The following is a 122917-nucleotide window of genomic DNA, read 5'->3' on the forward strand; positions in this document are numbered from 1 at the left end:
AACAGAATTGCATCGAAACTTTATTGTAATATGACTGGAATGGAATAACACTTGCCTTAAGAGCCTTGCACGTAAATTTTAATGTTGACCTGAAAATGACCTTTGACCTTATCATGTGACCTCCGACTGCAGCATAACATGCAGGTCCCCCAAGTCAATCTACCATCCAAGTTTGGTTGAAAAGCACCTTACGGTTGCGGACTTAGGTAAGGTTGACCTGAAAATGACCTTTGACCAGGGTGACCAGACGTCCCGTATTTCCCGGGATTGTCCCGTATTTTGCTTCTTTGTCCCGGCGTCCCGACAAACCCTTCCCGGGACGCCTATTTGTCCCGTATTTCAGAATATTGAACAAAATGTATTTAAACGGACGAATTTTCATCAAAATAACCAACACTGCAACATATGATGAAGCAGAGACAATAAAATCTATAGATCTAAATTAAACTTTTGCAAGTTCTGCTGTTATTTTCTTGCTAACCCAATACATCGCAAACAAACTGGCCTCCTGCCATTGTGTGGCAGGCTACTAGCTAGGCATGTAGGATCTGAGCAGATTCTCTCCACCAAACATGCCAAAATAATCACAAAATAGGCGGGAAATTTGTATGACTATACTATGGGTTCTCAGATTACTGATTTGGAGATGTAATCTCGGAGGAACAAGTTATTGAGTTTTCATAACTAGTTCTAGTTGTTTCAGCTTTCGTTTTGAGTCTTGTTAAAATGATGCCGCTATGTTTCATCCAATTTTAAGTAAAAATATCACTTTGAAATTTTATTCATTTCTATAACATTTTTTTTTATTCTAACAATATATTTGAAAAACACCAAATATTATGATTTTTGTTAGATGATTGGATTTTTTTGCTTGATGTTTGAACTTTTTTCCTCACCTTTCTTTCTTTTCTATCCTTTCTTTTCTATCCTTCTTTCTTTGTCCTTCCTGCTTGCCCATTTTTGTTCCATCTATCTTTATTTCATATTTGTCTTTCCTGATCCTTTCTCTCTTTCTCTCTGTTCATTTTTCTTTCTATCCTCCTTTTTCTTACCCGTCTTCTTTAACAAATATCCCTTTTTTTCTCCCCATCCCTTCCTCTCCTTTTTCTTTTAATTCTTTCTCTTCTTCCATTATGTTTTCGTTCCTTCCTCACCTCAATTCTTCCTCCCTCTCTTTCCTCCTTTCTTTCATTCTTCATTTTACTATACTAATTTTTTCCCTTATTCTTTCTCTCCCTCCCTCCCTTAATTCCTTCCTTTCCTCTTCCCTTACTGCTTTCCTTCTTTCTTTGTTTGCTTCTTTCTTTCAAAGAATGAAGGAAACATTTTTCTTTCCTTCATTCTTTTATTCCTCCTCCTTTTTCTTACTCTTTTTCTTTCTCTCCTTTATGTTATCTTTCACAAATTGTATTCTTCTTCCATTCTTTTGTTTTTCTTTCCTTCTGTATTCAATTCAAAGAATGACGGAAACATTTTTCTCTCTTTTATTCTTTCTTTCATCCTTTTATTCTAACTTTCTTTTTTCCCCCTTCATTTTCCCTTACTTTTGTCTTTCTTTCTTCTCAATTCATCTCTTTTCTTTCGTCTTTCTCGTTCTCTCCTTCATTCTTTCATTCACCCTCCCTTCCAGTTCTTTATAATCTTTCACAGGTGTAACACGTGTAGCCTTATTTGATCTTTTTGTCGATTGTCCCGTATTTCATTTTGTGAAATCTGGTCACCCTGCCTTTGACCTTATCATGTGACCTCCGACTGCAGCATAACATGCAGGTCCCCCAAGTCCATCTACCATCCAAGTTTGGTTGAAAAGCACCTGACAGTTGCAGAGTTAGGTACGGTTGACCTGAAAATGACCTTTGACCTTATTGTGTGACCTCTGACTGCAGCATAACATGCAGGTCCCCCAAGTCCATCCACCATCCAAGTTTGGTTGAAAAAAGACTTACAGTTGCAGAGTTAGGTGTCATAAGAGAGTCTTGCATGTAAACTTTAACGTTGACCTGAAAATGACCTTTGACCTTACCATGTGACCTCCGACTGCAGCCTAACATGCAGGTCCCCCAAGCCCATCTATCATCCAAGTTTGGTTGAAAAGCGACTTACGGTTGCGGAGTTAGGTGTCATAAGAGAGTCTTGCATGTAAACTTTAACGTTGACCTGAAAATGACCTTTGACCTTACGATGTGACCTCCGACTGCAGCATATCATGCAGGTCCCCAAAGTCCATCTACCATCCAAGTTTGGTTGAAAAGCAACCTACGGTTGCGGAGTTAGGTGTCATAAGAGTCTTGCATGTAAACTTTAACATTGACCTGAAAATGACCTTTGACCTCATCATGTGACCTCCAACTGCAGCATAACATGCAGGTCCCCAAAGTCCATCTACCATCCACGTTTGGTTGAAAAGCGACTTACGGTTGTGGAGTTGTGTCATTAGATTTGTGACGGACGGACGACATTTCCCAATTGAAAGGTAATTTTAAAAATATGATTTCTTTAGTTTTTCTTATCTTTGAATAAGTAATTGACGTAAAATAATGTTTTGTCATTCTGATTTGAAGTTAATTTTGAGTTGTCAATTTAGTACACTTTTGACAATTAAGTTTGATGAATTTGACTTCTGAAAAAATTGAATTATATGAACCAATATACTCACTACCAATATACAATACAATACACAATTGAAATGAGAGCACTACCAAGACAAATACGATATATTAAAAGTGAGGTTAACAATACATTTGATCTTTTAGTTTTCGCTGACGCTCATGTACCTTCATGTCAAGCCGTTCTTAGAAACCTGACTTTTAAGTTTATTGAGAGAATTGACATTTCTGAAAATGCTATTGTAAATATATTGGTTAACCCCTTACACAGCTGTACGAGGTACACCTCGGAAATGTGGAAGCGTTGGTATGACAATTTATTAGCAGAGTCACAAGTAACTAATATTAGTATGTATCTTTGTCTCTTTCGAGACAAAAGTTACTCATTTGCCATATATGTAAATACTTCCTTTGTATTATTCACTTACTGCTTATCCACTTGTCTTAGGTATTCATTGTTTGTTCCTAGTTATTAGTGTGATTTGTTTTTCTCCTTTTCGACTGTTTATTAGGTGATCTGTCGATTGACAGATCACCTCTTATGTTTCTACGAATTTCTTTTTTATTTATTTCTTTATTCTTTTTATTAGGTGATCTGTCAATCGACAGATCAACTATTAATTTCGTAAGAATTTTCTTTTTTATTTACTATTTATTAGGTGATCTGTCAATCGACAGATCAACTATTAATTTCGTAAGAATTTTCTTTTTTATTTATTAGGTGATCTGTCAATTGACAGATCACCTCTTATGTTTTCTACGAATTTTCTTTTTTATTTATTTCTTTATTAGGTGGTCTGTCATTTATGACAGATCACCTTTTAATTTCGTCAGAATTTTCTTATTTTTATTATTATTTATTTATTTATTTTTACGGATTTTCTTGTCGCCAAGTTATCTCAAAATGGACATGGTCAATTTCATTGAATTTCATGTCATCTATAGGATCTGTCATGGACACGTCAAAATAAGCTTTTCAAGGTCATCAGGTCAGGATGACGTCATGTAGGCGCCATTTTGTAAAATCACATTATCAATCATATCTCCATTATCAATTATCAAAAATCAATCAAATTATCATCACATAAACTTTAGGTCAACGGTCATCAAATCATGTCATCAAAGGTCATCTGGAGGTCACGACGCGCGCGTACGCGTGCGTCAAAATTTCAAAATGCTCAAAATCACTTTTTGACTAAACAAGAGTATTTTTCAGGTCATTTTAAGCATTTCAAAATTTTGCGCGCGCGCTTCCGCGCGTAACGCCTTAACGCAATCCAGAAACACCGTTTTTTTTTACATCTTTGCATTGAACATAAAATTTTGAACAATTTGATACCTTGATCAACCTTCTACGACCATTAATGACGAAATTAACACCCCTTGAAGTTTGCAGCACGTGTGCGCGCGAGCTCTCACTATAGGCCATATATGGGCAAAAACATGCCTCTTGAAAATTCACTGTAGCTCTTTAAATAGTCCATTGACCCCCCATTTTTTTTTCATATATCGATAGAGTATGAGTTGTAGATTCGATTTCATTTCATCAATGTCCCTAAATTATATCATGACGTCATCAAAATGGCGCCTAAACTAAAAATTTCATTTTTTCAAAAATGACGTCATCAAATTTATGCAAATTCGGTTGTAACTTCTCGAATATAGATTGTTTTTCGCCCGGATTTCGATATGTTGTAGTTTAGAATGTACTCTTTCTCCTCAGTTACATGAATTTTCGTTTTGAGAAACGCATCATTGCGTAAAACAGCGATAAAAAGAGGCATGTCATTTTTCCTCATTTTGCGTGTAATCTCTATGGGACATGACTTTTTCTCAAAACTAGATTCGACATTCCGCTCTTTCGTGAGACATATCTCCATTGTTTCTTATCAGTTTCCCCTGAGCTTTTAGTATGTTGTAGCTGAGATTCTGGGCTATCGGAAGTGTGCCCTCCATTTTTTGATCAGATGCCGGGATCATGCCCGTATTTCGCTTGCAAAATTTGAATTGTAATTCTCAAAATTGCTTACGTGTAATCTCTATGGGGAATATCATGGCTCAATGGATAACGCATTTGACGTGTTGGTCCGTGTTGCTGACGTGTTGGTCCGTGTTGCTGACGTGTTGGTCCGTGTAGCTGACGTGTAGGTCCGTGTTGCTGACGTGTTGGTCCGTGTTGCTGACGTGTTGGTCCGTGTAGCTGACGTGTAGGTCCGTGTTGCTGACGTGTTTGTCCGTGTTGACTACGTGCTCTGCCGGCATGATCCGTGTAGATCCGTGTGAAGCTGCCGTGTTGATGCCGTGTTCAGTCATCTGGGGCAAAACTATCCCGGACCTCCCCGGATCATGCCGGCATTGCCTTGTTGATCCGTGAAGATCTGTGTCTATAAATCATGATGGCGAGAATAAAGACAGACCACCTAATTCGTCCGCATGACGAATTAAATTCTAGTATTTTAATTGTAATTGTTAGCATTTCATTGATTTATTTTTGCACCTATGTTTGTCGCCAACTTTTCTCCGAATTGGCTGAATCAATTTTGCTGCATTTTTCGTCATACATAGGATCTGTCATGGACACGTCAGAATAAGCTTTTCAAGGTCATCAGGTCATGATGACGTCATCTAGGCGCCATTTTGTAAAATCACATTATCAATCATATCTCAATTAATAATTATCAAAAATCAATCAAATTAACATCACATCAATTTAAGGTCAAGGGTCATCAGGTCATGTCATCAAAGGTCACCTGAAGGTCACGATGCGCGCGTATGCGCGTGTCAAAATTTAAAAATACTCAAAATCACTTTTTGACCGAACGAGAGTACGTTTTAGGTCATTTTAAGCATTTCGAAAATTTTGCACGCGCGCACGCATGCGCGCGCGTAACGCCTTAACACAACGCAGAAACACCGTTTTTTTTACATCATGTCATTGATAATAAAATTCTGAACAATTTGATACCTTGATCAACCTTCTACGACCATTAATAACGAAATTAACACCCGTTAAACTTTGCAGCACGTGTGCGCGCGAGCTCTCACTATAGGCCATATATGGGCAAAAACATGCCTATTGAAAATTCACTGTAGCTCTTTAAATAGTCCATTGACCCCAAATTTTGTTTTCATATATCGATAGAGTATGAGTTGTTAATTCGATTTCATGTCACCATTGTCCCTAAATTATATCGTGACGTCATCAAAATGGCGCCTAAACTAAAAATTTCATTTTCCCAAAAATGACGTCATCAAATTTATGCAAATTTGGTTGTAACTTCTCGAATATAGATCGTTTTTTCGCCCAGATTTTGATATGTTGTAGTTTAGAATCTACTCTTTCTCCTTAATTGGCATTATTATTCGTTTTGAGAAACACATCATTGCGTAAAACAGCGATGAAAAGAGGCATGTCATTTTTCCTCATTTTGCGTGTAATCTCTATGGGACATGACTTTTTCTCAAAACTAGATTCGACATTCCTCTATTTCGTGAGCCATATCTCCATTGTTTCTTGTTAGTTTTCCCTGAGCTTTTAGTATGAGGTAGCTGAGATTCTGGGCTATCGGAAATGTACCCTCCATTTTTTGATCAGATGCCGGGATCATGCCCGTATTTCGCTTGCAAAATTGGAATTGTAATTCTCAAACTTGCTTACGTGTAATCTCTATGGGGAACATGCTAGCTCAATGGATAACGCATTTGACGTGTTCGTCCGTATTGCTGACGTGTAGGTCCGTGTTGCTGACGTGGTGGTCCGTGTAACTGACGTGTAGGTCCGTGTTGCTGACGTATTGGTCCGTGTTGACGACGTGCTCTGCCGGCATGATCCGTGTAGATCCGTGTGAAGCTGCCGTGTTGATGCCGTGTTCAGTCATCTGGGGCAAAACTATCCCGGACCTCCCCGGATCATGCCGGCATTGCCTTGTTGATCCGTGAAGATCTGTGTCTATAAATCATGATGGCGAGAATAAAGACAGACCACCTAATTCGTCCGCATGACGAATTAAATTCTAGTATTTTAATTGTAATTGTTAGCATTTCATTGATTTATTTTTGCACCTATGTTTGTCGCCAACTTTTCTCCGAATTGGCTGAATCAATTTTGCTGAATTTTTCGTCATACATAGGATCTGTCATGGACACGTCAGAATAAGCTTTTCAAGGTCATCAGGTCATGATGACGTCATCTAGGCGCCATTTTGTAAAATCACATTATCAATCATATCTCAATTAATAATTATCAAAAATCAATCAAATTAACATCACATCAATTTAAGGTCAAGGGTCATCAGGTCATGTCATCAAAGGTCACCTGAAGGTCACGACGCGCGCGTATGCGTGTGTCAAAATTTAAAAATACTCAAAATCACTTTTTGACCGAACGAGAGTACGTTTTAGGTCATTTTAAGCATTTCGAAAATTTTGCACGCGCGCGCGCAACGCCTTAACACAACGCAGAAACACCGTTTTTTTTACATCATGTCATTGATAATAAAATTCTGAACAATTTGATACCTTGATCAACCTTCTACGACCATTAATAACGAAATTAACACCCGTTAAACTTTGCAGCACGTGTGCGCGCGAGCTCTCACTATAGGCCATATATGGGCAAAAACATGCCTATTGAAAATTCACTGTAGCTCTTTAAATAGTCCATTGACCCCAAATTTTGTTTTCATATATCGATAGAGTATGAGTTGTTAATTCGATTTCATGTCACCATTGTCCCTAAATTATATCATGACGTCATCAAAATGGCGCCTAAACTAAAAATTTCATTTTCCCAAAAATGACGTCATCAAATTTATGCAAATTTGGTTGTAACTTCTCGAATATAGATCGTTTTTCGCCCAGATTTCAGCCGTCGTAACCATGATATGTTGTAGTTTAGAATCTACTCTTTCTCCTTAATTCGCATTATTATTCGTTTTGAGAAACACATCATTGCGTAAAACAGCGATGAAAAGAGGCATGTCATTTTTCCTCATTTTGCGTGTAATCTCTATGGGACATGACTTTTTCTCAAAACTAGATTCGACATTCCTCTATTTCGTGAGCCATATCTCCATTGTTTCTTGTTAGTTTTCCCTGAGCTTTTAGTATGAGGTAGCTGAGATTCTGGGCTATCGGAAATGTACCCTCCATTTTTTGATCAGATGCCGGGATCATGCCCGTATTTCGCTTGCAAAATTGGAATTGTAATTCTCAAACTTGCTTACGTGTAATCTCTATGGGGAACATGCTAGCTCAATGGATAACGCATTTGACGTGTTCGTCCGTATTGCTGACGTGTAGGTCCGTGTTGCTGACGTGGTGGTCCGTGTAACTGACGTGTAGGTCCGTGTTGCTGACGTATTGGTCCGTGTTGACGACGTGCTCTGCCGGCATGATCCGTGTAGATCCGTGTGAAGCTGCCGTGTTGATGCCGTGTTCACAGTCATCTGGGACAAAACTATCCCGGACCTCCCAGGATCATGCCGGCATTGCCGTGTTGATCCGTGAGGTATAATAATCTATCTTGTATGTATCTGTTTGAAGATGTATGTCTGACGATTGTCATCACCACATCAATAATCACATTAAGTAATGGTCAAAACTTATTCTTAGGATGTCTACGATCAAGATTATCAATGATATCTAAATGATTTATTTCATACATCAGCCGTCACTGAATGACAAATCATGACAGACCACCTAATTCGTCCGCATGACGAATTAAATTCTAGTTAGGTGGTCTGTCTTTGACAGATCACCTCTTAATTTCGTCAGAATTTTCTTATTTCTTTCTTTCTTTCTTTATTTTTACGGATTTTCTTGTCGCCAACTTTTCTCCGAATCGGCTGAATCAATTTTGCTGATTTTTTCGTCATACATAGGATCTGTCATGGACACGTCAAAATAAGCTTTTCAAGGTCATCAGGTCATGATGACGTCATCTAGGCGCCATTTTGTAAATTCACATTATCAATCATATCTCCATTATTAATTATCAAAAATCAATCAAATTAACATCACATCAATTTAAGGTCAAGGGTCATCAGGTCATGTCATCGAAGGTCACCTGAAGGTCACGACGCGCGCGTCAAAATTTAAAAATGCTCAAAATCACTTTTTGACCGAACGAGAGTACGTTTTAGGTCATTTTAAGCATTTCAAAAATTTTGCACGCGCGCACGCATACGCGCGCGTTTCCGCGCGTAACGCCTTAACACAACGCAGAAACACCGTTTTTTTTACATCATTTCATTGATAATAAAATTTTGAACAATTTGATAACTTGATCAACCTTCTACGACCATTAATAACGAGATTAACACCCGTTAAACTTTGCAGCACGTGTGCGCGCGAGCTCTCACTATAGGCCATATATGGGCAAAAACATGCCTATTGAAAATTCACTGTAGCTCTTTAAATAGTCCGTTGACCCCCAATTTTGTTTTCATATATCGATAGAGTATGAGTTATAGATTTGATTTCATGTCACCATTGTCCCTAAATTATATCGTGACGTCATCAAAATGGCGCCTAAACTAAAAATTTCATTTTTTCAAAAATGACGTCATCAAATTTATGCAAATTTGGTTGTAACTTCTCGAATATAAATCATTTTTCGCCCAGATTTCGATATGTTGTAGTTTAGAATGTACTCTTTCTCCTTAGTTGTCATTAATTTTCGTTTTGAGAAACGCATCATTGCGTAAAACAGCGATGAAAAGAGGCATGTCATTTTTCCTCATTTTGCGTGTAATCTCTATGGGACATGACTTTTTCTCAAAACTAGATTCGACATTCCGCTATTTCGTGAGCCATATCTCCATTTTTTCTTGTCAGTTTTCTTTAAGCTTTTAGTATGTTGTAGCTGAGATTCTAAGCTTTCGCAAGTGTGCCCTTCATTTTTTGATCAGATGCCGGGATCATGCCCGTATTTCACTTGCAAAATTGGACTTGTAATTCTCAAAATTGCTTACGTGTATTCTCTATGGGGAATATCGTGGCTTTGACTGCTTTCTAAAGGGCGCAGGTTCGAGTCCTGGGGTGAACAACATGATTTTTTTTCACTTTTTTTTTCTTTTTACCACTTCTTACATGATCCTTTATGATAATTAAAAGGTATAAAACTTAAAATTTAGCAAGATAAAACAGATAATAATTGCTTTTTTCATATCACATGTGTTTTGCGTGTAATCTCTATGGGACATGACTTTTTCTCAAAACTAGATTCGACATTCCTCTATTTCGTGAGCCATATCTCCATTGTTTCTTGTCAGTTTTCCCTGAGCTTTTAGTATGTTGTAGCCGAGATTCTAAGCTTTCAAAAATATGCTCTTTATTATTGATCAGATGCCGGGATCATGCCCGTATTTCGCTTGCAAAATTGGAATTGTAATTCTCAAAATTTCTTACGTGTATTCTCTATGGGGAATATCGTGGCTCAATGGATAACGCATTTGAATTGCTTTCACAGGGGCGCAGGTTCGAGTCCTTGGGTAAACAAGATTTTTTTTCCATTTGTTTTTTCTTTTTACCACCTCGTACATGATCCTTCGTGATAATTTAATGGTATAAAATTTAAAATTTCGCATGATAAAACAGATTATTAGGTGGTCTGTCTATGACAGATCACCTATTGATTTCGTCAGAATTTTCTTTATTTCTTTCTTTCTATCTTTATTCATTGTACCTATTTTTTGTCGCCAACTTTTCTCGAAATTGGCTGAATCAATTTTGCTGATTTTTTTGTCATATATAGAATCTATCATAGAGACGGCAAAATAAGCTTTTGAAGGTCATATGGTCATGATGATGTCATCTACGCGCCATTTTGTAAAATTCTTCATTTGATCATATCTTCATTATCAATTATCAAAAATTAACAATATTTACATGACATTAACTTCATGTCAAGGGTCAAATGTCAATGTCATCAAAGGTCATGTACAGGTCATGACGCGCGCGTCAAAGGTAAAAAAATCGTCCAAATGACCTATAAATTTTTTGGGGTACGTTTCAGGTCATTTTAAGCATTTCAAAAATTTGCGCGCGCGCACATATGCGCGCGCGTTTCCGCGCGTTACACCTTAACGCAACGCAGAAAAACCGTTTCTTTTAATATCATTGCATTGCTAATAAAATTCTGAGCAATTTGATACCTTGATCAACCTTCTACAATCATTAATAACGAAATTAACACCCGTTAAACTTTGCAGCACGTGTGCGCGCGAGCTCTCACTATAGGCCATATATGGGCAAAAACATGCCTATTGCAAATTCACTGTAGCTCTTTAAATAGTCCGTTGACCCCCAATTTTTTTTTCATATATCGTTAGATTATGAGTTGTAGATTTGATTTCATGTCACCATTGTCCCTAAATTATCTCGTGACGTCATCAAAATGGCGCCTAAACTAAAAATTTCATTTATTCAAAAATGACGTCATCAAATTTATGCAAATTTGGTTGTAACTTCTCGAATATAGATCGTTTTTCGCCCAGATTTCGATATGTTGTAGTTTAGAATGTACTCTTTCTCCTCAGTAGTCATTAATTTTCGTTTTGAGAAACGCATCATTGCGTAAAACAGCGATGAAAAGAGGCATGTCATTTTTCCTCATTTTGCGTGTAATCTCTATGGGACATGACTTTTTCTCAAAACTAGATTCGACATTCCGCTATTTCGTTAGCCATATCTCCATTTTTTCTTGTCAGTTTTCTTTAAGCTTTTAGTATGTTGTAGCTGAGATTCTAAGCTTTCGCAAGTGTGCCCTTCATTGTTTGATCAGATGCCGGGATCATGCCCGTATTTCACTTGCAAAATTGGACTTGTAATTCTCAAAATTGCTTACGTGTATTCTCTATGGGGAATATCGTGGCTTTGACTGCTTTCTAAAGGGCGCGGGTTCGAGTCCTGGGGTGACCAACATGATTTTTTTTTCACTTTTTTTTTCTTTTTGCCACTTCTTACATGATCCTTTATGATAATTAAAAGGTATAAAAGTTAAAATTTAGCAAGATAAAACAGATTATAATTGCTTTTTTCATATCACATGTGTTTTGCGTGTAATCTCTATGGGACATGACTTTTTCTCAAAACTAGATTCGACATTCCGCTATTTCATGAGCCATATCTCCATTTTTTCTTGTCAGTTTTCTTTAAGCTTTTAGTATGTTGTAGCTTAGATTCTAAGCTTTCGGAAATGTGCCCTTCATTTTTTGATCAGATGCCAGGATCATGCCCGTATTTCACTTGCAAAATTGGACTTGTAATTCTCAAATTTGCTTACGTGTAAAGTCTATGGGAAATATGCTAGCTCAATCGGTTAGGCGTCAGACTTGCATCTCATTCAATCATGCAGGCAGGGGTTCGAGTACGCGGGTGAACATGAATTTTTTTTTTTACTCTCTTGTGCATGATCAGTTATAACAATTCTAATAATTAATACCTAAAATATTGCAAAATAAAACAGATTATAATTACTTTTTTCGTATATTATATCTATTTAATCATATCCATCCATCCGCTATCTGTTATAAATCTATCTATTTATCCATATATATGTCTATCTATTTATTTACTTTGTATATGTATCTGTCTATCTATCCCTCTCTCTCTGTCTAATATAACATATCTATCTGTTTTGATATGTATATCTATCTCTCGTTCTATATATCCATCAATCTATCTGCCTGTCTCTATCTATCTTTATATATGTATGTCTGTCTGGCTATCTATCTATATCAATCTATTTGTCTCTATCTATCTATTTATCTATCTATATGTCTGTCTGTCTGTCTGTCTATCTATGTTTTATTAATATAACCACCTATCATTTATCTCTCAATCGATCACTTGATCCATCCATCGCTCTATCCATCACTCCATCCATCTATATATATATATATAATCATCTATCTTGTATGTATCTGTTTGAAGATGTATGTCTGACGATTGTCATCACCACATCAATAATCACATTTAGCAATGGTCAAAACTAATTCTTAGGATGTCTACGATCAAGATTATCAATATATCTAAATGATTTATTTCATACATTAGCCGACACTGAATGACAAATCATGACAGACCACCTAATTCGTCCACATGACGAATTAAATTCTAGTTAGGTGGTCTGTCTACGACAGATCACCTATTGATTTCGTCAGAATTTTCTTTATTTCTTTCTTTCTTTATTTCTTTATTCATGGTACCTATTTTTTGTCGCCAACTTTTCTCGAAATTGGCTGAATCAATTTTGCTGATTTTTTCGTCATATATAGAATCTATCATAGAGACGACAAAATAAGCTTTTCAAGGTCATATGGTCATGATGACGTCATCTACGCGCCATTTTGTAAAATTCTTCATTTGATCATATCTTCATTATCAACTGTCAAAAATTAACAATATTTACATGACATCAACTTCATGTTAAGGGTCAAATGTCAATGTCATCAAAGGTCATGTAGAGGTCATGACGCGCGCGTCAAAGGTAAAAAAATCGTCCAAATGACCTATAAATTTTTTTGGGTACGTTTCAGGTCATTTTAAGCATTTCAAAAATTTGCGCGCGCGCACATATGCGCGCGCGTTTCCGCGCGTTACACCTTAACGCAACGCAGAAAAACCGTTTCTTTAATATTATTGCATTGCTAATAAAATTCTGAGCAATTTGATACCTTGATCAACCTTCTAGAACCATTGATAACGAAATTAACACCCGTTCAACTTTGCAGCACGTGTGCGCGCGAGCTCTCACTATAGGCCATATATGGGCAAAAACATGCCTATTGTAAATTCACTGTAGCTCTTTAAAAAGTCCGTTGACCCCCATTTTTCGTTTCATATATCGATAGAGTATTAGTTGTAGATTCGATTTCATGTCACCATTGTCCCTAAATTATATCGTGACGTCATCAAATAGGCGCCCAAACTAAAAATTTCATTTTTCCAAAAATGACGTCATCAAATTTATGCAAATTTGGCTGTAACTTCTCGAATATAGATCATTTTTCGCCCAGATTTCAATATGTTGTAGTTTATAATGTACTCTTTCTCCTCAGTTAACATGAATATTCGTTTTGAGAAACGCATCATTGCGTAAAACAGCGATGAAAAGAGGCATGTCATTTTTCCTCATTTTGCGTGTAATCTCTATGGGACATGACTTTTTCCCAAAACTAGATTCGACATTCCTCTATTTCGTGAGCCGTATCTCCATTTTTTCTTGTCAGCTTCCCTTGAGCTTTTAACATGTTGTAGCTGAGATTATGGGCTATCGGAAGTGTGCCTACATTTTTTGATCAGATGCCGGGATCATGCCCGTATTTTACTTGCAAAATTGGAATTGTAATTTTCAAAATTGCTTACGTGTAATCTTCATGGGGAATATCGTGGCTCAATGGATAACCCATTTGACTTGCTTTCTCGAGGGCGGAGGTTCGATTACTGGGGTAGAAAAGATGATTTTTTTTTCATTAGGTGGTCTGTCTATGACAGATCACCTATTGATTTCGTCAGAATTTTCTTTCTTTCTTTCTTTATTTCTTTCTTTATTCTTGGCACCTATGTTTGTCGCCAACTTTTCTCGAAATTGGCTGAATCAATTTTGCTGATTTTTTCGTCATATATAGAATCTATCATAGAGACGGCAAACTAAGCTTTTCAAGGTCATATGGTCATGATGACGTCATCTACGCGCCATTTTGTAAAATTCTTCATTTGATCATATCTTCATTATCAATTATCAAAAATTAATAATATTTACAGGACATTAACTTCATGTCAAGGGTCAACTGTCAATGTCATCAAAGGTCATGTAGAGGTCATGACGCGCGCGTACGCGCGCGTCAAAGGTAAAAAAATCGTCCAAATGACCTATAAAATATTTTGGGTACGTTTCAGGTCATTTTAACCATTTCAAAAATTTGCGCGCGCGCACATATGCGCGCGCGTTTCCGCGCGTTATACCTTAACGCAACACAGAAAAACCGTTTCTTTTAATATCATTGCATTGCTAATAAAATTCTGAGCAATTTGATACCTTGATCAACCTTCTACAACCATTAATATAGAAATTAACACCCATTAAAGTTTGCAGCACGTGTGCGCGCGAGCTCTCACTATAGGCCATATATGGGCAAAAACATGCCTATTGTAAATTCACTGTAGCTCTTTAAATAGTCCGTTGACCCCCAATTTTTTTTTCATATATCGATAGAGTATTAGTTGTAGATTTGATTTCATGTCACCATTGTCCCTAAATTATATCGTGACGTCATCAAATAGGCGCCCAAACTAAAAATTTCATTTTTTTCAAAAATGACGTCATAAAATTTATGCAAATTTGGCTGTAACTTCTCGAATATAGATCATTTTTCGCCCAGATTTCAATATGTTGTAGTTTATAATGTACTCTTTCTCCTCAGTTAACATGAATATTCATTTTGAGAAACGCATCATTGCGTAAAACAGCGATGAAAAGAGGCATGTCATTTTTCCTCATTTTGCGTGTAATCTCTATGGGACATGACTTTTTCCCAAAACTAGATTCGACATTCCTCTATTTCGTGAGCCATATCTCCATTTTTTCTTGTCAGCTTTCCTTGAGCTTTTAACATGTTGTAGCTGAGATTCTGGGCTATCGGAAGTGTGCCCTTCATTTTTTGATCAGATGCCGGGATCATGCCCGTATTTCACTTGCAAAATTGGAATTGTAATTCTCAAAATTGCTTACGTGTAATCTCTATGGGGAATATCGTGGCTCAATGGATAACGCATTTGACTTGCTTTCTCGAGGGCGGAGGTTCGATTCCTGGGGTAGAAAAGATGATTTTTTTTTCATTTTTTTTTTCTTTTTGCCACCTCTTACATGATCCTTTATGATAATTTAAAGGTATGAAAGTTAAAATTTAGCAAGATAAAACAGATTATAATTGTTTTTTTCATATCACATGTATTTTGTGTGTAATCTCTATGAGACATGACTTTTTCTCAAAACTAGATTCGACATTTCTCTATTTCGTGAGCCATATCTCCATTTCTTCTTGTCAGTTTTGCCGGAGCTTTTAATATGTTATACATGTAGCTGAGATTCTGGGCTTTCGGTAATGTGCCCTCCACTTTTTGATCAGATGCCGGGATCATGCCCGTTTTTCACTTGCAATATTGGAATTGTAATTCTCAAAATTGCTTACGTGTAAAGTCTATGGGAAACATTAATAATCGCATTGAGCAATGGTCAAAATTTATTCTTAGGATATCTAGAATCAAGATTATCAATCATATCTAAATTATTCATTTTATACATTAGCCGACTCTGAATGAAAAATCATGACAGACCACCTAATTCGTCCGCATGACGAATTAAATTCTAGTTTATTTATTCTTTTTATTAGGTGATCTGTCAATTATTGACAGATCACCTCTTGTGTTTCTACAAATTTTCTTTTTTATTTCTTTATTCTTTTTATTTATTTTTCTTTTTCCACCCTTTTCTTGTTCCACCAAAATCATCAAAACTATTCAATCAATTTTCATCAAAATATTATCAATTATGGACAGTTATCATACAATGTGTACGAAACAAGTTCAACGTCAAATGGTCATCGGGACGTCATCTACGCGCCATTTTGTAAAATCACATTATCAACAATATCTCCATTATCAATCATCAAAAATTAACAATATTAACATCAAATTAACTTCAGATCAAGGGTCAACTGTCCATGTCATCAAAGGTCATTTACAGGTCACGATGCGCATGTACGCATGCGTCAAAATTTTAAAATGCTCAAAATCACTTTTTGATCAAAGTAGAGTACGAATCAGGTCATTCTAAGCATTTCAGAAATTTGCGCGCTCACAGGTTTTCGCGCGTGTTTACGCGCGTAACGTCCTTACGCAACGTACAACTGCGCTTTATTTTACATCAATGCATTCTTTATGAAATTTCCAATAATTTGATACCTTAACCGACCTTCTACGATCAGTAATGAAGGAATGCGCCTCCTTCAAAGTTTGAATTACGCGCACAAGCGCGCGTTCACAATAGGCCAAAAATGTGCAAAAATATGCTTTTACAAAATTCTATATAACTCTTCAGATAGTCCGTTGACCCCCAAATTTTCTTTTATATTCGAATAGAGTAGGACTTGTAGATGTGATTTCATGTCACATTTGACAATACTTTTTATCATAACGTCTTCAAATTGGCGTCAAAACTAAAATTTTCAATTTTTGTTTCATGTCGTTTTTAAAATTTTGCAAATATGACTATAACTCCGTAATCATTGGTCGTTTTTCGCCCGGTTTTCGACATATTGTAGTTAATTATATATTCTTCCAAATTATGTTACATTTGTATCATTTTGAGCAGGAGATCATCATAAATATTAACAATGTATAGAAGTACATTATTATGATAAAACTTTCACTTTAAAAATTCAATTTGAGGTTAGATTTTATTGTTGCCTTGCAAGTGTATGGCAGTTACTATGGTCTGATGGTTAGTGCATCTGCCTTGTAGTGCGAGGGTCCCTGGATCAAAACCCATCAGCATCTATTTTCTTTTTATTGAATTTTGTCTCATTTTGCGTGTAACCCCTATAAGCCAGTTTGGGGTTCATTCTGCAAATGATAAGAAAAAGTTCATTGGTACTAAAGTGACATAATTGTTTTATATTTAATAAGATATTAGTAACAACCTTGATGTCTTGAATATTCTTTTAGATTGTACGATTCAATACATGCATAAAAACAACAATGCGTGTACTAGCAACTGGTATTTCAGAGTTGGCTATGTATTGTTATAAGAACATGGCTAACGCTGCATTCCAGAAAGGAATGCAACAAATGCCTCCGTCAGTGTTCATTGCTTTGCTATTCTATTCACCTGGTCTATGCAATTGCTCCAACCTGCTATGTAAGGCATGCTTGTATAATATCTTGAAATGAAATCTACATATCGTCATGTAAGAAATTAAATGTCATTTAGTCATTACTGCTCATGAGGCAACTAAATACTGGTCTATGCATACTGGTTTAAATTTTTTTTCAAAACTGGATTCTAGAATCTTGCTTTCGTCAACACTATGCTCACTATTTCGTGTTATTACTTGCTAAATTGGAATTGACATTCTTTAGAAAAACAAGATTTATACAACCTTTTATTTCAATGTTTTCAGCAGTATTTAACAGGTCCTTTCATTGATAAAACTACGTTTATTGTGATGATATTCATATTGATCTGCATTGAAATGATGATCATGATTAAAAAAAATAGATCGTGATCGTGATCATGAGATTCACAGACAGATCACCTAATTCATCCGTAAGACGAATTAAAATTCTACTTATTTATTAGGTGATCTGTCAATCGACAGATCAACCAGGGCGCGACAAACCTGCTTGCCCGGGGCAAGTGAAAATGACGTGCGGGCAAGCACTTCTCAAAGTCAATTGCCCGATCGGGCAAGTGGTGGTTGCATCCTTTTTTTCTGTACCTTACCTCGCTTTTCCATAAATCATCAAAAATCCACACTCAAAATCATGAATAAGCCTTCAAGTAGCGCAGTTTCAAATTCCGAAATTGCGTTATTTTTTCTGTACCACGTATTTCCATACATGGTACCAGGTATGAAAAAAATCATCGCAATGGCCGGGAAACAGTTGAATGTAGTATAGGGGTCCATTATGACTACCACCATGTGCAATTTCTAATGCACATTTTCCCCCTTCCGATATCACAATTCTGTGATAAAATAGTTAGAATTACACAGGAAATAAATCACAGAGTCTAGTAACCGCGCATTGGTGAGTTGTCATTCGGCTTTGCTTTTCAAAACGGCCTATTAACATCCAAAATAACTTGCCGTATTTGTTAATTATAACTTAAAATTCATTTGTTTCCCTTTTTGAGGGGATGAGGTAAATATCAGACAATAAATCATCAAACAAATCTCCATCTATTTTACAAGGCCGGCGGGAGGCTCACACACGTGCGCATACTAGCTAGCCAGTCTGAGCTCTCTCTCTCTGCCAGAGCTCTGGGGGACAATTCGCTCAGTAAAGGCCTCAATGATGGTGATTTTCTGTTTCAGACAGAGTTTACATTTCGGGTATATTATTCAAAACTTCCAATAAAGTTTGATGATTTCTTCATTGTCATGTATATTTAAGTTATTAATGAATACATTCTCACCAAATTTAGACTCCCCAATAGAGAAATGCAATTTTCGTAGAAGTCTGCGTTTTCAAAGAACTTCAGGAAAAGTTAGGGTATGTGGGCCTTTATTACATGGCCGAGTACAGGTTATTGTACTGGAATAGGCGAAGTAGAAATTAGATATTGAATTCATTTATATCAAAGTTCAACTCACAGTCACACCCACACAAACACCCACACACACACACACACACCCAAGATTCTAAGCATAGTGAAAAAAATTACTTAAAAATCATACAATATTAAACAATGTTCGTAATAATTCATTAATAAGTGAACAGGTATTTCTCAAAATAAAAAAAAGTAGCATGTGAAAACATGTAGATAAAATTATTGACCGAGTGGAACATCATAAAATGATGAAGAAAAGACTTGATCTGGTTTCCAACTAATTTTTTTTTTTAAATCAAGGAAATATGGAAAATAAATTACCATTTCATGGATTTAAAGATGCAAAATGTGAAATTTTAGCCACTCCACTTTTGATGATAAAATAATTTTTTCCGAGTCAATAAAGAGCTGAACATTTTTCACTGGCTTTCTTACTTTTCCAACTACGGTAAATGAAAGCAATTCTAAGGAAATATGGTACGCAGGAAGCCATTTCATGGATTTAAAGATGCAAAATATAAAATTTTAGCAACTTTTGTTGAAGGGTTTTTTAAAACCTTAAATACCCATAAAACATCGATTTTTTTTCTCCAAAATAAACGTAAAGACTTAGGCCTACGTTGCTGAAAATATCCTTTTCAATGTGTGTTCTTTTATACTGGACATGATTCTCAATTGTTATTTTGTATACATTAATAAAAATAAGAGTAGTGCCGTCATAATGAAAAAATTATTTTAAAAATTGGGCAAGCAGTTTTTTCTATCGGGCAAGCAAATTTTTTCATCACTTGCCCAACAGGGCAAGTGACAAAAAAAAATTTGTAGAGGCCTGGATCAACTATTAATTTCGTAAGAATTTTCTTTTTTATTTATTATTTCTTAACTTTTATTTTTCCACCCTTTTCTTGTTACCATAAAATCTCCAAATCTACATCATCAATTATCTTCTAAATATCATCAGTTATGGGGACTTATCATGTCATCTGGATGAAACCAGATCAAGGTCAAAAGGTCATCATGACGTCATCTAGACACCATTTTGTAAAATCACATAATCATTCATATCTTCATAATCAATTATCAAAAATTAACAATATTCACATCACATTAACTTCAGGTCAAGGGTCAACTGACCATGTCATCAAAGGTCATGTAAAGGTCACGACGTGCGTGTACGCGCGCGTCAAAATTTAAAATGCTCCAAATCACTTTTTGACCAAAACAGAGTACGAATCAGGTCATTTTAAGCATTTCAAAAATTTGCGCGCGCACGGTTACGCGCTAACGGCACTATAAAACATAGGATCGCCATTTTTTTCATATCAATGCACCGATAATATAATTCTGAACAATTTGATACCTTGATCAGCCTTCTACGACAAGTAATAAAGGAATTAGCCTCCATCAAAGTTTACAGCACGCGCGTGCGTGCGCACTAACCATAGACAATATTTGTGCAAAAACATGCCTATACAAAATTCATTATAGCTCTTAAAGTAGTCCGTTGACCCCCATTTTTTTTCATATTCGAATAGAGTATGGATGGGAGATGTGATTTCATGTCACATTTGACCCGAAATTTTATCATGACGTCATCAAAATGGCGTCGGAACTCAAAACTCCCATTTTGCTACTTATGACGTCATCATAATTATGCAAATTTGACTCTAACTCTGTAAATATTCGTCAATTTTTGCTCAGTTTTCAATATGTTGTAGCTGAGAACATGCTCTTCTTAATTTGATGGCTTAATTTACTTTTAAAAGAATGGATCATCCTGAAAAATGGCAAGTTATAGAGGCATGTCATTTTCGCTCATTTTGTGTGCAATCTCTATGTGAAATGACTTTTTCTCGAAACTGGATTTTACATTCCTCTATTTCGCGAGCCATATCTCCATTTCTGTTTCTTGGTTTTCTCTGAGCTTTGAGTATGTTGTAGCTGAGATTGTAAGCTATCGCGAGTGTGGTCTACATTCTCCGATCAGATGCCGCGATCATGCCCGTATTTCACTTTCAAAATTGGATTTCAGATCTTCTCATTTTGCTCATGTGATAAGTCTATGGGAAGCGTGTAGCTCAATGGGTAAGGCATCAGTCTTGCGTCCTTAGTGTCCCCGGTTTGAACCCAAAAGTGGACATAATTTTTTTTCTTTTTTTTTGTTTTCAACATTTCGCAAATGTTCCTTAATCAATGTTACAAGATATACAAGTTCAAATATCGCACAATTAAGTAGATTAAAAATTGTTTTTAATAAGCCTATAACATGTACAATGTGTATCGCCTACACCTACATGTATTTCACATATTCTCATTTCCCTCTTTTTCAAGAGTATTCAAAATATTCTTTTCGTAAGAAAAGTTCAGTTTTCATCATGATGATCATATTTATCTCAATAAACATGCTGATTGTCTTCGTGTTCATAAAATCAGAGACAGATCACCTAATTCGTCCTCATGATGAATTAAAATTCTAGTTTATTTCTTAACTTTTATTTTTCCACCCTTTTCTTGTTACCATAAAATCTCCAAATCTACATCATCAATTATCTTCAAAATATCATCAGATATGAAGACGTATCATGTCATGTGAACGAAACAAGTTCAAGGTCAAAAGGTCATCATGACGTCATCTAGAAGCCATTTTGTAAAATCACATTATCAATCGTATCTTCATTATCAATAATCGAAAATTAACCATATTTACATCACATTACCTTTAGGTCAAGGGTCAACTATCCATGTCATCAAAGGTCATGTAAAGGTCACGAAGTGCGGGTACGCGCGCGTCAAAATTTTAAAATGCTCAAAATCGCTTTTTGACCAAAGTAGAGTATGTTTCAGGTGATTTTAACCATTTCAAAAATTTGCACGCGTGCACGGTTACGCGCGCGTTTTCGCGTGTAACGGCACTATAAAACATAGCATCGCCATTTTTTTCATATAAATGCACCGATAATATAATTCTGAACAACTTGATACCTTGATCAACCTTCTACGACAAGTAATAAAGGAATTAGCCTCCATTAAAGTTTACAGCACGCGCACGCGCGCACTAACCATAGACAATATATGTGCAAAAACATGCCTATAGATACAAAATTCATTATAGCTCTTCAGGTAGTCAGTTGACCCCCAATTTTTTTTTCATATTCGAATAGAGTATGGATGGGAGATATGATTTCATGTGACATTTGACCCGAAATTTTATCATGACGTCATCAATATGGCGTCGGAACTCAAAATTCCCATTTTGCTACTTATGACGTCATCATAATTATGCAAATTTGACTTTAACTCTGTAAATATTGGTCAATTTTCGCTCAGTTTTCAATATGTTGTAGCTGAGGACATACTCTTTCTAATTCGATGCCTTTATTCACTTTTAAAGGAATGAATCATCCTAAAAAATGGCAAGTTATAGAGGCATGTCATTTTCGCTCATTTTGTGTGCAATCTCTATGGGAAATGACTTTTTCTCAAAAATGGATTTTACATTCCTCTATTTCGCAAGCCATATCTCCATTTCTATTGGTTGGTTTTCTCTGAGCTTGAAGTATGTTGTAGCTGAGATTGTAAGCTATCGCCGGAGTGGTCTTTGTTTTCCGATCAGATGCCGGGATCATGCCCGTATTTCACTTGTAAAAATTGGATTTGAGATCCTCTTAATTTGCTTGTGTAGAAAGTCTATGGGATACAGTGCAGCTCAATTGGTAAGGCACCAGACTTGCATCCTTAGGGTTGAGGGTTCGAACCCAAAAGTGGACATAAATTTTTTTCTTTTTTTTTTCAACTTTTCGCAAATGTTCCTTAGTCACCATTACAAGGTATATTAGTTCAAATATCGCACAATAAAGTAGGTTAAAATCGTTTTTAATAGGCCTATACCATGTACAATGTGTATCGCCTACACCTACATGTATTTCACATATTCTCATTTCCCTCTTTTCAAGAGTATTCAACATGTTCTTTTCGTAATAAAACTTTAGTTTTCAATATGAGCATCGTATTGATCTCAATAAACATGGTGATTGTATTCATGATCATGAAAGCAGAGACAGATCACCTAATAATCCTCATGACGAATTAAAATTCTAGTTTATTTATTAGGTGATCTGTCAATCGACAGATCAACTATTAATTTCATTAAGAATTTCCTTTTTTATTTATTTATTTCTTAATTTTTATTTTTCCACCCTTTTCTTGTTACCATAAAATCTCCAAATCTACATCATCAATTATCTTCAAAATATCATCAGATATGGGGACGTATCATGTCATGTGAACGAAACAAGTTCAAGGTCAAAAGGTCATCATGACGTCATCTAGACGCCATTTTGTAAAATCACATTATCAATCATATCTTCATTATCAATGATCGAAAATTAACCATATTTACATCACATTAACTTCAGATCAAGGGTCAACTGTCGATGTCATCAAAGGTCACGACGTGCGCGTATGTGCGCGTCAAAATTTTAAAATGCTCAAAATCGCTTTTTGACCAAAGTAGAATATGTTTCAGGTGATTTTAAGCATTTCAAAAATTTACGCGCGTGCACGGTTACGCGCGCGTTCCCGCGCGTAACGCCACTATTAAACATAGGATCGCCATTTTTTTTCATATCAATGCACCGATAATATAATTCTGAACAATTTCATACCTTGATCAATCTTCTACGACAAGTAATAAAGGAATTAGCCTCCATCAAAGTTTACAGCACGCGTGCACGCACTAACCATAGGCAATATATGTGCAAAAACATGCCTATACAAAATTCATTATAGCTCTTAAGGTACTGTAGTCCGTTGACCCCCATTTTTTTTTCATATTCGAATAGAGTATGGATGGGAGATGTGATTTCATATCACATTTGACCCGAAATTTTATCATGACGTCATCAAAATGGCGTCGGAACTCAAAATTCCCATTTTGCTACTTATGACGTCATCATAATTATGCAAATTTGACTCTAACTCTGTAAATATTCGTCAATTTTCGCTCAGTTTTCAATATGTTGTAGCTGAGAACATGCTCTTCTTAATTTGATGGCTTAATTCACTTTTAAAGGAATGGATCATCCTGAAAAATGGCAAGTTATAGTGGCATGTCATTTTCGCTCATTTTGTGTGCAATCTCTATGGGAAATGACTTTTTCTCAAAACTGGATTTTACATTCCTCTATTTCGTGAGCCATATCTCCATTTCTGTTTGTTGGTTTTCTCTGAGCTTTGAGTATGTTGTAGCTGAGATTGTAAGCTATTGCATTGTGGTCTCCATTTTCTGATCAGATGCCAGGATCATGCCCGTATTTCACTTGCAAAATTGGATTTCAGATCTTCTCCTTTTGCTTAAGTGTTAAGTCTATGGGAAGCGTGTAGCTCAATGGGTAAGGCATCAGACTTGTGTCCTTACGGTCCCCGGTTCGAACCCAAAAATGGACATAAATTTTTTTTTTTTTTTTCTTTTCAACATTTCGCAAATGTTCCTTAATCACCATTACAAGGTATATAAGTTCAAATATCGCACAATTAAGTAGATTAAAATTGTTTTTAATAAGCCTATAACATGTACAATGTGTATCGCCTACACCTACATGTATGTCACATATTCTCATTTCCCTCTTTTTCAAGAGTATTCAACATATTTTTTTAGTAAGAAAAGTTCAGTTTTCATCATGATGATCATATTTATCTCAAACATGCTGATTGTCTTCGTGTTCATAAAATCAGAGACAGATCACCCAATTCGTCCTCATGACGAATTAAAATTCTAGTTTATTTCTTAATTTTTATTTTTCCACCCTTTTCTTGTTACCATAAAATCTCCAAATCTACACCATCAATTATCTTCAAAATATCAGATATGGGGACTTATCATGTCATGTAAACGAAACAAGTTCAAGGTCAAAAGGTCATCATGACGTCATCTAGACGCCATTTTGTAAAATCACATTATCAATCATATCTTCATTATCAATGATCGAAAATTAACCATATTTAGATCACATTAACTTCAAGTCAAGGGTCAACTGTCGATGTCATGAAAGGTCATGTAAAGGTCACGACGTGCGCGTATGCGAGCGTCAAAATTTGTTAATGCTCAAAATCGCTTTTTGACCAAAGTAGAGTATGTTTCAGGTGAGTTTAAGCATTTCAAAAATTTGCGCGTGCTCACGGTTACGCGCGCGTTCCCGCGCGTAACGGCACTATAAAACATAAGATCGCCATTTTTTCATATCAATGCACCGATAATATAATTCTGAACAATTTGATACCTTGATTAACCTTCTACGACAAGTAATAAAGGAATTAGCCTCCATCAAAGTTTACAGCACGCGTGCACGCACTAACCATAGGCAATATATGTGCAAAAACATGCCTATACAAAATTCATTATAGCTCTTAAGGTAGTCCGTTGACCCCCATTTTTTTTTCATATTCGAATAGAGTATGGATGGGAGATGTGATTTCATGTCACATTTGACCCGAAATTTTATCATGACGTCATCAAAATGGCGTCGGAACTCAAAATTCTCATTTTGCTACTTATGATGTCATCATAATTATGCAAATTTGACTCTAACTCTGTAAATATTCGTCAATTTTCGCTCAGTTTTCAATATGTTGTAGCTGAGAACATGCTCTTCTTAATTTGATGGTTTGATTCACTTTTAAAGGAATGGATCATCCTAACAAATGGCAAGTTATAGAGGCATGTCATTTTCGCTCATTTTGTGTGCAATCTCTACGGGAAATGACTTTTTCTCAAAACTGGATTTTACATTCCTCAATTTCGCGAGCCATATCTCCATTTCTATTGGTTGGTTTTCTCTGAGCTTGAAGTGTGTTGTAGCTGAGATTGTAAGCTGTCGTGAGTATGGTCTTCGTTTTCCGATCAGATGCCGGGATTATGCCCGTATTTCACTTGTAAAAATTGGATTTGAGATACTCTTAATTTGCTTGTGTAGAAAGTCTATGGGATACAGTGCAGCTCAATTGGTAAGGCACCAGACTTGCATCCTTAAGGTCGAGGGTTCGAACCCAAAAGTGAACATAAATTTTTTTTCTTTTCAACTTTTCGCAAATGTTCCTTAATCACCATTACAAGGTATATTAGTTCAAATATCGCACAATAAAGTAGGTTGAAACCGTTTTTAATAGGCCTATGACATGTACAATGTGTATCGCCTACACCTACATGTATTTCACATATTCTCATTTCCCTCTTTTTAAGAGTATTCAACATGTTCTTTTCGTAATAAAACTTTAGTTTTCAATATGAGCATCGTATTGATCTCAATAAACATGGTGATTGTATTCATGATCATGAAAATCAGAGACAGATCACCTAATTCGTCCTCATGACGAATTAAAATTCTAGTTAGGTGATCTGTCAATCGACAGATCAACTATTAATTTCGTAAGAATTTTCTTTTTTATTTATTTATTTATTTATTTCTTAATTTTTATTTTTCCACCCTTTTCTTGTAACCATAAAATCTCCAAATCTACGACATCAATTATCTTCAAAATATCATCAGATATGGGGACTTATCATGTCATGTGAACGAAACAAGTTCAAGGTCATAAGGTCATCATGACGTCATCTAGACGCCATTTTGTAAAATCACATTATCAATCGTATCTTCATTATCAATTATCAAAAATTAACCATATTTACATCACATTAACTTCAGGTCAAGGGTCAACTGTCCATGTCATCAAAAGTCATGTAAAGGTCACGACGTGCGCGTATGCGTGCGTCAAAATTTTAAAATGCTCAAAATTGCTTTTTGACCAAAGTACATGTAGAGTATGTTTCAGGTGATTTTAACCATTTCAAAAATTTGCGCGCGCGCACGGTTACGCGCGCGTTCCCACGCGTAACGGCACTATAAAACATAGCATCGCCATTTTTTTCATATCAATGCACCGATTATATAATTCTGAACAATTTGATACCTTGATCATCCTTCTACGACAAGTAATAAAGGAAATAGCCTCCATCAAAGTTAACCGCACGCGCGCACTAAACATAGACAATATATGTGCAAAAAAAAGCCTATACAAAATTCATTATAGCTCTTAAGGTAGTCCGTTGTCCATTTTTTTTTTTCATATTCGAATAGAGTATGGATGGGAGATGTGATTTCATGTCACATTTGACCCGAAATTTTATCATGACGTCATCAAAATGGCGTCGGAACTCAAAATTCCCATTTTGCTACTTATGACGTCATCATAATTATGCAAATTTGACTCTAACTCTGTAAATATTCGTCAATTTTCGCTCAGTTTTCAATATGTTGTAGCTGAGGACATACTCTTTCTCATTCGATGCCTTTATTCACTTTTAAAGGAATGGATCTTCCTGAAAAATGGCAAGTTATAGAGGCATGTCATTTTCGCTCATTTTGTGTGCAATCTCTATGGGAATTGACTTTTTCTCAAAACTGGATTTTACATTCCTGTATTTCGCGAGCCATATCTCCATTTCCATTGGTTGGTTTTCTCTGACCTTGGAGTATGTTGTGGCTGAGATTATAAGCTATCGCAAGTGTGGTCTTCGTTTTCCGATCAGATGCCGGGATCATGACCGTATTTCACTTGCAAAATTGGATTTGAGATCCTCTTAATTTGCTTGTGTAGAAAGTCTATGGGATACAGTGCAGCTCAATTGGTAAGGCACCAGACTTGCATCCTTAAGGTCGAGGCTTCGAACCCAAAAGTGGACATAAATTTTTTTCTTTTCTTTTCTTTTCAACTTCTCGCAAATGTTCCATAATCACCAGTACAAGGTATATTAGTTCAAATATCGCACAATAAAGTAGGTTAAAATAGTTTTTAATAGGCCTATAACATGTACAATGTGTATCGCCTACACCTACATGTATTTCACATATTCTCATTTCCCACTTTTCAGGAGTATTAAACATGTTCTTTTCGTAATAAAAGTTTAGTTTTCAATATGAGCATCGTATTGATCTCAATAAACATGGTAATTGTATTCATGATCATGAAAATCAGAGACAGATCACCTAATTCGTCCTCATGATGAATTAAAATTGTAGTTTATTTTTCTTTTTCCACCCTTTTCTTGTTCCACCAAAATCATCAAAACTATTCAATCAATTTTCATCAAAATATTATCAAATATGGACAGTTATCATACAATGTGTACGAAACAAGTTCAACGTCAAATAGTTATCGTGACGTCATCTACGCGCCATTTTGTAAAATCACATTATCAATCATACCTTCATTATCAATCATCAAAAGTTAACAATATTAACATGAAATCAACTACAGATCAAGGGTTAACTGTCCATGTATTCAGAGGTCATGTAGAGGTCATGATGCGCATGTACGCGCGCGTCAAAATTTTAAAATGCTCAAAATCACTTTTTGATCAAAGTAGAGTACGTTTCAGGTCATTTGAAGCATTTCAAACTTGCGCACTCACAGGTTTATGCGCGCGTTCACGCGCGTAATGTCCTTACGCAATGTAGAATCGTCATTTCTCTTACGTCAATGCATTTATTATTAAATTCTGAATAATTTGATACATTAACCAACCTCCTACGACAAGTAGTAAAGGAATTAGCCTCCATCAAAGTTTAAATATGCGCGCGTTCACAATAGGCCAAATATGTGCAAAAACATGCCTTTACAAAATTCAGTATAACTCTTCAGATAGTCCGTTGACCCATAAATTTTCTTTTATATTCGGATAGGGTATGAATTGTAGATGTGATTTCATGTCACATTTGACCCTTAATTTTATCATGACATCATCAAAATGGCGTCGGAACTAAAAAATTTTCATTTTTCTTTTATGACGTTTTAATAATTTTGCAAATATGACTATAACTCCGTACTTGTTGGTCGTTTTTCGCCCAGATTTCGACATATTGTAGCTGAGTTTATACTCTTACTAAATATTTTCAAACATTCTCATTTTTATTAATTTTTTATTCTCAAAATTGAGAATTTATATAGGCATATCACAAAGCCAATTTTCACTGCCATAAGTCAACTTGAGATAATAGTCATTCTTTGAATGATGAAAGTATGAGAAGCTTTGTGGTCTAATGGATAGCGTACCTGCCTTGCGACTCGAGGGTCCTTGGTTCGAAACTCGCTAGACAATTTTTTTTTTTTTTTGCTCATATATTTGTGTGTAACCTCTTTTAGTATTGGTTTTACTCAAAACTTGATTCTACATTTATGGATTCCGGTAACATTATTTTCACTATTTCGTGTAGTTACTTGCGAAATTGCATTTGCCATTTTCTAATAAAACAAGATCTTTTACACAACCTCAATTTTGTCATTCAGCTGTATTTAACATGTCTTTCGTTAATAAAAGTCCGTTCATTATCATGATGATCATGTTAATCTGCATTGACATGGTCATAATGATCGAAAATTATATCGTGATCTGGAGATTCACAGACAGATCACCTAATTTGTCCGTAAGACGAATTAAAATTCTAGTACTTTATTTGTTCTTTGTTTATTCAGTATTATCTTTGTATGTTTGTCTTGATGTATATTACATGTATGTTATTTGTTGATATGGACCTCTGCATATGCAGCTGTGTCTGGATTAAAGTCTTGAATTGAATTGAATTGAGTTTAAAAAAATTAATGTTTTGGTGATAGTTCTAAAATGCATTTGATCATTTATTTTTTTTCTTTATAAGATATTTAGTGTTTGGCTAGTTCTGAAAATGGATTGTTTTCTTCTCCAAAACTTTGTAAACTCAGGAAAAAGTGACAGATTGCAGTGTTTCCTTTTTTTTAACATAAAGAGCAAATATATTTTGAGATGACAAAACAGTATTTCTGCAATAAATTTATATGAAATACGAAAACATTTGAATTCCATTGCAACAAAAGTGAAATTCATAGATGACACATTCTTAAATTATCCATGATCATATGGAACACAGACCATGTATTTTATAAGTATGAGTACACATGATTAAAAAATAGGTAGATCATTAGATCAAGATTTGTACAATTTATGTCATATGCTATTGATAATACAATAAAAATATTGGTATATGTAAGTCAATTGATGGTAATATTTTTGACAAGTGACTGAGTCTGGAATACACCTGGTGATTTGATAGGTGGTTACCTAATTTGATTTGTTGAGCAAAAGTTTTTTTTTCCTCTCGAAGTCAGAGTAGTTTCTTTTTTATATATATATTTAGGAATTATGATTTTTGGGTTTAGGTTGGGATGAAAGAGTGTGAAAATATTGAAATAAGGTGTTTTCAATTCAATCACTTTTCTTTTACATTTTGATTTCATAAAGAAAATGGAATATGTTAAACTTGTTTCATGAAATCAAGTTGAGTTATAGATTTTGATTTCCAGTACATATTTTTTTCAAATATTCATACTTCACAAATTTTGTATTATTAAAGTTGTTGAGCCACGACTTCGAATTTCAACTGTAGTCCTAAATAATAACTCTTATCGATTCCAAAACTTTCATAATTAAAGTTTGTCCATAGTAATAAAAATTCTCGGTGACGACTAATTTGGAAATCTGGTCGGTATACAATTATTGAACAATTTTGTTTTTAAAAGAACTTTGAAATTTCAGTTTCTCAATTATTTGCGTCAAAGATGTTCACACATTCAAAATATGTATTAGAGTCTCCTCTTGACCTAGAAATATCTATCGTCTCTGTAAAGTGAGTGATATCTTGGAATATCATGGAAAATGCGCCTGTCTCTTGGAGGTGAGTATTCGCTGTATCCTCTTGGTGAATGATGATGAATGTCCATTAGAGGCTCGTAGATAGTCGCGGATGTCTGGGGGTGGTGAATGACTGCTAAAGTCTCTTGCATGGTAGCGATGATGCTTTGATGATGATGATTCACTTGGTGATGGGTGGTTGCAATAATTTGTTGGTTGAGATCGGTTGTGAAAGCGATGAGGAGATGGCAGGATATTCTAGTTGAAATGGTACCTTTAGGGAGAGTGGTTGCAAGTGTCCTTTGGAGGCGAGAGGGGATGGTGTTTTTGTAGCAATAGGTGAGGTTGGCATCTTGGTGGTGAATGGGGTAGCTGGTCCTCTACAGATGAAGAGCTACATGTATTCATACTGCCATTTAGTGGTGTTGGCTGAGAAGTACGATGAGCTCATTGACGGGACCTCCAGCTTCTTTTACGTTTAGCTGAGGGTTCAATGTTCTGTGACTTTGTGCAATTAATGAAGTCCTTGGTGAGTTTGGTTTTTGCACATACTGCTTTCTGGATGACAGAAGATGGTGTTTGCTAAGCTATGGAGGAATTGGGGCTGACGTTCATGAAATTTTGGCAGAGCTTGCAAGTGCTTGTGAAGTTGTGAATGTCTCTGTGCATGAAGGGCCTAAACAGATGCTGAGATGTAATTTGAAGTGTTCTTTGCGAGCTGATATGACCTACTGAAGGGTGAAGAGTTCGAAGAACATCAGACACGAGGCTGGAAGGGACAACGAGCTGAAGAGTTTCAGTGATGCGATCAGAATCCATCTTTTTGCAGTACACGATGGTGTCTTGCACCCAGGGTGACCAGATTTCACAAAATGAAATAGGGGACAATCGACAAAAAAGATCAACAAAGAAGGCTACACAGTGTTAGAACTGTGAAAAATAATAAAGAATTGGAAGGGAGGCTGAACGAAAGAATAAAGGAGAGAAAGAAAAGATGAATGTAAAGAGATGAATTGAGAAGAAAGAAAAAATAAGGGGAAAATGAAGGAAAAATATAAAAAAAAAATAAAAGAAAGCTAGAATAAAAGGATGAAAGAAAGAATAAAAGAGAGAAAAAGGTTTCCATCATTCTTTGAATTGAATATGTACAGAAAGAAAGAAAAAGAAAGGAATGGAAGAAGAATACATGTGTGAAAGACAAAATAAAGGAGAGAAAGAAAAAAAAGTAAGATAAGGGAGGAGGAAAGAAAGAATGAAGGGGAAAGAAAAATGTTTCCTATATTCTTTGAAAGAAAAGAAAAAAAGAAACAGTAAGGGAGGAGGGAAGGAATTAAGGGAGGGAGGGAGAGAAAGAATGAGGGAAAGAATTAGAAGGAAAAAATAAAATAAAGAATGAAAGAAAGGAGGAGAGGGAGGAAGAATGAAGTGAGGAGGGAATGAAAACATGATGGAAGAAGAGAAAGAATTAAAAGAAAATGGAGAGGAAGGGAGGAGGAAGAAAAAAAAGTTTAAAGAACGAAAGAAGGAAATAAAAGAAAGAATTGATACAGAAGACGGGTAAGAAAAAGGGGGAAAGAAAGAAAAATGAACAGAGAGAGAGAGAGAAAGGATCGTCGTCGTCACAGCACACTCTAATCAGAGCGTAGCTTCCCTTACGGCAACGTGGTACAACCGTCTGTTTTGAGCCATGTTGCTCCATGTTTCTCCATGGTACCAAATGCCTACCTCACTGTTTTGTCTCATTTACATCTTGGTCTTCCTCTACTACGTTTACCAGGAATGTGTGCCCCAAGGACCCTCTTCTCCAGACCATTATGTCTCATGATATGACCAAAATAACTCAGCTTCTGTCTCCTCACATATTGCAGTAGCCAGTCACAAGGCACATTGAGCTCATTCCTGATGTCTTCATTTGTACGTCGTTCCACCCAGGGTACTCTCAAAATCCTGCGATAACACTTGCTCTCAAAAGCAGCGATTCTTTGCTCATCTGCCTTCCGTAGTACCCAAGCTTCGCAGGTGTAGGTTGCAATGGGAAAGATGCAGGCTCTGAGAACTCTAACTTTCGTCTGCTTGTCTTGGCAGGAAAGACAAATAGGGAAATAAATATAGATGGAACAAAAACGGGCAAGCAGGAAGGATAGAAGGATGAAGAAAGAAGGATAGAAAAGACAGAAAGAGGAAAAAGTTTAAACTTCAAGCAAACAAACAAAAAAATCCAATCATCTAACAGAAATCATAATGATATTTGGTGTTTTTCAAATATATTTTTAAAATGAAATTTTAAAAAATGTTTCAGAAATGAATAAAATTTCAAAGTGACTTTTTTTACTTAAAAATTAGATGAAACAGAAACATTGCGGCATCATACACAACAAGACTCAAAACGAAAGCTGAAACAACTAGATCTATTTATGAAAATTTAATAACTTGTTCCTCCGATTACATCTCCAAATCAGTAATCTGAGAACCCATAATTTAATTATACAAATTTCCCACCGATTTTGTGATTATTTTTTGTGGAGAGAATCTGCTCCGATCCTACATGCCTAGCTAGTAGGCTGCCATCACACAATGGCAGGAGGCAGTTCGTTTGCGATGTATTGGGTTAGCAAGAAAATCACCGCAGAACTTGCAAAAGTTTATCGATTTTATTGTTGTCTCTGCTTCTGTCGGGTTATTTTGATGAAAATTTGTCACTTTTAAATACATTTTGTTCAATATCCTGAAATACAGGACAAATAGGCGTACCGGGAAGGGTTCGTTGGGACGCCAGGACAAAGAAGCAAAATATGGGACAATCCCGGGAAATATGGAACGTCTGGTCACCTTACTTGCACCACAAATCAAGGAAGATGCCAGAGGTATCGGCGCATCTTTGGTTGAAAGTTCGAGATCTCTTTACTCTCAGGGATGACGTTGTTAACGATGAAATATTTTAGCGTATAAATGTCTCTATCTTTGCATTGGCATTGTCGAATCTTCTCAGAGAGAGTTTCAAAGTCCATGGTTGGGTTGGAGAAGTCCTGACTGTCCGTTTGTGTGGTGCTATTGACAAACTGGCAGGTTCACTACAAGTGCTGAAGGAGACTTGAATTCTTGTGTGTGGAGTTGTTCTTGTAGGCTTCAAACAAGCTTTTCTAGGCAGTCCACACGATTGAGTAACTGAAGGACATTACTGTTCATGTCGATAAAATCTTTAGGTAAGTTCTGTTGTCCTTCAGGATAGCCAGGCAAGCTGGGAGAATCTGGCGTATAAGGATCAAGTGGCATGATGAGGATGAACAATATTGGCAGAAGACGGAAAAAAATAATCTGGGCAAAATGGGAGTCTCTCAAAATTGATAAAGAGTCTCTAGATGAGGCAGTAGCAGACGATAATGAGAGTTCAAATGTGTCGATAAACAGTTATGAACTGAGGAGAAAGTTCACAAAATAACTTATGCTGTAAACAGGAGTGTCCATATGTTGTTGTTCAGCAGGTTCAGGCCTCAAAATAAACGACGGCCATCGACGGCCATGGCCGTCGATGCCCCCATTACTGGCCGTCATGCCCTTCTTCTTTTTGCTAAAAGTTACGGCCACTAAAAATGTGCCCTTTTTTATATGGCCGTGGTGCCCTTTTTCTCATAAATGTGCCCTTTTCTGATATATAATGTGCCCCTTTTGAAAGTCTGCACCTTTTTTTCTGAGCGAGGAAAACTTTTCTCCGATCTCAAAAAGTATTCAATACCTTAGCTTTACCAGCGACATCCAGTGCATGTATGCAGTCTAGTCCGAAGCCGCGCCGAACGATGAGCTAGCTATACACACAGCTGACCGGCCGGCCGCTAGCGCGCTTTACATATGCTATGTAAGCTGCAGCATAAGAATGGACGAGCGCGAGCTCCGTTTGTGTACTACACAAATGTCGCGCGCGCTGTACTGTCCTGGCGAGCGCGCGCGATGCGTAAGTACAGTACTTTGAATGGGAGTGTTTCATAAAGCTGTTCGTCAGTTACGAACAACTTACGAACGACCGGTGATACTTTCTTGGGTGCTAATCAGATTCACATTTTATTACATGTAGCTCAAGAAGGTATCACCAGTCGTGCGTAAAGTCGTTCGTAACTTACGAACAGCTTTATGAAACACAAGTAAATAATGTGCTTTGGTAATGAATCTGATGTATAACATCGACTATGGAAAGCCCCCCCCCACGCCGCGAAACTCAGTGAAAAAGTGCCCCTCAAAAAAGTGGCCTTGCCCCCCAAAAATCCTATTTCGAGGCCTGCAGGTTACACTCACCGAAGTAAAGTAGATTTTAGCTTACGTGAAAATAACAGTCTGTAATTACAGAAGAAGTTGATCTCCGGATTGCAAAAATTGTAGATGGTAGACGGGAGTAAAAAGGAACAGAAGCCTGGAACGGAAAGCTTGAAGAAGGATTGGAGAAGGGCGTGGCGAAGTTCGACCAACGCTGCCACCAGTTGAGGGGTTTACGTTGATGGCAGTAGCAGACGAGGGGTTGTTCTTATACATGTAGGCTGCAGTTGTGGGGTTGTTCTTGTTACGCTGCCACCCAGTTGTGGGGTTAAAAATAATACAAGTCCTAAGGGGAAATGAAGATGTGATCAACTGAAAAAGGGGAAAATACAAGCTCAATCACACATCAAACAGAAGGAAACGGAGAGGAGAAACCAAATGTCAAAATAACAGTCCTACACTAGTATACCTGTACATGTATATCCAAGTCCACCTTACAGTCACACCCACACAAACACACACCAACTCACACCCACACCCATGATTCTAAGCATGAAAAAAATTAACAAATATTTAGTTCTAGTCTTCTAGATCTATCATAATTTATTATTAGACAATTAGTAGATCAGACTCTCTCCCTATATTTATCAATTTTGTGTTTCTATTTATTTCATTTTTTTTTTTGGGGGGGAGTAAAAATTTAAAATAAGTCAGTGTGTTTATGATGTTGTACATGGGTGTCTAACTTTGTTGGCGTGTCAAATTACACTTAAACACTTACAATCTGATTTACCCTGAATAAATACACTTTGTGCTGAAGATTTTAATGTATTGTGATGGTGTTTTAATTCTTAAATAGTTAATGACCAGTAGGCTACTATGCAAAATAAAAATGTAATAAACTTGGGCTGTTTAAAAACCCTTGCAGGCTCCCTTAAAAAAAAGTGCTTGAGGAGCCCGGTTGGCTCCCTAAGAAAACAAGGCAAAGCGATTTTGTGTCTCGCCCACTCATGAAAATAACCAGAAATATCATGATTTGCAAGGGCACACAACAGAACAGAAATCCTGAAGATTTTTCCACATTCTAACATTGGTACAGATCCATTTAAGCAAATGACGATACAACTATCGAAAAATATTTCCGCTTGAGTGAGCACCACTTACTTTTGAAAAGTTAGTGAAAAATGATTTGCGCAGAACTTTGAAATAGCTATGTGAATAAAAGTAAACCTTTATCATGAAGAACACGTAGAATTTAGCAAGTAAATTTTATTTGAAGATATCTTTGACCTCTTTTAACTCATTTCCTTGCCCAATACACTTCGAAGTGTGCATTGAGCCCCGCCCCAACACACCAAGGCCATCAAGACGATATTTGATTTACACTGAGCTGTGATTTACATAAAATGAATTAGGCTTGATTTTCATTTTGACAATCATTGTGAAGCTTGGGAAAAGTGTGGAGAAACAAGTATTAAATGACAAATTATTAAATGTCAACCCACTTTAAATAATAACAAGTGGAATGCCTCTGGCCGTCTCACCTGCATCACGCTGTTCAATATAACAGCAGTGCTGACTTTGAAAACTACTCTTACTCGCACAAGATGTTCAGTGATACATGGTTACTCTTATGTCCACTTTTTTATGAACTAGACCAATAAACTTACAGAGATATGATGGTTATTCAACAAAAAATCCCAACATGGCCAAAGTTCATTGACCTTACATGACCTTTGACCTTGATCATGTGACCTGAAACTCGCACAGGATGTTCAGTGATACTTGATTACTCTTAGGTCCAAGTTTCATGAATCAGATCCATAAACTTTCAAAGTTATGATGGTAATTCAACAGATACACCCAATTCGGCCAAAGTTCATTGACCTTTGACCTTGGTCATGTGACCTGAAATGCGCACAGGATGTTCAGTGATACTTAATTACTCTAATGTGAATGCCCAAGTTTAAAAAACTAGACCAATAAACTTTCAAAGTTATGATGGTAATTCAACAGATACCCCCAATTCTGCCAAAGTTCATTGACCCTAAATGACCTCTGACCTTAATCATGAGACCTGAAACTTGCACAAAATGTTCAGTGATGCTTGATTACTATCATGTCCAAGTTTCATGAATCAGATCCATAAACTTTCAAAGTTATGATGGGAATTCCACAGATACCCCCGATTCGGCCAAAGTTCATTGACCCTAAATGACCTTTTACCTTGGTCATGTGACATAAAACTCATGCAGGATATTCAGTGATACTTGATTAACCTTATGTTCAAGTTTCATGAACTAGGTCCATATATTTTTTTAAGTTATGATGACATTTCAAAAACTTAACCTCAGGTTAAGATTTTGATGTTGATTCCTCCAACATGGTCTAAGTTCATTGACCCTAAATGACCTTTTACCTTGGTCATGTGACATCAAACTCTCATAGGAGGTTCTGTAATACTTGATTAACCTTATGGCTAAGTTTCATGAAGTAGGTCCATATACTTTCTAAGTTATTTACTTATGATATCATTTCAAAACTTAACTTTAGGTTAAGATTTGATGTTGACGCCGCCGCCGTAGGAAAAGCGGCGCCTATAGTCTCACTCTGCTATGCAGGTGAGACAAAAACTTAGTGAAAAGGTGCTGGAGATGTCTGATGTAAACTTTTGTTCAGATTCAGTTATGTCCTCAGATCCAGCTGGCACAAAAAGAGTAAAAGTTGTGCTTACTAAGTGTTGAAATTTCAATTTGGGTGGCAAATTTGATTAAGAATGTCTGAATGTATCTGTTTTTATCTTAATTGACTAAAAGTGCAAGGAAAATGTAGGAAAAATTATTGCAGGGTAAGTTTGATTTCGCCCTTTTCCCTTGACACTGCGTGAAAACAAGCATTTCTGCGCAAGCAGATTTCTGCGACCTTTAAAAAAAATGGACAGTGCTCACTCTAGTGTAACATTCTGTCAAAACTTTTACTTTCATTGGATAGATGAGACCCAAACCCAAGATTATATGTGAAAAAATTACCCACATGTTGTATATTTTTTAATTCCCAGAGCTTTTTTAAAGTGTAAACTTTCTTTTGATACGCACTGTACTTTCAAAGTTATCACATTTAAAAAACTTAACCTTGGTCAAGATTTCGATATTGATTCCCCCAACATGGTCAAAGTTCATCGACCCTAAATGACCCTTGACCATGGTCATGTGACCTGAAACTCAGGCAGGATGTTCAGTAATACTTCATTACCCTTATGTCCTAGTTTCATGAACTGGGTCCATATACTTTCTAAGTTATGATGACATTTCAAAAAACTTAAGCAAGGTTAAAATTTCGATATTGATTCCCCCAACATGGTCAAAGTTCATTGACCCTACATTTAAATGATCTTTGACCTTGGTCACAGGACCTGAAACTCATGCAGGATGTTCAGTAATACTTCATTACCCTTGTGAAGTTTCACAGATTAATAAAATTCACCCCTACAAACTGATTTCACCCTCTAACTATGAATTTCCTAGGGAAATCCATCTGGGTGTGTAGGTCTCCCTGCAGCGTAAGTCCTCAAGGCTAATAATCCCACCTTTGTTACTCAAAGTATCAGAGCGATTTATAGATAAAAATTATTATTTCACCAATATCAAAATTTATTACGTGATTATAAATAATTAGTAGCTTATACTTATTATTTATAATCACGTAGTAAATTTTAGTACTTGTGAAATAATAATTTTTATCTGTAAACTGTTCTTCAAAACGGCATTGCTAACCGGATGTATGTTATAACGAAGCGGTTCAAGGGTCAGGTCTATTGTCTTTGCTTTGTTGACAATGGATAGAGAGATCTACAGGAGATCGGTCGGGTAAGAAATGTCTCATTTTCGCCATTTATAGTGAAATAATTTTTATCCGTTTATACGCATTAGGCACATGAAGGTTCATAGTTAAATAAAATTCACCTACAAACCAATTTCACCCTCTAGCCATGGATTTCCTTGGGAAATCCATCTGGGTGTGTAGGTCTCGCTGCACCTTCTATGGAAAGAGTGTCAAGGCTCCATGTCTGTAGAAGTATATGTCAAAATATTTTTAAAATATCAGACATGGAGTCCTCAAGGCTAGGCTTAACCCAGGGAGCTCCAGCCCGCGAAGCGGGCCTGAGCCCAAGAGCTCACCGTGCATTTACACATACATCACGGGACTAGGGTAGATTGTGGTCACAATAACTTGGAAAGAAAATTGTGAAAAACAGAAATGATGCACTTACCGCGATTACATGGATGACAGCTGCAGCCGTCTGTTTCGAGGAGTTTTTAACTTTTTTTTTTTCTCCTCGTACACAGACAGCTCGCTATCGTGCAGCCACCATTAGGGGACTTGCAATGCAAAATCCCCCCGTCAGGGCTCTTCAATTTTTGTCTTTAATGAATAAAAATTTTGGAAATAAACGCGACCAAAATGCAAATTGATATTCCCTCTTGGCATTAATTGCCAAAAAACAGAGAAAAATCAAGTTAAAAGGAACAAAAACAGTGACTTTCCTCGGCTGTCGCGCAAATTCACTTCCCCGTTTTATCCGATCTTAAGTACATAAACATATGGCCATTGAGTCCCCTTCGGTCTCTGTATTTGGTGAGTGAAGCCAAAGGAGTTCAGCTGAACAACCAACATAACAGAGACCGAAGCTTTTGGTCTAGGGTAGAAAAAGAGGTATCGAGACAGAACTTTTCGTTTTTTTTAGGTTCCAGTCTGTGCCTCGATGTCAGGATACTGCCAAATGATAGATCTTCAATGCTCATCCATATAATCGTGGTAAGTGCATAATTTCTGTTTTCACAATTTTCTTTCCAAGTTATTGTGACCAGAACTGAAGGCAGAATAAGTCCCGCGAGTATGAGTAAATGTACGGTGAGCTCCTAGGCTCCAGCCCGCTTCGCAGGCCGGAGCTCCCTGGGTTAGGCTAGGCCATGCCAATGCATGGCTATGCAAAAAAAAATCATCATATTGAAATAAACCAAATTCAAAATAAGCTTGATCGACATACCATCCAATGTACCATGGCTTAGAATTTGAGCCATCTCTCAAATAAGCTTGATCAACTGTCATGTTAAACACATCTCCAAGCTTCTCAAAATCTGTTTTATAAGGGAAGAACTGGCAGTCATCTTCTGCGCTCTTCAGTGCTTTACTGCCTACTGCATACACCTCCTGAAAGAATTGAAAACTGAAGGTATCTAAAGCTGTCCAGCCATCCATTCCATCCGTCACAAGAAGAGGTCGACTAGAGTACGCATATTTTGCCTTGAACTCATCGGTTGTTAGGTTGGTGCGTATATCTACTGAAGTCATGCCTGCACACATGCTGCAGTTTAAAATGGGAGGTCGGAATAGATCTTGAACAACTTCATGGAGCGGCATAATGCAATGTTCTTTGTCAAGAAACGCACCATCATATGTTTCAACATAAAACTTGGAGATGTGGTAATGAACAGAACCCAGAAAAGAATCCTCCGAAATGACTCCATTTGAAAACAGCGCGAAAAGGAAGAACACTGTCAGAAATAAGCTCACAAAGAACCAAAGAAGAGCTTTGAAATATAGACATCCCATACTAAACTTAGACTCTGCCTCTGGTTGCATTGTGATGATGTTGTCAAACATGTGATACTCCTTGTGAGATTTCATCAACTCTCGCCATTCTCCTTGTGTCATTTGGAATTCTTCAATTTGCTCACTAATTTTGGTAAAATTATCCCTTAAAATGGTCTGGATACTCGTCCTTTTTCCATTTTCATCGGACATGATGATCAACAGTCATTAGTCTGAATTAGCTCGTTGAAAGTAGATTCTAGTTACCGCGGCGGTACCTTTTTCAGAGATCGGGGCCCCGCCTGACGCATGAAAGGGTCTTTCGGGGAACACCGCGCGCGCGTTTCCGTTTTACACCCTGGCGAAGGCATTCTCCGCAAAAATAGCTAAAAAGCGACTAGTGAAGAGTCTACACACGTCGCTGGTTATTGAGAGTCCGACACTGGCGAGTTTCCACCACACACAACCGCACGCAATCTACACTGTAGTCCAGTAGATATTTTTCATACCTGGAAAAGTTGTTAAGTACAAGTTTTTTTTGTTGATTTGCATTCTAGATGGCTATTGAAGTAAATTCAGCTTGGTTGCCACCTTGGCAACCTTGAGCATTTTTTTTAATTAGCCTAATTATCTAATTAGCATATTACGATATGTAATATGCTACTTCTCTTAAACCAGCTAGAAAGATTAAAAACATAAATAATGTCATTTTACTAAGAGGTCCTGTGACGAGGAATCGATTTATAGCAATAAGTTAAAAATTTAAGTTATGCAATGATCTTAATCAGCCTAATTAGCATAAGTGTAATATATACGTATTTGTGGATGTCTATCCCCAAAATCCCCAATATGTAGATAATGCATCCCTTTTAGGGTTTTCTATAGCGAGGAATTCATTTATGACATTATTTTTAAATTTTAGCCAATGTAATTGCTGTAATTAACATAATTAGCATAATGCACTAATTAACACATATACATGTATATGTGTAATACATATAAAAATATATTTTTCTTTGTCATTTCATGTCGAGAATGTCCAAAAACATGATTAATACAGCTACCCTATGCTTGTTTTCTATGACGAGGAATTAATTTCTGACATTATTTTTTCCCCTTTTTACCAATGTAATTGTCGTAATTAGTATAATTAGCATAATGCGCTAATTAACATGTATGTGCAATACATATATTCCTTTGTCATTTTATATCGAAAATTCCTGAATACATGAATAATACAGCTATCCCATGGTTTTCTATGACGAGGAATTAATTTCTGACATTATTTTTTCCCCCTTTTACCAATGTAATTGTCGTAATTAGTATAATTAGCATAATGTGCTAATTAACATATATGTGCAATACATATTCCTTTGTCATTTTATATCGAAAATTCCGAATACATGAATAATACAGCTATCCTATAGTTTGATGAGGAATTCTTTTGTGACATCTTTTTTCCTTTAAACAATGTTATTGTTATAATTAGCTTAATTAGCACAATGCGCTGATTAATATATATTTGCAATAAATAGATTTCTGTGTCAAAGTACTGTCTACATCGGCCTGAAAACATATAATACAGCTCTTCTAATGTTTTCTATGTTGATGAATTCATTTACGACAGTAATTTTCCATTTCAACCAATGTCAGTGCCTTAATTAGAATTACTGGCCCAATGCACTAATTAACATCTACGTGCAATATATCAAATATATATTCCTATAACCGGTGTGTTGGCTCAGTTGGTAGAGCGTCCGTCTCACAACCGTGCATGTTCAGGGGTTCAAATTCTGGCTGCGTCAGACCAACGTTAAAAGATGGGAGTTGCTGCTACCCTGTTTGACGTTCAACGATTAAAGGGATAGAGCCTCGTCGATCTGGCCCTGCTCAGCGGCTGCTAGTCTGCTGGGCAAACCCTTCACTCGAAATAAGGGTCTGAATGTGCAGCCTACTCATGCCTTGTGTACTGAAGGCTCTCTATTGGAACAGCAAGTTTTGTATGTGCTAGTCTTTGCGTGGAGGCACACTTGTTGATCAAAGTTCCAATCAGGGTCTGTGCCTGCAGACTAAGCGGCTGCCGGGCCGCGCGTTTCCGTTTTACACCCTGGCGAAGGCATTTTCCGGAAAAGTAGCCAAAAAGCGACTAGTGGAGAGTCTACGTCTACGTTTGTTTACATTATCAGCTGGGCGCGCGATCCAAAGTCCGCACCGAAGTTATCCGCACAACATATACCTTAGACCTACTTGCAAATGCAGCTGAGCTTATACTTTCCAGGTTCAATACGAATGTTTGCCTTGATCATTTGCCTTTGCCGATTTGCTGATGTCTGTCTTTCTCTCTATCTGTCTATATATCTATCTCTCAAATTCTATCTCTATCTACTGCAGTATCTATCTATCTAATAATCTTCTCTGTCTCTCTCATTCTTTATCTAACATCTATCTATCTCAAATTCTCTATCTCTCTCTATCTATCCATCCATCTGTCTGTCTTTCTCTATTTCTCTCTCTCTACCTACCTATGTAACTACAGTATCTATCTGTTAATTTGTCGCTCTACTCTCTCATTCTTGATCTATCTGACATCTATCTATCTCTCAAATTCTCTATCCATCTATCTATCCATCTGTCTGCCTTTCTGTATTTCTCTCTATCTATTTATCTATTTTTTAACTAGAGTATCTATCTATCTGTTAATTTGTTAATAATCTTCTCTCTCTCTCTCATTCTTTAATTATCTATTTAATATCTCTCTCTATCTATCCATCTGTCTGTCTTTCTCTTATTCTCTCTATCTATTTATCTATCTATTTTTTAACTTATCTATCTGTTAATTTGTTAATATTCTTTGTCTCTCTCCCTCTTTATCTATCTAACATCTATCTATCTGTCTCTCAAATTCTCTATCTCTCGATCTCCTCTAGCATCTGTCTGTCTTTTTTTTCTCTCTTTCTCTTTGTCTGTCCATATTTCTATCTACAACATCTCTCTCTCTCTATCTATCTATCTATCCTTCTCTCTCTCTTTCTCCCTCTCCCCCTCTCCCTCTATATATCGACCTCTCTGTCTCTCCCCCTCCGTCTCTCTATCCATCCATCTCTCCCTCTTTCTCTCTCTTTCTATCTATCCACCTCTCTTTCTCTATTTCTATCTATCTGTCTATCTTGTCTCTATCTATTTATCAGTCTTCTATATCTATCTTTCGGCAGCTTCTAAGTGTATCAATCCATCAGACTTCAATTTGTCTTTCCATTATAAGTATCTGTTTATTTTGATTTTGTCTGTCATTCTATTCATTTAGTTAATAATTTATTTTTAGAAAAAAAAAACTATCATAAACAACGCGACTCACTCCTGACTGCCGCTCTCTCTGTACATGAAGTGCCGTGGAACTCTGTGCTCTGATCAGTAACTGCAAATTGCATGCGGTGGTGGACTCGCCTGTGTCGCACGCTGCATGCAACCAGCGACGTGTGTAGACTCTTCACTAGTCGCTTTTTGGCTACTTTTCCGGAAAATGCCTTCGCCAGGGTGTAAAACGGAAACGCGCGAAAGGCGCGGGGAAAAGCCATCGGAACGGGCTATAAATGGGACTACAGCAGTGCGAGCAAACATTAACCACCTATCACGACATTGGCATTATCGACCGACTCGACTGCAAGAAAACGCATAAAGTCCATCGCAAAATGAATCAATGGTGAGTACGAAATCCCACCGCTGCCACCACGCCATTATTAAGAGACATCTAACAGATGGACACCCAGTCACAATGGTATAATGTTTAAGCATTTATTCAACATGCGCCTCCGGCGCGTTTCCGTTTTACACCCTGGCGAAGGCATTTTCCGGAAAAGTAGCCAAAAAGCGACTAGTGAAGAGTCTACGTCTACGTTTGTTTACATTCCCGACCTTTCGTTTGAGGACGCGGACGCTTATTTACAACGGTCGTTGACTTTGGAAGGGACTTTTTGGGCCCGTCATCATGGTCGTAAAACTCAGTCCTGCAATGCAAATTGTGTGACATGAGATTTTTTTTCGTTTCGCATCTGCGACGGAAACATTCAATATGCGTTTCGTGTGCAAAATTCTGGTTGCTACTATGGTAACAGCGATTTATCCGATTGAGGACGACTTTCCAAAGCCACATTTGACTCCTAGAGCTCGAGAGGCCGCCCGGGGGGCCCACTTCCATTGATTAGTGGATACCAGTAGCGACCACCCGTAAAAGGGGACAGAGTGGGCAGGTACGTTACGTATATAGGCCTATGTAACGTTATAAGGGTGTCAAAACGATGTTTAAAATGCTGAAATAAGAGATATATATTCAATACTTGTAGGGTTTCACAAGCCAAATACTTGTTAAGAGATGCATTTTCATAATCTGGAAAAGAATTGCTTCCCTTGTTTAGCATGTTTAGGGTACTTTTCGAAACCCCATGGTCGTGCCTGGTATCCACTCATCAATGGAAGTGGTCCCCCCGGAATTTAAATCTAATCCCCATTTCTGGGGAATGTAAAACATAATGCCCCTCACATCGTGTGCGAGAGGCATATCGTTTGTGTATAAGGAGTAAACAAAAGAAACAAAGAAACAAAAGGAAACGAGTTCAAAGGTATCGCATAATGTGTACATATCAACGCATGCGAAATGTTCGGCTGGAGAGGTTGATCTTATCCATGAAATCAATTGCCAGTGATCCACCAATAATCCACATTAAATGTAATATCGATTCGATGGACTGTAATGATCTATATTTAAGCCTTCATTCAGTAAGTTTTTCCTCACTCAATATGTTCTCGATTTGTTTGAAAAACCACTTTCTTCTCCATGTCATAAATCTATTTTAGGTCCTGCATTTTGAATATCTCCAGCCATCAGTCGTAATATACATGCATGTATGCGGTACGGGTGTCGCGGAAAGGGATTTTGCACACGAAAAGCAGATTTGTGGGGCCTGTAACCCCCCTGTTACACAAAGTTTGGCATTGATCGTAGAGCAGTTTTCTACGTTTGATTCTATTGACTGTAATGCACAATCAATCCTAAAAATCAAGTGTATGATTAAGCGTTAACTTTTGTGTTAGGGGACCCTAATACTAGCGTCCGTGATGATTGCGAAAGGTCCCAATTATCAGCTGGGCGCGCGATCCAAAGTCCGCACCGAAGTTATCCGCAGAACATACCGTATAAAGCTGAGCTTATACTTTCCAGGTTCAATACGAATGTTTGCCTTGATCATTTGCCTTGCCGATTTGCTGATGTCTGTCTTTCTCTCTATCTGTCTATATATCTATCTCTCAAATTCTATTTCTATCTATCTATCTATCTATGTAACTGCAGTATCTATCTATCTAATAATCTTCTCTGTCTCTCTCATTCTTTATCTAACATCTATCTATCTCAAATTCTCTATCTCTCTCTGATCTATCTATCCATCTGTCTATCTTTCTCTATTTCCTCTATCTATTTTTTAACTAGAGTATCTATCTATCTGTTAATTTGTTAATAATCTTCTCTGTCTCTCTCATTCTTAAATTATCTATTTAATATATATCTATCTATCTATCCAACTGTCTGTCTTTCTCTTATTCTCTCTATCTATTTATCTATCTATTTTTTAAACTTATCTATCATTTTTGTCTCTCTCCCTCTTTATCTATATCTAACATCTATCTATCTCTATCTATCCATCTGTCTGTCTTTCTCTGTTTTCTTTATATATCTATCTATCTATCTGTTAATTTGTCTATCTTCTCTGTCTCTCTCATTCTTTATCTTTCTATCTATCTAACATCTATCTATCTGTCTCTCAAATTCTCTATCTCTCTCCTTCTCTAGCATCTGTCTGTCTTTTTTCTCTCTTTCTCTTTGTCCGTCCATATTTCTATCTACAACATCTCTCTCTCTATCCTTCTCTCTCTCTTGAACTTGAAACTTGAACTCTTTCTTTCTCTCTCTCCCCCTCGATCTCCCTCTATATATCGACCTAGTCTGTCTCTCCCCCTCTCTCTATTTATCTATCTATCCATCCATCTCTCCCTCTTTCTCTCTCTTTCTATCTATCTATCCACCTCTCTCTCTCTATTTCTATCTATCTATCTGTCTATCTTGTCTATATCTATTTATCAGTCTTCTATATCTATCTTTCGGCAGCTTCTATCAATCCATCAAACTTCAATTTGTCTTTCCATTATAAGTATCTGTTTATTTTGATTTTGTCTGTCATTCTATTCATTTAGTTAATAATTTACTTTTAGAAAAAAAAACTATCATAAACAACGCGACTGTAAAAGCATGTTCGGATTTCACTCGTGACTGCCGCTTTCTCTGTACATGAAGTGCCGAGGAACTCTGTGATCAGTAACTGTGCAAATTGAATGCGGTGGTGGACTCGCCTGTGTCGCACGCTGCATGCAACCAGCGACGTGTGTAGACTCTTCACTAGTCGCTTTTTGGCTACTTTTCCGGAAAATGCCTTCGCCAGGGTGTAAAACGGAAACGCGCTTCCTACCGGCCGGAAGCGCGTTTCCGTTTTACACCCTGGCGAAGGCATTTTCCGGAAAAGTAGCCAAAAAGCGACTAGTGAAGAGTCTACGTCTACGTTTGTTTACATTATCAGCTGGGCGCGCGATCCAAAGTCCGCACCGAAGTTATCCGCAGAACTTGCAAATGCAGCTGAGCTTATACTTTCCAGGTTCAATACGAATGTTTGCCTTGATCATTTGCCTTGCCGATTTGCTGATGTCTGTCTTTCTCTCTATCTGTCTATATATCTATCTCTCAAATTCTATCTCTATCTATCTATGTAACTGCAGTATCTATCTATCTAATAATCTTCTCTGTCTCTCTCATTCTTTATCTAACACTCTATCTATCTCAAATTCTCTATCTCGATCTATCCATCCATCTGTCTGTCTTTCTCCATTTCTCTGTCTCTACCTACCTATGTAACTATATACATGTTAATTTGTCGCTCTTCTCTCTCATTCTTGATCTATCTGACATCTATCTATCTCTCAAATTCTCTATCTATCTCTCTATCCATCTGTCTGTCTTTCTCTATTTCTCTCTATTTATCTATTTTTAACTAGAGTATCTATCTATCTGTTAATTTGTTAATAATCTTCTCTGTCTCTCTCATTCTTTAATTATCTATTTGATATCTCTCTCTATCTATCTATCTGTCTATCTTGTCTCTATCTATTTATCAGTCTTCTACTATATCTATCTTTCGGCAGCTTCTAAGTGTATCAATCCATCAAACTTCAATTTGTCTTTCCATTATAAGTATCTGTTTATTTTGATTTTGTCTGTCATTCTATTCATTTAGTTAATAATTTATTTTTAGAAAAAAAAACTATCGTAAACAACGCGACTGCAAAAGCATGTTCGGATTTCACTCCTGACTGCCGCTCTCTCTGTGCATGAAGTGCCGAGGAACTCTGTGCTCTGATCAGTAGCTGTGCAAATTGCATGCGGTGGTGGACTCGCCTGTGTCGCACGCTGCATGCAACCAGCGAGACTCTTCACTAGTCGCTTTTTGGCTACTTTTCCGGAAAATGCCTTCGCCAGGGTGTAAAACGGAAACGCGCGTCCTTTCCGAGGCGGAGGTCACAACCTCGTCTCCAGCATGCCCAAGATAAAGGGCGTTTCAATCAACAGTTATATTTTGATCATTCTTATATTGATGTTACTTATTGTAATCAAGAGTCAGAGTCAATTCAAATCAATGGAAGTGAGAGAAATGGATATGTGACTGAGAGTGATTTGAGTGTCAGTCTAGATGAGGATTTGTATGATGATTTTGATGATAGTTTAATGGGGTCTCCATATCAACCTCTTCCCCAGAAGGTAAGGGTAATGCATAGAGATATATGCAACCATATCTAATTATTCCGGGTCAAGTCCCAGGAGGGGGTTAGTTTTTAGTTGAAGTTTGGCCCTCGATGGGTGCAGTAGTTGGTGTGCAGCTCTCGTACTGTGAGGAGCAGCTGTGGGTTGGCTCCTGAATTGTTTCGCTTTAGTTCCGAAGTCAGAAGATAATTGTTTGGGAGCAGTATTTGTGTAACCATTGCTCCAGTTTAGCGTTAATAAAGACCAAGACTTGAAGGTAATTTTCAATTGAATTGACTTATTTTTAGTGCTGTAGCTCGGTTCCTTCAACTCGGTCCGAACCCGGCTCGTAAATCTTATCAGAATCATAGCTCGACCCGGAGAGGCCCGGTAACCCGGTCCGGCTAAAATTGATTTATGTCCATGCAAAAGTACAAAGTTTTGACCTACTTGACTCTTATCTGTGACCGACGTCACCTTCTGACCTTGTTCTCAAAAGACGATACAAACCCCAAAAATATTTAATTCATTGTTTATATCATCCAGTAGTAATGTAGAGAGGAATTGAGTTTGAGACCATACAAGGCCAAATCGCAATTCCTCACATCACCAGTGCAGCGGTCAACAGCACAGTCTGTGCACCGCTAGTGATTTACTACGAAACATGTGCTTTGAGATGATTTTTGTGTGTGTGTGTGTGTGTGAAATCAAGAGGCAGATTACAAACCACATTGTTTATTATGTTATCATTCTGGTGACCCAATTTTCAAACAGGCTCTCACAGAGATTGTTTCTGTCTATCATAGGGCAGATTTTTTTTGGAGGGGTGGAGGTGGCAGAAAGAGTTAATTTCTGAGCGTATTTCATTCTTCATATTTGCTTTGAAGCAATAGAATATTTTAATCAAACTATTTTTTGTGTATGATTTATTTTTATCTGTCTTATTCTAGCCTTCAGCTACCGGTAATAATATTTTTAATAAAAATATTTTTAATAAAAAAATGAATCAAAATACATTTTTATTTCATATTAAACTTTGACAGTCGGTCCAATATCATCCTACTCCCATATCATCCATTTAGTCATCTCTCACGTTTTTTTGTTTTTGTTTTTTTGCTCTTGTACACATACCCCCCTTCTCTCTCTCTCCCGGTAACGGCACCCTCCTCTTCTTGTCCGTCTCGTCCACCCTCTTTAATGTATCCTTTAAATGGGAATTAAATTGTTTTGCACCCACTCCCAGCTGAGCTATTATTTTTGGATCACCGATTTTGTGGAAAATGTCAACACAACAGGGTTTTGGGGGGAGGGAGGGAGGGCTTTTATGGTTAGCAGAAAAAACTGGTATAAAAGATATCTCAATAAACCGGACAGATTATTTTACAAAAAGAGAGAGAAATATTCTGCATGTCATCACAGTCATAATATCAAAAGGAAAACTTCTTGAGTTATGACCATGCCTAATGGACCAACTGGCCTTTACTTGTAAACAAATTGGACATTCTCACCCAGTGAAACCATTACTCTCAGCCAATCACATGACCAGTCAGACGATATCACATGGCAGGTACTGTGTGCATGTGCGCCGTTAGCCGGCTAGCTATATCATCTCGATCCCTCACACACAAGGCCATAACTCAGACAGGAGGTCCGATCATGATGGGGAAAAAATAAAAAAAGTAGGGATGGTTGGCCTTTGACCTGTCCCCTCGACCATCACACTAGGTGGATGGATTGCTTGTTAAAAATAGTTTCACAACTTTTATTGTGGTGACAAATGACACCTCAAATATTATCAAACAATCCGGGTTTATTTTCCGGGTTCGAGGGATTCAAAGTGAAACCCGGCCCGTAAAGCTCCGAGCCGGTCAATGCCAACTCGGCAGGATTCAGCCCGGTAAACAATCCGAGCTACAGCACTACTTATTTTATTTCTATTTGAATTTAAGGTTGTCAGATGATCGAGAGCAGAGATTGTGAAAACGTGAGTAGACTGAGGATTGAATGCATGTGAAAATGTGTTGAAAACGCAATATAATTTTGTGAAAGAACCTGGTGAGAAAAGTTCAAAGGTGATTTCGGTTACAATTGGTGGCAGCGGTGGGATTTCAACACATTTTCCAGCATGAATTCTGTCAGATTATTCAGTTTTCTATAAGCTCAGATATTGAAGCAAACTTTGTCCTGCTACCGTACTCATGTGCCCTACACATGTCCATTCAAATAGATGCCTATGTGGCTCTGCATAAGTGAGGAAAGTAAACAATAGACTAGAGCAGGCTGTACACAGTGAGTAGTACAGATACACCTGAGCAGAGCAAGTAGTAACTTGTGAGCAATAGCCTCCTCATGAGCATTAAGACTCGTGAGCAAGACTCATGAGCAAGACTCATGGGCAAAACCCACAATGGCACATGAGCGTAATCGTGAGCAAGAATCATGAGCAAAATTTATGAGCCAAACCCACACGAGTAAAACTCACGAGCAATGAAACCATGCTCATAAAATCGTGCTCACGAGCAGTAGATCTATACATAGAATAATAACGAGCGAATGTGTTCCTATACACACTGTAGTAGTTGCATAAGGCTTGCTCAATGATCGTGAAAGTTTAGAATGCATTGAAAATAGATAAGATCTTCAGTTTCCATTGAATGAATATTGTTCAGTTATATTTGATCAACTTAGTATAATATTAAAATGAGATCATTTCCAAATTCTATCATCCATAAGCACATATTCTGGAAGTAAGCTTTGCTATTTGTATTATTTATATACATACCTCATTTCATGTAGAATTATGGCAAAGAGGGATATTGAGAAAGAATTAGATCAACTAAATGAGAAAATCAGTCAGTGTAGACTAGAAAAAGAGTTGTTGGAATGGGAGAAGACAAAGGCAGAAGAAAACTCTGAGAAAATGGAAGGTGCTGGGGAAAACCTCAGAAATGTGAGGAATTCTCCTTTCATTTCCTTCTCCATGTATCTCTCTTTTCTAAACTCTTTTCTAGTCTGCTCTTCTTGTCTATTCCTAACTCAAACTGATACTTTTTCTTTATCTTCATTCTATTCTGTGAATTTCATTGCTATGTGACCTTTGTATAATTTGTTACCTCAATTCACTTTGCCTTGGTTTTGTCTGATTGGACAGGATATTTTAACTAATTTATCTGTGTACGACTGTTTACTAGTTTTTGTAAGAAAAATGCAGTTATATTTCACTTGCCTTGTTTTATGCATCATTGCCAGCTGATAGTCAATCTTGCAGAAGATAATTTTTTTTTATATATAACCTCAGATGCTGTTTATATTTTTTTTGGCAAAATGTATGAGGTGTATTATTATTGAACGTATTCTTGGATGTGCTAGAATATTGTTTGTTGAAATTTAATGAAATGTATTCACCACTTATTGTTGTCTATAAGTTTTTTCTTATTTTCCTATCTCTCCCATTCTCTCTGTGTCCTTCTTCATCCTTACTCTCGTTCTTTTAATTATCTTCTTTTTTGTTTCATTCCATATACTTCTCTCTCCTTTACTTTTCAACTCATGTTTTCTCTATGTATACTATTTTTATATTATGTTATCTTTAACTTTGTTTACATTTTATGTACTTGACAGAGTTGAATTTATTGGCTGAAATGTGACAATATCGCGTTATGTTATGCATTTATCCGATATGTTTTTATTTTTATATGTGTGTGATGATGTTTTCATGCATTTATTAAGCAATATCTCATTTAAAACTCATGTCTTTTGCTTGGAGCTTACATTCCAAGAGAGTGCCTTGAAGAAACAGTATTCCTCATACCTCAGTACTGCCAGTACTAGTGTTACTTATGTTGAGATATATTTGTGTATTTTATATTGTGTATGTTTTTTTTAGAAGCTAGTTTTATATGGAGTTATTTCATGAAGAGTTTGGTCTTTACTAAGAGTACTGTTTTATGTGATTGATTCCTTTGCCAAATTTTACTTTGCTTAATTTTACTTTGCTTTTACAGTTCTGTTGTTTATGCTTGATGACAGTCTTAATTGATTTCTATGCTTAGGTTTTGCTTACTTATGTTTTGAAGTTCAGAGATAGGAATTGATAGATCTGATTGATACATTCCATTGTATGTTGTACATGTGTTAGGCAATTGCTAGCCTCTTAGTTTTATTTTCAAAGTTTATTTTGCACCTTCAATCTACAGTTTTTTTTATTTTCGTTAACTAGGAAACGAGGATATTTCAATCTAAGCAGGGGGTAATGTAACAAAACTGCCTTTTTAGAGTCTGGTAGTAGACTACCTCTGTTATCTTCTTTCTCTCCCTCTCTCCTACTATCCCCATCTTCCCTATGCACAGTAGTGCAGTCTCTGTATACACTACATGTGTGTATCTTGTGTAAGAGTGCCTTGTGCACTCATGTGTTTAGGGATTCCCCTACAGTCTTGCACTTGTAGGAGGGGGTTACTTTTTAGTCGAAGTTTGGCCCTCGATGGGTGCAGTAGTTGGTGTGCAGCTCTCGTACTGTGAGGAGCAGCTGTGGGTTGGCTCCTGAATTGTTTCGCTTTAGTTCCGAAGTCAGAAGATAACTGTTTGGGAGCAGTATTTGTGTAACCATTGCTCCAGTTTAGCGTTAATAGGGACAGTGATTTTCCGTTTCAAAAAATCGCCTTTTCCGTTTCAGAAAATCTCAAATTCCGTTTCAGCATGTCAGAAAACGGAAATTCCGTTTCCCCATAGACTTTGTACACACGGAAAAGTGGCAATTCCGTTTCCACATTGAATAGCAAAATTACATGTACACTCGCACTGGTCAAATTTGTATCTGCTACTGTACCAACAACACAATAGAATCCGTCCTAATCGCATCTATGCGGGTGTATATAAAATTTGTACAAAGAGATTTAGCATGCATACATCCTCACCTTTCACATTATTAGCATTATTTCACGGTGAAATGATATTTCATCGATAATTTTTGGGGTTTTTTGACATCGTTATCATCAGTCAACGGTGTTTGCAAATCCGCCATCTTGGATTTTAAGACCACGATATCGTGCTGTTACATCTTCAAACGTAGAGGGCAGCAACACACGACCGTGTAGTTGGAATGATATGATATGTGTACAGTGCAGTGAAGCTCAACCCGGCCAGCCGGGCCGGGTACGGTGCGGGGGTACAATCAAGTGTGCTGATATCGAGTGAAGTCGCGATGTGTGAATTGTCATGATTGTTGCGAAGTGAGATCGTGTTTTCTGGGGTTTTGTGGCCATTAAATATTCTCATTTTGTTGTGATTTTGGAGTAATTTGTGTTGCTATTCTGTGTATTTTGAGGGAAAATACGTTTTCCGTGATTTTCCGTTTGAAATGCCACTTTCCTTTTCAAAAGGCCCTTTCCGTGAATTCCGTCCGTTTTCCGCGATCGCGGAAAATCACTGCCCCTACGTTAATAAAGACCAAGACTTGAAGGTAATTTTCAATTGAATTGACTTATTTTATTTCTATTTGAATTTAAGGTTGTCAGATGATCGAGAGCAGAGATTGTGAAAACGTGAGTAGACTGACGATTGAGTGCATGTGAAAATGTGTTGAAAACGCAATATATTTTTGTGAAAGAACCTGGTGAGAAAAGTTCAAAGGTGATTTCGGTTACAGTATTTTGACGTAAGACATAATATTCATATTGAATGATTAATGCAGCAGTAAATCTAAATTCCAACATGTGATGAAGTTGTTTGGTTGAGTCTGATAATCAACTCAGTGCTAAGTTCCAAAACCCAAAAATTAAAAATTTCTTAATAGATTTGCTATTAACCCTTTTATTTAAGGGCAAATTTGATCAGATTTTCTTCGGAACATTGGTAACACTGGCATTTTCTTTCTTTGCTACACACATTCAACAAAATTAATGTCTCTAAAATTCATTTACAAATATAAATGAACTATATTTAGTATGTTCGCCAATTCATATGTTAAACTTTATCTCTGTGTGATTAACAAAATACTAATGTAGTGTGATCGTAATAAACAAGCATTGGTAAAATGATTTTACAGACTGTCTCACTCTTTTTATCACCCCCCCTTTCTCTCACTCTCACTTCTTTTCGACATCCTGCCATACTTATATATGATTGAGCAACCTTTAATTTAAAAAGTACAAACGACCGCAGTCTAATGTACATTGTAAGGTACATGTGCAATGTACTTACATATTTATTTCTGACCCAATACATGTAATCATAACATTTCTATATCACATTGCCTCTTGACTGCTTACTGAATACACCGTGTTCTAATACATTTTTCCATTTTATAGTTAGATTTGGATTTCACTCTGTAATGATTATTGAAGTTCTTCCTCCAGTTCAACCCAAGATGCTTAACTGAATTGAACCTCCTATCTATATTGAAAGAGAAGTCTGCTATGAATCAGTTGTCTAAAAATATTTCATCAATAAACTGCTTGGCTTTCAGTGTGAATAGGCAGTCTAGCTGTACATACAAGATTGTCACCCCCTCCCCCCCACACACTTTGATGAAGAAAAATGACTCCTACCCCCTCTGCTGCCATGGGTAATTGCTGCTAGTTTGAATAACACGGTTACAATAACATGAGAAACAATAAATACCTTCTGAAGTTTGTAGTTCCAACTGTGTAATTCAATATTCTGAAATCATAGACCAGCATACAATGACTAGATGAATAAGTACATCAAATTTTGAAAAGGCATATGGAGTTACTTTTGTATACTTTTGGGTAGGAACATAGATATACTGAATTATAGGAAGTAATACGACAACATGTAGATATCGCATATAATCATAACACTGTCAGCAATTTGATAATTAAAGTTCTGTTTCTTTTGAAAGAAATTGAGTTCCGGTATAAACTTTTTAATTTCAAATAATATTGTTAAAAAACAGGAAAATACAAAATTCAAAACTTAAGGATATTTTGGAAAATCCGGTCCTTATTGCTGATCATGGTGTGTGTCCTTATTGCTGATCATGGTGTGTGTGAAGGATTCTAGGATTAGCCAGCCTGTAGATGCTAGTGTTGAATCTCTAAACCCACACTCACCCAAACTCACAGAGGAAGAGGTGAAAACCTAACCTTCCCAAACCAAGGTTAAAATATGTTCTGCCCAGGGTATCTTGCTCAAAATGCTCACTCCAACACACACCTCAATTTCTAACCAATAATCTCACTGCCTGTCCCCATCGCAAAGCAACAGAAAACAATTTCATTGCATTCCTTGGGGGGGGACATAATTACTGTGAACTATTGCCTAACTATGCAGCGACCACATTTTGTGTCAGCTCTGCAGTGTAGCAGAAAGGAGAAGAATTAAGCTAAAAGAATAGTGTGCAAGCTCCTTACAATGCAGCAGCCCGTTTTGCATGCAAGCTCCCTACACTACAGCACCTGAGGAATGTAAGCAGCTGTTTAAACATTATATGCAATAAAAGAGTAAGATTAGGACAAAAAATTCATCACAAGTCCTGAAAAAAATCAACCCATGTCCAAGGTGACTATCGGACCATTAAGAGGCGAAGTAAGCCCAGTCCTCGCTAGTACCAGCTGCAACTAAGGTGGGCCTCTTGACCTTCTCTATCTTGGCAGCAGACCCTGTCTCAGCAAGGCATGAATTGTGAAGTGGGTCGTGAGCAGAGCAGCAACAATAGAGGCATCCAGATCTGGCGTGGCGTAGTCGCAGCCTAGAATTGGACAGGATACGGTAGGCATGGTGGTAGCTAGGCGGGTTTGAACACAAAAGCTGTGAACATAATGGGTTCCTGTACCGTTTGTCTCTATCCAGTAGATGCTGATTCAGCAATGTTCACAGCTGTGGAAAGAGCAGAACAGTAGAAGTAGGTTTTAGAATCCTCTATATGCTGATTGAATGACCATGACCATGCTGATTGAATGACAAGATGAGCACAGCTTGCTTGAGGAGACTCTGTTTTTTGTCTCACCTGTGAAGCAGAGTGAGACTATAGGCGCCGCTTTTCCGACAGGGGCTGCATCAACACCAAATCTTAACCGAAGGTTAAGTTTTTGAAATGACAGCATAACTTAGAAAGTATATGGACCTAGTTCATGAAACTTGGCCATAACCTTAATCAAGTATTACTGAACATTTTGCCTGAGTTTTATGTCACATGACCAAGGTCAAAGGTCATTTAGGGTCAATGAACTTAGACCATGTTGGGGGAATCAACATCAAAATCTTAACCAAAGGCTAAGTTTTTGAAATGTCATCATAACTTAGAAAATATATGGAGCTAGTTCATGAAACTTTGACATAAGGTTAATCAGGTATTGGTGAACATCCTGCCTGAGTTTTGAGTCACATGACCAATGTCAAAGGTCCTTTAGGGTCAATGGACTTTGGCCAAATTGGGGTATTTCTTGAAATACCATCATAACTTTAAACGTTTATGGATCTGATTCATGAAATTTGGACATAAAAGTAATAAAGTATCACTGCACATCCTGTGCGAAATTCAGGTCACATTATCAAGGTCAAAGGTCATTTAAGGTCAATTAACTTTGACCAAGTTTGGGGTATTTGTTGAATTACCATCATAACTTTGAAAGTTTATTGGTCTAGTTCATTAAACTTGGACATAGAGTAATCAAGTATCACTGAACATCCTGTATAAATTTCAGGTCACATGACCAAGGTCAAAGGTCAATGAACTTTGGCCCTATAGTAAGAGTAATAAAGTATCACTGAACATCCTGTGCAAATTTTTGGTCACATGACCAAGGTCAAATGTCAATGAACTTTGGCCATGTTGGGGGTATCTGTTGAATTAACATCATAACTTTAAAAGTTTATGGATCTGATTCATGAGACTTAGACGTAAGAATAATGAAGTATCACTGAACATCCTGTGCAAGTTTCAGGTCACATGATCAAGGTCAAAGGTCATTTAAGGTCAATGAAATTTAGCCATGTTGGGGGTATTAGTTGAATAACCATCATAACTCTGAAAGCGTATGGATCTAGTTCATAAAACTTGTACATAGAGTAATCAAGTATCATTGAACATCTCATGTGAGTTTCAGGTCACATGACTAAAGTCAAAGGTTATTTAAGGTCATTGAACTTTGGCCATTTTGGAGGTTATTATTAGATTGCTGTCATAACTTTCAAAGTTTATAGATCTAGTTTGTAAAATGTGGATATAGGGGTAATCAAGTATCACTGACAAGTCGTAGGTTGTATGATCAAGGTCAAATGTTATTTAATCTCAGTGAAAATATTATTGTATCATTATATGAATGGTGTTTTTTGTGAATAATTATTTGACATTAGTTTTCAAAGTCAGCACTGCTGCTATATTGATCATTGATGATTGCTCATTGATCATTAGCCACTTCCTTTCATGATGTTTTACAATGATAGAGTGAGCATATTTATCACAAAGGATACTAGAAGCAGGATCAGTAGATGAAAACCTCACGAAATGCTGAAGCACTCGATGTCACATTACCAGTTGATGGACGTCCGGTCGTAGTCGATGGATAAGACTTGGGTTTTCCCGTCCAATGCAAATTATTGATGTCTGTTGCTTGCCGATTGAGGTGGGGGGACGTACATGTGCCCCCGTCCCTGTAGTTATGCCACTGAAGAAAGTTATTAGAATTTGATTTATTTATTTGTAACATCATAGACGAGCAGCTGCCCCATATGTTACCTAGCTCATTGAATGAATAAATTTCAATGTTTTAAAGGTTCATGATGACTAAATTTTTTTTTTCATTCAGTAGCAGGGATGAAATAATTTGTTGACATACTGAAGCAGTGTTGGCACATTTTAAACGGCGTGTTTTAAAACATGTTTTAAAATGCGTATTAAAACACCCGTTTTATAAGATGTTTTAAAACATCTTTTTTTTTTTACAAAAAAAGATGTTTTAAAACATCTTATAGACTTATGTGTTGTAAATTTGCATGGGTGTGATTTTAGATGATTCTTTTGTATTATTTTCTTCTAACTTACTAAAACTCTTTCTCAAAACCACTCTTTTTCTCCTCCCCCCCCTTTATTCTCCCTTTCTCTATTGCTTTGTTCCTTTCCTCCCTCTTCAGTTGTGCACATCAATCCATATTAAGAATATTCACATTTTAACTAACAATTTTTAGTGTTGTGCTCATTTTTTTTGACAGGGAAAGAAACACTATTTAAAATAAGCTCAAATACATATAATTGCAGTACTTGAATGAAATAGAAGTGTTCCACAAGCATAATAATATAGACTGTAAAACTGACATCGGACTCTTGAGGTACACACAAAAGCAGGTAAACTTTTTGCGCTTTGTATTGATGAAGAAATGCACTAAACAGTATAAGATAATCAGCGAGCAAAACTTAAATGACAAGTCCACCCCAAGAAAAATTCAGATTGAGTAAAAAGAGAAAAATGCAGTTAGCAAAATTTCATCAATATTGGATGCAAAATAAGAAAGTTATGATATTTCAAACTTTCATTTAATTGCGCAAGACATTTATATGCACATCCTGGTCGGTATGCAGATAAGGGGAATGATGACATCACTCACTATTTCTTTGTATTTCATTATCTTCTCATTGTCATGTGAAATAAAGTTGGTCATTATTTTCAACTCTAAAAATTGAAATATTGCACTTTTAAATTCAAACAATAAAAAACAAAATAGTTGAGTGAGGGACATCATCGACTCTCTCATTTGCATATCACTGAGTTGTCGATTTCGATGAAATTTTCAGCATTATGCTTGTTTGATTTTTCTACATTGATTCAATCAACATTTTTCTGGGGTGGAGTTGACCTTTAATCCTAACATTGTAATCCCAGGGGACCTTAATGGCCCCCTCAAAACTTTATATGAAAATCCATAAACATGACAGGGCCATGCCAGATTATTCAAGACTACTTTTGGGGTGCATGCATGGGTATTCGGTTATGATATTACACAACAAATGCATGTCAGACCCCGAATTGCTCAAAAGCACAATTTTATGTATAAAGCAAACGGGCAGTTCTACGGGGTGCCAGGTAAAAATGGCAGAGGTAATAATGGCAGAGGTAATAATGGCAGAGGTATAAATGGCAGAGGTAATAATGGCAGAGGTAATAATGGCAGAGGTAATAATGGCAGAGGTAAAAATGGCAAAGGTAAAAATGGCAGAGGTAAAAATGGCAGAGGTAAAAATGGCAGAGGTAAAAATGGCAGAGGTAATAATGGCAGAGGTAAAAATGGCAGAGGTAAAAATGGCAGAGTTAAAAATGGCAGAGGTAAAAATGGCAGAGGTAATAATGGCAGAGGTAAAGATGATAAAGATAGGCTACATTATAATAACTATCATCCATGACCGGACTCTTGTCGACGAAATGGGCTATAAAAACTGATTAAATATTATGTTGTTTTTCGTCATTTAAGATCTATACTCTGTCATTTATATGACTAATCTCAAGCATTTTCTTGCCAAAATGATTTCAATTAGTGACTGCATGATGAAAGGATCGTAAGCAGAACAACGCTTTACATACAAACCCAATGATTTTTTTTATGTAAACACCAATATGTGCAGCCACTAACCCTCTGAAACGAACAAGTTCGGGTCTACTTCGAACTACTTTCATAATTTAACCTGGATAAAAAAATAACTGAACATTCTGTAATAATTTTTTATTTTTTTATTTCCACATCATGATGGATCATGATGAATAGATATTGATGTCACTGGCAGATCCATGTTGCACGGCTGGCCCGTGCCCCCCCCCCCTCTTGAGAGGTACAATTAAAATCTTAGCAAATTTGCTAACTCAAGTGTGCCCCCTTTTTAAAGCGAGACCCTTCTCTGCCTGCTAATTATTTTTGTGGAAGAGTTAGTAGGCGAAAAACTTTTTTGCGTGTCATTTTTCAGGAAAAATGATGGTGATGATGCTTTAACGTGTCATCATTAAAGCATCATCACCATCATCATCCTCTACATCTCCTTCATCTTCACCATTTCACCATCATCTTCATCCTTATCATCTCCTTCTTCATTGCTCAAATTACATTACTGCTGTTTTTCATGAAATGTACTGTATATCGATTCTGCTGTATTAATGTATTATATTAATCAATGAGTTTTAACCTGGGGGTTGTCATTTTTTCAAGCAATCTGCTTATGATGACAATCCTTTTCCTGCAAATTGTAAATGTTAACTAATTTGGTATGAGATCAGTTTTGTTTGTAATGATAATTTTAGTACACTTAGTTATGATTCATGCAAAAAAAAAGTTCTCAATATGCTATGTCTGTTATGATATGGAAAATGTATTTATACGAATGATGTAATTGCAGAAGTAAACAATCAAATCAAATCAAAATGTGCCCCCCTTAGAAAATCCTGGATATGCCCCTGATTAATGTGATACGTTAAATGTAAATAATACAATTATTGTTCAGTCTTTAGAGCAATACCTCAATGCAGCTAGTCCAAGTGGATGCCAGGTTCCCAAAGGGTTTGACCGTCATAATTATATGGGAAGCTGCCCCATGGCATTTTATGCACTACAAAATGGTTCATAATTGTTTTAAAAAATATTTCAGGAGCGTCAGTGAAATGATTTGTCTCTTGATACATACTGAAGATAAAAAAATACATTTGGATTTTTTTCTAGAAAATTACATTTCATTGATATTTTCTATACACCAAATATGGGAAAGCTGCTCGCAAATGACGTCATCATTATAATATAAGTAGGGGAAGGCAGGGTAAGTTGTGACAGTTTTTGCTTTTTGCATGTTAGAATTTATATGATTAACAATCTTGTCGAAATAAGTACCTTGCCTTGAAATTTAATTCTTCTGAAATATTTTCCACCTATATATAACTTTCTATCCCCACACTGAAAGTCATCGTGACCTTTGAAAAAAACGATGTCAAATGGCTCAACTTGCCCCATATATGGGGTAAGTTTGAGCCACCTTCTGGGGTAAGTTGAGCCACAAAAACTATGTACAAAATGTATGAGGGGAGAACCAGCATGTCAATTTTTTGTTTAAAGTCTTTTCACTTGCTAATTCTCTATAAATACATCCTTTAAAAGGAAAAGAGCAGTCATTTGAATTTGCTCCTTTCAGCCAGCATTTCAATTGATTTTTATGGTTTGTTTAATTTTTAAGATACATTACCATAGGAATTACCATGGCTCAACTTGCCCCATGCTGTTTGGCTCAACTTACCCCAGTCCGTACTTAGTGCGATAATTTTGTATCCACACATTTATTATGCATCCATCATATAAAAGACTATGACAAGAATAAAGATCCATACCTGGACTAATAATGTTGTTATCATGTCTTTATTATATTTAAAGACGTGTGTGTTTTCAAAGCACTTATCTATTTCACACTCTTTTTTACTTTTTTGGCTGAAATTCATGTTTTTCCCTCTAAAAAACTACTTTTTGTTTCAAAGTTGAAAACAATGTGGTGGGGTTAGGGGTTATGCTATGGGTCATCAATACATGACACCACCACAATGTCTGACTCATTCATTATTGGCCTGGGGCTGGTGGCTCAACTTGCCCCTATGCTCAACTTACCCCGCCTTCCCCTATAGCTTTTTTAATCTTTGATTGATTTCCTAAAACCCTCACCCATATCATTTTATGTTTTTTCTGCTATTCTACAATGACTTTTTACTCAGGTTGAACTTCCCCTGTAATGAATTAAGTACAATTGCGATCAAGAGTGTGCTTCAAATTTGAATATTAATACAGCGATTTGACATGAAAAGGCTGCCCATGACAGTCCAGAAAAAAATAAGATATTCCAGCCAAAAGATTATCAATTTGGTGCAGACGATCTATCTATGATTTTAAAAATGTCCCCCTTTCCATTATTTTTACTTTCTGAGAACCTTTCTTAGTTGATCTATGTAGGGCTTACATGCGGGGGCTTTTTGATTTTTTTTCATGGGGGTTTAAGACTCTTTTTACCTATACCATTATGACCTCTGCCATTTTTACCTTGCCATTTTTACCTCTGCCATTTTTACCTCTGCCATTTTTACCTCTGCCACTTTTACCTCTGCCATTTTTACCTCTGCCATTATTACCTCTGCCATTTTTTACACCGAGCCGTTCTACGGTTACGGAGTGACATTCAGAAACAACTTTTTGCATTCAAACAAAAATATCACCCATATTTGAATAGTTATTTGCAAAGAAATGGTACCTGACAGTAGTTGATGAAATCCACTTTTCAAAATAAAATTCATTATTTTGATCCACTGAATTAATGAGATATAATATTCATAATCATGGTTACGGAGTGACGCAAAATGGACATGCATATTTGAGGAGAAAACATATTGCTCAAACTCTGAATTTTAAATTACTATCATAATTCTGATTTATTGATTGGATTCTATGTGGTTCTAACTTTAATATGCTGCATTACATAAAAAATAAGTGAACTATTTCATTAATTACGACTTGAAACGTAAACCCATTCGCGGTTACGGAGTGACATGAGAATTATCCACTCATAGAACAACATAAAATTAACTTATATTTTAAAATTTTTGTTTGATATGATGTAAAATGATGACCTTCAGATTATCCAAAAGAAAATTTCACAAAACAAGCAATAGTTTTCTGTTAAATTGAAATTAAGTAAAAAACAATATATGTAGTCCCACACATAGGATTTCTTGTATGGTTCGGATTTTCCTATAAGGAGATGTGTATATTGTGTTCATACAACACATTTCATTCTTCATCAAACCATCCTTTCATTCTGTCATTTTATCATGCTATTAATTCATGCCTCATTATCTCAACTACTGTTTCCATCTCCGTTCATTAGCTCACCATCATCATGTTTCCACCTTAGACCAGTTGTGTAAATATTGACTATGCTGTATTACCCCCACCATGAACAACCCCTTGTTCAACTCCATCTGTTTATACTTTCCTTATCACTTTGCCTTCCTCAGAATATTATGTAACTATGTACAGTGAATTATATATTGTAGTTTAGTATAGAGAATAAAGTCAGTTGTGAATGTGACTCCAAGCCAAGCAGACATGCCTAGTTATTGAGTAGAGATCGAGACCGAGTATGAGTTCAAGTGTGTATTAGAGTTAAAATACACATACACAAAAGTGTAAAAAAAAATTGTGGCTAATTATGCTCCCCTTTTGTATTTATGAAATTCCATATGAGTTTTGATAGAAAAATTTGATCCAGATTTGAAATAGAGCCAATATAAATTTTTGGAAAATGTCCACTTTTGCTTGGAATTGCCCAAATGTAAATTCACGCCCAAAATTCGTATCTGTATCATTATTTGTATTTTTGGTAATATTGAAAAATTATTGCCAATTTCCATAAAAAACAAAATGTAAAAAATGTACATAATGAGTATTTTTAAAACAGTTGAAACAAACATTAAGAAAAAAAATTATACTTATTTTTTTAATCTAATATGCATTTGATCGAAATTCCTTAATAAAAAAACAACAGTTCAAGGGTGTTTTTTAAAAGATTTAAACCCAAATATATATTTCATTTATGCACTAAAATTTGCATAATTGATACAAATAAAATAAAGCATATTGATTTAATGAAATTAAGCTTTGAAACCCAATGTCATTTTCTTCCATTGTGCAAATTCTTCTGCCCCCCCCCCCTAGATTGACAAGACTCAAAATACACCGGGACTACTTGTATTGTACATATATAAGTAATAAACTTGTGAAATGTCAACTTACTCTAATGTTCTTTTTTTTGGCATTCAATTTCCATGATTAATTTTGGGGAAAATATGAACTTTTCTGTTGGAAATTCAGTACCCAAAAAATTGTAGTCATCCCTTACTCAAAAAAGTATTTCAAACATCAAGAGCTTAAATCATATTGTATTAAGGGTATGGTTTAATTGATTTACAGAAAATTGCATCACTCGTTTGGGGAAAAAACGTTTAAAACAATAAAAAATGTTTTTTTTTAATAAAAAACGTTTTTTTTAATCACAACCCTGTATTGAAGGTACATGTAAAATGCAACATATTTTCAATATTTTGAGATGACATTTCATTGATTACTACACAATATATGAGGAAGCTGGTACCATATGACATCACAAATAAAATTATTGATATTCAAATAACTTTGTTAATAGATTTCCTCAATCCTTCAATATTTTGTCCTGCTATTTTTATGATAAATTTTTTGTGAGGGTGACCTTCCCCTTTAACGTAATTTGTGAGGGATTGGAGAAGGAAACATGGGATATACATTTAGGGATTACTCCGGATACCTGATAAACTAATAGGATAAAAAGAATGGGGAAATTTCACAAACTGGATAGAAACACATTTCCTGCATTTTATATCAAGCGGATTGATGCTAAAGATATGACTGATGCTTTTAAAGGGGAAGTTCACCCTGAAGAAAACTTTCTGGTAAAAATAGCAGAAAAAATAGTAAAAAATATTGGTGAATGTTTGAGGAAAATCCGTTAAAGAGTAAGAAAGTTATTAGAGTTCAAAGTTTTGGATTTGTGACGTCATAAACGAGCAGCTGTCCCATGTGTTATGTAATAGGGCCTGTTTCAAAATTGGTAACCATCATGCTTATTTTTGAAAATTGTTTTTAAACGATGTTTTCTCATTTTTTATTGATGATTCATATCTCCTCTTTCATGAAGTATAAGTATCCATTCAATTTTTACAACTTTTCTTGAATTTTTCGCAAATTTTATAACGTGATGCAAATTTGAAAGCATGTCGGATGGAATTCTTTCTCTGAAATTAAATGGTCCTAGGTAACACTTAATATCTTTGTTTTGAAACTGCATGTTTATAAATATTAACATATATATCAATCATCCTTTTTATACATTAACTGGAATCATATATGTAGAAATGAATGATTCCTGCAATTTTAGAAAAGGTAACTCAAAATTTTCTGTCCGACATGCAAAAAATTTCCAAGAAGTTTTCCCTCAGAAAAACCATTGACAATTTTATAGATTTTTCCCAGCCAAGTATCAATGAATTGATTGTAGTCTCAGAATGAATGATGATTTTTAAAATTTACCTGCACCTAAGTAGGAAAAAATAAGGATAACTTTTTTTTCCATCCGACATGAAAGTGGCATGTCGGACGGAATCTATTGAGATAGCACAGATTACACTTCTGTTCTGCAGCTTTCAGTGTACAATAACCTCATATATTACAGTTCAGATTCTGGACACACACAATACACAAACTTACACACAATTAAACAGTACTTAGGTATGGTCTTTTCCTGCAATCTGATTGGTCAGAAGTGATGTACACTTTCAATATGTAAAGCACATGGCTTGGGACCTTCCTCTTGCTTTCACCTTTCCAGTATGGTAGTGGATCGTATTACCGAACACTTTTCATGACTTTGATCATATCAAACACATTATTCCAATAAAATTCACCAAACTTTCACCATAAATACACAAATACCTACAAAATATAAACATGCAGAAATTTTGCCGAAATTGTTTTTCATTTTTACGACATCAGCTTCCAATCGGACCCCTCTTCGCAAGTGAAATATTTTGGTCACTTGAAAAGGTATCGTATTACCGAACGTGTGTTTTCTATGGGAAAAGTTGGGAAAACAACAAAGTCACTGATGAGCTATTTTGACCATATTTTATTGTTTTGAGGATATAAAGACTTCGAAATTGTGTTTTTGATAATTTTTCTATTTAAGTTCCCTTTGGAAGGAAGTTGCAAAGGTTTGAGCGTATTTGATTATTTTCTGACGCATATGATGCGCGCGTTCGGTAATACAAGGCCGGTTGGTAATACAATCACTCACTATACTTGTGTTTTACTGGCCAAGGTAGTGTCCTGTTTTACTGTAGAAAACTAACATTATGTATTGCTTTAAGCATTTTCTAAATGAATAGTAAGAAGTTTAAAACTCAGAGATGCATGTGGGATACAAAATTTGCCCAAAATATAGCTGAAGAAAATGATAATCTACTTCATAAGATGCTCATGTTTTTGGATTGGGGAAGGGAGGACTCTGTGCACTTTAGCAACTCAGTGCATGGGCTATAGCCTATGCACAAATCTATCAAGTGTCTTGTGGAAAGTTAAAATAATACTTGACTGCAATATTGTCTGCTTGTTTTACAATTCAATATGAGAGTGCACTGTTTTACATCTGAATTTGTGAATGATAATAATAATAGGGTAAATAATAATGATAAAAATGATAAAAATAATTTTTCATAATACCTGAAATCAATTTTTGTTTCTCAATTTTTATGAAACTGTATCCCACAATTTGTTATAACATCCTAAAAATAAACAGTGAAAAAAAGAAAAAAAATTCTGGATGTGTGCAAAGAACTTAAAACTTATTTAATTTACCATCCTGATGAATTTATTTCGTGAAAAAGCTATCGTGTTTTGGTTGTGATTTTCAGTGTCCTTGAAGTTGCAAGAATGTCGGAGCGTTCAAAAAATGCAATTAGATGCAAAAATTGGCGTGACTCCCTTGATGCTCAAGATCGAAAAGAAAAAGACAGAAATAGAAAACGTCAAGAAAGACAAAAACTTAAACAAAACAAGGAAAAATATGAGTCTGCTCTTCTGAAAGACAAGTGTCGTAAGAGAATGAAAGCAAGAAATGCTTCCTTGTCTTCTATCTCAACTATTCATCAGTCTGCAACTTCTGATCCCACTTCTAACTCGTCTGCTTCCACTGCCATCCATGCTCCTAATACAGCTAATACATCCTCTACATTCTCTGCTTCTACTCCTGAGCCAGCATGCACCACCAAACCATCTACCCCACCATCTAAATCCAGTCCATTCAGCACGAAGCACTCAGCACTAATTTCTGATATTAAAGCTGTCAAACTTGAGTGAAAGTTTGCACCACTTTCTGTGAGGTCTTATGCAATCATTTTCTTTTGAATTGCATTGTTATTCAACTTTGACGGGAAGACTGTTTATTGTTCATTGTTCACCAAAAATACTATTGCGATTTGAAAGTCTCATAATTCATGAAATTAGAAAAAAATTGGGGTGATACGATATGCTGTAATTCTGGTAATTTCATTACTGAGAAATAATGAATCGTACAAAAATTGTACTGAACAGCTAAGTGCATTTTGACTGTGTGCTATTAATCATGTCGGACGGAACCTAGCATGTCGGACGGAATTTCATCAATGTTCCTATGGTAACAAAGTTATAAATAGATGTCAGATCTTTTTAACTATGAAAAACATTAGTACCCATGATGACCTTTCTACAAAAGGCAAGGAATTAATGATTTGGGCAAATTGCTAAAAAAGTAACATTTTCATTCCGTCCGACATGATTGGTTCCGTCCGACATGATGTGTTTTTGAATAGTTCCTGTTGCCATGACAACAATCCTTGAATAAAGATTTTTTTGAGAATTTAATGTTTGGTTGTTCTTCTGTTTATTTGACTGTGAATTGCTCACTTATCACTTAAACTTTCGATAGAATAATAACTTGAATAAGAAAAGTCAAGGGTCCTCATTTCTATCGATTCCGTCCGACATGGTCAGTTTTTGCCCTTTTACAGACAAATTTTGAAAAGATACTTGGGAAGTTACTTATACATGATGAAAGTCATGTAAGCTTTCCATGTCCCTGTACAGAAGTCTAAAGAAAACTACCTCTAACAAAAATGACAGCTTCTTTTGCTATCAAATTCCGTCCGACATGATTACGACAATTTTGAAACAGGCCCAATATAAAGTCAACTTGGCATAAATTTCAAATTTTGTATGGTTCCTGATGACTTAATTTTCTTTTCTTTTCATGATCGGGTGTGAAACGATTTGTCTATTGATATACAAAAGTTACAGTGAAAATCATTTTAAATTTTCTGAGAAAATGACATTTTATTGATTTTTTACCATTCGCTATGTAGGAATGCTGCTCGCATATGACGTCACAAATCAAATAACTGAAATTCTAATAACTTTTTAATTATTTGATGAATTTTTCTCAAACCGGCAATATTTTTCATTAATTTTTCTGCTATTTTTACAATAAACTTTTTGTCAGGGTGAACTTCCCCTTTAAAGACATGATTGATTGTTTTATTTCTTGGATAGAGCATGCTCAGATAGCCCATTTTGAGTCGTACAGGATAAATAAACTGATTATTTCTGCAGTGTCTCTGGGAGAATGATTATGGCTATCTGACTACATCTATGTAAGTCACCATGTTAGTCTTTTTGTTATCCCATTGTCAGAGATGCCAAGTTCAAAGACCAGCTATGCGTGAGATTTTTCTGTGAATCTGAGTGAGATCACAGACATTGTGTACAATTATTATGGGGATAGGCTGTGAAAGTTGCGTGAGACAGAGATTTGAGGGAATGAACAAGAGTCCAAAATGCTTGAGTCTCACGCATAATGCGTGAGACTTGGTAGCTCTGCATTGTGTATTTTATTCAGATCAACTATTTGATTGAGACTCATTGCTTGTGACAATCGACTTTGTTTGTGGAGCGGTGGTGGAATGGTGTGGGCTTGAGAAAATTGGAAGGCTTTTCTCAAAAGGACGCCGGGTAGAGGGAGGGGAGTCAAATAAATGCATCCTTTCGAGACAACTCGGGTACAGTCAGTCAGTCGGCAAGCCCTAAAAAAGTAGCTTCTTTTATCCAGATGATATTCATGACGAGAGAGTTTTTGTCTCACTTGCATAGCAGAGTGAGACTATAGGCGCCGCTTTTCCGACGGCGGCGGCGTCAACACCAAATCTTAACTTGAGGTTAAGTTTTTGGTATGACAGCATAACTTAGAAAGTATATGGACCTAGTTCATGAAACTTGGCCATAAGAATAATCAAGTATTACTGAATGTTCTGCCCGAGTGTCAGGTCACATGACCAAGGTCAAAAGTCATATAAGGTCATTGAAGTATGGCCATTTTAGAGGTAATTAAAAGATTACTGTCATAACTTTTAAAGTTTATAGATGTTACAAGTCATGTCTATCTATGCCAGTGACTCAAATATTTTGTCTTGGTCATGCATCTTTTCCTTTTGTCCATAGTTATGCAGTGCAGTTGGCTATTAGCACTTTTCATTTGTGTGTGCATAACTCAGTGAAAGGTAGCTTTAAATAGACTTCCACTTTCTAAATTCTAATCCCTATTGAATGTTAGGATGGTTCAGATAGTTTTCTTGCAAGGGTTTTGTTATAAGCAGGTGAATGCAATATTTAAGTAGCTTGGGTTTAGAATGGAATTCTTGTAAGGGAGGAACCCTAGTTAAAATTGATAGTTGTCACTTGAAGCTTAGGAATCGGAGAGGCAAGACCTCCGAGTTCACTCTAAGAGCAGCCGTAGCAGCTAGCCTGCTAGGGTTTGGTAGCATCAGCTAGGCCGACAGGGTCGGGCGACGACAGCATGTTTAGGCTGTACATCTGGAAACAAGGCGTGGCAGTTTCTTATATTTTTCTAGCTATGTTGCACCACATTTGTCGGTTACACTTTGTAATTCCGAAGGTTCGTAATTCCGAAACACGTAAATTGCCTATACCTCGATGTTCGTTAATCCGAAAACGGAAAAGGGTTCGTTAATCCGAACATTTGTGGCGTTATTCCGACGGTTTGTTATTCCGAAGGTTCGATAATCCGAAAACAAAAGAAGGTTCGTTGTTCCGAAGGTTCGATAATCTGAAAACGAAATAAGGTTCGTTGTTCGGAAGGTTCGTTAATCCGAAAACGAAATAAGGTTCGTTGTTCCGAAGGTTCGTTAATCCGAAAACGAAATAAGGTTCGTTGTTCTGAAGGTTTGATAATCCGAAAACGAAATAAGGTTCATTAATCCGAAAACAAAATAAGGTTCGTTAATCCGAAAAAAGAAAACCGGGAAAGCAGAGGCAGAGGCAAGGGTGGGGGGGCAGGGGACACTGTTGCCGTTCAATTGTTATGAGGATGGGAAGGCAAGGGCTGCCGAACAAATTTTCGTTGGGGGGTAAAGTCAAAAAATGAAACTCATACGTCAAAATGGGCACTTTGGTGATATTTTCACCTGAAGATTATCATCTGCTTGAAGTCATTGTGTGTTTGATAGTGATTAAGTAGAGAAAAACTTTTTTGAAGTGACTAATTATTATGGCAAAATGTATATTTAGGCTTTATTTTTCGGGAGAGAGTATAATGAGCGAGCGGCTTGGTATTAAACAAATTCAAAGGTGAAGTTGTAAAACGTTTTGGGGGGTCAATTATTCTTAAAATGGCATTATTGCGAGGTGTTGCGAGCGTGAATCACAAGCTAAAACTTTAGGGTATTTCAATAAAAAATGAAAATAAGTTTTTAAAAATCCGAGCAGATTTCTGCCGTCATTAAAAAGATGTGCATCTAGCTAAAAAATTAACACGAGCGCAAAACGCGAGCTTAAACATATAGTGACCAGAAAAGAAACCTGGTTAAAAAAGCATTTAGTGACCTCTTTAGGATGCATATTTCACCAATCGAATGAGAGTGCGAAGCGCAAGCTGAAAATTTGCAATATTCCAGCCTCAAAACTTAACTTGTATACTTAAAAAGAGTATTTCATTTTGAAAAAAAAACATGAAAAACTGCATATTTATTTTTGAAAAAGGAACTTTCCCATTTTGGAAAATATTCATTTCCCTGTTTTTTATTTCATTTTTGGGGTGCAAGTGCCCCCTGCCTCCCTCCCAGCGGATCCAACATTCGTCAAATAGGGGGGGCAATTTTTTTTCAGATATATTTTCCTCGATTGGCAGCTTAAAGTTGATTTTTGTTTGTTTCTTTGAAAGGGTAGTCCTAACAGTCAATAATTAGCTTTATACTAAAGTAAATATGTAATAACATGATAAACCCTTTTAAATAATGCGAGTGCGAGCTATATATTTTTTTATATGATGGGCAATATGTTTGTGATCTTCAAAACGAGATGCCTGTGTAACTAAATTTAGATAATAACTGCGAGCAAGAAGCGCGAACAGAAATTTTAAATACATAAGCTCTGACCTGATCTAAAGGGGACATTTTAAGAATTTTTTTGCAGTTAGCCATGAAGAAGATGGGTGTTTCAACCAGTGGCGGCAGAACGTATTTTCCTTCTTTTTTTTGGGGGGGGCAAAGCCCAAAAAGGGGCCAGTAGGGGCAATTTGGTGCAAATGGATATTTTCACCATGAGATTATGATCTGTGTAAAGAGGTGTGTTTTGTAGTAATTAAATTGAGCAAAATTTTTTGAGTGATCACTGATTGATAAGTTATATATTTATGTTTCATTTCTGCGAGCTTAGCGAGCAAGCGGTTTGGGGGAAAAATCAAATCTGAAGATGTAAAATTCGCCTTTTTGGTCAATTACTGATAAAAGGGCATCCTTGTGAGATGTTGCAAGCGAATCACGTGCTCAAACTTTTGGAAATTTCATGTAGGCCTAGAATGATAATAATGATAATATTGATAAAGATATTATTTATCCAAGGAAGCCACTTCAGTTCTGAAAACTGTTCTCCCAGCTATTGTTTTTTTTACAAGAATGCTTAGAATGTCCAGTTTTCAGGTTGGAAAATCGGAAAAGTTTGGCTCACGTTTCTCGCTCGCATCAAGTATTGTTTATTGAGGAACTCATTCTATTCCTGGTTAAAAAAAAAATGAAATGTCCAGTTTTCAGGTTGGAATATCACAAATTTTAAGCTTGTGGTTCGTGCTCTCATTATTTAGTTCGTGAAATAAATATTCTATTCATGAGTCACTAAATGCAGTCCTTAAAAGATTACTTTCTGAAGCCTGTTGCATAAAACTTTTTACCTGAGAAAACTCTGGTAAAAACTGAAAACTAAGGTTAGTCTGATTTCCGCCATTGACTTTAGCACAGGGCAAAAACTCCGGTAAAAACAACCTGAGTTTTCTCAGGTAAAAAGATTTATGCAACGGGGCCCCAGGTCAGTATATAAACAAATTACAGCTCGCCCTCGCATTAATTCTTTCGAAAGATACCGGTACACATCTTTCTCAGGATTACAATAAATGCTCAGAATGTTTAAGTTCACGTCTTGTTACATGAAATGTCTACTAGTTTGAGCTTGAGATTCGCGCTTTCAACATCTCACAAGGATCATTATTAGTATTATTTCTATTTTTATTACCAGCAGAAGCTGTTATTAAAAAATGACATCCCCTCCAATACAAATCCTATTATCTAGAGGTTACTCGCACGCGACCAACACACTTGATCCCCTGCATCTTTAAACCATTTGCTTAGGCAGCAATTGCTCAGATAAATCGAAATTGGCCTATGCTTGATCAGGGCGCCTATTCTTAATGAAATATACATGCATTTGACCACAACACACGCATGTATCAACGCTCTAGCCGGGGAGTTGTCTGACCCGTGGGTCACTGAGTTTGGGGTACCCCAAGGGTCAGTTCTCGGGCCGATTCTGTTTAGTTTGTATATCACTCCCATCTCTGACATTATTAATAAACATGGTCTACAGTATATTTGTTATGCAGATGATATACAAAGTATTGTTCCCTTGACCCGCGCTCTTTTGAAAATATAAATGAAACACTTGCGAAAACCTCACTTTGTATTTCAGAAATTAGTAGGTGGATGTCATCTAATTATCTCCAGCTGAATAATAGCAAAACTGAATTCACAGCTCTTTGTTCTTCTGCCCGCCATCTGCAATCAATATCACATATCCAGCTTAATGTTAATGGTCAATGCATCCCCATCTCCACTAAAATTACTGGTTCATCCTCCAACGTTCACAGCATAAGTCTTACAAATCTCTCATTACAAACCATAACGCACCAAAAAACCAAAATACACGTTATTTTGGGATTAGCCTGCCAAGCTACTAGCACGATCGACCCGGCGAGGTCTTTATTCAGTAATATCAAATAATCAATACATTTGACAACACAGTTGTCATAAAAATAAGATATGTCACAAACGCGAAAACAAACCAATTGCTTCTTCAGTATGTGTTTTAAGGTACATCATCTTCGTATAGGTTTTATCCTTTTTAATCCTAACACGGGAAATTTGACTCTAACATTTCCCTATCCTATTAGCCCAGGCTGAAAAAACAGAGATAAAAACTAATAAGCGCAAAAACTCTGAAAAACCCTAGGCTATTACAAACGTTGTTACCAGACATAAAACGAAATAATGGATTCTTAAAATATTAACTCGGGTAACTAATTGGTCTTTTTTATAAAAAGACGTGCTAGTTCTATGCTATAGAAGGCTAGAATGATCCTCGGCGTTCTCTACGCCCAACTCAAGAATCTACTTCTTTTCATATACAAATTACCCTATACGTCACATTCAAATTACCCAACGTCGTCAAGTCCGCTACGCTTGCCTGACTTAGCATTCATACGTTGCCGTCTAAACAATATTTACCAGCTATACTCCGTAACGCTGGAAAATAAATGTTCATCCTCCAATGTTCACAGCATAAGTCTTACAAATCTCTCATTACAAACCATAACGCACCAAAAAACCAAAATACACGTTATTTTGGGATTAGCCTGCCAAGCTACTAGAATAAACTACAAAGAAGGGCGGTATTTACATTTAACTTCATTAAATATATATGGACCTAATTTTGACCAGTTACGAAAATTAGAGCATACATATGTGCTCGTGTCATGTGATGACGTATTCAAAAACTGATAAAATTCTAATTTGTTAAATAATTGAAATATTGATGAGCGATAGAAGCTGTTACATTAAAAATTTAAACTATTCTGAATCGAAAGTAATTCATACATTCTATATAAGGCATTTTATTATCATTGTCATATCCAACCTGAACTTCGAACGTAGGTTAGTCTCAAATGGAATGCAATTAAGAAACAATAAATAAAGATATTATTCCTCAATTTGGAGAAATCAATATTTATAATAGATGTACCACATTACAAACCAAGAGCTTTCGATACAGATAATCTATCCTGTAAGCTATCCTCTACGTAGCCGTCTTTGGCTCTCTCACCTTTCCACCTACCATGTCTTTTCCAGACCCTGTCATTCACCTTGCTCCTTGCGGCGGCTTTGGCCCCGCTAGCTCTCAAGGAGTGTAGACCAATTTTAGCGTCTTCACTACTCACTTCCTTCAAACGAGCTACTACTGTTTCTCGTGTTCTAGTATAACTCATTGATTTATTTTTATGTATCAAGAACTTTCCTCTCCGGTTACCATAAGCGGGCTTAAATAAAAAATGATCTGAGGCAGAATTAATCCCTGTGCTAAACATATATCTCTTCAAGATACTGACAGGGCATGCGTTTGTTTGCCCTTTACTTATAACTACCTCGTCTCCTTTTCTGTATTGATCAGTTTTACTTTTACAAATTTTTACAGACATATAATCATCGAAGAAGGTAATATCATTACACTTGAGTGATCGCGCTTCGTCGAATCTGAAGAATCCGCTGTAACAAAGTGTGATAAATGCGAGATCTCTCAGAACGAGAATGTCTTGTGTATCTTTATACTTGTCGCAAAGGTTGACTATCTGCTCATTCGTTAAGATGTCCTTCTTCGTCGTTTTCGTGTAACTTTTTCTCTTAGCGGCTTCCACCAAATGAACTACAAAGCCATTGGTCGTCGAATCGGCTAGACCCTTCAGTTTATGAGCCCATTTGATGGCGTATAAAGCGCCTTGGATAACTGTTGAGGACTTACCGGCGTCAATCAAACTAGTTAAATATAAAGCAATGTGTATAGGTTCAGCAGGTAGCGCCCTCTGCGCCCTCAGCGTTGATAAATTCTTCGAACTTTTTGAAACTACAGAAGTAATTGTTGGTTGTACCTTCACTCCTGGAGTCGACTAGATGGGTTGCCATGCTATCTGCTAATCTCAGCAGCTTGCCCGAAGCCCCAGAAGCCAACACTTCGTTTTTGATTGATGTTCGTAGTCCTAAACCTGCAAAATATGAATAAGAATGTCTAAAAACGTAATTTCAAAGCAACCATGGAAAACCGTTGTCCCACGGAACCAAAAATACCGTTGTTTCCTTTTCCTTTCATAATTTCTTGACATGGAAATACATAACTTTCTTTCACAAATTGAACAAATTTTCCTCCTTGGTAAATTTTGGGTCAGAATGGAGCAGATTCCCACACAGGAACAATTAAGGTACCCTCTGCCCTTTCTTTCACTATTTTTCCAATTGCTCTGGCAGCTAAACGAGGTGGAGGGACCCACCAATTGATTTCATTAGCCCAGGACTGTTTGAAAGCATCAACACCTGTACTGGGGCATCCCCATCTCGAATTAAATCGACTGCATTTTGCATTGTAATCACATGAAAATCTGTCGACCACATGTGGTCCCCATATTTGGTTCAGATATTGAAATACATCATGGCTAATGCTCCAGTCATCACTGTCTGATATTCTACTAAGACTGTCTGCCATAACATTCATTTCTCTTGGAATCCAAACCATATCTATGCCCAATCCATAAAGATCGCATGTATCATGTATCTCGATTGCTATCTCTTGCAGTTGTACATTCTTACTGCCTCTCTGAACTATGCTAGTAACGTTTTTGTTGTCTGTGTAACAACGAATATCCTGCCCTTCCAGACACGGACCGACTGATTTCAGAGCTCTATTTAACGCTTCGATTTCTCTCCATGAGGAACTATATTTCATTTCGGAGTCTGTCCATGAACCGACCACTTCCAGGTCTGGTATTTCACTAACATACGCCCCGAATCCAGTGCCCGACGCATCGGTGAATAAACAGCAATTACATGACTTTACTCGTGAAATTGATACACCGTTAAGCCTGTCTAAGTGTTTATACCAGAACAATAATTCTGTAACCGCTTCTCCTGTAACTAATACGGGGGCGTTCCAAGAGGCTCGGTTATTGATGCACTTAAATATTTCTTTTGATTTCAATTGAACTATTGTACCAATTGCCGGTTGCATAGAAATTATCTGGCCTGCTACGCTGGCCAAAGTTCGAACTGGTATTATATATTTTCCTTTTTGGATTTTTGTTAAGACATCTTCAATTGACTTTTTGCATTTTTGCATCCTTGTTTCTGTGATGTAAACATCTCCCTCGTGAAAATCCCAATACATACCTAGCCATGTCGCTTTATTCTGGGGAAACCAATCGCACTTGGTCTCAGCTAATACAAATCCCAGCTTATTTAGATCGGCCTTGATTTGTCTGCTCATTTCGTTTGCAACTTTCATGTCACTACAACCAGCAATCCCATCGTCTAAGAACATGACAACCTTCTTTCCTTGTGACCTCCAATAAGTAACTGGTACTCTGGTTAATTTTGTGAAGATGTAACCAGCAGTAGATATACCGAAGGGTAAAACATTAAAGACAAAGTATCTCTTCTGACCATGGAACTCCCAACAAAAACCTAAATATTTCCTATGTTCTTCAAAAATCTCCACATGATGGTATGCTGATTTAAGATCGAATGTGAAAACGTTATCCCCTTGCTCAAAAATATCCCTAGCAACCGAGGCATCTTCATACTTAAATTTGTTCTTGTACAAATGTGGATTGACATGTCTGCAGTCTAACACTAATCTAAGTTTTCCCTTGTTTTCAGAAACGGTTAAGGGGTTAACCACTGATGGCTTAAATTGTACTTCTGAAACACAACCTCTTTTTAACAAATTCCCGATTTCTTCCTGTACGAAATTTGAATGGTTACGTGCGGATATGTTATTAGTGAGTTCTCTATCATCAGGCAACGTGTGTAAAGGCAATTTGTAACCGTTCTGGATCACGTCTAAAATCTCTTTGCTAGCACCGAATTCGGCCCATGCACTAGCATTTTCTTTCAACTTTCCAACAGGAGAAACATTCTCCTCTCTCGAGTCTACCAACTCAGTATCTTGACCCTCAGCTTCTTCATACAACTTTGTATTTTTAACTTGTACAATTTCAGATATCCCTTCTATTTCTTTTTGGGATGAACTCTCAGATACTATCTTGTTATGCTCAACAAAAAACTTAGATTCACTTATCTGATCTGAACGGCTTCCTCTGATGGACGGACAATCCACCTTCCAGTGGCCTGGTTTTCCGCATGAAAAACAGATCCCGGGCTTCTTGCGTTCTTCTGGTGTCGTACGACCGAAGGGGGTATATGATGTGTAGCTAGATGTGGAGGGGCCTTGTTCTTTCTGGGAACCTGGGTGGCTCTTCCATGGCGAAGCTCGATATCCGCTATAAGGGAAGTAACGCCTCCTTTCTGGCTTCTTAGATTTCTTCGCTTTTCTTTCCGCCCTCGCCTCGGCTTTGAACATGCGTTTTTCATCGTCTGAGTCGTCGGCTAAAGTATTCTGCTCGTACTCATCGACAAGTTTCCATCCCAACGGCGACTTGTCGGCCATTTTGATGAGCTTTTGTCGTTTTTCTATGATGTCTATACCTTCGACTATCTTTTCCTTAGCATCTGAAACTGCTGATGGCCTGTCCTGAGATCCCTCGAGGTAATGATTGGCTTCCACGAGTTTTCTATGAATCTTAACGTTGACCTTGTGCTGTTCTTCATTTCCTCTCCTCTGGAATTTATAGTCGTCGGAATGCATTTCCCGAATCTTCGCGACCTGGGCGTCGTTCAGTATCTTCTGGGTTTCTCCAAATGATTGTTGAAAATTGTTAAGTCTGCTTGAAATTAAATTATCTAGTTCGGATAGAAGATTGTTCTGAGACTGACTCATCTTGACATCAATTAACTCTGCGACTTTCGACGGATCCATGTTTATATCGGAAGCTCCAAAAAAGACGTGCTAGTTCTATGCTATAGAAGGCTAGAATGATCCTCGGCGTTCTCTACGCCCAACTCAAGAATCTACTTCTTTTCATATACAAATTACCCTATACGTCACATTCAAATTACCCAACGTCGTCAAGTCCGCTACGCTTGCCTGACTTAGCATTCATACGTTGCCGTCTAAACAATATTTACCAGCTATACTCCGTAACGCTGGAAAATAAATTTCTTGGAGTATGCATTGATAACATGTTCACACTGTCTGCTCAAGTACATCAGGTTGTCCGTAATTGTAATTATCATCTCAGCAATTTGTGGAGGATTCGTAGATTTATTGATCTTAAGACATGTCACCATGCTGTGCGAGCACTTATCCTTTCTCGGTTAGATTACTGTAATAGTTTATATACTGTTTTGTCAGCTAGAGATAGAAGAAAACTTGGGGTTATACAGAATCGTGCCGCTTGTTTAATTTTTGGCTTTGGATCCTGAACTCATACTACACCCCTACTTAAGGAACTCCACTGGTTACCTCTATTCCAACGCATTCAGTTTAAAGTCTGTTTATATGTATACAAAACTCTAAATCAATTAGCACCTGAATATCTTAATAATACCATCAAATTATACACACCCTCTCGTAATCTTCGTTCAATCACTGACACATGCAGACTTTGCATTCCCTTGTCCAAACTCTCCTCTGCCGCAAAACGGTTTGCTGTAGCAGCTGCCAAGACTTGGAATGCTATCCCTCTTTCAATAAGAAATGTTTCCAGTGTTCTTGGCTTCAAATCATCCCTTAAGACATACCTTTTTCCTCAATAATTAATATTTTCCTTTTTATCTTGAATATTGTATAGTAATCATTGCAAATATTAAATGTTTCCTACTTTTGTACGCGCTATGGTACTTTTTGTTTTTAGCGCCTCTAAATACCCATTATTATTATGTATCATTGATTGTTATTACTATCATTGCATAATATCGTGTAATTTTGTAATGACAACATCGTTTTTGTTACCAAAATGAATTATTTTCATTTTCGGAAATACGAACCTTATTTAATTTTCGGATTAACGAACATTATTTCGTTTTCGGATTAACGAACCTTCGGAATTACGAACCTTATTTCGTTTTCGGATTAACGAACCTTCGGAATTACGAACCTTTTTTCGTTTTCGGATTGATGAACCTTCGGAATTACGAACCTTATTTCGTTTTCGGATTAACGAACCTTCGGAATTACAAACCTTATTTCGTTTTCGGATTGACGAACCTTCGAAATTACGAACCTTATTTCGTTTTCGGATTGACGAACCTTCGGAATTACGAACCTTCGGACTAACCGAACCTTCGGAATTACGAAGCTTCGGAATTACGAATGTATGCGCATTTGTCTGTACCGGACATGGGCTGCTCCGGTCTTCCAAGCTTTCTTGTCACCAGTTAAACTGTAAGTGAATTTGGATTGTTACTTTTTTGTAATAGTTTTATAAGCCAAATTGTTGAGATATATTTATGAAGAAGGAAATCAAAGTTTATGGCTACATTGAAATCATTCAAATCATTAATGATTGATTCAAATTTGTAGTATTACATATGTATGCTTTCCATAAGTGGAATCAAGAGATTATAGATAACTAAAAGGTCATTTAACTTGAAGCTGCTCAGGTATATTATTGCAAACATTTTAAATAATTTATTCTTTTAAGTTCGATTATTATCCTTAATTGTCAAAGATATTAATTGTTCTTTTACAAAATGGACGTTGCTTAGTATAAACATTTGCTTGTCATGTTACTAGAAATCAGGAGTTATATGGAAATAGCATGAGGCTGAATATTCTTGATTGTTCTTGTGATTTGAGATATTTATAGTATAAAGGTGAAGCTTAGGTCTTGTTAGGGATAGGTAGTTTTTATGCCTTGGTATTTTATTATCTGTAGATGGCGTTAACCCTGTTGATGTTGACCATGTTGACGTTGATGTCGACAGTTATAAGGACGACGCTATGATGTCCATTAAGTGAAGGCCTTTCTCAAGCATAGAGGTGTAAACCCGATGTAAACTACAGTATTATGTTAAGTCTACACTAGTCAAGTTGAGTCAGTCAAGGCAAACGTCGAAGGACTTCGGCCATGTTAGACGGTCAACGAGTTGATTCAAATATTCCAAAGAAGTTTGTCAGATCAGGTTCCATATTTTAAAGAAATGAAGATATAGAAATAAAAGAACTTTGGACTTTAAAGGTCAAGTCCACCTCAGAAAAATGTTGATTTGAATCAATAGAGAAAAATCAGACAAGCACAATGCTGAAAATTTCATCAAAATCGGATGTAAAATAGGAAAGTTACATTTCAAAGTTTCGCTTATTTTCAACAAAATAGTTATATGAACGAGCCAGTTACATCCAAATGAGAGAGTCGATGATGTCACTCACTATTTCTTTTGTTTTTTACTGTTTGAATTATACAATATTTCAATTTTTATGAATTTGACGATTAGGACCTCCTTGCCTGAAGCACAAACTGTTAAAATAATGGAATTCCACGTGTTCAGGGAGGAATGAAACTTCTTTTCACATGACAATGACGAGAAAATAAGAATATTTCATATTTTATATAATAAAATACAAAAGAAATAGTGAGTGAGTGATGTCATCAACTCTCTCATTTGGATGTAACTGGCTCGTTCATATAACTATTTTGTTGAAAATAAGCGAAACTTTAAAATGCCATAACTTTCTTATTTTACATCCGATTTTGATGAAATTTTCAGTGTTATGCTTGTTGAATTTTTCTCTTTTTATTCAAATCAAGTTTTTGTTGGGGTGGACTTGTCCTTCAAGAAGTAATAAAGTAGACTGTTTGGTTATATTTGGATATATTGATCATTTATATAATGTATTGATCAGGAATAGTTAGTGGTTGCATTAATGGATTGTATTGCAAGGTATGGTCTCCATTGAATTTCATGATTGTTTTATATTGAACACTTTTCCATATTTTGATGTTTTGAAGTAATGTAATTGTTCCAAGGAACACTTGAACTTGAAGATTGTAATTAAATTTAATTTCCTTGAAATATTGTCTCCATTGTTACTCTGTCTGAGTTCTGTAGTTAAGAAGTTGCCACTGGACCAACAAGTCAATCACACCCTCCCCATGGCTGTGACAATAGATTTAGTTTATAAAGTGTGGATATAGGGGTGACCAAGTATCACCACTGACAAGTCTTAGGTTGCATGATCAAGGTCAGTTATTGTCAATGAACGTAGTATTGTATCATTATATGAATGGTGTTTTTTGTGAATAATTATTTTATGGTAGTTTTCAAAGTCAGCACTGCTGCTACATTGAATCGCATGATGCAGGTGAGACTGTCAGAGGTGCTCCGCTTGTTCCTTCTCCATTCATCTCTTTTCTTTGTCTCTTTTATTTCACCCTCCCTTCCTTTCCTTTTCTTTTTTTTTCCTTTCTTTATATTTTTCTTTCTTTCTCCATTTCTTTCCTTCATATTTTATAATTATTTACAGTGATTCCATTTTATTTTGTGCCACGGTCACAAAAAGTCCATGAAAATGTATGAGAGAGGAAATCATTCAAATAGCATACCAACACGCTAATCTCAGTCATGGCCAGCAAGATAAAATCACTTTGAAAAAAAATACAGCTTTACAAATACAAGGTACATCAGTTCATGTTAAAAAGAGGAAAAAGGCAATGGTACATGTCCATAGAACAACACTTCTTTCCTTTAATTGGTAAAATCTTGGTTTGAAATATTTTTTTGGGGGGCAAGTATTTTCCAAATACTTATAAAAAAAGGTTATGTAGCACCCTGTACACGATTAAGTACATTTGACATCTTAGATAAAGGATACCAAAAAAAAAAATGGCCTTCAATGCCCTTCTTTGAAAAAGATTTTGGCCTGGTGCCCTTTGTAGTGGCTTTGGTGCCCTGAAATATATGAGGTATTTCAAGGCCAAACTGGCCTTGCCCGAAAATGATGCAATTTAAGGCCTGGAAAAGGATCCATATAAAGAAGAAAAAAAAAGACTGGTTGACCTATTGTTTTTTTCTTTGTGGCAAACATACTTTTGGGGTGCTTACCCTAGTTAGCATCAACACCAACATATTTATAAATAACGGGGGCCACTGAGTATTTTTTATAATGGAGGGTTGAGCTGAATCAGAGCTACCAAGTCTCACGCATTGTGCGTGAGACTCACGCATTCAGGGTCCGTCTCACGATCTCACGCATGGCACCCATTTTTCTCACGCATCGGGACCCAACAGAAAAAAGAGAGAAAAAGTAGCATTATTCGCCAGATTATACAACTGGCCGACCGCCTTCGCGTCTAGCCCGCCACGCGAGACGAATCGAGAGTGCAGTCAGCGCACAGCTAGTACGTGATACAATGAATCGCGTGCGTGCATCGCATGGTTTTGAAGTCCATATCTCATGCCATGCGCGTTGCGTGCATGCCTTTTCGCAACGAACGAGTGTAAGTACTGGCCGCGCGCGCACAGAGACGTCGAGTCATGAAAATCTCACGCGTAACATTTTTTTTGAACTTGGCATCTCTGCTGAATGTGGGAGGGAGTGAACCAGCCAAAACAAATCACAAATTTATGGACTTCGCGTTTTTGTATACGTTTGCTGAAGGGTGGACTGACGCCTCCTACCGACTCCCACTCCTCTGTACTGTTTAATCGAACGATTAAAAAGATAGAGACAAAAAGGGATACATACAAATCTTTCTTGATTTATTTATTACTTTTGTTTTTTGGTTGTGAAAAAACAGAACAGTTAAAAATGAATAAAATGAAAGAACAAAATAAAACACTTGTGATTGTGGATGATTCAATTTCATTGGATAAAAATAATTCACTTTGTCTCATTGTGATGAATAGATATCGCTAGCATGGTTCTCTTTTGCAGGGAAAAGGGAGATAGAAAAATGAAACATTGTACGAGACATGAAAACAAATTGAATACTGGTATACAACCTTCAGGAACAAAATTATTTTATTACAACAGCGCTGCGTGGAAAAATAGACTGTAATTCGAAGAGAACTATAATTTATGAAAAGAAAATATGAAAGGCGATCTTTAGTAAAACATTAAGGCCACCGTCTTGAAGCCCCAAATCACAAAATATTTTGGACTTTTCGTTGTGCAGTATTTTATCATCATCATCGTACTTGCAAGGGAATATTCACCTTTTTGGGGGTATTCATTCTGGAAAATACAAGTATTTGATATGCTGTTATTATTTCACCCAAAACCATGAAAACGGATTATCGTCGTAATTATACACTTTGCAGATGTTCTCTATACAAGACGGTAAAGAGACCATTCATGAGTAGCGTGATAATAGGCAACGAAAAAAGCACTAGAGCAGACAGCAATGCTGTATCGATCGAACCCGACCTGTCCATACGTGCTGATCGCACTTAAGCATTTTTGTACACAGTGCCTATTGACTTTGATGGAAAGCGAAGATTTGACAAAATAACATGACTCTTTCCTCATAAATATCTTAACTATTCTGTTGATTTGAGAAGCAAAACCTTTATTCCTAGAAAGGAAAATGCCTGATCTTTCATATTTACTAAAAATCCTGAAAACACATCAGTTTGGCTCAATTAGCTATTGATTTGGAAAACACCTATCACAAAACAAAGTACATGTAAACCTAATGCTAGTGTGCCGTAGGGTAAATGCGAGCGCAGCCAATATTATTGGGACGTGGGCGATTGAGGGTGCGGGCAGACACCCTCGTCCTCTTCCCTCTAATACCCTCGGGTAGATGTAAGAGTGCCCTAGGGTGTTTGCGAGCACGGGTGTGATGTTACCCACGGCCGGCACTGTACTTTGCAATGTACATGTACAAGAAGTGCAGTGCTGTGTGTGTGTGTAACACTGAGGTAAGAGTGTAAGTGGCCAATAATGCTGCAACCTTTCTTTCTTGCCTTTCTTTTGTAGATGAATTAATCAAGAACAGCGGATTTCAGTTTACCGATAATCTCTTTTGATACTTTGAAATCTTTAATTATCGTTTCTCGGTACCTCAAATATGCATGTAAATGTGAGAAGGATTGAGAAAGAGAGTGTGATGAATTTTTGTGTGAATTTATAGTCCAAAGTTGGGGGTGCGGTTAATCCACAGGTGTGGTGTATGGTCCGTTACTACGGTACTTAAGTGAGGATCATAAGTGCAGGATATTTATCATCCAAGGGTTCATGATTTTCAATATCCTCAAAATCATTGTTTGGAACTGAGTAGCTTTCATTGTTGGCATTTTCACAAACACAATTTGCAAAAGGTAAGGCTATCTTCATGGCCTAGAAGAAAGGATAGGCCTTGATCTCGTGCCCATGTTGTCCACAATTACTACACTGGACTTCAGTTCCATGCCTATGTGATTCAGGTCTGTGGTTGCCTTGTTGGGCCTTCCACAGAAAAGCATCCTGGTGGAGTACTTCGTGCCACAGAAGCATATGAAGGAAATGGATACAGCGGTGGCCATTGTGGTACATATGACTCATTTGGAGGTAATCGGGTGCGATTGACATGGACCTGCGAAAGGATGATGGACACTCTGGTGTGGAAAATTGCCAAGGATGCAGAGGGTATTGTAGTGGCGGACATCCGTGGACCAGATAGTCGTGTCAGTGAGCATCATTTCCGTATCTCGGAACGCGATTCACTTCATTCATTATCCCTCGCTGAGTCGGAGCGGGTTCTGGAACAGTCGACTGTCGGGTAGGGTCCGTCGGAGGCAGTGGTCGTAGCTGTAGAAGAACTCTTAGTAATCGTCTGCAAGTTGGTTGATTCTTACAGACATGCATTTACACTTCATGCAAATTCAGTCTGGGCCCTTTTAATCACATATAAAGCATTTATTGTCTGAGGGAATCTTGATGGGATCATTTTGAACAATGGGTACAATAGGCGAATCAGGATTAATTGACTGATTGGAAGGAAATAATCCATTGTGTGATCCAAAAGTAGTATTGATCTCATTCTGGCCATTATCATTCATTCATTCATTGTCGAATGAGAACAAAATGGCGGTGATCTCTGAGTTTATATCTGGGTAAAACTTTGAGAACATCATGAAGAACAGTATTCGTGTCATAACTCGTTAAATTTTGCTGGTTTATTGAGTAGTTTAATAATAAAATAGAATCTATTAGAAGTTATTCCTTTTGACAGGTTGAATATAAAATATGGTGTTCCAGGGTGTCACATGAAGTGATTTTTTAATTATTTATTTACTGCTACTTGGGACACCACATAAAGAAATATAAACAAGGTGTGTAAAGTTAAAGAAGATTTAATTTTTAAATCTCTTCAATCATTTATCTGTTTTAATTTTTTTCACAAAATAAACATGATATAGATGGACATGGAAATGATCACAAATAAATATAACTTAATTTAGGCAAAATAATGTAGAATCATTGTCTGGGTGTTGTGGCGTGTGCCTCTAATCCTAGAAATGTGGGAAAGTTACAAATTGATGCAGAAGTTTGAGGTTCAAGCCCTGGTTATGTCTTTCAGGTGGTGACGTTATAGATCGGTTGTAGACGTACATGTAAATAATCATATCTGATTGATACACGTCTGAGAAAACTCAAATATACAGCACACAATTGTCCGTCTCGACGTGACATGCCCCAATTTGCCTCTGGCAGTCAGTCCCTGGCCTTAACAGTTGGTTGCTCCACTTGGCCACCCGGTTGTTGGTCCTTTGGCCTCCGCAGATAATGTTGCTTTCTCCACTTGGCTGTCGGCAGACAGACCCTTGGCCTCCGCAGATCAGACTTCGACGATTACAGACGAGATCAAGTCCTGAATATTGACATGATATGCTATTTATGTCAATATTCAGGGCTTGATCTTTGGCGACAGCTGGGCTCATAGTCTTGTCACCGACATGGATTTCCTTAGATAACTTTTACTGCCTAAACGGAGATCTATGGTCTCTTAGCTGAAGGTGGTTCTCCCTGATAAACTAAAATCGACCCCCTAATATACCCTATCGTAGCTAGGAAAGCACTCCTAAAAATGTTAAGAACAGATGAGTGCATAAAGCATCGCAAGTAAAACATCCTTGTTACAAAAGAGAACTTCCAGTGCATCTGCACAATTGAATCGATTAAAGACTGATATTTCCAACACTTTATAAAATACGACATCCACCTGACTGGGATGGAATTAATATTCCTTACACATGTACAATCCATAACTGGGGTTGAAATATTTATTACACATGTACATATCTTAAACTGAGAACATGTCTAATTAAATGCATTAAATTTCTTCCCGACACAGGGGTACCTTTACATCTGTTTCTGCAGATAGTTTTCGATTTCGGAGGCATTGTAGGCACACAAAAGCAAGAAAGTGGGAGTGATAAACTTACTCAGTATGGTGGTAACCAAAAGATGAATATAAAATCACTTCAACAATAGTGCCATCATCCCCTTAAGACACATCATAATGCGTATCACGAAGGGAATATGAAGAACATATATATATAGCCTTTGAAGATGGATCCTTCCAGCACAAATCAAAGTTACGAAAAAGATGTAAAAAGACCAACTTCACAGCAAAGCTATCCCAATCATGTAAATAAGCATGGAAAGATGTTCTATGTGCAGTCCTTTTTCAACGATGCATATAAAAAGAGATTTTAGTTGATTGTAAATATCAATGTCAGAGATCTATAAAGCGATACGTCTTCTCAGTACGGGGCGCCCTGTACGAAAAAAAGAATGTGGTCGTGGACTTCATTTCATTGATTTGGTGGTGCATTGTGTGTGCTGCATGGTGCATGTTAGTTGATATACGACAAGGCAAGTTTGTCCCACTCACCATTACTGGCGTAATTCCCCCAGCTTTCCTTCGTCCACGTATGGAGAAAACGTACATACCCTCGTATTTTCAATAGGCTTTGCACAGGAGTGGAGCTTGGAGTGGGAGAGCCAATCAGGTCTCTCGTACAAGCATGTACGTCATTGACTTTGAGTCAATTCAGAGACTGATTCGAGGTATTGTTTGGAGATGCATTTTAGCACTTTTTAATTGGCAATTTCCACCTTATGTATTTTTTTTTCAAATGACATAATGATACTCCCCACATCATTACCTTTCGATTGATGTATAATACGACCATTCATAATTATTTCTCCGTTAAGATATCATAACTTTCTTATTTTACATCTAATTTTGATGAAATTTTCAGCATTATGCTTGTTTGAATTTTCTCTATTGATTCAAATCAATATTTTTCTTAGGTGGACTTGACCTGTCTATGTGATGACAAAATGCCATTCAGTGGAACAAATGTTTTTATCCACATATAGGCTTGCATACATGTATCTGAGTAGGATTGTACATTATACCTGACATCAAAAATAACAACTGAATAAGGCTTATGAACAAGAGGATACATTTAAATATTAGAATTATGAATATGAGTTAATATGGGCTTAATCTTCTTTCACCACCAAGCCCGCTTTTATTCATTATGTAGGTTTATAAGAATATGCATTTATTTAGTAAAAAATCAATGTAGGTATTGATTTGTGAATTTTGTTTCATTTTAATTTGATTATTGTTTATTTTTTATCATTGTGTATTTCTTTGTATTTGATGTATTTTGTACTTCTATTTTTATAGGTCTCTGATACATCATCATCAGACAAGTCGAAGATCGTAGAGATACATATAAATGAAAGAGTGTATCAAATGGAAGAAATCTGGCTCTGAAACCTGTGCTCCAAGCATCTCTAGTCAAGCAGAAAATCTATCACTGCTCTGAATCCCTCATCATGTCTGCAAACACCACATCCACCCAGCCATTGATTAAATTACTCTATCATCTTAAGCTTGCATGCCTGCTTGTCTTGGTGAGCTTTTCACCTTGGAAGAATGGAATACCATGCACCTCGTCAGCAGCAGCTAGGATGTCAACTACATGTACTACTGTCATAGCAGTCACATTGGCATTAGGAACAGCGTATACTACATCCACTGGGGGTGCTGGTGTGCAGTGCTCAACGGTAGCCAGTGTTGAAGGTAAGCTTAGGAGTAAAGGTAATGTTTATTTGGGAAATATACTAGTATACTAAATCAGAATATTAAAGAGACATAGTAAGATAAATATGAACACAAAATTAACATATGCTATGCCAGGTGTGAGGTAGTGAAGTAGAATTATTGTATCCCCCGAACAGAGTTCAGAGGATACTTTGGATTTGGCCTTGTCGCGCCGCCGCTGCAGAGATGTCCTTGTGAGCACTCTATCAGCTGCATTTCTTCTCTGATCAACTTCATATTTGGCATGAAGGTCGAGTATGGTATACTGTAGGAGCTGTTATTTTCGCGGGGGTTTTATTTTCGCGGATTTCGCGAATTGCCGCGAATTTAACAACACGCGAAAATATTGACACATTTCTTAGTCAGCGCCAATGCCCCCAACAGCATAGCCTTGCTATTGAAAACATCCTGCATATTGAGAAATGGAGATATGCACCTCTATATGTACAAAAAATAGGCTTAGAAAATACAGTTAGTGATTCAAAAAGTTAGCTAGAATTTCACTTTTTTTAATTTCTCAAACAAAATCAGGGCCTAAACTATTTTCTAACATTATTTTATCAATATTTATACACTCACTGTAATATTAAAATGTATTTTCCATGAAACAATTTGATTTTATTGTCATCTGATTGACTCTTTACACATGTATTGGTAGCTATTTGCATACTCATTAATATTCATAAGTCACATGACCAGAATTTTGAAGGTGAACATTCTGTTCACAAAATTCCACAATTTTGCACTTTTTACCAACTTTTTTAAAAATGAATCGAATCAAACACAAATTCCAAAGATTGCTTAACCCTATAGATCCTGTGGCATGATGAATTTTTAGATTTAAAGGTTAAAAAAAGTGAAATTCAAGCCACTTTTTCCACAATTTGTAACTGTTTTTACAGGGACATATTTATGTATAAAAGACATATCAGCATGGTGACTTTGAGAGGTGTAGATTTGCACATGAATTGCACTAGTTTTGCTTCTTTGAAATGCTGTAAAAATGTATCTTACATCTTCCGATCGCGAATTTAACAACCCGCGAAAATGTCGGGACCCCCGCGATTCGCGAAAAATTCTGTACGCGAAAATAACAGCTTTTACAGTAGCGAAGCCGCTTATTGATTCTGGTGTAGGCGGAGACATCGGTGCCATGGTAACAAGAGTTTTTGTTGAATAGCAGAGATGTCCTTGTAAGCGCTCTACCAGCTGCATTTCTTCTCTGATCATTTTCAAATGTGGCATGAAGGTCCATTAAACAAAGCCGCCTATTGATTTTGGTGTGGGCAGAGGCATCGTTGCCATGGTAACAAAGGGTTTTTGTAAAAATAGCAGAGATATCCTTGTGAGAGCTCTGCTGGCTGCATTTCTTCTCCAATTATCTTCAAATTTGCCATGAAGGTCCATTAAGGTAAAGCAAATCCGCCTAATGATTTTGGAGTGGGTGGAGACATGGTTGCCATAGTCACCATATTATTTTTGTGGAAAATTTGGTCAAACCTGTAACTTCTGCTTTTTTTCCAGTTTGTCATAACAGAAGCAATATTAGGTGAAGCAAAGATGCCTATCATTTTTTTGGGGGGTCTTCGGGTTAGGTTTACAAAATATATCCAGATTACTCTATGATTGTATTCCCCAACAGGTGATACTGGATAATACTTTAGGTTCTGCAAGTCACGCTGCTGCGTCATATTATTGTCATCAAATTTGATACCCACAGCCAAAATGTGGGAAGGGTCATTGTCGCCATGATAATTGTATTTATTTGTCAAATTTCTGTGTGAGCTCTTTATATTGCAATGACAGATGACGTGGTGGGTTCGGGGGATACATGTGCTCGGCCGTGCAAACCGCTGAGCATCTCTAGTTTTATCTAAGGTTGGTTCGGCATTTACTATAATAATTACTACATGCATATCGAGGATAATACATCCCACTATACTTTCAAAAGAAATACCTGCTGTATTCATTTATGTCCCTTCAGTATTAAAGTTTGGACAAAATAAAAATATTTGTAATCTAGTCCTTATAGATCCATCTCCCTGACTTGGACAAATTCCAGCTCGGCTTAGCTCTAATTTATGCATAGTTGTATCTAAGCTAGCTGGTTCCAGGATAGGAAGCATGTGGCTGCTTCCCGCAGGCTCCCAAGTCACCATTTTGAACTCCAATGAATCTCAGTTTTCTGTTAAAAATTATGATGTAGTCAGATAAAGAGTTCTCCCAATCAAATTTTCTGTACTGTAAGGGATATAATATGCATAGTCATGAAAATATGATACTAATCTAATGAAAATGAAAATCCTGTGTCAATCATACATGTTTGGCAAATGAGGCGAAATTCCATCAACTTTCATGTTTTTCCTGTATCAAATAAGAGATTTTACTCATTGCATACAGTACGTGACAAAGCAGCTTATCTTCATGAAGTAAATAGAAGAAAACGAATATCTGTTTTTTTTTTCAAAGTTGTGTTACAAAAATTACATACCGGTAGTAGGTACATATTTCTCACATGATTATGAAGTAAATGGTATGAATTTTTAGTAATTGTATTATGTATTGGACATTCATTTCATAAAGTCTCATTTAAACATGCATGTACTTTTTAAATGACTACAACAGGTAGGCTGTATGAGTTGCGTCTTGTTGGAAGCAATGCCACCAACGAAGGCCTCCTTCAAGTATTTATGAACAACAGATGGGGCTGGGTGTACAGCTATACTGATGCTTTACATGTACATTGGAGATTGGGCGAGGTTGCATGCCATCAAATGGGATATGAGGAATATAGTAATACAGGGTAAGTAGTTTATGTGAGCTGCAGAGTAACTAAAAGTCGCAAACAGAACAAAGTGGATTAATAACGCTACAGAAAATTGAGAAATCCTGCTTGGTCCTACTATATTCATAGCTCTACTGCTACTGGTTGATTAAAGGTTTGAAATAGAGTCATGTGAAAGTTTTCATATGTGGATTTAGATCTAGGTTTGAAAATATTCAGATTCTCTTGGGCCTTTGGTGACACTGAATTTCATTTGTAATTTTATCAATTACCGGTCCTGTGGTAATATGGGCAGTCATCGGTCAAAAAAATATGCCTTGAATTCAGAGCTGCCAAGTAGTACTGATTTTCAGTATTTAGTACTGGAAAGTGAGAAAAATACTGATATTTTAATGTAAAATACTGATTTCTAAAGTTTCAGCTTTTTGTGTTGTCCTATGGTATTTTTGGAAAATGGTGATTTCCTCACTGAAATAACTGATTTTCAACTTTAAAAATACTGAAATGTTCCTTTTCAGGTTGGCAGCTCTGTGAATTCAAATGAATACACCCTAGCTTATTATTTAGCATTCCAAGCATTGGAAGTCTTGAAGCTACACTGTACTATAGAAAAATGTTTTTTTTTTCAGCAGATAGGTTTTTACATGGGAATACTAAATTCACCATTGAAAAGGGGGTCCTAAAGGATAGGTACATGTTAAGTTTAAACATTTTAAATGCATTAATATTGTCATTTGGCAAAATGCAAATGAATCGTTTTTCTTTTGTTTATTGAAGAAATTATATGACAGTTTCATGAAAATGATGTTAATGAGTTACACTAGGACATGATGTGAGCTTGGATTGCATTTTTTCTGAAAAGGTTTGATGTTTTCTGCATTTAAGAATACATGTACACACATACATACATTATTAAAAATGTATATAATAATGCTCCCAATATGTGACAGTGAATCCTACTAGATTTTTTTTTCTCTTATAGGGGAAGGTGGGTAATTTGAGCACAGGGGCAAGTTGAGCCACCACCCCAGGCAAATAAGGAATAAGTCAGACGTTGTGGTGGTGTCATGTATTGACGACCCATTACATAACCCTTAACCCCACCACATTGTTTTCAACTTTGAAACAAAAGGTACATATATATTTTTAAATGGAAAAATACAAATTTCAGCCAAAAAGAGTATAAAAGGGTGTGAAATAGATCAGTGCTTTTTACTCACACACATCTTTAAATATAATAAAGAAATAAGAACAATATTGTTAGTCCATGTATGGATTCTCTTTCTAGTCATGGTCTTTTAAATGATGGATGCATAAGAAATGTGTGGATGTGAAAATATGGCATGAAGTTCGGACTAGGATAATTTGAGCCAGCCATCAAGTGGCAAGTTGATCCATGGTAATTCTTATAGTAATGTATAATAAAAAAAAACTTAAAATGCTTGAAAGGCAGAAAGGAGCAAATTCACTAGTCAGTTCTTTTACTTTTAGAGGATGTTATTTATAGAGAATTAGCAAGTGAAAAGACTTTAAATAAAAAATTGACTTGCTGGTTCGTCCCGCATACATTTTGTTCATAGTTTTTGTGGCTCAACTTGCCTCGAAGATGGCACAACTTACCCCACAGATGGGGAAAGTTGAGCCATTTGACATCGTTGTTTTTCAAAGGTCATAATGACTTTCAGTGTGGGGGTAGAAAGTTATGTAGGTGAAAAATATTTCCCAAGAATCCAATTTAAAGGCAAGGTACTTATCTTACAAGATTATTAGTCATATCAATTTTTACGTGCAAAATGCAAAAGTTTCACAACCTACCCCGCCTTCCCCTAAACATTGTTAAAGATTAATGCCAGCTGGGTAATGATTTCTAAATGAGTTCACACAGAATCAAATAAAATGACCATACAAGTATCTGTATGCCTATGCATGAAAAAAAGATATATGCCAAAGGATTCTGGAAGAAATTTTGTAAATTGCTGAGAAATAAGAAAAATAAACATGACATTCTCATGATTTGTCTGGTCTTTTTCCATCCAAGTGCTTTTCTGTGTTGTGATCTTCAGTGCGATCAAGTTTCAGCTTAGATTTCATGATCTTACAAGATTTGATTTCACTCATGTCAAATCAAAATGTTCTGTTTTTGTTTACACTTTTAGGATTTCGGTTGATGAAAGCGTGAAGCAGCAACCTGTGCCCTGGTTGATGGCGAGAGTTAAATGTTCAGGATATGAATCAAGATTGGTAGATTGTGGACATATCAATTTTACCAGCACTCTTGTACCAGGGGAGCAGAGACTTCATGTTCCATTGAAATGTATCAAGGCACCTGCATTACAAAATGATACTCTGCTAGGTAGATATTGTGAGCATTATTAATACAGGGTCTGACGGTCCCAGACCGGTAAAAATCGCTGTCGGGCCAGTAGATTTTCAGAAATAGGAAGATTACTGGTCCGACATTACCAGTAAAAAATATCATTGTCGGGCCAGTAATTTTTCCAAAAATAGCAAGATTTAAGGGTCCGACATGACCAGTAATAAAAACCATTGTTGGGCCAATAACTTTTCCAGAAATGGTCAAATTCGCTGCAAACCATTTCCCCCCGTTAAATTCTGTCATTCACACACAGAATGAATCGCACGTAAGTGCTATTAGAGTAGCATACAGTGTACACGTAGCCAGCCACACAACCCACATGGTAAATTCTCTACTGGCTGCGGGAACGAAGCTTGGCTAAACTCTGGCAGAAATCTCTCACAGAACTGTCAAAATTCATGGTTCATACTCATGAAAGGCTCTTAGAATGTCCATATTTCCTAAGATTGGAGTAACTCTGTCATTTTTAAGCAGTAAAAGGAGAAATTTTCACTTCTGTTTTGGTTCAAACAGATCGGGTTTCGGGTGATATTGTCTGAATGCATAATAGCCCCACATATGCATTTATGTGTGTTGATACACTTGGCTTCTGACTTTCTTTCGTAGCTATTTTAATTGAGCCAAAAAGAAACTGATAAATTATTTATGATGATAGTTTTAGCTTTCTTCCTCTGTTTTCTTCCTATCTTTCTTTCCTTCTTTCTTTTCAATCTTTCTTTGTTTCTTCCCTCTCTTCTTTCATTTTTTGTTACTGTCTTTCTTTTTTATAATTTCCCTTTTTTTCTTTAATTCGTTCTTTCATTCTTTCTATCCTTTGAAAAAATATTTTTCTCTATTTGTTATTTCTCTCTCTTTCCTTCTTTCTTTCTTTCTTTCTTCCTTTCTTTCTTTCTTTCTTTCATTCTTTCTTTTTTTAAATATTTTTCTTTCTTTAATTCTTGAGTCTATCCATCCGAAATTTCATCTATTCTCTTCTTCCTTTCTTTCCTTCCTTCTTTTTACCCTTTTCTTTCCTTCATTCTTTGTTACTTTCTTTGTTTCTTTCTTCCTTCCATCCATCATTTATTTACCCTTGTTTTTTTTTATTTCTTCTTCCAGCCCTTTCTTTCTTACATTCATTCCTTCCTTTCTTCTATCTGTCTTGTTCTTTCCTTTTTCCCTTTGTTAAATCTATCCTTTTAACCTTTCCTTTCTTTTTTTTTGACTGCTTGCTTCCCTTCTCTCCTTTATTCTTTCATTCCTTCCTTTCTTTGTCTCTCAGTCTTTCTTTTTTTCTTCCTTTCATCTATTCTTTTATCTTTTCTTTTTTTTATATTGCTTGCTTCTTTCCTTCCTTCCCTTCCTTCCTTTATTTATTTTTTTCCTTCTATCTATCATATTACCTTCTATTTCTTCCTTAATTCCTTTCTTCCTTCTTTCAATCCTTCCTTCCTCTCTTTCTTTTGTCCTTCTTTTCATCTCTCCTTTTACCCTTTCTTTTTTATTGCTTCTTCTTTCTTTCCTTTACTACTTTCTGGATTTGTTCTTTCTTTCTGTATTGCTTGCTTCATTTCTTTCCTTCATTTCTTTTTCTTTTCTTTCTTTCTTTCTTATTTTTGTTCCTTTATTCCTTCCTTCCTTTTCTTCTTTAGTTCTTTCTTTTTTTTCCTTCCTTCACATCTATCCTTTCTTTACCTTTTCTTTTTTTCTTCCTTCCTTCCTTTCTTTTATTCTTTCTTTCTTCGTTTCTGTCTCGCTTTTTTTGTCCTTCATTCCTTCATTTTATGGGGGGGGTAACGAAAGACTAGAAAAATAAACTTGCGCCTTTTTTTTAATGTTTTCTTTATTTTTTGGGACCAGTAGATTTTAGGTTCGAACCAGTAAAAATATGAAAAACTGGGTATGTACTGGTCTGACATAAATAGGTTGGACCAGTAGAAAAAAAGGGTTAGTGTGGAGCCCTGATTAATATATTTTTTTCTTAAAAATAATCATGAGAGCAATGATAATGTGCATAAACTTGAATTACCACACCAGAATATGACATTTCACTCTTTGTGTGTTATTTTGTCGGCTCTTCTGTTATATTCAAACAGGAGTGTTTCTGTCTTAACCACAATGTAAGATAAACCACACTTATCTAACATATATGAAAGCACTATCAATATAATATCTGCACTTTTACAATATAGTTCATGCTTACATTAACTTTTTAAAAACATGTAGATATGGGAACAGCATCTAGAACTATCAGTATAATTTTGAGAAGGATGAGAGGTAGAGGAGGGGGATTTTCTTTAATATTCCTCATGTATACAAGTATATTTTCAGGTAAGAATTCTTAAAGGACAGAATCAAGAAGATGAATTTCTTTCATCAAATATATTTTTTCCCCTCTTCAATACAGTCCAGTTGAATGGAACATTCAGCTCTGGCATTCTGCAAGTAAAGAAATCTCCCTATCCAGGATGGCTCCCTTTTTGTGGGTTTGATTTAGACATGATAGCAGGTCATGTAATCTGTCGTCAATTAGGCCACACCCATGCTAACAACATCATCCGCATGAACCTCATGTCTACTCTTATCTCTACTCCTGTGATAACATCTGTAGTCTGTGAAGGGTTTGAGAAGTTTCTATCAGAATGTTCAGTGATGCTAAAACCATCTTCTTCAACCTGTAATGGAATACATATTGACTTTAAGATATATTGTAGTGATACACCACTGCTTCCTTTGGGTAATCAGATATCCTGAATGAAATTTGCTGAGTTCAATTTGTTAATCTCAGACCGCAGGTCCCTATGCTAATGAGCAAAAAGGCCAGATTCATCCAAATCATCTTGTGGCTGAATCCTCCTCCTTGCAAAATCTCGTGATTCGTGAGATTTTCTTTCTCTAAGAATTTACCTGTTTTAGCCTCAAGTTAAATGAAATATTATTGCACCATCAGATAGAGTAAAAGTTACTCTTTCATATTGGTCATTTATTTTGTTTACAATATTTTGTTAAATAAGTAAATTGCTGGCCTGAAAATGTGCCTCAAAACTGAATTTTCTTCCTCTGTTTTCTTTTGCAAGTTGTGCAAAACTTTTTTATTTTGAGCCTCAATGTTATCTATATCACCATAAAGCTGAACTTCTGTACTTTCTCACAATGCCACTCTTGATATGCGGCACCCTTTAATTGGGTCAAGATCACACTTTTCCCACCAAGGTACAAGACGAGATTTCTGAAATTTTGTACTTGCATGAAATCCAGAGTTCTGATTGGCTGGATAAGGTTCGCAGAACAACAGGCGCGAGGTATTTGAGGAGATTACCACATGGGAAGTGTGACCTTCCCACGAACCCAGGCACTGAGACCGTTGGAATTTGCCATTGTGTGGTCTCTTTGACCAATCAGAGTGCAGTATTCTTGTTTTCAAACTGCTTACTTGGCAAATGAAAAGTGTGATCTTGACCCGATTAAACCAATTCTTTTTTTGAAACCTGTATCATTTCAAAGCATACATATTCAGCTTTATCATGATATAAATAATCATTTGGGCTCAAACAAAAATAAAGTGTGAAAATAGCAGCTTTTGTCAGGTGAAAATATTTATTTTGTAGCATATTTTAGATCAAAATTTTAACCTATATTACAAAATCTTAGTATAAATCCAAACAAATGACCTGAAAGAATGATTCTTCTTCTTTACAATGGTACCAAATTCATGAAATTCGATGCACAATTAGAGCAGCAATTACAGAATGAAAAAAAGGTGTTTTGGTCTGCATCAAGGTCATTAAATATGCAAAACATATCAAGTCATGAATATCACTTGGATGAAAGAAGCCACTTTCTTGGGACCTGCAGTCTGACTGATCTAAATCATTTGGTGTGACAAGCAAGGCCCTCGCTGCCATTGAGTACGTGTGGCACAACTGGTTCAATTTTAGAGATATAGCACCACGCGTAAATCATTTCATCGATGAAGCGCCACACCTAAAAAAATAGCGCCACGCCTTATTCCTTAAGCGCCACACCTGATTTTCTCGAAGCATTTTCTACCTCCATGCTCGAAGCAAGCGCCTGGCTGACCGCTACCATGCATGCCAGCCCCGGGGATGCCAGCCCGATGCACTCCGCTCACCACGGCACTGACTGACTCTGGCATGCACACCACATCATATTCACCGCCCTGACAGTGGCGGTTGTGGTGAGCGCTTTTTGCCTGCATGGCGAGCTGGTACAGCCAGAGAGCTACACAGTTTCTCTCCATATACGATGTATAACAGAGGTACATGTACACACACAATCAATGACTGAGAAAGAATGTATTGCTGTGAATTCAGTATCCTCAAAGTCTGTGCATGATCAAGTACTATATCAAAATTAATTTTTGATGATTGTTTTGACCGACTTGATAAAGAATTAACTCCATCAAATGTTATATGTATAATTTTGTTTACTCTTATTTTCCAAACTACCTTTTTCATCTTTGTCAAGTTTCACAACTACAGGATGTTTGTGTGTTTTTTCCTTAATCATATTATGGGCCAATAGATTGGCGCGGTTCCAAAATATTAAGGGGGTGGTTGTGTCCCCTAAATTAGACGACCTCCCTCCACTAAAAAAAATAATAAAAAATGCCATCACTCATGAAGGAATTTTGCCCCCCTCCCCCCCCCCGAAAAATTACAAGCAAATAAAAAAAAAGGTCATCAATCCACTTATTTTGGGTACATACATGCACACACCCCACCCCTGGATCCGTGCCTGTCTGTTATAATAGACCCAGACAACAGAAGTATCAGATTTCTGATGACCATGTGCTTCTTGATCAAGATTGCGCAATTACTTTTCCGTAAACAAAAGTTAAGGGATGGGAGGAGAGTTCAAAGTCTGTGAAAGGGGCTAGTCTACGTTTTCAGTTGGTTCTAAAATGTCAACCTGCCATGCCAAAATGCATATTCTTCAGTAAAATATACATGTATTTAGAATAAATAATAGTTGGATTAAGCTAACAACGTTTGCATTAAATATGACTGGAAAATGTCCATAATTGAATTTGAACCACGACTGGTACTTCTATTACCCATATTGTGCTATCATTGATTTCTTGCCATTAAGCCAAGCCTCCAATTTAAGACTAGCAAGCAAACTTCTTCTTTATTATTATACTCGGTCCAAAAGAATGATGAAAGCCAGAACGTAGTTTTTTTCAATATGGAAGAGATAAACAAGGGGATAACTCTGAAATAAAGTATACTTTATACAAGGATATAAAATTTAAGAAATATATATAGTATGTGAATTGAAAACAGATTTAAAGAAATAAGATCAAAAGTGGCAAAATAAGTCACGCTTAATATATTATTCAATTTGATTTATCCAATCTAATTAAATTTGGTATCCTGTTCCAAACTCTATTAAAACGAAGTACAACATGTTAGAACAGAAATAAAGGAAAATAATAAGGGAATAAGCATGGAAGAAAAGATGGAATTGAGGAGAGACCACTCAGACCACCATGAAGAATGGCTGCATTGTGTTCTGATTCAAGGAAAGTCAGATGAACTGATGCAGAAAGGAGGGACATATGTAGTTGGAAAGTGGTAAAATATATTTTTTTCCGGGGGGGGGCATGTTATCATCTACCAATTCAGCAGATCAAGTTGACCAAACTGCTCACACAATCCACACACAAATTACAGCGCAAACATGTGATGGTCAGAAGGATTTCAAAAAAAGTTTTACGACCCTGGTAACTCACTTGCCACAACAAGCCTGGATATCCACTTGTTGAGATAACTTGATCAACTGTAAATAAAATGTAACCTGCGATACTCCTGGGGGACAAGCTGTCCTTATCTGACCTATAGTCAAAACACTGAGGCTAATCATTTGTACCAGAGCCAAACAAATCAGAGAAGAAAGGGAGATCATTACAAAATGTATATATAACTAATTCTTAGACATTAATACACGAAAATAATTCTAAAACCTAAATCGATCGTTGATTATTCTTAGATGTTTGTGACTTCTGTTCGAGAGCGGGATTCCATAACGAAATGTATATGAAATATGTTTTTACTTGTTATCACCTCAAAACAATTTTAAGATGTTCCTGGTTGTCCGTTTAGTAATCTTAGATATTCATGACTTCTATTCTGTTTTATTGTCTCACCTGCATAGCAGAGTGAGACTATAGGCGCCGCTTTTCCGGTGGCGGCGGCGGCGTCAACATCAAATCTTAACCTGAGGTTAAGTTTTTGAAATGACATCATAACTTAGAAAGTATATGGACCTAGTTCATGAAACTTAGCCGTAAGGTTAATCAAGTATTACTGAACATCCTATTAGAGTTTCATGTCACATGACCAAGGTTAAAGGTCATTTAGGGTCAATGAACTTAGACCATGTTGGAGGAATCAACATCAAAATCTTAACCCGAGGTTAAGTTTTTGAATGGGCTTCATAACTTAGAAAATATATGGACCTAGTTCATGAAACTTGGACATAAGGTTAATCAAGTATCACTGAACATCCTTCTTGAGTTTCACGTCACATGACCAAGGTCAAAGGTCATTTAGGGTCAATGAACTTTGGCCGAATCGGGGGTATCTGTTGAATTCCCATCATAACTTTGAAAGTTTATGGATCTGATTCATGAAACTTAGACATAATAGTAATCAAGCATCACTGAACATTTTGTGCAAGTTTCAGGTCTCACGATTAAGGTCAAAGGTCATTTAGGGTCAATAAACTTTGGCCGAATCGGGGGTATCTGTTGAATTACCATCATAACTTTGAAAGTTTATTGGTCTAGTTCGTTAAACTTGGACATTAGAGTAATCAAGTATCACTGAACATTCTGTGCGCATTTCAGGTCACATGACCAAGGTCAAAGGTCAATGAACTTTGGCCGAATTGGGTGTATCTGTTGAATTACCATCATAACTTTGAAAGTTTATGGATCGATTCATGAAACTTTTACATAAGAGTAATCAAGTACCACTGAACATCCTGTGCGAGTTTCAGGTCACATGATCAAAGTCAGAGGTCATGTAAGGTCAATGAACTTTGGCCATGTTGGGTTTTTTTGTTGAATAACCATCATATCTCTGTAAGTTTATTGGTCTAGTTCATAAAAAGTGGACATAAGAGTAACCATGTATCACTGAACATCTTGTGCGAGTTAGAGTAGTTTTCAAAGTCAGCACTGCTGCTATATTGAACTGCGTGATGCAGGTGAGACAGCCAGAGGCATTCCACTTGTTTTCCTTTCCGCCATTGTCTAAATAATAAATATATCATTTTTGTTTATTTTTGGTGAACGGGATTTCATAACAAAAGGTATGTAAAATATATTTGTACTTGTTAGCAGTTAGCACCTCAAATCAATTTTAAAACTTTCCTGATTGTCCGTTTAGTAATCTGAGATATTTAGGACTTATTTCAATTCTGTTTTATTGTTTTCTTTCCGCCGTTCCTTTTGGAGGAGGGGAGTTCATAACAGAAGGTATATAAAATATGTTTTTACTTGTTAGCACCCCAAATCAATTTTAAAACGTTCCTGATTGTCCCTTTAGTAATATGAGATATTTAGGACTTCTTATATCTATTCTGTTTTAATTTCCTTTCTGCCGTTCCTTTTGGAGGAAGGAAGTTCATAACGGAAGGTATATAAAATATATTTTACTTGTTAGCACCTCAAAACAATTTCAAAATGTTCCTGGTTGTCCATTTACTAATCTGAGATATTTACGACTTCCATTCTGTTTAATTTTCCTTTCCGCCATTGTCTAAATAATACTATGTCATTTATATTTCTTTTTGGAGAACGGGATTTCATAATGAAAGGTATATAAAATATATTTTACTTGTTAGCACCTCAAAACAATTCTAAAATGTTCCTGGTTGTCCGTTTACTAATCTGAGATATTTACGACTTCCATTCTGTTTTATTTTCCTTTCCGCCATTGTCTAAATAATATGTCATTTATAATTATATTTCTTTTTGGAGAACAGGATTTCATAACGAAAGGTATATAAACTATATTTTACTTGTTAGCACCTCAAACAATTTTAAAACATTCCTGGTTGTCCGTTTAGTAATCTGAGAAATTTACAAGTTCTATTCTGTTTTTTTTTCTTTCTGCCATTGTCTGAATAACACGTCATTTATGTATCTTTTTAGAGAACAGGACTTCATAACGAAAGGTATATAAAATGTACTTTTACTTGTTAGCCCCTCGGAACAATTTTGAAACGTTCCTGGTTGTTCGTTTAGTAATCTGAGATATTTAGGACTTCTTATTTTAATTCTGTTTTGTTTCCTTTTCCGCTGTTCCTTTTGGAGGACGGGAGTTCATAACGGAAGGTATATAAAATATATTTTTACTTGTTAGCGCCTCAAATCAATTTTAAAATGTTCCTGGTTGTCCGTTTAGTAATCTGAAAGTTCTATTCTGTTTTTGTCTCGCCTGCGTAGCGGAGCGAGACATAGGTATCACTATTTCCGGCGTCGTCAACAATTGTGTTGTACACCCAATAACTTTCTATAGATTCGAGGTGGGATCACAAAATTCATACCAGAGGTCCATTTCCTGAAGGCACAGGTCAAGTTCGAATATGAGTCGAATTTGAATAAGGTCAAAGGTCAATGAACTTTCCATGACTGGCACAATTGTGTTATACACCCAATAACTTTCTATAGCTTCGAGGTGGGATCACCAAATTCATACCAGAGGTCCATCTCCTGAAGTCACAGGTCAAGTTCGAATATGAGTCGAATTTGAATAAGGTGAAAGGTCAATGAACTTTCCACGACTGGCACTGTGCTGTGCTGTACACACAATAACTTTCTATATCTTCGAGGTAGGATTGCCAAATTCATACCAGAGGTCCATCTCCTGAAGGCACAGGTCAAGTTCGAATATGAGTCGAATTTGAATAAGGTCAAAGGTCAATGAACTTTCCATGACTGGCACTGTGCTTTGTTGTACACATAACTTTCTATATCTTTGAGGTGGGATCACCAATTTCATACCAGAGGTCCATCTCCTGAAGGCACAGGTCAAGTTCGAATATGAGTCGAATTTGAATAAGGTCAAAGGTCAATGAACTTTCCACGACTGGCACTGTGCTGTGCTGTACACACAATAACTTTCTATATCTTCGAGGTAGGATTGCCAAATTCATACAAGAGGTCCATCTCTTGAAGGTGCAGGTCAAGTTTGAATGTGAATTGAATAGACCAGTTCGTAGTTACTTCCTGGACAATTTTGGTCAAATGACCTTTCATTTCTTTCATTATTATAGGCAGATTTCAAAGCAAGTAATTACGTTAGCTTGCCTTACACAGCAGGATGAAGAAATTGAATAGACCAGGTGACTAGAATAGCACACCAATGACCACTTTATGAAGGTATTTGTTGCATTCCTACTTCAAATGCATATCATGGCATGTTGCACAATGTACTTGGCAAACTGTGAAATACCAGTCGTTCGTGGACGCATTGTTTTTTGTGGATGTAAATGAAAACCACTATTCAAAAGAATATATGAATAATCAAGATATCAAAGTTGGTGCTTGTCTCATTAGATTTTAAACCACCATGTCACTTTAGTACAATTGACCTTCCTCTGATCATGCACAGAAAGGAACTACGAACTGGCTTATTTGATTAAGGTCAAAGGTCAATGAACTTTCCATGACTGGCACTGTGCTGTGTTGTACACATAATAACTTTTTATACCTTCGAGGTAGGATCGCCAAATTCATACAAGAGGTCCATCTCTTGAAGGCGCAGGTCAAGTTCGAATGCGAGTTGAATTTGATTAAGGTCAAAGGTCAATGAACTTTCCACGACTGGCACTGTGCTGTGTTGTGCACTCAATAACTTTCTATTGCTTCGCAACAGGTATTAAAGATATCTGACTGGTACTGTATGTTCGGATGCTTTTTGTATCTGTTTGTTCCACTAAAGGCATGACCTTATCTGTTTTTTTTCCACTAATGACATGACCTATAGTTTTGACATGCAGTCTCTTCATGACTGCAATATGCAGGCTAGACAACGCTTGGCATTTGTCTTGTTTAAATGACATCATACCTTAGAAAGTATATGGACTTAGTTCATGAAACTTGGACATAAGGTTAATCAAGTATTACTAATTATCCTGCCTGAGATTCAGGTCACATGACCAAGGTCAAAGGTCATTTAGGGTCATTGAACTTAGACCATGTTGGGAGAATGATTTTCAAAATCTTAACCGAAGGTTAAGTTTTGAAATGACATCATAACTTTTAAAGTATATGGACCTAGTTCATGAAACTTGAGCAAAAGGTTAATCAAGTATTAGTGAACACCCTGCTTGAGTTTCAGGTCACATGACCAAGGTCAAAGGTCATTTAGGGTCAATGAACTTTGGCCAAGTTGGGGTATTTGTTGAATTACCATCATAACTTTGAAAATTTGTGAATCTAGTTCATGAAACTTGGACATTAGGTTAATCAAGTACCACTGAATATCCTGTGCAAGTTCAGGTCACATGACCATGGTCAGTGGTCATTTAAGGTCAATGAACTTTGGCCGTGTTGGGGGTATTTGTTGAATTACCATCCTAACTCTGAAAGTTTACGGATCTAGTTCATAAAACTTTGGATATAAGAGTAATAAAGTATCACTGAACATTCCCTGTGAATTTCAGGTCACAAAACCAAGGTCAAAGGTCAGTTACGGTCAATAAACTTTAAAGGGGAATACAGCCTTGGCCATAAAATATTGTTTTGGGAGGGAGAAAAATAAATTAAACAGAATGGTGAAAGTTTGAAAGAAATCGGACAAGTAATAAGAAAGTTAGAGCTGTTTTAAAATTGAGATCACTAATACCATGTAGATTTCAAATTGGCTATTGGGTGAGTAAATTATGACAAGGGGCAAGGACAACTTTCCCATAGGCCATGTACTTTATTATCAGGGATTTGTGGTTTTCTCCTAAGTATCAATTCCCATGGGGCAGTAATCTAGATATAACCCAGGTAGTATATTGTTTTATGTCCTCATGAAAGAAAAATATAATTTGAAATACTACTTTTGGGAAAAATGACATTTTAGCCATAATATGTATTGGAGTACATGGAAGAGTAGTCCTTGCCTTACATCACTATGATATCACACATGTGGCCAATTTGACGTTTCCATGGGTATAGTGATTACCAATATTTACAGCTTTAAAAAATTCATAACTTTCTTTTTGTTTATTCAATATTGTTCAAACTTTCACCTATCACTTTGTCTGATATTTCTTTTCATGACAAAAACAAGTTTTTATTTGGGTTGGATTCCCCTTTAATAGGCCATGTTGGGGTAATTGTTGAATTGCCATCGTAACTTTGACAGTTTATGGAAAGAGTGAATAAAAAGTGGACACGGGTATAGTTGACAAGTCTTAAGTCACCGTTCAAATGTCATTTATGGTCAATGAATGTCACAAAAATACTATTCATTATATGAATGGTGTTTTTGTGAATGATTATTTTATAGTAGTTTTCAAAGTTAACACTGCTGCTTTATTAAATCGCGTAATGCAGACGAGACTGCCAGAGGCGTTCCACTTGTTTCCTTTATATTTCTTTGTTTTTAGAATTTTTTATGTATCTCTTTGTTTTTTATCGTTTGTTTTTCTTTTTTTGTCATTGGAACTTATTACAGACCATTAAACAACTAAATTAAACCCTAAATTAATCAAACAGACCAATCAGGACGAAAAATAATCCTTTTATGAATTTTATCTCCCATAGACTTTGTACACAAGTATAAAAATGAGCCATTTTCGGCTTGACATTGTCTCGTAAAAAGTCAGGTGGCGTCGCAATGCTGTACCAGTATATCGCGAAATTGGTCTCCGGAGAGTTGCCGGAGACTTCAACAAAAAAAAGTCATACAATTTTGTGGTGCTATCTTTTTGCATTTTGGAAATATCGCGGGAAGCATTGGGGGGGGGCATGATGCCGTTTTAGGGTTAATGTTATCAACAACGGATCATTATTTAGCGGTAATCATAATTTTATTTAATGCCTTTGATTTTCCCTACTGAACTGAAATAATTCATTGTAGTTCAGTCAATTCCCTCATATTTCTATTTTTGTTTCATAACTTTTAATCAAATCTGCTTTATGATCTAGCACTGTGTGTGGCTTAAGTGTGTGAACTGTCTTTTCCCTTTTAGCTTCGTTGATCGTTTCGTATGATATCACGAGGAACATAATGAAAGGTGTAAGCTTAAATTCATTTACATGATAAACTACCTCTGTGAGTTTTCAGTGATTAGTGTAAATTTTGCTGTTCAACTTCGTTAGTGAATAGAGGTTCAGCAACAAAAATGAAGAATTATATCAAATTTGCGAACATCAAAAGTGACTAGATAGTCTTATTCTCACAAGTGAGTAATTCAGCATATGTCGTGTAAAAAAAAGCAATACTCATGCATCATGCAAGTACTCGAACAATGAAAATGCCCTACTCGCAAGGTAACTTTCCAGACAACACTCAAGTAGACTTGAGTCCTTGACTACTTATGACAGGCCTACTCTCAAGTCTATTTTAGGACTGCTTCAAAAGACAGATCAGTATAATAGTTAGGTTTGTTTAAAGACTTGATACTGATATACTTCCATCTGCAGCAGAGAATTGCCATAAAAAGAGTCAGGTTCTTTTTTTAATCTTAAATTTCTGGAAGTTAATGTGCCCATAATATTTAGAGATAATTGTTGTTAGATAGAAGATTATTTGAATATTACTGGATACAATATTCTGAAATTATTGCTGTATCTATGAAGATGATATCAGGGTCTTGTCCACGGAGGATTATTCTGTCACAGCACCCCAGCAGAAATAGATAATGCTCCGTGGCCAGGTCCATGGATAATATGTAAAAGCTGAATGTAATTTGGAAGGAAAGGATTTGTTATTGCCTGAGAGAAAAATTACAAGCTACTATTAGAAGAATAAAATGTCAAACTCCACAAAGTTCAACAAATGGATATGTTTGATAAATTTTTTTCAGGATCATTACGTTTAGTATCATCAAGCCAGTCTTCAACCAAAGGACGTATTGAGATCTATGGCAATCAATCTAGATGGGGGACTATCTGTGATGATTACTGGACAGATAAAGCTGCTACAGTTGCATGTAGACAGATGAGGTTGGGCAGCATTGGTATTTCTCATGGCAACGCATTCTATGGCAGTGGGGAAGGACCCATCTTATTAGATGATGTACAATGCAATGGTGATGAAGAGAGGTTGCTACAGTGTGATACATCACCACTGGGGGAACATAACTGTATTCATGCAGAGGATGCTGGTGTGGAGTGCTTTGATCATATGCCTACAGTAGCTCCAAATAAAGGTATGAAAATACATTGATGTACAGCCTGCTTACATGAAAAGTCATGATGAGTTGAAACAGTGTATATGAATAGTATATCGTGTTTTTTAATTTGCAAATATTTTGCTGGTAATGTTTGCAGATACCTTTAATAATGGCATCTTGTGTTTGGTCATCAGTGTAGCACCACTGCTCATGATTGGAGATGGTCCTGTTCACAGATACGGTCCACTTTTGACTTTTTCCATTTAGAAGCCCCATGCCCAAAAATAAATGAGTTATACCTTGGTCACATTTACTCTACGGCAAGTCAAAAACAGTTGTTTTATTCCTTTTTATTCAAACCATCTGTATTTAGCTGGTACAAATATGTTAAAACGGCTGTGTGTTTGTCTCGCCATACGGCTGCGGTAGATTTACTTTACACATACAGACACACACTCAACCCGTGGCAATCATTATCCTATCCTTTTGATATGCACTTAGGTGACAAGTTTGTTTTGTCAAATCAAATGTGAAATTTATTAAAAAGTCAACTTCAATTACTGTTTACTTCTAAATGTTTTGACTCTTCGATTTTAAATCATAAATATTCAAAAGTAAGTAGCCTGTATTATAAAGTCTGTATTTGTCCTAAAGCTAATTAATAACTGTGGCAACAAATGTTTGACATATATTTAAGGAGATGGAATGATGCAAGTGACACAGACATATACATCATATTATCTTGTAAATAATAAAATCAGATATGATTTTTCTGAATTTCATCAATGAATAGATTATCTACACGCACTACTAGTTGTAAATCAGCACAGATTAATCCAGGGTTGCATATCCCTGGAGAATGGAGCTGGTAAGTGATGGCAGTAGAAGCTGTCAACTTGAGGGCACAAGAAGCAAATAGCTCTTCGACAGGAAGGCATGCTTATCAAGAAAAACAACAAGTAGGAAAGGTTGAATGCCCAAAGCTTCTTACAAAAATTTGCGAAATAAACTGTCTGACTTGAAAAGGGCTCAGAAGAAACTGTAAGTACCATAGACCTTAAGGCCACCGCACACCTTAAGACCCGACTGGTCTGCGACTGAGTGAAGGGAAATGTTACATCACAGCTCTTGTCATAGATAAATCGCAAAGAAAATTGTAAGGATTTGACATGTTGAATCCTTACAAATGGATCGCAAGCTCAATCCAACTTCCAACCGATCAGACTGCAGAGTCACGACGCGTACATGATATGCAACGCGCATACGCAGTAGTAAGCGCCATTTTCTCAGTTGCTATGGCAAAAAGCAAAAAGCGCATGTGTGAGTCGCAGACCAGATCGCAAGGTGCACAGTGTCAAGGCTTTATGACTACCTTGCAATTCATCTCTAATCACTCAGTCGCAAACCAGTCGAGTCGTAAGGTGTGCGGTGACTTTAAGGCATAACACCGGAGAGAAGAGCATAAGTGAATATAGCCTGGATTGCTTATACAGGTGTCCTCGTGAGATGAAAAATAGAATTGGGAGAAAGGATTCATGCAAGGGGAAAAGCTGATCGCCCTGAAAGTGTAATTTCACCCTCACCAGGTACCACACAAGCTCTGACAGGCAAGAGACCCTGTCTTCTCTAACAGATAAGAAGGACGAGAAGGGGCTAAGAAGAAAGCTCAACTTTACCAGTGGTGGTACATGTAGTCTTACTCTGATTCCTGGCTATAAAGAAGCACTGGAAAGGGGCAAACACCAATGTTTCTGCCATCAAGATGGTTCATGGGTGAATGAAAGGGCTTGGAGGAACCTTCAACCATGACCAGAACTGGTTGCTACCAGAAGAACACTTAATGATCAAGTGCTAAAACAAAAGTGAGACATAGTTTCGAAGAGCTTTTTTTCCCTAGCACTTCAGGAACCTAAGAAGGACTCCAGAAGGAGCTAGCGTAAGACAGGCTGGTCACATCAAGAAGAACTAGCCCAGAAGACTTAAAAAGCAGTTGGGTTTTGGATAGCCCTGAAAAGTCAGTGACATCTTTCGATATTGTGGCAAAAGCTGAGCGATAGCACAAAATAGTGTGATGAGGAAAGTGAGAGACATCCTGTTCACTTCACCAGATTGCAAAGACCTCAAGTCTGGAGCTGTTCGGAGACCTAATAGACCCAATATGTTCCTGATAATGAACTGATAAATTCACGCTGAGAAATCTGATGACTTTGCTCCTTTGCATCCAAATGCTTCCAAGCAATTAAGAGAAGATTCATCGGGGATGAAGGGTCCCTAAAAGAAGCTGGGATACAATGTATGCGACCTCAGAGAATAGAGAAAAAGAGGTTGAGGCTTCTATCCAAAAATAGATAAGGTGGAGACTGAGCCCGAGTCAAATTGATTTTAAAATCGGTGTTCGATCGATGTCATCAAGCGCCGGTGCAGGTTTTGCAAAATTGGTGCATAAAAAAAGACAACAAAATAGATTTAATGTCGTTTGGGTCACACAATCATCAAAACAAATAGTAATGTAGCACTACTACGACTTAATTGACTTATATTCCCCCAAATGTGAAACCAATTGTGTAATTATAATGCCTATTCACCATTAATTTGAAGTTTATATGAAGTTTATTTCGAGGTCAAGTTTTACTCGTGTGCTCGTGCTCAGATAATTTATGCACGATGAATTCATGAATGGAGCTCATCGCCATCGCTTGCGCATTCGCAGTACTGTGCTTTAATCAAACCAGAATATTGATGCGATTGATGTAAAATAGACCTTGCTTTCATGAATAATATTAATATCATGACCATAAAACATTATTCCCTTTGGAATTCGCTCCCCAGTACTCTCCGATCACAAAATAATCCTGGAGTTTTCAAATCCCAACTTAAAACATTTCTCTTTAATGAAGCATTCAAATAGACCTTACCCAATAATTATGCCATATGTAAGTTTGTCACAAGCAATTGTTTTTTATTTTTGCACTCAAGCCAAATTCTAAAATTTGTTTATTTAACATAGAAAATGTTAACAGGAAAAATTGATTAATGGTGTAATTTTGAAAGTTGTGTTTAAATAAAGAAAGTCTAAATTTAAAAGGTAATGATAAATTACTGATTTTGGCCTTGTCATGGCAGTATTATTGATTGAGTGGTGTAATAAAAACCTATGTATTTAATTACTTTAAATAGGAAGGGCTATAAAGTATTCAGTTCTTGTAGGTTCTTTTGTTGTAGGTTCCAGGTTCTAGTAACAGGTGGAATAAACACTTAGCATTCCAAGACCCGCCCGAGGTCTATTGATTGTACAGTGCACCTCATTGCTGTGCACAGAGAGTAGGATCACTTTCATTTTGTTACTCTTCGAGAGAGGTTGTGTTCTGAGGAGCAAGGAAGATATGACCCTCAGTTTTAATTAATTTTGGAGTTTTTCCTACCCACAATGGTGGTGAGTCTACTTTATATTTTTATCAGTATATTTCAGCTTAAAAAGAGAAATATTAGATTCTTCAATCAAAGAGGTAATTTTGGTCTGAATTTCTTATCCAGATTTTGTTGTGATAATTATATTAATCAGAAGCCTATTTTCGGTAACTTTGATAAGCATACATTTTACGCTGTGAGTTTTTAAAAATTTCCGGCTTTAAATAATTATCACAAATATATTGAAGTGATGGAATGGTTGTATTTCAGTATTTTTTCAGGAGAGAATTAATGTCATTTTTTTTTAGGATTGACACATTTATGCTGATAAATTAATACTATCTAGATATTCTGTCGTTGCTTATTAAATAATAAGAAAGACATGTATTAACAAATGATTTATACAAGTAATCATTGAGATGTTAAAAATTAGGATTTGCCATTTTAGATAATGGGAATTTATTCAATTTTCAAGGGTCCTTTGGTCAGGGAGCTGTTATCCATGGACAGCCATTTTATTCTGGGGCTACATCCATAGAAGCCTTCAGTTTTCGTCAGCCCTGAACCAAGATGATGTATCCTGAATATTCAACCCCGAGTTCAGCTTAGTTTCTTCTCGACGCCATGCGACAGGTCGAAAGCGCCTAGACTTTGGTGACGCCATTCTTTGACGGACTTCGTGGATCTCCGATAACCTTCGACATACGTCATTCTACGTCATCGGTTTTCAAGGTCATCGGATAACCGCCATTTCGGTCAACGTGTCATGTTTTCATCGACATCATATGGACTGCATCCATGTTTAATCAGGGAAATCCTTTAATTTAATATAAACCCTTTATATTGTCCGGACAAATTATTATTTCTCCCATCCATTACTGATATTTTTTTTTCCAAATCTGATATTCTAAATTGACAAATCAAACTTAATTTATTTTGTTATCTTTTGAAAGTCAATATCATTTATATGTGAACCTATGTTATATTTATTGTTGAAATTTCCATGGAAATGAATCGCATTTGGAGCGAAATGATATAGTTGTAATAAACAACTTTAAACCTGAATGATTATTGTGCAGTGCAATTACTTATGTGTACTTTGACTACATCATAGCTCTCTTTACTTTAAAAAAGGATGCTTGGGGTATGTGAGGTTGTTTATGTGATTTGGGGTGATTGGTGACCAAATCTTTAGGTAAACAAAAACCCAGGTTTGATCCTGACAAACTGATTGATGTTCATCTTGTTTAAGTGTTGTTCTAAGTAATTCCTTATGTTGTATAATTTTATTTCTGTAGAGTGCATTGAGAGTCCTTTCAGGTATGAAATGCGCTATATAAGAACTGCATTATTATAATTTAATAAAAATATTTTTAACAATAATTTGCATGTGATAATCATTAATATGAATTTAGAGCTAGATGTGAAATATTTGTATTTCGTTTCAATTTTTAATGACGGACATCACATCACGATCGACGTGAGTGAGTGCACTTGTCTAAAATTTAGTTTAAAAAATTATCACGTCAGGATTGATTCTCAAACATTGTTAATATGTATAAACTCCTCTCATGATCGTAATATCACTAAATAATAACATTTTACATGACAAAACAGAGAAAATTACATTTGATATTTGTTTCAATCTATTTGAAGCTCTTTTGTGCCCGACTTTGGGCTTTGAATTCATGAATGGAAAATATGTAATACGTCATCAAACGCGCATGCGAATTGTGCTTCTTTTGTCGGAGCTAGACATCCAGAGATGGAATGAAAATAAAAATAATGACAGTATTAATACTTCCATATGAACATGTCCATAAAATGTAATAAAATTGTATACGTGTATTTAACATCCAATAATTAGGTGATCTGTCAATCGACAGATCAACTATTAATTTTGTACGAATTTTCTTTTTTATTTCTTTATTTATTATTTCTTTTTATTTTCCCACCTCTTCTTGTGAGCACAAAATCTCAAAATCTACATCATCAATTATCTTCAAAATATCATCAGATATGGGGACTTATTATGTGATGTGTATAAAGCAAGTTCAAGGTCAAAAGGTCATCATGACGTCATCTAGACGCCATTTTGTAAAATCTCATTATCAATCATATCTTCATTATCAATTATCAAAAATTAATAATATTTACATCATATTAACTTCAGGTCAAGGGTCAACTGCCCATGTCATCAAAGGTCATGTTAAAATTTTGACGTGCACGTATGCGCACCTCAAAATTTTAAAATGCTCAAAATCTCTTTTTGACCAAAACAAAGTACGAATCAGGTCATTTTAAGCGTTTCAAAAATTTGCGCGCGCGCACGGTTACGCACGCGTTCTCGCGCGTAACAGCACTATAAAACATAGGATCGCCATTTTTTTCATATCAATGCACCGATAATATAATTCTGAACAATTTGATACCTTGATCAACCTTCTACGACAAGTAATAAATATGGAAGCTTAAAAGTGCCACTGAGATGTCGAGATAATTATCTCGGGAAGTCGACATCTTGATAGCAAAAGATAAGATGACGAGATCCCAGATCTCATCATGTTGACATCTTTTAGAAGAGATGATGCGATGACAAGATCCCAGATCTCATCATGTCAACATCTTTTAGAAGAGATGATGAGATGACAAGATCCCGGATCTCATCATGTTGACATCTTTTAGAAGAGATGATGAGATGACAAGATCCCGGATCTCATCTTGTCAACATTTTGTAGAATAGATGATGAGATGACAAGATCCAGGATCTCATCATGTCAACATCTTGTAGATGAGATGACAAGATCCCGGAACTCATCATGTCGACATCTTTTAGAAGAGATGATCAGATGACAAGATCCCGGATCTCGTCATGTCAACATCTTTTAGAAGAAATGGTCAGATGACAAGATCTTCGATCCATGATCATGTCATCTAATCATCTCTTCTTAAAGATGTAGACATGACGAGTTACGAGATCATGACATCTGATCATCTCTTCCACTGGATGTAGACATGACGAGATCCAAGATCTTGTCATCTGATCATCTCTTCTAAAAGATGTCAACATGATGAGATCCGGGATCTTGTCATCTCATCTCTTCTACAAGATGTCAACATGATGAGATCCGGGATCTTGTCATCTCATCATCTCTTCTACAAGATGTCAACATGATGAGATCTGGGATCTTGTCATCTTATCATCTCTTCTACAAGATGTCAACATGATGAGATCCGGGATCTTGTCATCTCATCATCTCTTCTTGAAGATGTTGACATGATGAGATCCAGGATCTTGTCATCTCATCATCTCTTCTAAAAGATGTCGACATGATGAGATATGGGATCTCGTCATCTTATCTTTTGCTATCAAGATGTCGACTTCCCGAGATAATTATCTCAACATCTCGGTGGCACTTTTAAGCTTCCATAAATAAAGGAATTAGCCTCCATCAAAGTTAACAGCATGCGCGCACGCGCACACTAACCATAGACAATATATGTGCAAAAACATGCCTATACAAAATTCATTATAGCTCTTAAGGTAGTTTGTTGACCCCCATTTTTTTTTCATATTCGAATAGAGTATGGATGGGAGATGTGATTTCATGTCACATTTGACCCGAAATTTTATCATGACGTCATCAAAATGGCGTCGGAACTCAAAATTCCCATTTTGCTACTTATGACGTCATCATAATTATGCAAATTTGACTCTAACTCTGTAAATATTTGTCAATTTTCGCTCAGTTTTCAATATGTTGTAGCTGAGAACATGCTCTTCTTAATTTGATGTCTTAATTCACTTTTAAAGGAATGGATCATCCTGAAAAATGGCAAGTTATAGAGGCATGTCATTTTCGCTCATTTTGTGTGCAATCTCTATGGGAAATGACTTTTTCTCGAAACTGGATTTTACATTCCTCTATTTCGCGAGCCATATCTCCATTTCTGTTTGTTGGTTTTCTCTGAGCTTTGAGTATGTTGTAGCTGAGATTGTAAGCTATCGCAATGTGGTCTTTGTTTTCTAATCAGATGCCGGGATCATGCCCGTATTTCACTTGCAATGTTGGATTTCAGATCCTCTCGTTTTGCTTATGTGTTAAGTCTATGGGAAGTGTGTAGCTCAATGGGTAAGGCATCAGACTTGCGTCCTTAGGGTCCCCGGTTTGAACCCAAAAGTGGACATAATTTTTTTTTTTAAACATTTCGCAAATGTTCCTTAATCACCATTACAAGGTATATAAGTTCAAGTATCGCACAATTAAGTAGATTAAAATCGTTTTTAATAAGCCTATAACATGTAGAATGTGTATCGCCTACACCTACATGTATTTCACATATTCTCATTTCCCTCTTTTTCAAGAGTATTCAACATATTCCTTTCGTAAGAAAAGTTCATTTTTCATCATGATGATCATATTTATCTCAATAAACATGCTGATTGTCTTCGTGATCATAAAATCAGAGACAGATCACCTAATTTGTCCTCATGACGAATTAAAATTCTAGTATTTTATATAAATTTAGAGCTTGATACTAGACATTGGTATTTATTTTGATCTCCGCATGCTCTTCTCTTGTTTCTAAAATCAATTCTCGAACATCGTAATCACTCATATTCCACAATCTTTCCTCACAATTGTTATATCAGCATTGAATACCAATTCAAATGACCATCCAGAGAAAATTAAGTATGATATTTATTCCCATCAATTTGGAGCTCATTTTGGATCCAACTACATCTCAGGCTAGTTACAGTGCTCTCCGATGGTATAGCACTTGTTTGCCGGCAAGCACGCCTGTCGTTTCAGGAGAGTGTATGGGGCTGTAGTGTGTGCGAGTCCGGAGTGCGAATGCTGACCAAAAATCATGTGGATCAACTCTGTGTGATTCATGTCTTTAATATTGTTTCATTTTAAACTTACATGTTGTCATCTGCAAATATCATTGTTTAAGATATTTTGGGTAGAATTATGCATTTGTCCCTTTGTTAGCTCATCCGGCCCGAAGGGCAAGATGAGCTTATGCCGTGGCGTGGTGTCTGTCGTCCGTCCACAATTTCAAAATGCTACTACTTCGCCATTTCAAGTCCGATTTCAATTCTGTTTGCTTTATATGATAGCACTAGATGGGGGATTCAAAATTTCTAGACAGAATTTTAAATTTTGACCAGAACAATTTTTATGCTAATTTATGCGAAATAAATTTATGCATATTTTTAAAAATTCACATAAAATGCTTCTTTATTTGTTGACCGATTTTCATTTTTTCTTCCATCTGTAAAGCTTCAAGAGGTTCACCAGTCTTCTTCACAGAATTTTGAAATTTTGAGTAGAACAATTTTTATGCTAATTTATGCGAAATTAATTTATTCATATTTAAAAAAAATCACGTAAAATGCTTTTTCTTCTTTAATTGTTGACCGATTTTTACTTTTTTTCTTATTCCATCTTGTAGAACCTTATGAGGTTCACCAAATTTCTACACAGAATTTTGAAATTTTCAGTAGAAAATTACTTATGCTAATTCATGCGAAAATTTATTCAGATATCACAGAAAATGCCTCTTCTTTATTTGTTGACAGATTTTGATATTTTTTCTTCCATCTGGTAGAACTTCATGAGGCCCACCAAACTTCTACACAGAATTTTGAAATTTTCAGTGGAAAATTATTTATGCTAATTCATGCAAAATGTATTCATAAATCACAGAAAATGCCTCTTCTTTATTTGTTGACAGATTTTGATTTTTTTTTTCTTCCATCTGGTAGAGCTGCATGAGGTTCACCAAACTTGTACACAAAATTTTGAAATTTTGTCTGGAAAATCATTTATTCTAATTTATGCAAAATTTATTCATAAATCACAAAAAATATTTTTCCTTCTTCATTTGTTGATCAATTCAATTCTGTTTGCTTTATATGATAGCTCGAGGTGGTGACATAAAATTTCAACATAGAATTTTGAAACTCATTAAATATGCTAATTTATTCATATATTTTCAAAACTCACAAAAATTACTTATTTATTTGTTGATAGTAATTTGATATTTTTGTTCCATCTGAGAGCTACATTAGGTTCACCAAGGTTCTACACAGAATTAAGAAACTTTGATTAGATAATTATTAATACTTAATTCATATGAAATTTATTCATAGATCACAAAAATGCTTCGATGTCATTTCTTCATCAATTTCAATTCTATATCCTCAATTTATGTCACCAATATAATTCACTACAGTGTCAACTGGGCTGAAATTAAAATTGTGTTAAATTTTGTTGCGAGATGCCGGATGAGCTCCACATCATTGATGTGCTAGTTTGTGTTTTGTGATAATGGAAAAATACAAACGAACTTTGCTCTGTCATCTGCTTGTGCAACGCTTACCCTCCCAGCGCATACCGTCACAGAATTGACTCAATTTTCCCGCCTTCAAAATTCAAGGAATCGATGTTCAATCGAATCAAAGCTGTCGAACGCGGTTTTCGAAATAATCGATATGATTCAGGCCTAGTGGAGACTGAAACTGGAGAAGCTACATCTATGCTCTTGCTTGCATCAACCACCCTCACATGCATGTAGGAGGATGGCAGTGTCATCATCCTTGGCAAGGATGGGGCTGGAAGCGACTGGCTTGTTACAGGGGTAAATAACTGGGAGCAAGATGCTACGTTTCTTGGCAAGATTCAGAGAAGACAAGCGACTCCCATCACCAACCTCTTAGAAAAGGAAGGATTGAAAAAAAATGGGGTCCTTCATTCTCATCTCCAATTTTTCATACTATAAAGTCACAAACAACTCCCTATCAACTCTAATGATGCAAGTGTACAGGACTGAACCAAAATCTCTTTTCCAAGAGTTTTAGGGCCAGAATGGCACAGACAAAATTTTGAGCATTGCATGACCAAGGCTCTGACAGAGAAGGTGCAGTTAAAGTTGAATTAAGAAGGGGGTGGGTTTCCATAAATATGGGTTCCACAAACAATATATAGTATATATCAGTTGTTCAAACAGATAGCATGTCACAAAAATCCGCTGCCTTCTCGATATTTTGCTTTGAAAGTCTATGAAATATGCCACCTGTCAGAGCCCGAGAGACGAGTGTACAGAAAAATCACTCTGAGTTTGACGTCACCGGGGGAATTTAGGATAAGAGGTGCCGGGGTGTAATACAGAAATGCTATGCAGAGAGAGAAAGCTGATTTAAAATTTTTTTTTCAAAGCAACTCAAATCAAACAAAGAGGAATCATATGTACAAATCTTTACTTTCCCTGTATGAATAATTATCATGAACTCTTAAATCATGATGTAAGATTGCAAACAGTGAGTTATTGAATGATATTTTCACTATATCTCATTGATGTTATCACGATGTTCGATCAAGTGAGTAGCTGGAAAAGTAATTCCGGCTGCGAGCTCAGCTCTGTGCGTGCTGCACGCCTATACAATACACACAGCATGGCCAGGCATTGAGTGCACTGTAGTGGGGTCTGTAGTTTACTGTCGACCCGCAGTTCATGACCATGCAGTGATCCCCTGGCGTCTTTTTTTCTTTCCTATTGTCTTTGACTCCATTTTTATATACTCTGGATCATTTCCACTCATAGCTCACTCCACAGAACAATCTTAAATAAAAACGTACGTACTATTCTTCTCGGCCTTCCGAGTTGTTTTCTATATTTAATTACCGTCACCGTCACACATACAAACGCAATTCGCAAGTGAGTTGAAGACATGCAGCAAGAACATAAAGAAAGGTATATGGTAGTGCTGAAGTAGGCGGCATGTTCGGGTTCGGTTCGGTTCGGCAGGGTTCGGCAATTTTTTTCCGAACTTTGGTTCGGTTCGGGGTTCGGCAATTAATGCCAATTAAATTTAACACATAAAAAATAAAGATCGCCGACCTACAAACAGTAATCTGGTGCATGATCCGTCATGTATTAATATTTAATTTTGTTTCGTAAAAAGAATATTTTAAGATAATTGTTGAACTTTCTTTTGTTTTAATTAACAAAAATAAGTCATTTCTACTTCATTTTTTTTAAAATGAAAATAAAAAAAATCAAAAGAAAAAAAATATTGATAACGAGAGAATCAGGACAGAAACAGAATTACAAAGATCAGAATATTTTTTTCACGATTATTTCATGTAGCTTTGACATGATCGATTACGATGTCATTGCAACGCAGCTTCTCAAATTGGAAAGTGTTGATCGGGAATGTGAATAGCAGACATAACAAAAACCTCCTTCTCAACTGTTATTATACGGTAAAATTCACATTCAAAGAATACGGTGTTTTAGAAAGTCCCTATTTTCTGAAAAGTGGTAAAATCTGGTCAATGAATTACTTTAAAAGATAAATTTCAGGCATTCTTGGTCCAGGAAAGATCGACGCTTACGTGACTTCAAACATATTTCTAACACGAAAATGAGTACATGGGACTGTACTGCATATTTTAGTGTTGTGAAATCATCGGCGTTGATCGTCAGAATAAGACGGAACTGATAATTTATCATTTCATTTCAGTAATTGGCAGATAAAACCACTTTTAAGAGAAAATATGACAATGGAAAAACGTTTCAAGATTGGAATACGAATTTTACCTGTATAATAGCGACCGAGAGCAGGTTGTTTGGGATTCCTGTTTCAACTTTCCTTACCAACCCATTTCCGGAAACATCGATCAGGGAACATGCGTTGATTTGGTTTGAATTTTTATCTTTTGTGTTTTTTTCACCTCATTCCTTCATCTCTTATTTATTTATCTTTTATATTAATATGGAAATTTCAGAAGGTGGAATATACTTTACCATTACTTTGTCAGTCACAAGGAATTAATTATGTCTTTTCAATTAATGTACATCCGATTTCAGCAATACGTAATTAACTACACTTTTTAATGAGTTAAGCTTAAAATGTCCCCACATTTTATAAGGAAAAAATATATTCATGTTTAGGCCTGGACGATTGTATTATTACCTTCGATTATTTCTGGAAAAATGAATGTTCGATTGTTCGTCGGGAATTACGTCTTTTAAGTCACAATAATTGTCCTACTTTATGGTGACCCCCCCATGAAGAAATCTCCTCAAGTCACATGTTTAGCATAAATAGGCCTTTGCCCCTTCTCCATGAGTTTTTTATATCAAAGAAACTTCATGAAATGAGATTAAATCTTTCAGATTATTGTCAATGAAAATCTTTCCTAAATTAATACTGGTAACTGGGTATTATGCATTCATCCCTCCAAGTGCACACCCCTGCATATAAATGAATCAGCCCCGCCGAGTCCAAAGACGTAAACAACTCATTCATGAAGTATATTCTTGAGACTGAGCCCAGGTGGAGATTTCACTTGAAAATTTCATCCCTTGCCCACACCATGTCCCCGCCTCCACTTGTGGCACTGCCCACGATGTACACATGTATTAAAAAAAAATATTTCATGTGATATACCTTTCAAAATAACGATTTTTTATCATTTGAACCTACATGTTAACTGGGTCTATTTTTGGAGACTAGTCGAGAAAGTACTGGTGAAGGCGGCGCGTGTTGGAATGTAGTTTTCATTGTTTGAGGAGGGGATATAAAAAAGGTTGCATTGTTCTGAAACATGAAGAAATTCTGGCTCCCCCCTTCCTTCCCTCTCTCTTTCCTCACACGCACACACACACACAGATGGGGGAGGGGTCAATTCATTTCTGAAGTCATGACCTTTCCTGATAAGGGAACCACATGCCTTCCGCTTCTTTGTTTCCAAGTTTCATTGGCTATCCGAAGGTCCAATCAGCTCAAGTGAGCTGGTTATGTGTTTACTTATATTGTGCACGCACACAATGACTTATTTGTGTATGAGGGCAAGGTCGGGTGGGATTAACATTTTCGGAGCGCTATCATGTTGGTATGTACTGTGAATGTGATACAATCATTGATAATTTTTGAAACATTACCTCGGTAACATGATTTTTAAACCTGTAAAAAACAGCTGTCATCATTGTTTTCTTGTCATTTTATTTTTATTACTTGGGTATTAGAGGTATCCAACGTCATAATCGGGATCTGCCGAACATTCGATTAGTGTAAATTTTGCTAATCGATTGGTGATGGCGGCATGCCAATCGAACCATTCGATCAATCGATGTTTACTCCCAGGCCTATTCATGTTTATAAAAAAAATTGAAAATGATAAAAATTTAATCAAACACGAGACCGAAACTGTCATACTTGGTCATTTACGAGGAATGAATTTATGTCTGGTTCTTTTTCTTTATTAAATACAAAATGATTAGGTCCGATACGATCACGATCGATTACGGCAATACGTAATTACACCACTCTTTTATACCGAGTTTAGCTTCAAATGCCCCCTCATTTTATCAAGAAAAAAATATTTATGTAAATAAAATATTCTTAAGTTGATAACAGTTCAATCAAAGACAAGATGGAGCTATCATAGTGGATTTTAAAAATATATTGAGTGGAATTCTCTTTGTGCACAATCACTAACCAATATATATTTTATTGATTTTATACTTAAATCTATGTAGTCATCGCATTCATGCATTGCAAACAAACATTTTTTTTTTTACCGAACTTCCGAACCAGGCCTTTGAGTTCGGTTCGGTTCGGTCCGGTTCGGAAGTGCCAAGTTCGGCGAACTTCCGTTCGGTTCGGCAGTTCGGCTGCAGCACTAGTATATGGTACCGGTAGCTTGACAGCTAGCTGCACCGGAGCGGGCGGCCGGTCGGCACAAAGCAATTCCGCAACCAACTGTGTTTTTTGCAAGAGCCGCTTCACACGCGGATAAATATGTCATGATAACACTCTGCTACGTTATCGACTGGTGAGGTCTCGATCAAATTTCATATTTATTCGCCTTGAAATTATTCTTTAGGGTCTATGGTACCATTCTGAGGAAATTTATATATTTGGAATAATAGTACGGCCATAAATATACTTTTAATCATTTCCTATTTGCAAGTTCTCCGCTCGCAGATACAACTTCAACTGCAGTTTATTCCATTATGACTTGTTTGACTACGGACACAGTCCCAAACGAAAACAAGGCATTAAAAACGTCTAAGAATCGCAACAAAGAAGAACAGTTTTAACAATGTAGGGACATATTATTGACTATATGTCTTTGAATAATTATTACTTCCTTTCAATATCATTCACATACAAAATCAATAGCGATAAAATGAAGTTTTGACACAAAGGTAAATATGAAGACATACGTGCATAGTACACAAAACGAGCTGCCTTGTTTACTATACCCCCCGGTGACGTCAGAGTCAAAGAACACCCGTCTTGGTAGGCATTGCAGGAGTGAACTCAGGAAAATGAGTGGATAAATCGTTCAAATTCACTATTTCAAAACAAGAAAATGGGGGGTCGAATCACCTCTAAGTGTTTGGAGGTTGTAAGGTTGCTATTAATGTAAATATCTCAATATTTGGAATCGTCTTCTTAAATCAACTTTAAGAAGGCGGGGCTATCACGAGAGCAGGTAAGAACCTGGTGCAGAACTTGTGAGCATAGTGAACATCTCTAATATGCCTTTAACACAGCACATCTAGCTAACCGAATGTGGTAGGTCCGTCCGGTGACGATGGCATACACACTGAACTAGAAATACATTTCTATCTTAATGAGCATTCATAGTGATGAATGTTAATTCAAGAAAGGTTAAAGAATAAGCATGCTGCCTGTACAAAAGTGAATGGGAAATCAGGGTATCAGGGTGAAGGTTGTCAGAAAAAGTGGGTCATTATCTGCAAATACCCAGAAGTGGGATGGACAAGGAAAATGTCTCTAGTTTTTCATTTCCGTGGGCGGCAAATACAACCACGGTTCTTAGACATGATAATATGTAAAATATTATGAGTGTATACATGCACAATGTTGCCATCAGTAATTCTGCTCCTGACCTCAAAATTAAAATGATAATATGCAAAATCGTACCATTGACTCGACTGGAAATTCCGCCATTCACCCCGTGTGTGAAGGACTTCCGTGAACGCGCGCAAGCGTGCACAATACATGTAACCTCGTTCGCGTTTTATTTTTTTTATATCGCTGTACATGATATACGTTTTACAGAATGTACAATGGCGGATAAGATGTCGTCGTCTTCGTCGTGTTTTGACAGCGAAAAATGACGATTTTTCACTAGCAAATATATGCTACATGCAGTCTTACCCAAGGAAAGAGAAGCCATTAAATTCCTTTCAAGTAAAGAGCTAGAACAAATTTAAGCCTTTGCTGCATTCGTTGATGTAGACTACCTGGGACTTCAGATTAAAAATAGCTATTCGTGCAGCAGAGAAGTTTGCGATTGACTTGCATGCAACCGGCCCATCCCAGGGAGCAGTGGCTTAACAGTGCAGGGGGGGGGGGCAAGCTATCCCCCCTGGCGAAGTTCACTGGGAACTTAAAGGGGAAAAAAGAAAAGGGGGAGAATGAAAGGGGAAAAAGAAAAGGGAGAGAATGAAAGGGAAGGGGGAAAAAGAGAAATGGAAAAAGGAAAGAAAGAACAGATAGTTTGTCATGAAAAGGTGATTTTATTTTTTTAAAAATAAGCATGCAAAATCATAAACAAAATCTTGTTTACTGTGGCGTACAGACCAAGAAAAAAAAGGAAAAGGAAAGAGAGAAGGGTGAAAAATATGTTATCTTCTTTAATATTATGTCAAAAATCTGAAATTGGATTTTTGTAATAAAAAAGTATATTTTTTGCTCA

General features: G+C 36.5%; 3 protein-coding genes across 4 annotated transcripts; 1 reads left to right on the forward strand and 2 right to left on the reverse strand.

Moving 5' to 3' along the window:
* Window positions 1-39742: 39742 nt before the first annotated feature.
* LOC121406808 lies at window positions 39743-40830 on the reverse strand. Its single transcript, XM_041597678.1, has one exon. The coding sequence runs from the start codon at window positions 40709-40711 to the stop codon at window positions 39743-39745; it is 969 nt and encodes a 322-aa protein (XP_041453612.1). The 5' UTR covers window positions 40712-40830.
* Window positions 40831-75476: 34646 nt separating this feature from the next.
* Window positions 75477-78364, reverse strand: LOC121406809. Its single transcript, XM_041597679.1, has one exon. It carries the CDS (start codon window positions 78120-78122, stop codon window positions 75477-75479), a length of 2646 nt encoding a protein of 881 aa, XP_041453613.1. The 5' UTR covers window positions 78123-78364.
* A 9473-nt stretch (window positions 78365-87837) lies between these two features.
* On the forward strand, window positions 87838-107147 carry LOC121408098 (deleted in malignant brain tumors 1 protein-like). Of its 2 annotated transcripts, XM_041599438.1 has the most exons (5): window positions 87838-88233; window positions 90880-91057; window positions 93196-93392; window positions 95803-96132; window positions 106452-107146. In XM_041599438.1, the coding sequence occupies exons 1-5, from the start codon at window positions 87987-87989 to the stop codon at window positions 106811-106813; spliced, it is 1314 nt and encodes a 437-aa protein (XP_041455372.1). In that variant the 5' UTR covers window positions 87838-87986; the 3' UTR covers window positions 106814-107146. The 2 variants fall into 2 exon arrangements, with proteins under 2 accessions (XP_041455372.1, XP_041455373.1); XM_041599439.1 differs by lacking the exon at window positions 95803-96132 and having other exon boundaries at window positions 106452-107147.
* The last annotated feature ends 15770 nt before the right edge of the window (window positions 107148-122917 follow it).

Source organism: Lytechinus variegatus, chromosome 2 (genome assembly GCF_018143015.1).
Source record: "Lytechinus variegatus isolate NC3 chromosome 2, Lvar_3.0, whole genome shotgun sequence".
In the NCBI taxonomy this organism is placed as follows: Eukaryota; Metazoa; Echinodermata; class Echinoidea; order Temnopleuroida; family Toxopneustidae; genus Lytechinus; species Lytechinus variegatus.

What these genes read in the sequence shown, in the direction of transcription:
- LOC121408098 (XM_041599438.1), top strand. Translation starts at nt 87,987, where the DNA reads ATGTCTGCAAACACCACATCCACCCAGCCATTGATTAAATTACTCTAT. An exon ending in AACGGTAGCCAGTGTTGAAG is followed by an intron (nt 88,234 to 90,879) that starts GTAAGCTTAGGA and finishes TGACTACAACAG; the next exon opens with GTAGGCTGTATGAGTTGCGT. An exon ending in TACACCACTGCTTCCTTTGG is followed by an intron (nt 96,133 to 106,451) that starts GTAATCAGATAT and finishes AATTTTTTTCAG; the next exon opens with GATCATTACGTTTAGTATCA.
- LOC121406808 (XM_041597678.1), bottom strand. Translation starts at nt 40,711, where the DNA reads ATGTCCGATGAAAATGGAAAAAGGACGAGTATCCAGACCATTTTAAGG.
- LOC121406809 (XM_041597679.1), bottom strand. Translation starts at nt 78,122, where the DNA reads ATGGATCCGTCGAAAGTCGCAGAGTTAATTGATGTCAAGATGAGTCAG.